At 54.4% G+C, this 141,796-nt stretch overlaps 1 protein-coding gene across 1 annotated transcript; it reads right to left on the bottom strand.

Moving 5' to 3' along the window:
* Positions 1-30,463: 30,463 nt before the first annotated feature.
* On the bottom strand, positions 30,464-129,382 carry RXRA (retinoid X receptor alpha). The gene is made up of 10 exons (XM_084219829.1): positions 128,832-129,382; positions 63,504-63,769; positions 57,796-57,946; positions 56,756-56,935; positions 46,585-46,754; positions 41,904-42,033; positions 37,425-37,557; positions 35,438-35,529; positions 33,780-33,885; positions 30,464-30,757 (listed from the first exon to the last, which is right to left on the bottom strand). Exons 1-10 carry the CDS (start codon positions 128,857-128,859, stop codon positions 30,610-30,612), a joined length of 1,404 nt encoding a protein of 467 aa, XP_084075955.1. The 5' UTR covers positions 128,860-129,382; the 3' UTR covers positions 30,464-30,609.
* Between the last annotated feature and the right edge of the window lie 12,414 nt (positions 129,383-141,796).

Genomic DNA, 141,796 nt, shown 5'->3' with positions numbered 1-141,796 from the left:
GGTGGATCTGTTGTTCCTAAAGACAGGGCTGAGACTCAATAGGGGCAGGAACACAGAGCAGCAGAATCTGGCTGCTGCCAGAGACCCCGAGGGGATTAAGGTCTCATTTAACCAGGATTTCCTGGGGGAGGTTTGGTTGTGTCACTCAGCCCTGCTGCTGAACACCAGCCTGGTTTTAGGGTGCATCTGATGCTCTCAGATGAGAGGTGAGGGCTTTGAAAGGACAACTGCCAAATCCAGGGATTTCCACTTCCCAGGAGCTTTGGGAAGGGTGGGGCTGGGGAATGGCCCTGTTCAAGCCTGTGAAGGTGAAGGGAATGTGCCAGGGAGGCTCCCCCAGAGCTGCCCACTCCCCAACTCCCGAGCTCTGCTCCCTGTCAGCCCAGCGCCATCTCTCCCTTTTTTGAAGGAATACACAGCCTGTTCCCAGACTGGGCTGAGGACCAGTTTTCCCTGTATCCAGAGGCCCACTGGCCCTTTCCTAGGTGAGCTCAGCAAGCACAAATGTCCTCCCTAAACAACAGCAGAGAGGAGACAGCTGGATCTGAGCACGCCGTCCCGCTGCAGGCTCCCTTTCCAGTGACTCATAAAAGCTCCTTGGCAGCTGCCTGTGTGTCTCTAACTGGGATCAGGTTAGGGGCAGAGTGGAGAGCTGGGGATGGAAAATATGTGTTGAATTTACTCCTCTGTCCCACTGCTGATCCCAGGGCTTGGGAACACTCCTGCTGGAGTCCTCTGCCACACGCCAGCTCTGCTCTGAGCTCTCTGGGCTTGCTGTCCCTCCAGTTCCCTCTCCTGTGTCTCCTTCTGCATTCCCACCTGGAATGCAAGGCAGCAGCCTCCAGGCACTCAGCTCAATTCACATTGTCCAGGCTACAAAAAAAGCTGGAGGACTGAGGATTTTCCATCTTTTTTTTTTGGTCTAAGCAGCAGCAACAAACAAAAATTCCCATTCCCTGCCTGCAGCACCTTCCTGTCTCTCCCTCTAAGAGCCCTGACTGGTGCAAAGTGTGGTAACACCCCCAGACCTGTGCCAGCCTGGCTGGGTGTTGGACCAGGGGATGCTCCCACTGTGTCCTGACACTCACCTGCTCCATGGTTATGGAAATGGGAGCTGGATGTGCACATCCCACTGGGAAACACCCAGGGGAAAATGCTCCCAGTCCTCTCCAGGCTTTGTTTTGCCTCAGCAGAAGTGGCAGGGCCCGGAGGAAGCACTGTGTGGAGGCACAGCTGGGGTGTGGTTCCAGCCCAGGGGTCTCAGTGCTCACCCCAAACACCCACAGCAAGGGGAGGAAGGATCAGCACAAAGCCCTTGGAAAGAGATTCCCAGGAAATGGAGTTACTGAAATCCTGGAGGAAATGGAGCTCTTGGCATGGAGCAGAGATGTGCTTTTCACAGATCTGTGTTTGGGTGGGAAGAAGAAAAGCCCCTCTAAGGAGCCTCTGCTCTCGAGGCAGAAAGCAGCACCCTGCTTTGAGCAGAGCCTGGAATAAGGAGGGAAAATCTCCCAAAAACAGGAGGAGAAGCTGCCAGATCCCCTCTGCAGCCCTTCCCTTGTCACAGCATCTGAGCCCTCAGCCCCAGCAGCAGCTGTCAGGCACTGCTGTCCATGTTTGCCTCCCATCCCACTCCCAAACACGATAAAAGCAACTTGGGGAGCCCCCCCAGAGCACCCAGAGCCACCAAGCAGATCCTCTCCAGGCCTGCAGCCAACAAAGCTGCTGCTTCTCCTGCTCTCAGCCATTTCTCTGCCTGAAGTGGACACTGAGAAAGGAAAAAGTGAGAAATGAGCAGAGAGTGCTGGGCCTGCAGATGTGTGGGGCCCTCCTGCCAAAATCCCTGCTCGCTCCTTCCCCTGCATCCCAGCTTGAGGAAATCTTCCAGGGGCTCCTCGGGGTGTGAGGTCACATCTTCGACTTTTTCTGCTGCAAGTGGGGAAGTGGCCAAGGCCAGGTTGGACAGGGCTTGGAGCAAGCTGGGATGATGGAAGATGACCCTGCCCGTGGAATGGGATGAGCACTAAGATCCCTCCCAGTCCAAACCAGTCTGGGATTCTGTGCTGTGTCCACATAAATCCCATTTCTTGTGGCCAAGACCACAGAAGGAGCAGGAAAGGGGCAGGAAAGGCTGATCCCAGCAGGGAGGATCCCTGTGGATGCTCCCTCTGGGGGATGTTTGCAGAGCTGATCCCACGTCTGCAGTCTCAACTCTTGAGTGTTATTTTTAAGCATCCTCCTCCTGGGGTGTGAAGAGATCACCAAAAGAACTCTGCCCTCTCTCAGCTCACACTTTTCCCAAAGAAAATAAGTTTGGCTCCCCACCAAAAAGCTGCAAATTTAAAAAAAAAACCAAACCTCATCCTTTAAAGTGAAATTTTTCACTGATTTTTGGCATTCTGATGAAAACTTCAAATCAAAAATATCTCTGCAGAAATCCTGAAGCTGTTATTTTGACAGAAAAGTTGGCGCTGCTAAAATTTCACATGGGAAAAAAAAATATTGAAGAGCCATCCCAGCAGTGATGCAGATCCTGCAGCACCACAAGAGGCTCACAGGGCTTGATCAGCTCAGGATTTCTTTGGAATGAAAGATTTCCCCTTTCCAAGAAGAGGGACTGAAACAAAAGCAGGGAGGAGCTGTGGTTCCCTAATTTTAGGACACTTTCTCTAAGAGATGAGAATTTCCCCCAGGCAGTGGGAAATCCCTGCTGGGGTGGGATGTTGAGTGATGGGGACCACTGGGTTGATTTCAGATTTTCTCAGCAATTTTACAAGCCCACAATTCCTAAAATTACCTTTTTTTGCCCCAAAATTACCTTTCCTACCCCAAAACAACCTGAAGATGAGCCAGCCCTGCCACCACTCAGCACCACTCTCTGTCAGGAGCCACAAGAGGGCATTGGATTTGTATTTTTTCCCTATCCAAAGAAATCCACGATATTTCCTTGACCCTGCTCCATTTCCCAGTGCCCAGGTAGGACTGTGGGAATATTTAGTGAATCCTAAAGCCTTAATAAGGCAGCTTGGCTTCCTTTTCAATCCTGCAATTTGGCTTTTTGTTGCCTCTGGGGAATAAGAGGAAAGGCAGGGAGTGAGAAAAGCAGAACATTTTGAAAATAACAAAAAAAAAAAAACCTCACAACAAATCCAAGCCACAACATTTCCAGTGCCTGCAGGAATTGAATGGACATGAAAGAAATTGAGTAAATATTAAATAAACTTTTGGAAATGGTAAAGGAAGCAGGTTTAGGGGGCTTGCTGGGATTCCTTCTGAGCCTGGATTTCATGGAGATATTTCCAACTCTGACAGCAGCCATGCTCAGGCCTGTCTGGTGTCACTCCAAAGTGTCCCCCTGTCCTCACCTGAGGTCATTCCTGCAGTGAAATAACATTTATAGGACCAGGAGCACGTCCTGGGAGGACCCTGAGAGTGTCAAGGGACATTTTTCAACCCTGAAGTGCCATTAGGCCTCGACCCCTTAATTAAGAAATCATCAGGCTGCAGCTGCAAAGGAATCAGCAGAGTGCCTGGATCTTCAGAGTGGAAGTTTTTCAGCAATATCAGCCCTGAAACAGGTAAAGAAACCAAAGCAGAGCCAGGTGTGCACACATGAACCTGCCAGGTCAGAAGAAGAAGGTGATGTTCAAAATGTCCCAGCTGCTCTGTACATCCACGAAGGAGGGAGAACATTTGGTCTGCAAGGGCCTAAAAAAAATTAAATAAATAAATAAAAATTTCAAAACTTGAAGCAATTTAAGGAAGATTTATTCTCTTTTTGTTCTGTGTTCTCCTGGGCTGCCTGACACATTTGGGATTCCAGGGAGATGTGTGAGCCAGAGAGAAACTTCCCAGGCCAGGAGGGAAATGCAGTTGGAGTCAGCCCTGACTTTGCTTTCCCAGCTAAAACTGCATCCCAGGGAAGTGTGGCACCAAAGCCAGGGCAGAGCTGGCCTGGATTTGGCTCGTGGTGCCCTCCCCGTGCCTCGTGGCAGACACAGCCCTGACTTGGTGTCCCCTTGTGAGCCAAACCCCTCGTGGACTGGGGAAGCTCAGGGGCTGAGCATTGTTCCACTGAGCAAATCTCTTCATCCTCAGCCCCAGGAAGGAGGAGCATCAGACCTGTGGACAGGAGGAGCTCAGCCACAGGAAAGGAGGAACATCAGCCACAGGAAGGAGGAACATCAGTCCTGTGGACAGGAGGAGCTCAGCTCCTGGAAGGAAGAATCTCAGCCCTGTGGGGAGGAGGAATATCAGCCCCTGGAAGGTGGAACATCAGCCCCATGGCTGAGAGGAGCTTAGCCCCAGGAAGGAGGAACATCAGACCTGTGGGCAGGAGGATCTCAGCCCTGGAAGGAGGAACATCCCCCAGGAAGGAGGAACATCAGCCCTGTGGACAGGGGGAACATCAGTCCTGCGGCTGGGAGGAGCTCAGCCCCAGGAAGGTGAAACATGAGCCCCTGGAAGGTGGGACATGAGCCCCAGGAACATGGAATATCAACCCCAGGAACATGGAATATCAACCCCAGGAAGGAGGAACATCAGCCCCAGGAAGGAGGAACATCAGCCCTGTGTGCAGGAGGAACATCAGCCCCAGGAAGGAGGAACCTGAACCCCAGGAAGGAGGAACATCAGCCCCAGAAACATGAAATATCAACCCCAGGAAGGTGAAACATCAGCCCCAGGAACATGGAATATCAGCCCCAGGAACATGGAATATCAGCCCCGTGTGCAGGAGGAGCTCAGCCCCAGCCATGTGCTCATGCCTGAGTGTCTGCAGGTGTCTGGGACAGGAACTGCTCCAAACCCTCTCCTGCAGCGCTGGGGAAGGGCTGGAGCTCTGTCTCTGCTCTTTGGGGGATTTGATGTTCTTCCAAGCCGTGCTGAGGCTGCCAGGTTCTGCAGCTCGAGGGGAAGCAACAACAACAACGAGGCTCGTTAATCACAGGAGCCTCGGGTTCCTGCTGCCAGCACGTGGCTGCCACACATCCACTTCCCCAGCTGACAGCTGCCATCCCGGGGAAAAACCAGCACATTCCAGCCCAGGAATACCTCCCACAGCAAAAATACCTCCCACAACACACCCACCCAGCCAGGCCTGCACAGGGAACTCACCCAGCATGGAAAATAAACCCCAAACATCCCAGCGGGGAGGGGACATCCCTGCTCAGCCTCTTTCCCTGGTCCTTTCCTTTCCCAAAGCCACCCCCAGCCCTTAAAACACATTAAGCACTGCACCCCTGGTGTCTTCTGTGCTCCTCTCCTCACTAATATGATTTATTCTGCAGGCCAGATAATAAGGCTGTTCATTCTGTGGCTCCTGCTGTGACCAGTTTAATGGGACGTGACAAGAAAACAACGTTTCTTTCGTGGGAGTAATTATTGGCTGACTTTAAGTCTTTACCTACAGCAATAGCTGTGAGAATAGCCCCATTAAAGGCAGGTGGGGACATTAAATCCTGGGAAATTGCAAGTGTTTTTTAAGCTGAAAGACAGCAGAAATGACCAGAGCTGGGACAGTCACCTTAGTGCAGATGAAATATTTTCCTGAGGGCAGAGCAGCTGCCCTGGCTGTGGCAGAGGATCCATCCTGTGCTGAAGGAGGGCTCAAGGATATCCATTTATTGCAATTGTTCAAGGAGGAGCTTGCTTGTGGGATGTACCCACCCTGACCATTAGGAAAACAAAAAAAATCTTTAATGGAAAAATAAACAGGGGGAGAACAGGGAAAGACAATTAGGATGGAGGAGGTGTGTCGCCATGACATTTTCTGAAAAATCCCTTTGCCAGGATTTTTCTCCTGAGAAGCTGAGAAACCTCAGAGGAAAAGAAGAACAATAATTATCTGCTGTTGTGGAATGCAACAGGTGCATCTTTGATTGGTCCATGTTGGTAGTTTCTAATTAATGGCCAATCCCAGTCAGATGGCTCGGACTCTCTGAGTCACGAGCTTTTGTTATCATTCTATTCTTTTCTTTGCTAGCTTTCTGATGAAATCTTTCTTCTATTCTTTTAGTACAGTTATAATATATCATTTTCTTTTAATAGAATATATATCATAATATAATAAATCAGCCTTCTGAAACACGGAGTCAAGATTCTCATCTCTGGGAACTGGGACCCCTGCAAACACCAGCACAGAGGTGTGAGAGCAGCAGGCAGACACAGCCCTGACCTAGAGGCTGCCTCAGACAAACAACTTCCCTCTGCTTTCCCTGCAGGACAGAGCTGGAAAATCCTCCTCAGGCAGGCTGAGTGGATGCAGTGTGCTGTCGGGGCACTGGTCCCACTGGTTTATTGTGGTGGGCTTGCTCCCATTGCTAGGAGACGCCGTGTTGCTGTTGGCACTGGGGGATGGATGCTGGCTCTGCTGGAGCCCACATGTGCAGGGGAGGTGACTCATGAGATCTGGATCCTGACTGTCAGGCTGCCTCGAAAATGCTGGAGAAGAACATTCCCTTCTGCTGACACACAGCCACGGCAGCTCCTGACAGACAGCCCAGAGCCCCATGGGGACCTGAGCACCTGCAGGGCTCCCAGATCCGTGGGGAAGAGCCCTGGAGGGGCTGTCCCATCCCTGGAAGTGCTCAAAGCCTCCTTGGATGGGATTTTGAACAAACTGGTCTAGTGGAGGGTGTCCCTGCCCATTAGAACAAGACCTTTAGGGTCCCTTCCAACCTAAATCCCCCACAGCTGCAAGATCTCACCAGAGCCCCTTTCCAGTGCTCAGAAAACCAGGGGATTTCCCTTTTCCCTGGGCATCTTGCACTAAATATTGCCTGAACATCCCTGGATCAGCTGCTCAGGCTGAACACAGGTTTTGCCATCATTGTTGGTTATTTGGATAATGCCCCACTGTTGGTCACCTCCCCCAGCTCTTGGCACCCAAAATTGTAAGGTCCAAGCCCTTGCCCGGGTGGAAAAAGCCACCCCTGAGGAGCCACGTCCCCACTGTCCCCAAGGACAGGGCCCAGGGCCAGCCCAGGGCTGGGCTGCAGCTCTGGAAGTGTGGAGGAGTTCAGGAGTTCAGGCCTGGCTGTGAAACGTCTCCAAGCTGCAAAATCAGCCTGGAAAAGCCACGTCCCAAACCCTGGCTGCTCTTGAAAGTCAAAATCCCAAGAGCAACCAAAACCCCAGATCCAACCACTCTCCAGGAGGGTTTGCACTGAATTCAGCTCAGAGCTGACACCCAGCACCACACAGCTCCCACCTCCTCTGTTTTAGTGATGTTTCCTCCAAAAATCAAAGAGCTGCAGGGATATTTACTATCACACACTGACATGAAGCCCAGGATTTTGTATCCCACTCCCCTGCTTTGTTCCCCAGTTTTCCACAGCTCCTGGCAGCCTTTGGAGACACAGAGAAGCTACAAAGGTCACTGTAGGTGCACAACACCCTGTGCTGTGCCTTACCTCTAGTCCCTGTCCTTAAAAAGCCTTGGAATGTCTCCAATCAGTCCCTCATGTGCCAGCTGGATCCCTGGAGAGTAAGAAATCTGGGATTCCAGCTTGCACAGATGTCCTAAAAGGAGGAAGGAAAAACTGTTCCTCAAAAGTGGCCCTCGGTGGGACAGAAATCCCAGTTTGCCCTGGTTTGTGGGGCGCCTCGCTGGGGCTGCTCTGACACGGCTCCTGGGGGTGCTGGATGATGCCTGGCTGCATTTTGGGGTGCAGTTCCCTCTGCTCTGGGGGTGTGGGACCTGCTCTGGTCCCCAGGGTTCTTTCCAGGTCGTGTTGAGCAGCTCAGAAGTGACAAAGAGCACGAGGGTTACAGCCACCCTCTCCCCGATTCCCTAAACCTGCCGTGCTCAGGCCACCCCTGAATTCCTGCAAACCCAGCGTCGAGGCTGCCCCTCGCCTGCAGAGCTGCCAAACCTCCTCCCAAACCTCTCTGCCAAAGCTGGCTGAGGCCCAGAGGCCCCAGGGGAAGAGTTTTGAAGAAGTTCCAGACAGAAGTGCAGCTGGAGAAAGGCAGGAGCATCCCGAGAGCGCCCTGGCAGTGCCAGGAGAGCCACCAGCGATGCCACACACACAGCCCTGCTCTGGGGCCGGGCACGGGGATGCTCACACGTGGCCTCAAGCTGCCATCTAGTGTTTTCCACACGGATCCTGCTGCCAGAGCCAGGGAAAAGCAGCCCTGGTTTGGCTGCAGCTCCAGCAGGACCCCGAGAGCAGCAGGGCAGGAGGGCGGTGCTGGGATTTCAGCCATCGAGGTGATGGAATTGTCCAGATTGGATTTTAGCTCTGCTGGGTTGGTGCCATATTCTGAGGAAACAGAGTACTCAGAGCTTTAAAGTGTTTATAAAAATCAGCAATTTAAAAACTGGCAAGATGAAGTCAGTCCAAACAAAAAAGGCCAGCTCTAATCACAGCAGGCCGAGCTGGGATGGTGTCACATAAACAGGGAAGGGGTGGCCACAGGGCTTGTGGGGAGTCAGATGGAGCTGCCAAAGACAACAAAAAAGGTCATTTCTTTTGTTTAGAAGATAAAATAACTTTCTTTGAGGAAGAAATTTGAGAATTCCAAATTTGAGAATTCCTTTTTGAATTTGAGAATTTTCAAATTCTCAAGTTGGAAAACTTTGAGAACTTGAAAATTCCAATTCAAGAAAGGAATTTGGATTGAATTTGAAATTCAATTCAATTTGAATTTAAAGTTCCAAATTTTTGAATTCCTTTGAGAATCCCAGAGTTTCGCCCCAGAGCAGATGCAGGTGATCTCTTGGGATGCATCCCCCACGTCCTGCTGGACTGGAAGCACTGGGCAGAGGGGTCACCCCCAGCACAGGGGTGGCACCAAATGTTCTGCCTGGTGTCAGGGACCAGCTGTGCCCACCTTCAGCCCCATCTGGGCTTCAGCAGCCTAAGGAGCTCCAAATCACAGCAGCTTTGGGCTGCCTTGCCCATCTCTGAGCTTCCTTTTGTTAAATTAAATTCCCTCTGCAAAGGGAGAGGAGTTTGACATCAGGTGCTGAATTCCCCGGGCCCCTTTGGAGCAGCCGAGTGCCGCTGCTCAGCAGCCACAGTGGTTTGTTTGTTTTACACACCAGGGCTCCTCCCTCCCTCCCTCCCAGCGCTGAAATCCAAGCCCTTCCCACCCAACAGAAGCTCCATTCATTCCCTGTCAGCTCAATCCCCTCCACAATCCAGAATTTTGAGACTTCCTCATTAGGATCAAGAAGAGGGAGCTGATTTGTCTGTAATCCTGGTGTCTTTTCTGGTTTTAGGTTTTTTCCCCCAGCTCTTGGTTTGGGAGATGCAGCTACTCATCAAGCAGACTCTGGGGTTGGTGTGGGCAGGGGATCCCAGGTCAGGCTGGGATCTTTGGGATGGGATGGGATGGGATGGGATGGGATGGGATGGGATGGGATGGGATGGGATGGGATGGGATGGGATGGGAGAGCCCAGCAGGGTCCAGCCTTGCAGGGATAACCCTTCACTGGGCAGAAAGGTTTGAGTTTGGGGATATTTCCGTTCGAGGCCTTTCCACTGATGTTTTGGTTCATCCTGCTCCACAGGGAGGTGCAACACCACCTTCCACCAAACCAGGTTGTTCCAAACCCCATCCAACCTGGGCTTGAACACTTCCAGCCACTGCTGGTGGCCGCACACCACCACCCCCTCAAAGCCCAAACTCTCAGAGAGGCTCTTTGCACAAATGAAAATAAAAATAAAAATAAAGAAGGGACTGGCTTAAATTAAATGGCTCATCTCACTCTGACAAACTCAACTGCAAGAACCATGTGAGTTCAGCAAAAAAAAGCTGCTCCCTGCACAACACAAACACAAACAACCCCCGGAGCAGATGGGAGCAGCTGTCTGGGAAAATTGGTACTAATTGGTGCTTTGCAGGAGAATTCACAGCCTCAGCTCCTGGAGCAGGGAGAGCTCCCAGGAACGAGGGGATCCGCCCTGGTTTGGGTTTGGGGAAGGAAAGGAGGCTGAGGGGGGTGAGTGGAACCCTAAAAGAGGCAATGATTTGAACCCTAAAAGTGGCAATGCCCAGGCACAAGGAGGCAGAAGAGCCTGAGGTGACCCAACGGTGCCATCACCACCCAGGTGCCTCTTGGTGGGAAGGTCTGAGAAATTTGATCCCAGGGACACCTGGAACCACGTCTGTTCTGGCAAATATTGGACAAATTCAAACCTTTCCTCTCCTGCAGAATGGAGACAGCCCATGGATCCCCAGGGAATGGGCACAGCAAAAAGATTGCAGAATTCAAGGAGCTCTGAGCACAGGGTGGGGTTGTTGGGGTGTCCCTTCCAACTCAGGGTACTCCTTGATGCTCTGACTCTCTCATTTAGCCTAGAGGAGCCTTCAGCACATGGTCTCATGTCCCAGATCATCTTTAAACAGGATTACAATTAATTTCCAAAGTTTCTCTCTGTTTCACAGTGAGTATCAATCCATCAGGCTGTAAATGCTGCAGCAGAGCTGTGCCTGAGCTCTGCTCCTCCTGCAAAATCCCCCTGGCACCTGCAGGGAGCCTCTGCCCAAACCTGCCCATCCCAAACCTTCATTCAGCTCTCAGCACCCAGAGATCTCTGCCCAGTTTGTGCCATCATCCCCCAGGCTCCATGCTGGGAAAGGAGGTGAAATTTCCCAGCTCCTGTCACCCTCCAGGCTGAGCCAGGAGCTGAGAGTGAAAAACTTGGAGAGGTTCAGCCTCTCCAGCAGCATTTTCATGCTCGAGTGGAGTCACTGGAGCTCAGGAGAGGGAGATATTATGGCCTAATGCAAACAGCACTGAGAAGACTGAACATAATTAAGGCCCTAACGACAAATGTTGGACTTGAGTTTAAGCTGCCAAAAAAAATCTCCTTCCTAACATCCCTGCAGAGGGATAAAACGCTGAGCAAACCTGGGGGAAAGAGAGAGAAGATCATGCTTTTCATTTCCTAGACTGATTTATGCTCTCCAAACAGCATCACATGCTGTCGCTGACAATTTCATGCTGAGTTACTCCTGCTGCTCCCCTACCTACAGATGGGAAGGAGATTTGGTGTGCCTGCAAAAGAAGAGAGGGAATATTTCTAGTTGACAGCTTGTTTTCTTTGGTCAATGCATGGAAGGGTTTGAGTTCATTATTTCATGTCTAGGCTCAGTTCCCAGCCAGCAAAGGCAGAGCTGGAGATGGGGGGTTACACACAAACCCAAATGCTTCTCCTAAATTTGCCTGAGCAAGTGAGCAAGATGTGCCTGGGGACATGGAAATGAGTTAATTGCTGTAATCCGAGTCCTGGAGAACATTTTGATTGGGGAATTCAGTGCTTTAAAGCACTTTTGGAGCCAAAAGCCTCGAGGTGCTGGACACCCATGGGTGCAGTGCTGGGGCTGAGCCCTGAGGGAGGAGACCCAGGAGGGAGAGGATGAGGAGGAGGCACAGAAGCAGCTCTGGGGATGGGGCTGAAGGGCACCTCCTGCTCCCAGCCCTGCTCAGGGAGCTCAGCCAGGCCTGGGGTGCAGGGCCCTCACCCCCACCTCACCTGCCTCCTGTCCATCCACGATTTAGGATTGGTTTTGGCTCCAGCCAGGGAGCCTGGAGCTGTAACCCGAGCTGCAACAGCACAGGGCAAGAGCCTGCATCAAGAACTGCACTGAAGGAATAACTTCTTCATGTGGTGATTCAGAAAGCAAAGATGGGGTTTGGAGGGGGTTTGAGGGGTTGGGCACCTCCTGTTCAACACAGCTGGGACCCAGGTGCCTCAATAAAATTTCTGTGTGACACAAAGGGCGCTTGGACAGGAGAATCCCTTGCAAGGAGGGACTGGAGAACATTTGAATTCTCATTTGCACTCCTGCCTCCCCCTGGGGATCTGCAAAGAGCCAGCAAAGCCCTGCAGGATGCTGAGAGCAGCCCGGGCAGGGTGCTTGGGGTGCACTGTCCAAAGGCCTGACCTGCATCTCCACAGACATGTCAGGGGATGCTCTTTGCTGTCACCACTGAAAAATCTTGTAGCAGGTTCAGGACATCACTCCTGAGCAGTGTAAACAGCTTGGAAAGGTCAGGGCAGGGAAAACACACATTGCCAGGGCAGCTGGGCTGGGAGTGGCTGCGTGGATTGAATGCAGAAACGGGGAGCTCAAGGAGCACTGTCACCTCAGCAGGGACAGGAGCCACGGGGGTTGAGAAATTTGATCCCAGGGACACCTGGAACCACGTCTGTTCTGGCAAATATTGGACACTTGCAGCCCTGCTGCTTTTGCTTTCCAGGAACATTTTTGGCTTTGGTGTTTCCAGCAGGTATGGAAATCAGCTTTTGGCAAACCCTTCCTGGGCTGGAGCTGGGCTGGCTCTGGCTCTGAAATGCCAGGCTCCCCAGGGATCCTCAGCAGTGCCAGGCTCCCCAGGGATCCTCAGCAGTGCCAGGCTCCCCAGGGATCCTCAGCAGTGCCAGGCTCCCCAGGGATTCACCACTTCCCAAAGTGCCCAGTGTCAGGCAGACAGGTTAGCTGGAAGCTGTCTGAACACAGGAATTCTCATGGAATTGACAGGAATTGCTAAGCTGGGATCAACATCTCCTGCTCATCCCATTCACCAGCTTCCAAAAATTCATGGGCCCTGCTCAGTCTGAGCAAGAGGAGCCCAGCCTGGGATGTGTCTGAGCAGGGAGAAATCCATTCCCAGCCATCCAGGAGGATTTTGGGACTCGTGGCAGACCCAGCCAGCAGCAGCACAGAGGAGGAGATCATTTGGAGGGATCCAGGAGGCAATTCCCCTCTCCCACGGGATCAGCAAGCCCAGGGAAGCAGTAAAGAAGAAATCCATCTGGACAACACCCTTCTTCTGATTCAGAATGGGAAATAAAATGCCAGAAAAGGAGCTTTTTTTCTTTTTTTTTTCTTTTTTTTTTTTTTTTGAGCAGCCAGTAAGGCCTTCATATTTTCCCACTGACATCATCCAGCATGGTTTGAATCTACAGTGACTGGTAAAGCCTCAAAGGCATAATTGCAGTTGTCTTAGGAAAGTGAAATCATATGGTGCTCCCAAGATCCCCTCCCCCTTTGCTTTTTTCCTCTTCTTTTCTTCCCCCCTCCCCCCTTTTTAATGTTTCTCACTCAGCTTCCAGATGTTTCCTGAGGAAAAAAAGGAGGAGAACAAGAGGCAAAGCGAGGCCCAGAGCAGGATGCTGGAGTGGAAAAGGCCACGTGGCAGCAGGAGCTCCCCGGGCAGAGGAGGGGAGTGCTGGGAGGAGCAGCCCGAGGCTGCTGGGACGCGAGGATCCGGCGGGATGCTCCCCTCATCCCATCCCAAACCCCCGGGAGCTGCCCCAGCCTCTCCATGGCCCGGGAGGGAGCTGAGCGAGGTGTGCTGGGCACAGTGCATGCCAGCTGCCACGTCTGGGGAGTGCCAGAGATGGGAAGGAATTGTTGGAACCCTGCGGGATGGGGGGCGGGGGGGGATACAGGATAAGGGATGCGGGATGGGGGATGTGGGGGGCGGGACGTGGGGAGGAGGATGCGGGATGGGGGATGAAGGGGGCGGGACGTGGGGAGGAGGATGCGGGATGGGGGATGAAGGGGGCGGGACGTGGGGAGGAGGATGCGGGATGGGGGATGAAGGGGGCGGGATGTGGGGAGGAGGATGCGGGATGAGGGGTGGGGGATGTGGGGGGCAGGATGCAGGATAAGGGATGCAGAAAGGGAGATGCAGGATGGGGGATGTAGGAAGGGGGATGCGGGATGTGGGGGGCGGGAAGGGGGATGAAGGATGAGGGATGGGGGGCGGGGTGGGGAAGTTGGGATGCAGGATGGGCAATGTGGGATCCAAGATACGGTATATGGGATGAGGATGTGGGGGGCAGGATCCAGGGTGGAGGATGCAGGAAGGAGGAAGGGGGATGCAGGATGGGCAATGTGGGATGGGATGAGGATGTGGGATGTGGGATGTGGGGGGGCGGGATGGGAGATGCAGGATAAAGGATGGGGGATGAAGGATGTGGGATGTGGGGGGCAGGATGGGCAATGTGGGATCCGATTTATGGAATATGGGATGAGGATGGGGGACGTGGGGGGCGGGATGCAGGATAAGAAATGCGGGAAGTTGGGATGGGGGATGCGGGAAGGGGAATGCAGGATGTGCGGGGTGGGATGGGGAAGTTGGGACGCAGGATGGGGGAAGTTGGGATGCGAGATACGGGAGATGGGATGAGGATGCGGGATGTGAGCTAGGGGATGCAGGGTGCGGGACGCAGGGCGTGGGATTTGAGATGGGGATGCGGGATGCGGGATGCAGGATGCGGATGCGAGGGCGGTACCCAGGGCCGGCCGTTGCCATGGAGACGCTAGGGCTGCGCGGGGCTCGGGCGCCACCCGGTGGGGGCGCGGGGACATCGCAGCCCCCAAAATCCCGAACCCCCGGGAACGGATCCGCGGGATCCCGGGACGAGGGAACCCCAAAAAACCCCGAGGGATCCCCTCAAAACCCCAGACCCTGCCGCTGGCAAGCTGAGCTTTCACAGCAGCCCCTTCCCCACCCGGCGCAAGAGCAGAGCAGCAGAATTGAGGGAATTCTTTCCTGTTCTTGACCTGCAGAGCCAGATTTAAAGTGATGCTGATGTTAACAAGCCACAGCCTTCCCCCCATCTGCCCCAAATCTGCTTTAATGGGGGCAAGCTGGGACTTGTTGGCACTAGGAAGGGAATTTTGAGACTCATAACAAGACATATTACCTGGTTTTATTTTTTCAGGTATTTCTTGAAAAAATTTTAATAAAGGGGGACTTGGTAAAGGATAAGACACTTGTAAAAGCAGCTAGAGTAGTCTGTAATTGATAACTGTTGGCACGATGCTACTCAAAATATTAATTTTTAACAGCTAAAACAACTTTTTCAGGACCTTGACTGGTCAATTCAACATGTCATTTGTGAGCTTTAATAATAATAATTTCAGCAATTAATTCAAAAAGACTAGGGGTAGTTTTTATAGATTGAAAAGGTAAAAATAACTATTCTAAAATATGGAAAGGATCTTCCCACTTGGTGGTCACTGGGAACTTCCTGAGGCTTCCTGAGAAACCTGTCCATCCCCCTGCCTTCTGATCCTGCTTCCTAACCCTGGTTTCCATAACTTATCCCTTTCAGATCATGCAAATCCCGAGAATGCAGCAGGCCCAGGGAGGTTCCCAAGTGGATGTGCTGGATTTTCCTTTCAGGCTGGGGTGTTTCCCATGGGAAAAAGGAAAATTATTCAGCACAGAACCCCTACACACGCTCCTGGCTCCAAGGATAGTGGATCCAAAAGTGTGGGAGAGGGGCTCTCTGCAGCACCAGGCACCAAAATGAAATCTCTCAGCAGAGGAGAGAGAATTTGGGCAAAACCCCACAGCTGGAACGGTAAAATGTCACCAGTGGGAACTGGGTGTATATTAACAGGAGAGGACAGGCAAATTTTGGAGCTCTCGAGCAGAAGTCAATCTGCAAACAGAGCAGGGGGGGTAAAATAAAGTGGAATATTCTGAGTGATGCAACTAAAAAAGAGCCAAGAGACAGAGCCACGGAGTAGGAGGTTGCTCCTGTACCATGGGTCGTTCAGAGCAGGAAAAATGGGGATTTACATACCTGGGAAAAGAATGAGACCAGAAAAAGGGATTCTCGAGCTGGAGAGTTGGGTTTGGAGAGCAGGAGGGGGGCTCTGGGAAAAGAGGAATTTCCTCCTGGCTGGAGGGAGCATCCTGGGGTGGGTGAGGTCCTGGAGGAGCAGGGGATGCTCCAGAGCCGGGTGAGCGCACTGGGGGGAGCAAGAGAGCCGGAGCGAGCGAGGGAGGGAGCCGGGAGCGGCTCAGGGGGCGACAAACCCGGCAGAGCCCCGCTCCGGGCTGGCCTCTGCTCCCTCCGGCCCGGGACAAGGGACATGGCCCTGTCACCCCCCAGGGGACATGGCCCTGTCACCCAGGCTCTCCCCTGGGCTCAGCTCCAGCCCCCAAAGCCCCTGAGCTGTTTGCTGCTCTCACTGGGAGGGGGAGAGCTCCTCTCTCTGCCCTGTCCCCCCTCAGCCCCTTTGTCCCACCCTGCCCGTCCCCAGGGTCCCCCAGGGATGGAAACTGTTCCAGAGGGACAGACCTGCCCTGAGCTGGGTTTATCTGTTCCCAGGCCTGGCTTTGCTGGGCTGGTCTCAGGCAGGAGCAGTCCCCAGGCTCTCGGTGATCTCCTTAGCACCCGGATTTTGGCTCTCCAGAAACTCCACTTTTCTAAAGCTCTATAAATAAATCCCATTCTGCGTGCTTGAGTTAACATTAGCCTAAAACCCACCCTGCTTATAGCTCATGTCAGGCAAACAAGACAGCCTTGATAAGTGGAGAGAGTGATTTATAAAGGCACCATATGGGAGCTTGTCTCAGAATCATAATTGATTAGTGAGCTGCAGAAATATTGCCGTGGTGCAGACGCTGAATCCCTCTGGGGTTCTGCTCCTCCGAGGGGCCTGGCACCCATTCCAACACAAAAACCACCCTCCACCCTCACCCTGGGGGCAGCCAAATCCCCTGAGGGGCTTCTCAGCCCTGGCCCACCTTTTCAGTGATTCTGGAATCATCCTGAGAGCTGGAGGACAGCGAGGAGAGCCGGGGTGGGTGTGAGTGCAGCCATCCATCTGCCAAGCCCTTTGATTTCCTCCGTGCTCCAGGAAAAACTTCTGGCCTGGGATCTGTCTAGACACTGCAGGCAGGTCCCAGGCCCTGGGGATTCTCGTGGCAGGAGCTCCCAGTGCTGACAGACAGTCCCAGCAAGCAGGGAGGGGAGGAAAACACCCTGGAGTCCCTCTTCTCCAGGGATGTGGGGCTCGGTGAGAGCCTGAGGATCCCTCAGGACACGTTGGATGTGTTGCAGCTTGCCCAGGGCTGTGCTGAGTCCGAGCCTGAGGATCCCTCAGGACACGTTGGATGTGTTGCAGCTTGCCCAGGGCTGTGCTGAGTCCCAGCATGAGGCTTTGGGGTCTCTCAGCTCTGTCTGTGCATCCAAAGGGTCCTCGTGGCCTCCCTGTGTCACTGGGCATGAAGGGAGACAGAAAATACTCAATTTAGAGCACGTGCCAAAAATCCCTATTTCCAGCAGCAGGCAGCATCCAGCGCCCATTAGCCAAGAGTTGTTGAGTTAATTAGAAATGTATATTTGATAGCAGGGCCGAGCAGGGCCCCGCACGCCGCCGAGGTTTAATAATTGATTTGTAATTTATTTGCCCATTAATTCTTCCTCTTTCAGAGGCCAGGCAGGAGCTGGTGCAGCTCGTCCATCATGCTGGGCAGCAGCAGCAGCAGAGCAGCCCCTGCTCCCCCTGAGCTGTCGGGGGTGACAGACTGGAGCCTCGTGCAGCTGTAATTAGTTACTGACTTCAGAAGCTTTTTATAGGAGCTGCGTGTGCCTCTCGAGGAAGATTAACAAAGGGTTCCTTTCCCATGGACTCGGGCCGTGTGTCAGCACGAGCCAGGCTCCAGAAATTATTGATTCCCTTTCCATAAGGTTTGCATTTCCAAGGTAAGTGATTTGGCTCTTACAGGCAGCGGGTCCCAGGGCTCCATCCATCAACGGGGCTGACACCAGCACCGGCAGCAGGTTCAGCTTTAAACACAGCCTGCAACACTTTCCCTCACTCCTGACAGGGAGAAGGGGTTTCCAAGGTGCCCATTCCCAGTTCATCAGAGGGAAAACAGAATTCCAATCCCCCAGACCCCCAGTTGTTCCTGCTGTCACGGGATCAGGGGTTCACTCCTGTCTGCTCCTTCCTTCTCTTTGAGCTGTGTTTTCTGAGACGTCAGGGTTGGATCTGAAAAGATTGTACCTGTGTATTTCAAAGCCCCTCCAGAGGAAAAGAGAGTTCTCCAGGTGCCTGGAATGCCCCAAGGTCCTGGAAACCAGGGGCAGCCTGGATGGACCAGAGGACACAGAGACACCCACGAGCAGCAGGACAAGCAGGCAAAAATCCCAGCAGGGAAGGAAAGGGCCCTGACAACAACAGTTGGCAAGCAGGAAAATATTTTGAATAGTCAAGAAGAATATTTCACAGAGGTGAAAATCCCATTTTTAATCAAGAAAATACAGCCCACACTCTCCCTGGGAAGGAGAGCCCTGTGCCTGCCCAGCGCTCCCCTCTCATCTCAGCAATCCTCGTCCTCCTCCACCTCTGCAAACCTCTGGCTGTCAGAACATGCCCTGATAGAGGAACAGGGATGGGAAAAGTGGGTTGGGATGGGGCAGGAATGCCAGCTCCCCACATGGGCAGGGTAGAGACAAGACAAAAGCCTCCAGGAAGGTTGGGAGGCCCAGGGATGATTTTGGCAGGAGGGAGGCCACAGAACAAGCCAATCTTCATGTGTGAAATCCCACACGGAGCTGCTGCTATAAATAAGGATGAGGGATTGATTGCCATAAATCATAACCCTGCTGACACCCCAAAGCTCTCACAAGCAGCAGGGATGCTCGTGGGGCTGGGGCTGGTCCCTTGGCAGAGGCAGGAGAGGGATTACTCATTCCTTGTGTCTCCTGGATCCACCTCCTCCCTCCCCCACAGGAAAAGAAGGATGGGTTGAATCTCCTCAGGAAAGAGTCAGTGACATCTCTTCATTATGGGGGTCCCCACATTTGCAGGATCAATCCTTGTATTTCCAGGGAAAGTCATGGTTACAGCTTGTTTAGGGCAGGAAAAAAAATTCCAAATCCTTTTCCTTTGAGGTGAAACCCCTTGTTCACCCAGAGCTGTGGGGTGGCCCTGAGCTCTGGAGCAGATCAGAAGGGACACAGCTCTCACCCCAGCCTGGTTTGCCCTCAGCCTGGGGCTGCCCTGCTCCAGAAGAAGAGCCCCAGGGCAGGATCAGCCCAGGATCAGCTCACACCTGCCTGGAATGACCCTTGGGAGCACAGACCCACCTGGGGCTTTCCCTAAACCTGCTCCAGTGGTGACAACCCAGGCCAGCACAGAAATACCTGGTCCCTTTGTCCCATCTGCCTGCACCTTCCCTGGCTGCAGCAGCATTCCTGACTCACATCCCTGGGATGATACAAGAGTTTTCCCTGGATAAAGTCCCCCAGCAAAACCCAACACCCCCAGTGACACCCCCAGCCAGCACCAGAGCCTGGAGCTTGCCCCTCTCCTTCAAACCCTTTCCCACAAACACGCTTTCCTTAAAGTTCACAACGTTCTGGGCATAAATCCTTCCCCTCCCTTCCGTGCTGCTGGAAGTTTGCTACTGGCTATATATTTTTAGATTTTAAAAATGTCACCCTCAAGTGCTCGGAGCACACGTAAGTACCGTGAGGAACAAACCCATCTAGGCTTGCTGTCAATAACCCAGCCTCAGATGGACTCCCTGCAGCCCTGGCACAGTAAATTACAGCCTTTCCCCCCTCCCTGAAATGATGGCTGGCTGCTTATTATTGGCTTTCATCTTTATTGCCTCGGCAGGTGGAATGGTTGGAGTGACAACAGCAAATAGCCAGGCACAAATTGTGTCTGCTGCCAGCCTTGTCTGCAGGCTGAGGGGCTCAGGGAGCCTCCAGAGCCCTGCAGGGACGCTGGGGTGGGCTGGCCACACACCACCAGGCAATGCAGGGGGAATTCCTAAAGCCCAGAGCGAGGATGCCCTGGGCAGCTGGCCCTAATTCACCCTCTCACTCACCACACTGCAGATTTTCCTTCTCTTGGAGCATCCCCTATCAGACCCCAGTGAATCCACAGCTGGATCTACAAATGGCTCTGGAATTGGAGAATATTTTCTGGGGCTGATCCTTTCATGTCACCCTGGTTTTTTTAAGATTTTCTAAGCCTTCTGATGTTTACAATCTTGTAACGAACTTTCTCACACCCTTTATGTGAAGAACTTATTGCTTTGCATTCCTTTATGGAGGAGGAGTAATTTCAAGGACTGTTGGTCTGTCCAGTGTCACTGGAGAGGTGGCACTGTCACCCTCCAATCCACTGTCACTCTGGGAAGTCTATAAATGTTGGAGTCAGAAATTCAAAGCTCTCTTTTCACCATCAGAAAGCTGCGTGTCCGTGTCATTTCCTGTCCTATAGTGACACTTTCACTGCCACAAATTGACCCCCAAGTGTCTCTGCTGTCACCAGGACAGTCTGATTTGTGCCTGGAGGCGTGGGGCTGGCTCAGATCAGAGTTAAACTGGCTGCACTGAGCTGTTGTGGCTCTGAAACCCGTGGGGGGCACTTCCATGGGCTGGAAGGAATCTCCTGTCAATGATCCTCCTCCAAAGGGGCCAAGCAAGAGCTTGGGAAGGCAGGGAAGAGGTGACAATGTCCAGCAGAGGAAGGTGGCACCCTAAAGAGAAAGAAGGAAATTTCTCAGCACATACCAACCAGAGGCTTCCAGGCAGGGGTTAATGCAGGGGGGCTTTGGGGAGCCACCCCCACCCTGCAGACAGCAGGAAATCCCGTTCTGTGCCATCGGGAGGGAAACAATCCCCGAGCAGCAGCAGGCAGGCCAGAGCAAGCTTGTCGGGAGGATCCCGTTTCAGGATTAGGCAACGTCCCGGGAAGGACGGGGCCGGGGGGGCTGGGAGGGGACACAGGAGGGGATGGACAGCCGGGAACGGCCGGGCCAGCCCGGCCCTGCCACCTCCCCCTCACCGGGAGAGCGTGGGACCGACGGGGAGAGGGCAGGGGGGACGGGATGGGACTGGGGTGGGACTGGGATAGGGCAGGGATGGAATGGGGATGGGACTGGGGATGGGACTGGGGATGGGACTGGGGATGGGACTGGGGATGGGACTGGGGATGGGACTGGGGCAGGAGCAGGGACTGGGATGGAATGGGGATGGGGCAGGGACTGGGATGGGACAGGGATGGGATTGGGATGGGACTGGGATAGGGCAGGGATGGAAGGGGATGGGGCAGGGACAGGGATGGGACTGGGATGGGACTGGGATGGGACTGGGGATGGGACTGGGGATGGGACTGGGGATGGGACTGGGGATGGGACTGGGGATGGGACTGGGGATGGGACTGGGGATGGGACTGGGGATGGGACTGGGGATGGGACTGGGGATGGGATGGGACTGGGATGGAATGGGGATGGGGCAGGGACTGGGATGGGACTGGGATGGGACTGGGATGGAATGAGGATGGGGCAGGGACAGGGATGGGATTGGGATAGGGGAGGGATTGAATGGGGATGGGATTGGAATAGGGCAGGGATGGAATGGGGATGGAGCAGGGACTGGGATGGGACTGGGATAGGGCAGGGATGGAATGGGATGGGGCAGGGACAGGGATGGGACAGGGATGGGATTGGGATAGGGCAGGGACTGGGATGGAATGGGGATGGGGCAATGGTGAAGCAGGGTTGGAACAGGGATGAGGTAGGGATGATAGGGATGGGACAAGGACAGAACAAGGATGGGACAGGGCTGGAGAAGTGTTGGGGCAGGGACAGGACAGGGATAGGACAAGGATGGGATAGGGCTGGGACTGGGATGGGACAGGGATGGGACTGGGATCAGGCAGCGCTGGAGCAGGACTGGGACTAGGACAAAACAAGGTTGGGGCAGGGATGGAATGAGGACAGGACAGGGCTGGAACAAGGATGGAGGACTCTGGCTGGGGGCTGATGGGGTCCAGGAAGGGCAGCAGGACAGGGCCATCCCTCTCAGCTCATCCTGTGGCATTTTGGGATCAGAATTCATTTCAGTGCCAGCCTGAGGAAAGGCTTTTCCCTCACTCTGGGCAGCCCCCTGAGAGGCAGGGAGGAACTGGGAACCTGCAAAGCTCACCAGCAGCAAAGCAGGAACATCCTCAGAGAGCCACAAAACCACCCAGAATCACCCAGGCTGGAAAAGAACTTCGGGATCACCCAGTCCAACCTTCCCAGTCTGCTCCTGACTCAAATTGCCCCTCCATCCCTCGGCTCTCAAGTGAACTCACACAAGGATGGGGCTGCTCTTCTCACAAGCAGGAGGCTTTTATGTTGTAAATTAAAAGATCCAGACAAAATGAACCCTGAGAGCTGAGTCCCCAGGAATCACAATGACTCAAACATGAGCTTTTCACGAGAAAATAAACTCAGTGCTCTGGCTGCTTTAATCATCAGGCTTTTCTACCTTTACCATCACCCCAGCAAACACTTGTGCCTTCATTTAATGCTCTTCAGCCTAATACCCACCACAAAAGAAACCCAGCAGAAAGCCTGGCTGATAACTTCAGCGAATTTCCATCTGACCCTCCCCTTGGGTTTTGGGGTGAGTGTTGAGTGAATGAGCTTTAAAAGCATCTTTTCATTTAGCAGAGGCTCCCCGAGCCAAGAATCATACCTCACTCTGTCAGAAGAAAAACAAGATGTGGGCTCAGAGCAATTGAGCGGTGCTGGAGCCCAGGATGGAAAATCTTGCCTCCAAAGCCAAACAAGGTTTCACTGCCAGTGTTGTAAGGCAGAGAGATGCAAAATTTTTGTGGCTGACGTTTCTCACTCGTGCCTTGGGATCTGGGGCTCTTTGGGAAGGAAAGAGCCTCGGTTTAGGTGATGCTCTAAATGAGAATTTGTTAACCCTTGGTCAGGCTGTGAGGCACGGGCATCCTGGGAGGGGAAAATGAGTGAAAATGGGTTAAGATTCAATGGCTGGGCTGTTGGTCTGTGCAACTCGCCTCAGCAGGAAATTTCAGAGTCAGGACAGGAATTTTAGGGTCAGGACAGGAATTCCAGAGCCGGGGCAAGGAGGAGGGAAGGAGCTGGAAGTGATTGAGAGCAAAGCATCTTTTAGGGGCAGAAAACTGCTCAGAAGGACCTGATTTGGGGCACTGTGGAGTGAGAGAGGCAGAGCTTCACTTCCTCATCTCCACAGCCTCGCAGGGTGAGGGCAAAAGAGAATAAACAAAGAAACAAAAATAAAAACTTAAAAACCCTAAAACAAACACCTTTTTTTTTTTTTTTCCCCACTATAGATTGTTTATTCCAGCCCCAGGGCTGCTCTGGGCAGGGGAACGGGAGCTGGGTAGGGGGAGAGGGAGAGGGCAGGGGAGTGGGATCCCGGGAAAAAGAGTGGGATCCTGGGAAAAGGGAGGGGGATCCCGGGAAAAGGGAGGGGGATCCCGGGAAAAGGGAGGGGGATCCCGGGCCGGGGAAGGGCATCCCGGGCAGGGCTCGCCGCGGTCGGGAGATGGCAGCAGCACTTTGCTCTTTGCTCGGACGGGCCAGAGCAGCCCCTGGGGGCTCCCGAGGCGCTGCCCCCAGCCCCGGTGGGATCAGCCCCGCTCCGGGAGCCTCTTGGCCCGCAGCCGCCTCCGCAAGCCCGGCCCTGCTGAGCCTCGCTCAGCTCCTACAGAAAGAACCGCCCAGCACTTCCCAGCCCAAAGTCCCACCTGGAAACGCCTGGAGCGCAATTCCCACCCCGCCCTGGGCAGCTGGGGATGGAGAGGAAGCGCTGGGGCATGGGAGAGGATCAGCGGAGCTCCCGGGATGGTTTGGAACAGTGTGAAGCTGAATCGCAGCTCCTCGGAGCTCTCCCGTGGGCTCCATCCCCACCCACACGGGTGTGCCTGGGGCTGGGTGTCCCTGCGGCTCGCTGGGGACATCCATGGCAATGTCGCTGGGAAATGCAGAATGCCAAGGTGCCCTCTGTGCCCCGGGGCGGGGGAGGCGGCCCCGAGAGGCCACGGCGGGACCCCGAGCCCGGCCCCGGGGCCAGCTGGGGTGAACAGGCTGCTTGAGAGAGGTCAGGAGGAGAAAACCAACCTGCTTTTCTTCGGCAATTATGAAGTGACAAATTACCAGTGAAAGAGCTCATCTGTCTGGATTTGTTTGGAGAGTCCCCTCCTCGCCGCAAACCCGAGGCACGGAGAGGGCCGGGATCACAGCCCTTCTCTTAAGGGTTTCCAAACACTCCGCTGACACCCCACTCCATCTCTGTCAGCGCTGGGAATGCTCAGAAATTCAGCCGTGCCCTGCACCCCCACCCAGCTCAGCATCTCCCACTCTCCATCCCAACCCCACCAGCGCCCGGAGCACAGGGAATGGCATTTCACGGGGCAGTCCTTCCCTGATCCCACGTCTCCAGGAGCTCCGGATTGAAGGAATTGTGGCGTTCCCGATAAAGCAGAGAGTCCCGGAGCTCCCCGATGTCTCCGGGCTGCTCCCAGGGCAAGGGTGAATGCCGCGCACACCCAGCCCGGAGACACAACAGGAGCCCGCTGAGAGGTTTAATTGCATTACAATCATCTGCCGGTATCAAGGAATGGCGAGGAGAGTCAAAACAGGCACTTTGATCCCTGCAGAAGCTGGAAAAACAGCAACGACTTGGCCAAGGTGCAAACCTCCTCCTCCTCCTCGAGGGAAAGCAGAGCCCTTCCCAGGTTTGGGGCTCTGGGAGTGACCCCCAAGCAGAAAACACAGCAGGAACCAAACACAAGATTTAAAAAAAAAAAAAAAAAAACACCAAAAATCAGTGGCCGGCTGGACTTTGCTTTCTTTTCTGTTTTGAGCGTGGTTTAAAATAGAAGCAAGCCCGATTTTCAGAGCCAGACGCGGTTCCCCGAGCAGCGGGCAGCAGTGACCCGGGCAGCGCACGGGGCATCCCGGGCTGCCCCACACATCCCAGCCCGCTCCACCCGGGACCGGGGGGACAAAACCCCTCGGGAGGGCGGTAAATATTCGATAAATATTTACTCTGCAAACACCGAGCGCTGCCCGGAGGTTAACGAGGCGCACAAGCCGCCTGTGCAGCTGGGGATGGGAGCGTGGCCGGGCGGGTGCTGCCGGCTCCCTGGGGGCTCCCGAAGCTGGGCAGGGAGTGGGAATGGGCAGCTTTGGGTAAATAACCCCCTGTGCCCCTTCCCTGCCCTCCACAAACCTCCAAAAATGACAAAACCTCGTTTTTTCCCTAATGAGACAGCACGGATCGGCGCTAACCGAATTGAGCCTCTGATTCTCCATCTCCACCCGCCGCCGGGGGAGGATTTATCCCGGCTCTAAACCCGACTGCGAGCTCAATCTCGTTTGCACCTGGCAACAAATCCAGGTTAAGCGCAGCCTAAAGGCTCCGGCTCTCCCACCCTCTGCTGCCAGCGCCGCTCCTGCTCCGGGGACCGCTCCGGGAGGGATTGGGGCTGGCAAACATCTCCATCATCCCATGCTGGGAGTGCCCCCAAATCCTTTTGTGCCCCCAGATCCTTTTGTGCCCCCAGACCCTCCTGTGTTCCCAAGATCTCTCTGTGCCCCCAAACCCCTCTGTGTCCCCAGATCCTTTTTTGCCCCCAAACCCCCCTGTGCCCACAAACCCCTCTGTGCCCCCAAGACCCCTCTGTGCCCCCAAGACCCCTCTGTGCCCCCAAGACCCCTCTGTGCCCCCAAACCCCTCTGTGTCCCCAGATCCTTTTTTGCCCCCAAACCCCCCTGTGCCCACAAACCCCTCTGTGCCCCCAAGACCCCTCTGTGCCCCCAAGACCCCTCTGTGCCCCCAAGACCCCTCTGTGACCCCAAACCCCTCTGTGACCCCAAACCCCTCTGTGTCCCCAGATCCCCCTGTGACCCCAAACCCCTCTGTGCCCCCAAATCCCCCTGTGCCCCCAAAGCCGAGCCCACAGCCCTGGGTGCCCCCAGGGTGGCCTCGGTCACCGCGGTGCCACCAGGCTGGCACTGAGATGCCATCTCTGAGCTACAGTGATGGGATGGCATTTCCACTGGATTGGGGAATCCCTCATGGAAAACACCTGAGGAAAAGGGGAAAAGTCCCAGGGAGAGCTGGGGCTGCTCCTCCTTTACAGCCAGTCAGGATTTCCTTGGATTTGCAGAGCCCTGGAATGGGGACCCGGCTGGGGACAGCCCCCCCAGTGAATAACTCGAGAGACACCAACAAGAACAAACGAGGACTTGGACTGGGTTATATTTTAAAATGCTCATATATTTTCTTTTTTTTTTTTTTTCTCCTTTTTTCTTTTTCTCTTTTTTTTTTCTTCTCTTTTTCTTTTTTTCCACAATTCTAATACAATTGTTCTCAAAATACTGGCGTTTCCAGCAGCAGTTCTTTCTTTTTTGTTTTTTTTTTTTTTTTTGTTTTCTTTTTTTTTTTTTTAACCTTTTTTGTTGTTTTTGAAGTGAATAATAATATACGGTAGTGATTTCACAGTAAAACAGACCTGCAGGAACGCCAGAGATACGTGACAAAAGACACCCCCCGGACCAGCCCTCCCCCTCCCTCCCACCCCCCTCCCATCCCCAAAAAAGATTTTGGAAGTGGGGGGGAAAAAAAATAAAAAGTTCATTCAAAAAAATTATTTCAAAAGAGATTTCATATAAAGCCTTTAAAACACGGTCAGAAGTTTCTCCCTCTTCTCCAGATCCCTGTGGCTGAACACTTACAGAGAGAAAGAGAGAAAAAATAGAGAGAGTTTATAACAATCTCTGTAGAAGAAACAAAACAATCCAGGAAAGAAAATATCCAAGGATACGGTAAGGGATAAAATTACATTTGTACAAAAATAGATTTTTTAACTTTATTGATGCTTTAGATATTTTTTCCTTATCTTTTACCTTTTTTTTTGTCATTCTAAATTTTATTGTCATTTTTTTAATCTATGTATCCCATAGCCAAGGCATCCATCACTAAGTATTGGGAATTGCTAAAGCTATTCTTTACTCCAAACCACCTGCTTAAAAGAAAGAAACAAAATAAAATAAAAGAGGAAAAACAAAGGAAGAAAAAGGAAACAAAAAGAAGAAAAACAAAACAAAAAGGCATCTTAAAATAGATGCAGTTCCTTTGTCTCGAGGAATAAAAATCCAGATTTGGCATCTGCCAATTCGGAAAGGGATTCAGATACAATGGAAGCAAAACACGGAAAAAAACCAAAATAAAAAGCGAGGAGAGAGGTAAAAAAAAAAAAAACCAAAACAAACCAACAAAAATCCAAGAAAAAGAATCGACTTAAACCACAAAAAGCCAGGAAAAGTCTGTAATTGCTACAGTTCTCTAAGTGTATATGTGAGTGGGGTATTATACAGTGTCGATATCTACAGTACGTACACTGACACACACGGACAGCCCGGGCCACCTGCAGGGATGGGGACAGCAGGGCTCCCAGGGGACAGCAGGGCTCCCAGGGGACAGCACAGATCCCAGGGGACAGCACGGCTCCCACCCTGCAGGGATGGGATCAGCACAGCTCCCAGCCTGGCTTTGGGGACAGCAGCCCAGCATGGTTTTGGGGTCAGCAGCTCCTGAGCCTGCTTTTGGGGTCAGCTCCCCAATGTGGTTTTGGGGTCAGCAGCCCCCCAGCCTGCTTTTAGGGTCAGCTCCCTAGTGTAGTTTTAGGGTCAGCCCCCCAGCCTGGTTTTGGGGTCAGCAGCTAAGCCTGGTTTTGGGTCATCTCCCCAGCAGGGTTTTGGGGTCAGCACAGCTCCCAGGGGTCAGCACAGCTCCCACCCTGCAGGGATGGGATCAGCACAGCTCCCAGGCTGGCTTTGGGGACAGCACAGCTCCCAGCCTGCTTTTGGGGTCAGCTCCCCAGTGTGGTTTTGGGGTCAGCAGCCCCCCAGCCTGCTTTTAGGGTCAGCTCCCCAGCCTGGTTTTGGGGTCAGCTCCCCAGCATGGTTTTGGGTCAGCTCCCCAGCGTGGTTTTGGGGTCATCTCCCCAGAATGGTTTTGGGGTCAGCTCCCCAGAATGGTTTTGGGGTCAGCAGCCCAGGCCAGGGCTGTCCCTGCTGCCCTGGAGGGGTGAGCAGGGCCAGGGCTCAGCGTTTCCCACTCTCACCTGACGTGCCAAGGGAAGCTGGCCATTGCCAGGGGGGTTTGGGATGTGCTGCAGGGGTATGGGGTGGGTGGAACATGCAGCCAGGGGGGCAGCAGCTGGCTGAAAGGCTGATGTTTGTGCTATCTTTAGAAAATTAAAGATTGTCCCACCAACAAAAAAGGAGTCAAAATAAGCACTACAAATAGATCACCCGAGTGGAAGCAGATTTTTGCAAGAGCACTGAGAGCTGGTGAAATCCACGTCCTACCTCTCCAGGGAATAATGTGCCTTTTGTTTTCCTTCAGCCACGCTCACCTCTCCACACTCAGCCTTATCGTGATGAGGACAACAACAACAACAAATACAGGCCCAAAGTGAAAAGAATACAAAGGAAGGACTCAAACTCATGCAAAGCTCGTTGCTTTAAGGCTGCTCTGGCTGTTCCCGACACACAAAAGCTTCTCCTTCCCACGGGAAGGGCTGGGATGAGGATGGAGGGGCTGGCCTGGGCTGTGGGGGCTCAGGGAATCCCACCTCCCTTTCACCAGCTGAGAAATGAAATCCCCAGGACAAGGCTCAGCCTTTCCCAAAATCCCCTTCATGGGGATTGGGGCTGTGCTGCTCCAGCAGGGAAACTGAGGCACGGGGATGATCCTGGGCCCTGCAAAGCCTCCCCCTTGGCTTTGTAAGGTCAGATGGTAATGGGGATGGGATGGGATGGGATGGGATGGGATGGGATGGCAGCTCCCACAGTGCCACCTTGCAGCAACCACAGCACCCAAGAGCCCCTCCCCAGCCATCCCCCAGAAAAAAAGTGGCTGCACCCACCAGAGACCGGCGGGTTTATCCTAGTGCAACACCCACCAACATCCCAAAAGCTTTTCCCCTGTGCCAAGCAAGTCCCAGGCTCCTTTCTGCTGGGGCCTGGGGGCTGCCAGGGGCTGGGTGGGCTCGGGGCTGGGGGCTCTGCCACCTCCCTGCACCCCCCCGGGCTGCGCCAGCCTCCCGCTGGCAGGGAACAGCCTGCTCGTGTTTCCTGGCACCCTCGCCAGATTTCATTTCTCCTGCCTCGTTTTCTTGGCAAATTCTTGCAGGGTGAAGCTGTTTAATAATATTTTCAGTGGCTTGCAGGCTGCTGGGGAAACAGAGCCAAGGCTCTGCCTGCCTCTGCCGATTCGCCACTTCGGGCCAGCCCCAGGGGGAGCTGCCCCTGAAATCCTGAGTGGTTTTGTTTTGTTTTGTTTTGTTTTGTTTTGTTTTGTTTTGTTTTGGAGCTGCAGGGGATGGAGCTGGGCACTCCAGCTGCCAGCTGGGATGGCAACAGGCAGGTGGCAACGGTGTTCCCTCCAAAACAGAGGTGGGAGTGAGGTGGTGGGTGCTGCTCCATCCCCCTCCAGGAGTTTTCAACCAGCTGCACACCACGGGGAGCAAGAAGGGATTTTTGGGACCTCATCCTTGGCTTTTTGAAGCACAGAGCACATGGAAGTGGTGGGGAAGCTCTGGGCCACAGGCACCTCCTCCTCAGCTCCCAGCACAGTGTGTCCATCCATCCTGCCAAGGGGGAAAACCCTTCCCAACATCCCTCATCATTCCCTCTGCTTTGTTTTCTCCAGCTCGTGTTTTTGTGGGGCACAGGAGACACCTGATGAGGAGGGAGGTGAAGGGGGATGGTTCCCTTGCTGGCCACACGCTCCTGGGGGAATCCCATCCCATGGGGCGTGGGCACATTCCTGTCCCTAACCCCCAAAATCCTGACACCAAGACTCAAGGAAAGGGTTGTGCAAAAGCCAAGGTGCTTTTGGTGCTCTCAGAATCCCGGAGAGGACAGGGATGATGGTGCTGCCACATCCCCCACCCAGCCAGGCCCTCCCACCCCCACGGGGCAGATCCAGGGGAGGGGGAGCCCTGTTCTTGCTTCACCACTAATTAACAGCTGCAATTAACCCGCCTGGCCGAGCACCCCCACTAATTGCTGCCTTGCAGTGTTTGGCAGGGCTGAAGGAACAGGAGCAGCCTCCTGGGTGAGCCGAAACCCCAAAACCCCGGAGTGGGGTCACATTGGGATGTGGGGCAGCACTGGGATGTACTGGGGCAGCACTGGGAGGTACTGGGATGCTGTGCTGAGGCCAGGGGGCCCAGCAAGCCCCCAGGAGCTGGGGAAGGGCCATGGGGAGTCCCTGGCAGCCTTAAAGCAAGCGCTGCAGCTGGCTCAGGCCAAGCCTTTGGGGCGGGCAGCGATGCCCAGGTGCCCTCCGGGGTGGCCCAAGGGCATTTCCTGCAGCACAGCCTCGTGTTTTGGGGGGGATTCAGCTCAACCCCAAATGCTCTGCTCTGAAGTGGAAGGAGAAGGCTCTGCTGTGCAGCCAGGGGTGACTCATTCAGGGGGCACGGCCTCTCCCTCCGCAAAGTAACTACCGACACTACTAAGAATAGTTAGAAACCAAAAATAGAAATTTTTTTTCTTTTTTTTTTTTTTTTTTTGTCTTCTTCTTCTCTTTTTTTTTTTTTTTTTTTTTTCCAAAAAAACTCCATCCTCTGAAAATAGCCCAGCTGCAAATCTGGCAGAGTCCAACCACTCCCCTCGGCTCGTCCAAACCCCGCTGCCCCCGAGGGCTGGCACCGTCCTTGTCCCCAGGGGAGGGCTGGGGGTGACAAGGCTCATCCATCCCAAACCTCATGGCACGGCGGGGGGCAGGGGTTGGCAAAGCTCTCTCCGCTCCCACTCCTCTACAAGTAGCACGGGGAACCAGCGAGCAGGTCTGGAGACGCAGCAGTGACAGCGAACGGACAGGGGGGCAGGCGACCAGGAGGAGGCCGGGGGTGCCCCGGAGCAGACGGTGCCTGTGGCCCTGGGGGCAGCAGGGAGGGACGGGCTGGGGCCGAGGAAAGCGGAGGAAGGGCCCCGAGGGAGCCCGGCCGGGCGAGGGACTGACCCAGCAGAGTTCTCTAAGTCATTTGGTGCGGCGCTTCCAGCATTTCCATCAGGAAGGTGTCGATGGGCGTGTCGCCTATTAGCTTGAAGAAGAAGAGGTGCTCCAGGCATTTCAGGCCGATGGATCGTAGGGCTGGGAGGCGGAGCAGGAGCTTGGCAAACCTGCGGGAAGGGAGCACGGTCAGACATCCCTGTAAGAGCTGGAATGAGGAATGGGGGACTCCAGGCAAATGCTGGATGAGGGATGTGGGGCTGCAGGGGCTCCCCAAAATGCAGTTTGCTGTATCCAAGAGTCACAGCAGTGCAGGGTGGTGGGTGACAGAGCTGTGCCCACAGCTGGCAGCTCCAGAAGACCCGTGTGTCCCTCATTCAGGCTCTTAATGGTACCCCACATTGGGTGCCACTGTAAGAGCCCAAATGAGGGATGTGGGACAGCAGGGGCTCTCCAAAATGCAGTTTGTTGTATCCAAGAGTCACAGCAGTGCAGGGTCTGGGTGACAGAGCTGTGCCCACAGCTGGCAGCTCCAGCTGCAGGCAGGCCTGGAGACCCTGAGTTTAGGTTACAGTACATTATATACTTTTCTTTAGGCTACAATGCATTATATACTTTTCATTTGGTTACAGTGCATTCTATACTTTTCTTTAGGTTACAATGCATTCTATACTTTTCTTTGCTCAGCATCTTAATACAGCAGAACCAATCTATCCCTTAACTTTTACCTATAGCCTGTCATAACTTTTACCTATAGCCTGTCATAACTTTTATCTATAGTCTATCATAACCACTGTAATTACCATACTCATGGTACTGTTCTCCAATCACTAATGAGCCATCCACAGCCATCCTCACCAGGGGAAAGCTGCTAGCTGTTGGGCTCAGAGAGTGACAAGAAGCTGTGGAGCCAGGAGAAAGCCACCAGCTCCTGCAAGAGTGCCTTGGAGCAGCCCAGGTGCCACTGGATGTCACCTCCTTGTGGGAGTGCTCCCAACCCAGGGAAAAAGCTTTAATGGCACAGCAGGGTCATCTGCTTTTCCTGCTGCAAAATCAGGGCTTGGACAGCAGCAAAGGGAGAATGGGACCTTGCAGAACACACACACACAGACATGCACAAGCACACAGATATTCTACATGCATGCACAATTCCCTCTCCCTGTTCTTTTTAATTTTTTTTTTTCTGCTGAGCTGGCGAGAACAGTGGGAGCAGAGCCAGGAAAAACAAATCAGTCCTACCATCCCATTCAGGAAGTTTCACTTTAAACCAAACCAGATGATGGCTCCAGCTTGGATATGTTTAACTGTGAGATAACCAGCCCAGAGCACAACGTGCCAGGGCAGGGAGGGGAGAAAAGAGCCCTGATTCCTGATTGCCTGAGGCTGCTGGGTGTCACGTAGGCACCCAGCCCTCCCTGAGGGGCAGCAGGGGCTGCAGGGGGGGAGCAGGGCTGGGATTTTCCTGGGAATGCCACTCTGGGCAGAAAAATTCCCTTTTGGTGTTCCCAGGGTGCTCCCAAGCTGCTGCTGGAGGGGGATTTGGGGCACCTGAAAAGGTGGGAATTCCAGAAATCCCACAGCATGGAGCAGGGGAAGGTCCCAGACGTGGCTCAGCCACAGGGAGAACCTGTCTGCAGCCCCAGCTGGTGAGCACCTCGTGCCACGGGGATGCCCAGAAGGATGCCCAGAGTTTGGGAGAACTTTGGGGAGCTCTTGTGCAACCCCGGCCTCCCAGCCCAGAGGTTCACCCTCCTGAGACACTTGGGATGGTGCCACCACTGCCCTGCACCTCTGAGGGATGCAGAGGGGGCAGCAGGGTCCAGGCACAGCTCTCAGGACATCCCTGAGCGTGCAGATCCTCTCGGATCACCAAGGATGGGTGTGAGCATCGCACAAGAAGGTTCCCAGCCCAAGGTCACTCAAAACCAGTGAGAGATTAAATTCCAGAGCCCCTGGCGCAGCTTCTGGGCTTCAAACACTCCCTCAAACAGCACAGAGCACTGAGGCAGAGCCCTGGGGAACTGCTGGGGACTGGTGCTGTCCCTGTGCCACCCCCTGCGTGTGCCAGGCTGCAGATCCTGCGCAATGTGCAAAGCCAGAGCTCACCCCACCAAGGGAATCATCCAGAAGAGCTGCCGGACATGATGCCCAAGGCAGCTCTCCTGGTGCCAGAACAGCTCTTCTGCAATCCAGAGCCCAGGGTCTGGCTCTGGATTTGCTCCAGAAATGCAGTTTCATAAAGCCTTCTGGAAGAGCAGAGGTGCCAGCCCTGCTCCGTGCCCCGTGCTCATCCCTCAGTGCCCCTGCCCACCAAACACACCCCATGGCACCCTCATCCTCCCCCTGCCTGCCCCAAACCAACCAGCAACACCCCAGAAATCCCTGCACAACACACCTCTCTCCATCTGCCAGCACTCTGGGACCCAAAGTGGGGGAAAACCCAAACCCAGCATCCCTTCTGAGGGCACGCTCTGCCCGCTGCCCTCCCTGCTGTGAGAGCCCCCTTCCCATTCCACCATCCCCACCAGGCCAGGAATGCAGGTGAGATGCAAACCCCAGTTGCCTGGGCTGGTTTTCCCCACCATTCATGCACCAGTAGCAGCTTCCAGTGCTTTGCTTGGTTTCTCAAGAAGCTGTCAGGAACTGAACTGGCAGTTGCCAGCTCCAGGCTGTAACTGGGAAAATGCGCCCACTCAGCTCCGGAGCCGTCCAGGAACACATTCCTAATTCCCCCTCCCATTCCCAGCTGGATTGGGGGAGGCAGGGAGGGGAGAAAAAGAGCATCAATTGAGGCTTTCACTTCCCAGCAGTGATGCTCATCTGCCACCGAAAATTAACTCCATGTGAGTCCTATTTTTGCTGCGGTTTCGCTGGCCGTGGTTTCCAAAAGGGAAATGATACCCCCTTCCCACATGTGCTCATCCCACTGCTGGGGCTGTGGGAGCTGGGGCTCCTCAGGTCTGCCCACCTTGCTGGATTTCCTGGCAGGGGAATAAAGAGCTCTGTGCACTGCACAGGGGAGGTTTTTTAGGGATGCTCAGAGGTGGAGCGGGCAGAAATGAGGGAATTACCCGCAGGGAATGGCTGGGAACAGAGAGCCCAGAGCAGAGAGGGGACCCTGGGAGCTGCAGCAGCCCCTGCAGGGGGTTTGAAGCGGGGCAGGCTGCAGCAGGAGGGGCACAGGGAGCTCACCTGCCGGGCTGGTCGGGGTATTTGTGTTTGCAGTAAGCCTCTAGTGACGCGTACACCTTCTCCCGCAGCGCCTCCACCTCCGCCGGGTTCGACAGCCCCTTGGAGTCTGAAAGGCAACAGAAACCATCAGGCAAACCCCTCCAGGCTTCCCAGGCGGGCAGGAATCCCTCTCTGCACTCCCTCCATCTCTTCCAGCCCCACCAAAGTGCGGCTGCAAGCTCTGAGCTCCAGGGATCTGGGGAGCACTCAGAGGTTTACCCCACAATTACTGATTTTTCCTCACCTCACAGCCCAGCCCCGAGTGTTTTGGCTCATTCCAGTGGTCCCAGACCCTCATCTGAAAGGGTTTCATTCCCCCTCCAGCCTTGAGCTGTGGGATTTCTCCCTCCAGCACTGTGGTGGGGCTGAAGGAGAAGCCCCTGCTCTGGCACAGCCCCCAGGACAGGGCACAGCGAGGATCTGTTTTTAGCAGGGTGAAAGGGACAGTGCAGAAATCGATATCCCCAAGCACATGTGCCACGGGAACCTCTCCAGATTCCCCTTCTTTGACCATAAATGGCTAATCCCAAATTACAGACAATAAATTACTGCTGATTACAAGGAGGCGGGGCAGGGGGGGACTAAAAAAAAAAAACCAAAACCCAAACTGGTCAAGAAGGAAAACAAACCAAAGAAATTGTAATAAACCCTGCTGGAACAGCATGGCCTGGCTGTGGTGGGAAAATCCAGGCAAGGAGCTGTGCCTGGGCACAAACTGTGCTCAGGGAGGGCAGGGGTGGTGCTGGATGGAGAGGTTTGTCCTTGGCTGCACTCTGGTTCTGCTGATCCACCCTGAAATCCAGAGATCCCCCCAGAGAGCTGTGCAGGTATGTGCAGGCTGGCTCCTGCTGCACAGGGATTTGCTCCCTGGAATGCTGGAGGAAAACCCTGGCACTGAACCTTCCTCTTCCCTTGGGCAGCTGGGTCTGAGAGGGAGAAGGGAGCAGCGTGACCCTCCCAGAGTCTGTGAGACTGTGGTCTAACATGGAAGGTTTTGTGTATTTTATGAGCACATTTCATGCCTTTCAGCCTCTCCAGGTCTGCAAAGGGCTTTTCCAGAAATGCAGGTAATAAAAGCCCTTGGATGATGAGGTTGGGAAGCACAGACAATAATCTCCATGCTCTGGTGTTGCTCCAATCCATATTTTTCTCTTCAACAACATCTAGATTCCACTTTGTTCCAATTCAGGAACAATTCCCTCAAACACCTGAACTTTCTTTTCACAGTCACTCTAAAGGGGGGAGAGCTGACACGACAAGGGGAAATGGCTGTAAACTGAAAAAGAGTAGGCTTAGGTTGGATTTTTGGAAGAAATCCTTCCCTGGGAGGGGAGCTCAGGGTGCTCAGGTGGCTGCTCCATCCCTGGAAGTGTCCAAAGCCAGGTTGGACAGGGCATGGATCCACCTGGGACCGTGGAATGTGCCCCTGCCTGTGGCAGGAGGTTTGGAACAAGATGAGCTTTAAGGTCCTTTCCAAACCAAACCAACTTTCACCCCTGCCTCCCTTCCTGCCCTATAGCCCTCTGCTATTTCCAACAGGGCTTTTTGGGGGAAGAAAAGGAGCCAGAAGGACGGGAGAGCAGCCAAGAGGGGCCAGGAGAGCAGAGGTGGGCACGCACCGGGGTTGAAGAGGACGATGGCTCGCAGGCAGCCCAGCTCTGTCTTGTCCATCAGCATGTCCCTCATTTTGGACACCAGTTCTGTCAGTACTCTGCAAAAGGACAGGGAAAGCACAGAGTCAGCATGAAAATCAAAATAAATAAAAAGGAATGAAAAGCCCCAGGTGTCAGAGCCAGAGCGAGAAGCTGCGGTCACGTTTAACGAAGCTGGGGATGGTGCTGGCCTGCACCAGCTGAGGATGTGGCCTCATTTTCCTCCTCCATCAAGAAATAGCTCATTAGGAACATCAATAGTTCCTGTGAGATACAAGAGGGACCATAAAAACCGCCTTCATCCATTCACTGAGAGGCTCTGGCACCTGAGAAAGCTGCCTAAAAATAAAAAATAACAATAAAAACCCACCCCAACAGGTACCTAAAAGTAATTTCCTCTGCCGGTAATTTTTATTGCTCCCTTTGCTCTTACTGAAGGTGTCGGTCTTGAAATATTTTCCACTGATTGCCCAGTTTTTCATGTTAGATGCTGCAGCAAAGCCATGATCTTGCACTTATGACCTCACAGGAACAAATGATGTCACCCAGGTCCGAAGAACAATTTCCTCACAGAGCAGAGCAGCAAAGGTGATTTGGTTTCAACTCAAGATGAGTCTCAGGGAGAGAAATCAGCATTTCAGCAGCGTCTGGAGTCACACTGTGGGTCAAACACCCTGCAAGCCTGGCTTTAAAACACTTTCCCAAAGCCTGAGATTAAAGAGCCCTCGGGACACGCCTGTGGAACCTGCTGAGTATCGCTGGGGCCTTCTCATTGTGCAAATAAAATCACGTCTTGGTCCAATTAAAGATGAAAAGGAACAAAGGAGTGGCCTCCTCGTAACATTAGAAGGCATCTGGACCCCGTGGAAGGGGCTTTGATTTGCACTGGGCAGCTCCTCTGTGTTTGGGGCCGTTGGGGTTTTTGCACTGGGCAGCCTGGTCCCTGTTTGGGGCCATTGGGATTTTTGCACTGGGCAGGCTGGTCCCTGTTTGGGGCCGTTGGGGTTTTTGCAGGTTTCCAGGAGGAGTTTTCTCCTTGTGTTTTCATGGGATGGACTCCCTCATGCCGGGCTCCTCAGACCCCTCAGGCAGGAATGGAGGCAGTTTGGGGTGGAGACAGGGATGGGATGCCCAGGTGAGGTGGTCTGATGGAACCCCAGCCCTCCATCCCTGATTCTGTTGGAGTCATCACTTTGGTACATCCCATTCCCCATATGGAAATCAGTTCAAAAGCCATTAAGCATGCATAGTTTGTTCCTTGAAATGGGTCAGTGGTCCCTTTCATGAGAGGGGTCCTCAAAATGAGGAAGTAAATGAAGTCTTCCTCGTTCTGACCTTTCTACCTTTCCAATGCAAATATGACAAATGAACCCTTGGTAGAACTCCCATTCCCTGGCTTCAACTGGTTTCAGAGCAGAGGAGGCCCACAACTGTCTTATGTTCCTAAAAACAATTATCTCATGTTCCTAAAAGCTATTTACCAGTTTCTATATTCTTCTACAAGAATATAGAAATTGATAAATATCAGAAAGCTGGCAAGGAAAGAAAAGGAATGGAATGATAACACAATCTTGTGACTGACTAGAGAGTCTGAGACAGTTGGACTTTGATTGGCTATTAATTAAAAACAATTTCACATGCTGGGTCAAGAATTCTCCAAATCACATTCTGAAGCAGAAAGACACGGGGAAGCCATCTCTATAAGAATATAGAAATTGATAAATAAGAATACAGAATATTCTTCTTACAATTCTATATTATAAACCCAGCTAACCGAACATCGTGTCGGCAAGCGATCAACGATTACTTAACTCTTACCTTCATCAAGGCCTACCCACTTATTTCAATCAGCTCCAATACAGCTTACCTCTAATTAAAACCTTTAAAATCTCCTCTAAAACCTCTAAATTCCCTAAGGTTCGTGTCTCACAGGTGTGCTCACAGCCACCCTTACCTGTCGAAGATGGCCCCGACGCCGGCGCTGTGGGCGCTGTTCCTGTGCACGTGCAGCCCCGTGGCCAGCAGGATCCCGTCCTTCACGGCGATGGAGCGGTGGGAGAAGGAGGCAATCAGCAGCTCGTTCCACCCTGGGCAGGAGAGAACCAGCAGGGCTGCAGGTTAGAGCCCTGGGAGCCTCGGGAAGTCTCCTCTCTAACAGCACCGCTCTAACAGGAGCCTTCGTGACATTAAAAGTGGCAGTGGGTTGGACAAACTAACAGTTTATCAAATTTCTCTTCTTCTATAAAAGAATGCAAAACAATAAGCTATTTACAGAAGGTGTGTGAGAAAGTTTGTTACAAGATTGTAAACATCAGAAGGCTTAGAAAATCTTAAAATATCAAAGTGACAAGGCTGCAGGTTAGAGCCGTGGGATCCTTGGGAAGTCTCCTCTCTAACATCACCTCTCTCACAGGAGCCTTTGCTATGGATTTTTAAAAGTGACAGTGGGTTGGACAAACTAAGAGTTTATCAAATTTCTCTTCTATAAAAGAGTGCAAATCAGTAAGCTATTTATTTATTATTAGTTAGCCATGGGATCCTCGGGAAGTCTCCTCTCTAACATCACTGCTCTAACAGGACCATTCGTTATAGATTTTTAAAAGTGACAGTGGGTTGGACAAACTAACAGTTTATCAAATTTCTCTTCCATAAAAGAATGCAAAACAATAAGCTATTTACAGAAGGTGTGTGAGAAAGTTTGTTACAAGATTGTAAGTACCAGGAGGCTTAGAAAATCTTAGAAAATCTTAGAAAATCAAAGCAACAAGGCTGCAGGTTAGAGCTGTGGTATCCTTGGGAAATCTCCTCTCTAACAGGAGCATTTGCTATAGATTTTTAAAAGTGACAGTGGGTTGGACAAACTAAGAGTTTATCAAATTTCTCTTCTTCTGTAAAAGAGTGCAAATCAGTAAGTTATTTATTTATTATTAATTATTTAAGTAGGTGAGAAATTTTGTCACAAGAATGTAAGCACCAGAAGGCTTAGAAAATCTTAAAATATCAAAGCAACAAGGCTGCAGGTTAGAGCCATGGGATCCTCGCAAAATCTCCTCTCTAACATCACCTCTCTAACAGGAGCCTTTGCTATGGATTTTTAAAAGTGACAGTGGGTTGCAGGGTGACAGTGCCACCTCTCCAATGACGCAGGACAAACCAACAGTTTATCAAATTTCTTCTAGAAAAGAATGCAAAACAATAAGCTATTTACATAAAGTGTGTGAGAAATTTTGTTACAAGATTGTAAACATCAGAAGGCTTAGAAAATCTTAGAAAATCTTAAAAAATCAAAGTGACAAGGCTGCAGGTTAGAGCCATGGGATCCTCAGGAAGCCTCCTCTCTAACATCACCTCTCTAACAGGAGCCTTTGGTGCAGGAATGTGGCTGGATGTGGGAAAGGAAGGGGGAGCCAGCTTTTTCTTGGATGTCAGGGAAGGAAAAAAACCATCAGGAACCCAGTGCACTAAAAATAAAGCTAATAAGGGGAGCAGTTTCCTCTCTAAGCTGCGCAGACAGCGAGCAAACAGCTCTGCCTGCAGCTCCCCGTGGGTGTGGAGCCCTGAGCTCCCCTCTGCCCTCAGCTCCCAGCACTTCCAGCCCTATCAGCACTTGCTATCAGCTCATCAGGCTCCTCCTCGGGCCACAGAAGTTCATTCAGCAGCCCTGAGCTGTAAAAGGGACCGTGGAATCTCTGGCTCTGTTTGTGGGTTTGCTGCTTCTGCCATGAAAATGCTGGGAGGGATTGGGTCTGTCCTCTGCACAGCCCCACGTCTGGGATTGCTCCCACAGCTGCTGGGAAAACTGATTTTAGTCTTATCAGCTGGGCAGGCTGCTGTGGGATATAGGAAGGACATCCTCTGAGCCCAGACCTGCAGGGAAGGGAAGGGAGAGGTGACCTCCACACCTTCCAGCTCCCCTTCCAAACCTAACACCTCTTCAGTTCCTAAATCCATCACGGGCTGAGCTCAAGAATTCCTGAAAAAAAGCCCCAAAGAGAAGAGATGCTGCCAAGCCTGAAGGGTGGGAATCTGGGTGACTTCCAGCCAGGAGCAGCATCTTCAGTAAGACAAGATGGGGTACTCTGCAACACCCCTGGCCTGAACATGTTCTGGAGCTCTGGTCCAGAAACCTCAGGATATTTGAATTTAGTTTTTTTTTTTTCCCAGGCTGGAAAAGCAACACAACAATATCCCTCACCTCTCCTGTCCCAAGAACTCATCTCCCAGCCTGGAATAAACACAAGGCCCATGTGTGCTGTATTTACCTCCTGCTGCAGCCGTGGGCTGTGCCACCAGAAATGTTGACAAGGAATAAAGTTCACTCTTTCCTAAGTGGCCACAGGATGTTTCCACCCCAGCCACGGGAACATTTCTCTGGCTATTTACTGGGTGAGGCCTGGCACCTTCACAGGGATTGCAACACTGAAACCCGAGCAGGATGGAGGAGAAGGAGCCCTGCTCCAGGGAGGAAGAGCAGCTCCAGAGGCAGATCCATGGGAATTTGTCACTCACAGCCCCACCAGGGCAGCTCCAACCAACAGCAGCCAGAGCTGGCTCTGCACACCCACTCCAAGCTGGGATCATTCCAGTGAAGGAGCGCTGGATTCATCAGCATCCTTCCTCTGCATCGTTCCCACGTGGAGCTGGGATGTTTCAGCTGAAATGGGGAAGATTTTCCTACCCTGGCTTTCCCAAAGAGCTGCCAGGACAGAGGCAGGCAGGGAAAATTCACCATAACCACAGGCAGCAAAGTGGAATTGGAGACCAACAGAGAGCCCTGCATTTCAGCCCAAGCTCTGGAGGGGCAGGGCAGGATTCTGTGGCTCTGTGAGTCCTTTCTCACCCAACAGGGTGGCTGCAGCCTCCAGGGCTGCTCTGGCTCCTCTGGCACAGGGGAGGCACTCTGGCAGAGCAGTGGTCATTGTGTCAATCCATTCCTCTGCCAAGTCTCCCCACCAGCCCTACAAACCCAGCTGCAGGGATGTAACGCTCAGCATCCTTTGCCAGGCTGAGAAAACATCAGGTTATTCCTGTCTCAGCTTGGAAACAAGAAAACTGGTGGAAAACACGCTTCAAAAATCAGGTTTCCTACCCTTCCGAACAGCTCAGTGTTTTTAAATGATTCAGGATTTGAGGAGAGCTGCCGCCAGCCCACCCAGCACTGCTCCTCCAGAGCTGTGTGCTCCACTTGTTTTGCCTCCCAGGATGCCTGACTGAGGCTCTTAGCTGGGTTTTAACGCTTCAATATTTCATGGGCAGCTGTTCTCAGCAGGCCACTCAATAATGCATCGAGACACTGCTTGGAAGGCCTGGGCAAGGTTATCTGAGGCTCTGGCAGAGGTGTCTGGAGCAGGGAGCTCCAGGGAGCTGCTCAGCAGTCTCAGGGCTGGAGCCACCACGAGATTTGGGGTGTCAGGGGGTTGGCAGCCCCTCTCCTGCAGAGACCACAGGTCAGGAGCTCTCCAGCTCCAGCCTGAATCAGCTGAAGAGAGAGGAAAACCTGGAGCTGCCGTGGTGGGGCTGGGCTCCCCTTCCCAGAAGGAAAAGGCAGAGCTTTGTCTGGATCCAGCTCTCTGCAGAAAACCCTCCAAGATCCCCACAGAGAGGCTTCCCTGCTCATCCCCTCTCACAGGAGGCTCCAGAAATCCCCTTCAAATCCACACTTTGGGTGTTCCAAAGGGCCCAGAGCCAGCTCTGGCAAAATCCATGGAGCACCTTCCCCCAGGGGCTGCAGGAGCCAGCCTGGAAGGTGCAGGGCCTGGATACAAGTGAATTTGGGGAAAATAAAAGGAGCTTTAAAAGCACCAAGGACTTCAATGCCCCTGGCTTACAAAGAGCCTCAAACACATCCTTCCCAAGCTCTGCTCCTGGTTTCTTGCCCTCCATGAGCTTTGTGCAGGAGCCTGAATTCCTTCAACAGGGGAAGACCCTTCCTACACCCAACTGCTTCCACCTCCCCAATGCTGCTCCTGCAGCCCCCCTGCTGCACAAGGAAATTCAAAAATAAGCCCTGAGAGTTCTATTTTCATCTTGGTGGGTGGGAGAAGAAGTGAGATGTACTTTTCTCTCCTTTCTGGTTTTAATTATGATCAAACATTTCAGTTTGATGAAATTTCATGGGGGCCTGAGCCCGCTTGGTCTCTCAAGCCTCAGTTTGGGAGGAAGGCAGAGTTTAACTCCTCTGGTTTAAGTCACCCAGCATCCATCTCATGGATCAGAGATGAAGCTGGGCCATTTTTCAGCTGATTGGCCACATTTTGGATCCAATTCACCAACACATCCCACGGAAGGCTTTCAAAATCCTATTTAAAAACCGAACTATCAGAGTCCATCACAAATCAATTAAAGATTTTCAGGCTGCCAGGACCTAAATCTGAGGGCACAGCCTGTCCCAGGGACACTGAGCACTGCCCACGTGGGGACAGATGTCACTCACCTGCTCTGAGCAAGATGACCTGGTCATCCAGGGGCAGCTCGGAGAAGTGGGGGATCCTCTTGGCCCACTCCACCAGGGTGAAGAGCTGTTTGTCTGCTGCCTGGCAGATGTTTGTCACCGGGTCATTGGGCTGCCAAAAAAAAAATAAAAATAAAAATAAATAAATAAAGAGATGGAAAAGCTTGGAAAAGGCAGAGTGGGGAGAAGAGAGGCTGGAGGAGCAGCCTGCCTGCCATCCCCGAGGTGGGTGTTATCACTCACAGGCAAGGGAAGTGATTTGGCTGCTCCACCACAAGGGTTGTAATTGTTTTTAGCAAGCCCCAACATGGGAATTGGGAGTGCTGAGACTCCATATCCATCACCCTGACTGATGAATGCAAGCAGCTCCAGCCTGGGGAAGGGCAGACTCCAGCTCGATAAACCAGCACCAGAGGGGGCATTACAGGGAAAAAAAAGGAAAAAAAAAAAAAGAGAAAACCCCTTTCCTTTGAAATATTACCCACTAACAGAAACCATCTGCTCTCAAGGAGGACAGTCAGCCTAAACACACCAAATCCCTGTTTAAAGGAACTGCTCACAGCTCAAGTGGATTTGTGATTAGGAACTGGAAGAGCCTGTTTAACCCTGGGGAAGGCTGAGCTCGCTGATCCAAGTGGCTCTGGAGGGTTTACCTCTCTGGCCAGGGATGTGTGAGCCCTTCCCACCTCCCTCTGGAGTCCCTGCTGACACCCAGCAGCTTGCACTGTACAATGAGCTTCTCTCCCTGCCCTTCCAAGAGCAGTTTCCAACCTGCAGGAGGATTTTGGCTCGCAGGGGGAAGGGTGTAAATCCAGAGGATGAGCAGACAGGGATGTCAGGGTAACCTGTGGCACATCCCCCTCCCAGGCTGGGCAGAGCAGGACCACATTGCCAAGCCACCCCTGTGCCCCCCAGACCCCTGCCCAGCCCCTGGCAGCAACCCCAAAGCTCTGTGCTCAGTGGGCAACACCTCCCGTTCTCCAGGCTTAAAATAGGCAGGGTTTGGCACGCTCAGGGCAGGTGCCCTGGCAGGATTCCCACCTGTCATGGGCAGAGATGGATGGGCACAGGCTGGCACCACACTGGGACCTGCCCCCCTGTCCCACCCCCCTCCAGCAGCTCCCCCAGGGCAGGGCAGTGTCACTCCCAGGGAGCTGGGGCTCTTCCCTGAGGAAGGAAAGGTGAGCAGGGAGTGGGCTTTTCCTGGGAAAACCAGAAATGTGTGTGAGGGGGAGCTTTGCAGAGTGTCACTGGAAGCATGGGGAATGCTGATATCCAGAGGCAGGAGGGGGGAGAAGGGACAGCACAGACCCTGAGCATCCCTCAAGATATCCCAGTTTGCTCAGCCAGGGGGAGAATCCCGGCATCCAGGCGAGGTGGGATGGGGATCATGAGCAGAAGCCAAGCCTTGCAGCAGCAAGGGCCTGCAGAGCCCCACAAAAGGGGAAATTTGGGTAAATCGGATGTTTTTGCCAAAGCTCTCATCAGGGCTGGCTCCTGGGCAGGCTGTCACCATGACAGGGGCTCCAGCTGCCCCAGCCCTGGCTGTCCCTGACAGCACAAGCTGTCCCCAAGCTCTGGTGCTCCACAGCCTCATCCTCAGCTTCAGTTCCACCTCAGATGGCAATTCCTGGAACCACCAGGGCTCTTCCTGGCAGAACCTGATCACTGGGGTGTGAGAAGCAGCTAAAAGTGTCCAGAGGGCCCTGCCTGGCTCCAGGGCAGGGCTGGATCCCTCCCTGGGCACGGAGAGCAAATCCCCTCCTGCAGTAAATAGCAAGGGCACGGTGTGACAGTGCCAAAGGGCACCTGATCCTCCTGCAAAACTGCAGCCTGGAGGCATCTTCCACAAAATGGGGACCTGAAACCAGACCAGTTAAGACCTAATGGGGAGGACAGCTCTCAGTCACAGCTTTGCCTTTTGGTCAGGAGCCCAAATTGCCAAGGTACAGGGGAGAGGCAAAGCCACCCCCTGGGCCAGGGACAAGCCACAGACTCAAGGACGAGGGGGAACGGATTTGAACTACAAGAGAGTGGGGTTAGAGCAGATATTGGGGAAAAATCTTTCCCTGGGAGGGTGGGGAGGCTCTGGCACAGGGTACCCAGATGGCTGCTCCATCCCTGGAAGAGTTCAAGACCAGGCTGGACGGAGCTTGGAGCAACCTGGGATAGTGGAAGGTGCTTTTAAGATGATTTTAATGTCCCTTCTCACCCATTCTACGTGGGAGACAAGGGTGCTGATCCCTAAATCACCCTGCCACCCCCAGCCCAGCCTGGGTGTGCAGAGGCACAAATCAAAGCACCCAGCACACGAGGCCAGCAGCAAACAGCTTGTGCTCTCCCTGTGTTTATCAGGGCCTCGATTTGTCTGCCTTTCCATCACCTGGGCCCTGGGGAAGGGCAGCAGCTCCTCTGTCTTCCCTCTCCTCATCCCGTGGTGCCCTCGTCACCGGGAGCTGCTGATCTCATCCATCTGCTAAACCTGCTACAAATGTCACCTCGTGCTCGACAATAACAGGGCATTTCAACGAGCCTCCTGCTTCTATTTAGATGCAACACACATCCTTGTTCAGAGTAATGCCTGTTGAATTATGCAGGAACTGGCTTTCAATTTGAGGAGACGCCGTGCCAGACGAAGCCATTTATTTCAGCTCCCTCTCTGGGGTTTGTTTTCAAGTCAGCACCAGGCTGGCTCCAGCTCCCCTGAAGGATTTTTGATCCTGAGAGCAGCCAGAGCTTCTCTGAGCTCCTCACTAACTCCTCCAGAAAAAGCCTTTGGTAGTCTGGTGGGGATGGGATCCTCCTCTTTATGCAGGTGAGGGTTTGTACCTGATCCTGTACCTGATCCTGCACCTGATCCTGGAGAGTTTCACTGAGGGATTGGCTCTGTCCATCCCACAAAGCCTTGACTATCCAAGAGCCACCTAAGGAATGCCAGGAAGAGCTGACTTTGCAAAAAGAGCATCCCAAAAAGCCAATTTCTGACTCCCAGATCCCTCACAGAATTCTGCTGGAAGTCACCCTAAAGATGCTCTATTTCCAACCCCCCTGCCATGGGAAGGGATTTCTGACTCAAACCCTCCAAGCCTCATATAAAGAGAGAGATAAAAGAATTGTTGCAACAGCAAATAAACGCTGCAGAGTCCTTGCACTTGCTCAGAAAAGCTGCATTTCAGCAGCTCAGCCCCACAGCCACCCAGCAGGAATTGCACAGGGATATTTCAGTGCTCTCTTGGCTCAGCCAGCCCAAAAACGTTGGCAGAGTTCAACCTCTGAGTCCCTCAAAGGACTTGGTGGCCACCAGGAGATGCTCCCCACTGCAGCCTCAGCTGCTGGTTTTCATGGTTTTCAGAGGAATTCCTCTATTCCCACTGCTTTCACGGGAAAAGGGGCTGTGGAGGAGTGGGGGCTGCAGAGGGTCTGTCCTAGAAACGGAATTTCAGAGGAGGGCTTGGCTCTCACACTGGGAGGCTGCTGCTCTGCAGGGAGATTTCTCCCTTTTGAAAAGGGAATCTCAAAGGAAAGGACCCAAAACACTTCCCCTCCAGAGAATCCCAGACTGGTCTGGGTTGGAAGGACCTCAAGACCATCTCATCCCAACACCCTCCACCAGCCCTGGCTGCTCCTGTCCCTCTTTCCTGCCATCCCTCTCTTGTGCACACAACATCCTGGTACAGCCCAGCTGCTCCAAGCAGGCCCAGTGATAATGCAAGTTTCTAACTGGGAAAAGAACCTGAAGGCCAACTCACAGGCAAATTTCTCCAGGTTTTCTCTCCTCAGAGCCAAGCAGCTGCACAATTCTGCACCTGAGAAGCCACACCCTGATTCCCCAGCTCTTATCTCTCTGCACTTCAGCCACACAGGTTTATTGCCTCAATTGGACTCTGAGCTCTTCAGAGCAGAGTGTCCTCCTGCCTTTCAGCACTGAGGGCTGTTATTTACAATGAAACCTTCTCTGAGAGCCCTTTCAATCACTCCTTACAGCACCTCTCACTTCCCTGTGCCTCTGGGACAGAAGACACCGAACGCTGGTGGCTGCTGGCTCTGCTCTCCTGCTGCTGAGCTGGCTCACAGAGCCCACAGCAGAGCCAAAAATTGCATTTTTGGGCTGGTTCTTTAGAGGAGTGTGCCCTTTGTTGATGGGGTGACAAGACTATTTTTTGTCCCCTCAAAAAAGAAAGAAGCCTAAAAGTTTCTTTCTTTGATTAGGTGAAAAAGCTACTTTCTAAGCCCAAGGAACTTCACTTCAAACTTGAAAATTGCTAATTAGACAAAAGCTAAAAAGTCTTGCTTAAGCAATTTACTAAAAAAAAAAAAAGTGAACAAAGAAACTAATTGCCTTTATAAAGTATTTCATCAAAAGCAAAGACTTCTTGCACTTAGCTCAGTTTCCCTCTGCTATTTTGCCTTTCATTAAACCTTTTCATTTCTAACACTGCAACAGAAGCCACTGTCATCATTTCTATGCCTCCAAAAGCAGCTAAGCTATCTGAAGTGTGTTACAAACCCCTAAAAGCTTGTGAAGCCCAGCTCACAGAAGTTCTTTGAGAACTTCTCATAACAGAACCCATCTCATAGCATTCCTTTTCCACAGGGGACAACCCCTCTGTGCCGTCCCCATGGTCACTGATGTCCCCAGGAGGGGCTGGGCAGAGGTGCTCACCGAGCTGGGGGTCAGGCCCATGTTTGCCTCGATGTAGGTCTCTGTCTTTGGCTCCACAGCCAGCTCAGCCTCCAGGATCTTCTCCACGGGCATGTCCTCGTTGGCGCTGCTCGTGGACTCCACCTCGTTCTCGTTGCGGTCCTTGCCCCGCTGCCGCTCCTCCTGCACGGCTGTGAGGGACACACAGGGACAGGGGCAGGGTCAGACTGTCACACAGGGGGAGCACAGAGTCACCAGCTTGGAAGGGACCTCCAAGAGCATCGAGTCCAACCCGCTCCCTGACACCTCAGCTCAGCCCTGGCACCCAGTGCCACATCCAGGCTTGGTTAAACACACCCAGGGATGGGGACTGCACCGCCTACCTGGGCAGAACATTCCAGAGCTTTATCACCCTTTCTGTGAAAAACCTTTTCCTGATATCCAACCTGAATTTCCCCTGGTGCAGCCTGAGACTGTGTGCTCTGGTTCTGTCAGTTGTTCTTGTCAGCACTGAGTCAGGAAGGGATAAGTGGCACAGACTCCAGGCCAGAAGCCCCCAGATTATTGGAAGCCCCTCTTTCATACACTGCTCCCATACAGGTGGGCCTGACTGCTCCTTTAATCAACACATTTCACATGATTGCTCAATTAAGAAGACACCCTTTGGTAAAACATGAGGAAAACAACTTATTACAAACACCAGATTGTTCACCATTCTTTCTCTCTGCCTCCCTAAAACTTCCCAGACCAGTTCATGGGAAGCTTATCTGGCTTTCTCTCTCTGACCAGGCTGTCATCTCCACAACGTGATGACTCTCACAATTAAAAGGCAAAAATCATGTACATGTGTTAGGAGAAGTTTTATAGATTTATAGTTATGTTTTACCCCCCTTGTGTTGCTATCAGAGGTGGCCTGGGTTGGGGACATTTGGGAGGGTTGGCTCATTACTATGGCAGTCCCTGAACTCCAGCCAAGGTGTTCTCCACCAGTGAAGGAGGAGTCAGTGGACAGAATTTTGGAGGAGCTAAAGGGTTAAAAGGCAAAACCTCCACAGTGGGGATGAGCACACGGTGGGAAAAATCCTCTGCTCCCAGCACTGTAATTTTTTATCTATTCAGTCTCGTGGTGCATTTTTTATAAGGTTTTACTAAAACTTTTAAATATTTTGGAAGCGAGTACCATTTCTCACAGAGTCACCCCCAGGCCCTGCAGGTGACCATGAAACCCCAAAGCATCCTGCAGGATCCCCCCTCTCTGATGCCTGCTCCCAGTGTGGCCAGAGTGGGATATCCCAGGGATTGTGAGGTCTGGGGAAGGCAGGGAGCAGCCCCAGCCTGGGAAATCAGCTCTGTGTGTGCCTGGACAGGGAAAGCTCCCTCCCTGCAGAGGGACAGGTCCTGGAATTAAAAAGGTCAAAGACAAATGACAGAGAGCACCACAAAGCAAGCCACACCTCGAGTCACTGCAGGAGAGGGACAGGGGTGGGTGAAGGGGATCAGGGAACCCTAAAGAAAAGAGTCAGGGCAGTTTAAAGCAGAAACCCCAGATTCAGCCACCTCTGAGGCTGGCAGTGCTGGATTTCCCTGCAGGCCACGCCATGCCCCTCTGCAGCTCCCGTGGGACAGGAGCTCCATGCAAACCTCCATCCTGCCTTTGGCTCCAGACAGACAGGAGAGACCTGTCCCAAATCCTGTGGGGTGGGAATGATCTTGCCAGCAGCCTGTCACATGCTGATGAATTATATCTGAGCAGCTCAGAGATGAGAAACACTCACTAGATGCTAATAACATTATTATTATTATTAATGACCTCCCTTGGAAACCTGCACAGGCTTTTCCTACACCTGGAAGGCAGCTTTGTGCAGCAGCAGTGGGAACTCTCTCTTTCTCCATCACTTTGTCACAGACCCTAAATCCTACACTTTTCCACAGCACATCTGAGCCCACTCTGCTTGAGAACAGCCCAAGCACCTCTGGCCATGAGACACAGCTCTCTGAACCCACCCAGCTCTTTGCTGAGGCACTCCAATAACATCAAACCCCTGCTATTTATTGACAATTACTCCAGCACTCCCTCCCTGCTGCAGCTGAAGAATAAAAATAAAATTTTAAAAATTAAAAAAAAAAAAAAAAATTAAAATAAATACTAAAATAAAATAACCCCAGGAAATTGAGAAACAGCCCACTCTGGCTGTTGATCCCATTAACCCAGCTCCTGGAGCCAATTCCCAGTGCTCCCCCTCCTTCCCTCAGTGTTGCTGTTTGCTGCATGTCAACAGAGCTCAGGCTCTGCCATGTGAAAGCTGTTATGCAAAAAGGCAAGAGGTTTCCTTTCTGCAAACTTCTCTGGGCTGCAGAGGCTCCTCAGGCCCACCAACGTTGCCTGCTGGGCTGCCAGAGCCAGGTAAACTCAGATTTGTGTCGTGGCTTTTGTCCATCTGGCATGGATTCCTATTCTTTTTCAAGCCATCATAAAACCCTGCTTTAATTTCACCCCTCCAACCCCACTCCTGTTTCTCCCAGCATCAGAAAGAGGGAAGTTTTTGCTTAATGCCAGCCCTCCTTCAGCAGCACAGATGCACCAAGATTCCTCTGGGCACATTAGAGGAGATGAAACACCTACTAAATAACACGAAAGCCTGAGAGAAAGGCAAACCCTCAACAAATGGGATCTTATAAAAAGATTTAAATGCCAAAGTGCTGATGGAGGTTTGCAGCAGCTCCCAAGGATGATGGTGCAAATTTGGGATCACTGGGGTCACTCCACCATGGTGTTAACCCCAGAACCACATCCTCGTGCTGGACATGGGATTTGTGGCAAAGCATTGCAGAGGTTTGGGCAGACAGGGGCTGCTTAAAGCCTTCAATCTGCAAATCTCAACCTCATCAGGGCCTGAAGAGTCAGACACACTTCAGGGGTTGTGGGAGAGGATCTGCCAGGGCACCTGACTGCGACCAGGCTGAACCCAGCTGATACAAACAATCCAGAGACAGATGGGCAGAGATCAGACACTTAAGGAGTTCTTCCTATTGATCCGAGCTCGGAGCTGCTGCACCAGAAAATTGGTGCTGCAGCTCCCTGCAGAGCTGGTCAGGGACAGCTGACTCATCCCAGCTCAGCCCCACGCACAGCCTGCACTGCAGCAGTGACACCCTGGGCACAGCAGATGGCACAGGCCCACCCAGCAGCCAAAGATAGAGCCAGCCTCACCAGGCAGTGTCATCTGCCCTGCCACAGCCTGCTGCCAAGCCCAGGCAGCCTGCTCCAACAGCAGGACAAGGGTGGAATCACTTTGCCATCACCCCTGTCCATCCATCATCCATCCATCCATCCATCCATCCATCCATCCATCCATCCATCCATCCATCCATCCCTTATCCATCCATCCATCCATCCATCCATCCATCCATCCATCCATCCCTTATCCATCCATCCACCCATCCATCCATCATCCATCCATCATCCATCCATCCATCCATCCATCCATCCATCCATCCATCCATCCATTATCTATCCATTCATCCATCCTCCATCCATCCATCCATCCATCCATCCATCCATCCATCCATCCATCCATCCATCCATCCATCCACAGGCACAAGCCCTGTGGAAAATGTCCAGATTTTCTGCCACCAGCATTTCCCTGGAGTTCCTGAGGACCTGACAATCTGTTGTTCCTTCTTAGGAGAGGAGCAGAGAGACACATCACCATCCCAGGAAAAAATGGGGACTGTGTTCCTTGAGATGTAGGAAAAAAGCAACACACAGAAGAGAGGGAAGGAAAGAAGGAGAAGTGGTGTTTTTACCCATGAAATCTGGGAAAATCTCCAGCAGTGAGCAGACCCTCACCATGCAGACCTAGGACCTCATCCTTGGAGTCCACTCCCCACTCCACTGGGGATTAGTCAAACAAACCACAGTGGAGATGACAAAACCACATTTTTCAAATGGATCTGCTCTGGGAACTGCGTTTCTTTGAGTGTTTGGTTTTTATTTATGTTTTTAAGAAGAGCAACACCAAGGTGGCAGCTGCTTGGCAGCTTGTCTGGTGACACCAAAATGGGAATAACCTCCTTCTTCTCAGCTTCCCAACAAGGCTGCTTTTCCTGCTCCTGAGGGTGGCACAGCTTTTGACCAACAGAGTGGCTCTGTCCTCCTCAAGTGCAGGAGCTGAGGCAGGAATTTGCCTTGCTGCATGCCAGAAAAGCCTCTCGTGCAAGGCAGAGCTGTCCCAAGCTGTGGCCACCCCGTGTCCCCAGAGCTGAGCTCCCCAGCCCTCTCCCCACTGCTGAGGGCTGTGCCAATGCTTTCATTTCTCTTCAAGGAGTCTCAGATGGCTGAGAGCTTTCCCAGGCTGGTTTTCTAAACATAAGGGAAGCATTTGAACCTTGCAATCCACTTGAGGAGAAAAAAGATGCAGTGAGAGAGCTCGGAGAGGCAGCCCCACCTCCTCCAGCTATGTCTGAGCCCAGCCAAGGACAGAAGCCTGTGTTTTCCATGGCACCTGATGAAGAGCCTCTCCTGTTATTCTGCCTGATTTGGTCTGTACTTGCCTCAGGCCAGTTGCTGTCATGTTTCATCTTGAGCTTCTCCAGCCCATCTGCACTTCCCCAGGTCGTGGTACAGCAAGACACGGAGCCCCATGTGTCCAAGCCACTCCCTGGTGACCTCTGGTGTCTTTAAAATCCAAAATGTCTCGTCCTGTGGATTGCAGATGAGCCTCAGCTATCCAAGCCTGAGGGCTGATGGGCCAAAATGCCAGATCCATCCTCTGCAGGTGTCCACATCACACTGGACACCTTGGCTCTGCTCATGGGGCAGCATCTGATGGCTAAAAAAGCAGCTTTGAGTCCATTGCAAAGTGCCACCCCACCCAGTCCTGGTGCCCAGACCAAGCCCTGTGGGTGGGCACGCTGGTGGGCACCAAAGGAATGTCAGGAGGGAGGGAGAGGATTTTCCACAGGGCAATGGTGTTTCTGAGAGGGCAGGAGCAGCACAGGTTTGGTTATTTGCTGGGAGAGACCTGGAGGCTACAGCAGCTCCAGTGACTCCCACCCAGTGTCAATACAGAGCTTTTTGGGATGGAAATCCACCCCTCCAGGAGCAACAGGGTGGGGGTTGTTACTTTCCATGGGGAAAGGATAATTCACTGCCCCAAAAATGGGGTTTTCTCCAGGAAACACCTCTCTGTGAACTGAGAGCACAGGGGAAGGCAAAGCTCAGCTCAGAGAGCCCCAAGCCTGCCCAGTTTTAGTTTTCCCCCATCCTGCAGGTGGGTGGCTGGTTATTTATGAGGGGCTGGGTGGGGGTTCTTGGGCATTTCTGTTTCTCTCACGCTGGAATTTACTGGGCTCTGCTGCCTTTCACAAAGCCACATCTTCTCTGTGCATCATCAGCATCTTGAAGCATTTATGCCCCAGGTACCTGTTTATATCCAAAATGCCAAGACAGCTGAGAAAACAAATTCAGACAGTGTTTCTTCTGCTTTGCTTTCGTGTGTCACCTTTCTTTTTCTCTTTTGCAGAGGTGCAGCTTTCTGCTACTGTAAACAACCTCAAAAGCTACGACACATGAAATAAATGGGTTTTTTTCCCCCTCCAACATTTTCAACTGAACGCTGTAATTTTTTTAAGGGATGCAAAATACCACCGTGATAATTAAAAAGTGTAACTTCAGAGTGTTAAAAAGTGGATTGAAACCTTTGCATGCACTTAGTTCACAAGAGGAACAGCTCTGGAAAACAACAGCAAAAAGTCTCTAGTTCACTCTCTGGACACTGAAGTATAAACAAACAGCAACAAAAGGAGAGAAAACCATAAGCCAAACTCGTTTTTTCAACCTAAGAGCATCCTTAAAAACAAAAAAAAAACCCCAAACCCAGCATCATTTAACCAGCTGGTTTAAAGAGCAGCACTTTAAAAGGATATAAGAAACAAGCTCATTAAGCTGGAAGACATTTTCCATTCCAAAATTACTCCTAAAAATAACTGTGCTCTTGAACTCTGCCCCTTCACTAGGCTGTAGCCACTCGCCTGCTTTCACATTCACTTGGACAGGGGGTTGGAAACCTGAATTCCTGCTTTCTCCCCAGATTCCTCCTGCTGCTGAGGGATGGTCCAGGAGCTGGGATGGCCCAAACTCCAGGGGGATGCACAGCCAGGGCAGGGGTTCAGGCACATGTGGGAATCTTCAGTCCCTCTGGACTAAGTGACTGAGCAGTCCCTGGAGACATGGGAAGGTCTCTGGGCTGTGGGGATGCTCCAAGTCCAACCTTTCCCAGGCTGAACCCCTCAGCTTGGCAAGTGAGAGGGGGAAAACCAACCCACAAACACAGGGAGAGGAGGAATTAACTCAGGCTGTGGAGTTCAATGGAGCCCTGAATTCAGAGAGCAGGGGTGCACAGCCTGACAGATGTCCTGGATGCTCTGAGCCCACCTCTGTCTCTCAGCACAGCAGCTGCACCTGCACCTGGGTTTAGGAACAACTTTGGGCTCAGCCAGGCAGCCTGAGCTGCAGGGGCTGCAGGAGAGCAGCTCTGGGCTCTCCAGATGGGCTCTGAAATGCACCAGCAGCCACTTCACCCACCTGGCACCAAAGCCCAGCCTGCAGCCTGGCACGGGGACCCAGCAGGTCCTGCAGAGCCAGCCTGGAGCCCCCCACATCCAGGGGAAGGCTCTGGGATCCCTGCTCCCATCCTGGCTCTCCCCAGGAGCCCCCCACATCCAGGGAAGGCTCTGGGATCCCTGCTCCCATCCTGGCTCTCCCCAGGAGCCCCCCACATCCAGGGAAGGCTCTGGGATCCCTGCTCCCATCCAGGCTCTCCCCAGGAGCCCCCCACATCCAGGGAAGGCTCTGGGATCCCTGCTCCCATCCTGGCTCTCCCCAGGAGCCCCTCACATCCAGGGAAGGCTCTGGGATCCCTGCTCCCATCCTGGCTCTCCCTGCTCCCATCCTGGCTCTCCCCAGGAGCCCCCCACATCCAGGGAAGGCTCTGGGATCCCTGCTCCCATCCTGGCTCTCCCCAGGAGCCCCTCACATCCAGGGAAGGCTCTGGGATCCCTGCTCCCATCCTGGCTCTCCCCAGGAGCCCCTCACATCCAGGGAAGGCTCTGGGATCCCTGCTCCCATCCTGGCTCTCCCCAGGAGCCCCTCGCATCCAGGGGAAGGCTCTGGGATCCCTGCTCCCATCCTGGCTCTCCCCAGGAGCCCCTCGCATCCAGGGAAGGCTCTGGGAGCCGTTTCCCAGCCCTGCTCCCTGTGAGGCAGCCACGGGAGCATGGGAAAGGCTCCTCACTGGTATTTCCTGCTCCCTGTGTGATCCCGAGGCGCTGCCAGCTCTCCTCACCCGGGACAGCCCCAGCTCACCACGCCCCTGCCGACCCTGTCACCTCTCTGTCACCCCCTGCCACACGGCACCCCCATCCCTGACTCCCCAGTGCTCACTCCCAGCTCTTCACAAGAGCTCTGCCTCCCTGATTCCCGAGGCAATTCCCAATTTTTCCCTTTGGAACCCCAGGCTGCTGGTGCACAGACACCTCAGGGCCTGATGAGGAACAGATCGAGCAGGGAGAGTTCAGCTCCTGGATGCAAACAGCCACCCCCACAATAATAATCCCTGCATTAGTCAAGATCCCTGATGGTAATCTTAATTTTGTTGACTATCCTGCATTTAGTGGGAGACAGAGTACAAAAAAAAACAAAGCCTTCCACAGCTGGCAGAAATTCATAGGGGGAAAAAAAATGCTCCCAGCTGCTTATTTATTATGGCTGCAGTAGCTCAGAGCATGAGGCTCACTCTCTGTGAACGCTGGGATCTCTCTGACGTGCTCAGGGAGCAGCCAGAAGGGAAGCACACAGCAGCAGGAGGAATCCTCTGCTCCTGCAGGCTTTCCCCTCTTCAGGCCAAGGTTTGCAGCCCTGAAGGATCCCTGTCCCCCAGCAGGGCCACCCTGGCTGTGCTGCTGCTTCTGATGGGCACCAGGTCCATCCCTCTGGGTCTGCTCTCAGCACCTGCAGACCCCTCAGCTGCTGGCATCAAACCCTTCATTTTGCCTCTCTAATCCAACTTCTCACCCAAAAACCCCTTTCCTTTTACCCTCTTTAAATGGAGTACAACCTTGGCTCTCGCTCCTCCTCTCAGCATCACCCAGCACTGCTCCCCAGCCCAGCCCTGCCTCTCACTCAGCTCCAGCACTGATTTCAGAGGCTTTTCCTGGGCTTGCACCAAACCCCAGCACCTCTGGGCTACAGGAGAGACACCTCCCAGCAGGAATCTGCTGTGCCTTTACACAGCTATAAATTAGCTCTCCAGAGCAAGATGTTTTGTAGGGAAATGAGGCCCACAGCCCAGGCTCTGTTACCTGAAAGATACAAGGGTTTATGCTAGAGAATAAAAAGCCAGCTATGATGTGAATACTCAGGAATTAGCAATGCAGGATTTAGCCCAAAACTCTTCCCCAAAATAGAGGTGGGAGCAGGATTGGTGCAAGGCCATTTCCAGTCAGCTGGGATGGGTGCAATGGGAAGAGAACTTTATTTGACAAACCAGGTGGATTTCACTTGTGAAACTGCAGAGCTGCTCAAAACCACAGCTCAGCAAGACCCAACTTCAGACTTTCAGCTTTAGGACAACTGAGACATTTCTGAGAGACACGGAATTTTTAGGGTTATAACAAGAGACAGGGGAGTTATTCCAGCTTTCCCTGCATGGGGATTATGCCTAAATCACCTAATGATGACTGTCAAATCACCAGTTCCTGCCCTTTCCCAAGGCTGCCCTCACCAGATCCATCAGCACTGCCTGAGCACACTCCTGGAGTTACCAGGATCCCATCTGTCACACTTTTAAATAATTGTCTGATCATTATGAATTCATTTGCTATTCATTGTGATAATGTTAATCAAGATGAATTAATAGAGCCCTCACACTGTACGTGCTCCCTGGGGACTTCCACCACCATTTAGAAATTAATTAATGGACCTGTAATTTTTAGCAGTGCTGCCCATGCAATCACCACTAAGGGCAGGCAGGGAGCAGGTACCTGCTCCCAGGGATGACAGAATTCCAGCACTCCTGCTGCTCTTCCCAGCCCTACACACCTTGCTCTGGGGGGCTGAAAGGTAACTGGGTCCATGGAAGGCTCTGGATGCAGTGCCAGGGGAAGGGGATGCTCTGTATTTCTCTCCTTGAACACACAGGAGAATTCTTGGCTGCTTTTTGGTCATCTGAGTCTCCCCTGGCTCAGGTTTTGGATCAGATTTTCCCCATCCTGCTGCACATCTCCTGTGGGATCCAGTATTGCCCAGGGCAGTGCCAGCCCCCACTCCTGCCCTGAATGCCTCAATCTCTGCACTCCATGGTCTGCTGGGGCAGGAGCATTTGTTTTGAGCACCAAAGGGTTAAGCTCAGCAGGGCCAAGGAGGCCTCCTGGCAATCCCCCCACACCTCCAGCACAGACAGCTGTGACACTCGGTGGCTCTGGTCCTTGGGTAACCCCACAAACTGAGCGTGGCAGGGTTTGCCCAGCACTCAGAGCAGCTCCAGCACTGAGTTTATTCCACACTCCAGACAGCCCTAAGTGCTCTTCAAAGGCTCCCAGGCTGGAGCTGTGGGCCAGGGCCAGAGCAGGGCTGCCTTTATCAGCCTGTCAGGGAGGCGAGTGTGGCTCTGAAGATGTAAGGGGAGAAAGCAGCACAGAACTGGGGTCACTCTCACGTCCTGTCTGCTGAAAGCCTGCTCTGCCAGCTAGATTAGAACAGACACAGTCAGCATTTCAAAAGATCATTTAAAAGAGGCACTGCCGGGGAAGTTTAGATCCTAAATTTAAATTCCACCGAGGAAGAGCTATCTTAAAGTGACCAAACTGCTTTCTTCTTCCCAATGAGACAAAAAACGCAGCGCCGGAGCAGGCGCCGAGGCGCTGGCACGGGATGCCCAGGGAAGCTCATCCCTGGAGGTGTCCAAGACCAGGTTGGAGTGGAAAATGCCCCCACCCTTCACCTCCACGCTGCTCAGGCACTCAGAGGGAGTGCAGGCTCTGCGAGAAGAGCCTCTGGAGACCCCGAGCTGCTCCGGCTGAGGCGCAAAAACGAGATTTTTGTCACCGCAGCGCCGGCACCCCTCGGCGAGGCTGCCAGCGCCTCTCGGTGCCCTCCAAGCCCCCTGCAGCCCCCTGGGCAGGCTGGCCTTACCTTCTCTCTTCATGCCCATGGCCAGACACTTCTGGTAGCGGCAGTACTGGCAGCGGTTGCGCTGGCGCTTGTCGATCAGGCAGTCCTTGTTGTCCCGGCACGTGTAGGTCAGGTCCTTCCGCACCGTGCGCTTGAAGAAGCCTTTGCAGCCCTCACAGCTGTAAACCCCGTAATGTTTACCTGGAGGAGGGAGAAAACTCCAGTTTGAAGAGGGTCCCAGATGCTTTCTCGGCCTGCAGATCTTCCCAGGGGCTCTCCCAGCTGAGTTTTGGGGGGAGCAGAGGTTTCTTGGCTTCCACAGGATCAGGGTGCCATCCCTGGGTGACATCCTGCCTTCCACCCAGGGAAAAGCCCTTGCTGGGCCATAGAGCAGGGGCTGGGCAGAGCAGAACATCTGCTTTGATTGTTATGGAATGCTCTGATCACCGTGAGTTCATTTGCTATTCCCTGTGATAATGCTAATCAAGGTGAATTAATAGAGCCTCCTCACACTGTGGGTGCTCCCCGGGGACTTCCACCATCGTTTAGGAATTAATTAATGGACCTGCACAGGGGGGTGTCCCTGTACCCCTGTGAGCTCTCTGAACCCCCCACAGCAGACACACAACCCAGCCTGCTCTGTACCATGTTCCCACCCTCAACCTCCAGCCTGGATCACAGCAGGGCTCACAAACCAGGCAACCAGAGCTCTCCTGGAGCAGGGAGCTTTGAGAAAAGCAGGAGAATAAAGGGAATTAGCCCACCTTTATCTCCCAGGAGTGGAGGAACTCCACGCCAAGAGCACCTTTCATGTGGCACTGTGTGACCAGTGAGGATCAAAGGATGGGGAGAGGGAGGGCACCCCCTGACGCCTCATTTGCCAACAGGGTGAGGATGAGACCCCACTGCTGAACAGGGACCTGGGGTCTCCTGGCTCTTCATCCCCTGCTGCGAGGCACAGGCAGGTGCTGTCCCAAAGGAGAGCTCCTGGCAGCCAGGGAGGCAATGCCAGCTCTCTGCCACACCCTGAGCCCGCTGCCCCGAGCCCCTGCCAGCCTCACCCGAAGATCTGTCCCCGCAGATGGCACATATGTGCTTGGTGAAGGAGGCCATCGTTCCTGAGGGGTGTGCTGGCACTTTGAGGACTCCATTGAGCCCCAGGGGTGGCTTGATGTCTTCTGTGCTGGTGACGGAGTTCATGGGCGAGTTGAGCTGTGGAGGGACAAGCACAGGGCTCAGCTGGCTCTGGGGACATGGGGCTGTGTCACTGGCACACAGGACAGGACAGGACACGCTTCCAGGGGGCACCAGCGCTGCTGAACCAAGAGGATTTGGGCACACAGTGCACAACACTCACCTGGCCTGGCACAGGAGCTGGGCTGGCTCTGAGCTGGCAGCAGGAGCAGGACAGCCCCCCAAGCACGCTGCAGGGCTGACCCTGCCCATCAAGGGGGATGCTTTTCCATGATTTAATTGGAAAGCAAGTCCCTCCTGCACTGCCCCAGCACAGCCCCCACAGCCAGGGCTCAGCAGCCACCCCAGCTTCACACCAGCACAGGGCACAGGCAAGACCTGCAGGGGTGGCTGGTGGGAGAGCTGCTGGCTGGGAGAGAGCCCTTGCACGGATGATGAAGGCCAGGACACTCTTGTTCAGCTCTGCATTCTGCATTATCTCTCCAAAGGAAAGCTCCATGGCAAATAAACACGTCCCAGCTGCAACAGGGCCTGGATTCCAGAGCTGGAGCGGGTGGGACACGTCCCTGGAACTCCCAAATGTCTGTCCTTCCTTCCCTTGGGCCCCAGGAAGCAGAGAACTGGGTGGGACTGGCACCATGGCACTGCTGTGGAGTGAAGGCTTCCCGGGCTGAATCCCCACTGGGCTGTTACACACGTGTGTGCAAAGAGAAACTGAGGCACAGAGCTGTAGGACTGACCCATCTTGGGGACAAGCTCACCCCATCCAGGAGGGTCTGGGGATGATGGGGACCTGCACTTGGTCAGCTCTGGAGCTCGGCAGAGCTGGCTGGTGTCCCCAGGGGGATCAGCCTGCCAGGGACTGTCCCAGAGCCACCATCCCAGCCACCCTCGGAGCCCAGGATGGATTCACAGGCCTGAGACTCAGTTTGTTGCCTTTCTCTACTTTAACAGAGATCCCCAGCAATTGCATTTGTCACAAATTAATTCAGGGAAGTCCCAGGGCTTGTGATCTGTCAATTAGAGAGGCACAGCCGCTCCTCTGGCTTTCAAGTCTCCAGGCTGGTGGGGAATACTTGGCAGGCAGATGACTGGCAGCCACACAACAGAGCCAGGTAAACCCACCCTGGAGAAATGGGATGGATGTGCCTCCCTCTGCCACCTGCCTGTGCCTGCCATGAATCAAAGGCAGCTGGAGCTGGTGCCACCCAGGGATGCACTCCTGGCTTCAGCTGCTCTTTGACAGGGCAGAGAGGGGAGGGAGGAGCAGGTCCCAGGCAGGAGCATCTCTTTCTGAGTGCCACATGATCTCTGTGCTCCCCTGGGAGCAGGGGTGGCCAGGTCTGGGTGACCTGCCCCAGGAATTCCTCCCTGAGCCCTTCCTGGGAAGTGGAGCCAGTTCCCAGTTCCCAGCTGGTGGCAGTGGCTCATGGCAAGCTGCATCCCTGGCTGTGGGAGCCAGCCCAGAGCCCACGGCTGCCTGATGAAGATAAAACCCTTCCCCACCCACCACCTCCCCCAGCCCCAGCAGCCCACAGAGCCCACCCGAGCAGCCCCCCAAAAACACTGGGGGGGTGATGGGCAGAGCAAGCCCCACCCTGGAGGGTGGGGGTCCCACCAACATACTCAGCCCGGAGAATCAGCAGCTCAGAGCTGAGTCAGCCCCGGGCTGGGGAGGGGAAAGTCATCAGTTCCTCTCCCAGCACCGGCTCCAAACCTCAGCAGAGCCAGCCCGGGGTTCCCACAGCGCCCTGGCGCCTGCCCCGGGAGCACGTGCAGCACAGAGAGGGGACAGCAGCCCCTGGCCCTGGCACAGCAATTCTGCTCTGGGACAGCACGGCTCCAGCTCAGCAACGAGCCCAGACAGGGGAGGAACCAGGGCTCTGCTTCCCCAGTGACACCAGCACCTCTGGGCTCCTTCCCTCCCTCTCCAGCTCATCGCACCCAGCGTGAATCCTGGCCCTCCTGGCAAGCAGGGCTTTGTTCCTCCTCCTCCTCCCATCCCAAAAACCACCCCAGGCCTTCCCCAGTCCCCCAGGCACCCTTACAAAGAGCATTGTGCAAAGGCAGACGATCTAATCCCACGTCTGATCTCTCCCCACCAGCCCCGGGCATCCCGAGCTGCTGCCAGCGCTGCCTGGGGCGGCTCCACACAGCCCTGCATGGAAAGTCCTCCCCTCGCAGCTCCTGCTGAAAACCCTGCTCTGTTTTCCCCGTTTTCCCATCATTTTTAGGTCAGAGGGTTGAAGCAGAGTGTTAAATCCTGGAGCTGCAGGGTCTAACCCCCCATTCCTGGGCCAGCCCAGCACCAGCATCCCCTGCCACGGATGCTGGGATGCCACGGCAGGATCCCTGATTTTGGGGCTGTGTTTGCAAACCCTGCAGATCCTGGGAACCTCCCAGTGCTGGAGGGAGGGCGCTGGGAGCATCCAAGGGCTGCAGGGCCCTCCCCTCTTCAGAACCACAAGGGTGGGGTGAGCCCCCTGTTTTTTGGGAGCCTGGCAGCTCCTTCCCACCCCGGCGGAGCTGGGATGGAGGGGACCCACCCTGGGGACCTGCACACCGCGTGCCCTTCTGCTCTGCTGCCTCTCCAGAGGCGACGAGGCGTGGCCTGATGGCAAGTGGCATCTGCCATCTGATGCAAAGCACCTTCCATCAGTGCCATCCCTGCCCGGCCACGGGGGCCACACGCCTCATTACCCCTGTGCTCTGCTGGCCCGGCCAGGGGGGCTGTGCTGCCCCTCCAGCGTCGGCCCCGCTCCCCCCTCCTCCTCCTCCTCCTCCTCCTCCCTCCTGCACTCTGCTGGCCCAGGTAGGTGCCTCTGCCCACTGCAGGGACAGGGACAGGGACCTAATGTGGCCAGACAGGGAACAGATGGCAGGAGCCATTAGGCTGAGGACCTCCCAAGTGTCAACTTGAGGAAAAACACTTCAGACAAGTCCCTGAACAAAGGACGGGTGTTCCGAGGGCTGGAGCCACCAGGGCTGGAGCCACCAGGGCTGGAGACACAAGGGCTGGAGACACAAGGGCTGGAGACACCAAGAGCTGGAGACACCAGGGCTGGAGAAATCCGTGCTGGAGAAATCTGGGCAGGAGTCAACAAGGGTTGGAGCCACCAGGGTTGGAGTCAACAAGGGCTGGAGCCATCAAGGCTGGAGCCATCAAGGCTTGGAGCCACCAAGAGCTGGAGCCATCAGGGCTGGAGCCCCCAGGGCTGGAGCCACCAAGAGCTGGAGCCACCAAGAGCTGGAGCCACCAAGAGCTGGAGCCACCAAGGTTGGAGCCACCAGGGCTGGAGTCAACAAGGGTTGGAGCCATCAAGGCTGGAGCTACCAGGCTTGGAGCCACTAAGAGCTGGAGCCACCAAGAGCTGGAGACACAAGGACTGGAGCCCCCAGGGCTGGAGCCCCCAGGGCTGGAGCCAGCTCGCTCCCAGCACCATCCCACCCCACTCTCACTTCCCCTTCTGCCCTGGAGCTCTGCTTCGTTTCGGTTCCCCCGCTGGCCGCTCCCAAAGTGCACCTTACCATCGCCCCTTCCCCGCCGCCTCCCCGGCTTGTGGCTCCCCCCAGGGTTGCCTCACATCCCCCTTCCCACTCCTTCCCCACCATTTTGGCTCCAGGGCTGCTGATTTTGCTCTGGCTGCCCGTTCCCAGGCGCAGTTTCAGTTCCTCTTGCCCCGGGGTGGGAGCGACGCGTCCGCCCTGCTGCTGTCCCTCAGTGGGAAGCAGGTCCCTGCACATCTGAGAGGGTCACAGGCTGAATCCTGCACGGGGGAAGCTCATCCAGAGGCAAATCTTATTCCTCTCTGACCACCACAGGGATGCTGGACCCTGGGGAAGCTGCCTGTGGGTCCCCAGAGATAGTAGCCATGTAGTAAAATAGCCCCACGTAGTAAAATAGCCCCACGTAGTAAAACAGCTCTGTTATCCCTGGGAATAAATCAGGCCAACATTTAAAAATAAAGGTGCTGGCAGGTGCTTGAGTCCCAGAGAGGGCCTGGAATAAATAAACCTGCAGCCAGTGGCAGGTGGTGGCCAATTCCTTAATCTGCCCTTTTACTAAACATATCCCGTGCGAGCAGCCAGCAACAGGTGGCAGGGGCTGGCCAGCACCCCAATCTGGCTATTTTTAAAAAGAGCTTATCTCACCCTGCTTGGAGGGGTTTTTACATAATCTTTAGCCACTGAAGGCCACTCCTGGCCCTGTGAGGAGAAAGGGGCAGCAGGCAGAGGAGCCCTGGGTTTGTACAAGTGACAGGATGAGGGGAAATGGCCCCGAGCTGTGCCAGCTGAGGTTGAGATTGGCTGTTTGGGGTAATTTCTGCACTGAAAGGGCTGTCAGGGAAGTGGTGGAGTCACCATCCCTGGGAGTGTTAAAGGTGTGGGGGTGTGGCACCTGGGACACGGGTTTGGGGTGGACTTGGATGATCTTAGAGGGTTTCTCTGACCAAAACAAGTCTACGATTCTGGGGGGAATATGGGCTGGCCCCACAGGGGATGTGCTGCTTCCCAGGAAGGAGAAGAATCCCAGACAGTCCTAGGGTGGCTCTGGCCCCTGCCACAGCTACACCAGCCCCCAGGTGACCCAGGTGACTCCCCTTCCAGCCCAATCCTGGGGACAACAGCTGATGGCCAGCTGTGTTCCAGCTGTGCTGGTCCCTCCCAGCCCACCCGGAGCAGCCCCACAAAGGAGCAGCATGCCTCCAGCTGAGCTTCCCCCTCCTGCTTCTGCTTTTTGCCTCCCCTTGGTGCCACAGGGGTGGCTCCTCCTTGCCCAAAGAGGCGGCAGTGTCCCCAGAGGTGGCAGTGACCTCTCAGCACTGTCCCCACACAGGCAGCAGTGACCCCCCAGCAATGTCCCCAAGAGGTGGCAGTGAGCACTGTCCCCAAGAGGTGGCAGTGACCCCTCAGCACTGTCCCCAAGAGGTGGCAGTGACCCCTCAGCAGTGTCCACAGAGGTGGCAGTGCCCCCCCAGCAGTGTCCCCAAGAGGTGGCAGTGTGCCCAGAGGTGGCAGTGACCCCCCAGCACTGTCCCCAGAGGTGGCAGTGACGCCCCAGCAGTGTCCCCAGAGAGTGGCAGTGTCCCCAAAGAGGTGGCAGTGACCCCTCAGCAGTGTCCCCAAGAGGTGGCAGTGTGCCCAGAGGTGGCAGTGACCCATCAGCACTGTCCCCAGAGGTGGCAGTGACCCCCCAGCACTGTCCCCAGAGGTGGCAGTGACCCCCCAGCACTGTCCCCAGAGATTGGCAGTGTCCACAGAGGTGGCAGTGACCCCCCAGCAGTGTCCCCAAGAGGTGGCAGTGTGCCCAGAGGTGGCAGTGACCCATCAGCACTGTCCCCAGAGGTGGCAGTGACCCATCAGCACTGTCCCCAGAGGTGGCAGTGACCCCCAGCAGTGTACCCAAGAGGTGGCAGTGACCCCAGAGGTGGCAGTGACCCCCAGCAGTGTCCCCAGAGAGTGGCACTGTCCCCAGAGGTGGCAGTGACCCCCCAGCACTGTCCCCAGAGGTGGCAGTGACCCCTAAGCAGTGTCCCCAACAGGTGGCAGTGACCCCCCAGCAGTGTCCCCTTACCTGCGGGCTGCTGGTGCCGAAGCCCAGGCTGGGCGTGGAGGGGACAGACATCGAGTGTGGCCCCATGGGGGAGCTGATGACGGAGAAGGGGGGGCCCATGCCGTTGATGGGCGAGCTCAGGGTGCTGATGGGCGAGTGCAGCTGGCCCGGCGAGCCCAGCGAGGAGCCGATGCCCGGCCCGATGGACGGGTGCAGGGACGGCGTGGCCATGGGCCCCCGGCTGGTGGGGGAGTTCAGGGATGTGGAATTCACCTGGTTGGAGAAATCTGCAAGAGGAGGAGGAGAGGGAAGGGGGTGAGTCATGTGGGACACAGCCCTGAGCTGCAGTACCCTGTTCTTCCCCCAAAATTCCCAGTGCAGCTCCATCTTTCCAAACCACCTTCTGCAGGCACCCAAGCGGGACACAGCCCTGAGCCACAGCTCCCTGTTCTTCCCCCAAAATTCCCAGCGCAGCTCCATCTTTCCAAACCAGCTTTTCCTGGAGTATTCATGAAGGCACCCAAGTGGGACACAGCCCTGAGCTGCACCTCCCTGTTCTTCCCCCCAAATTCCCAGTGCAGCTCCATCTTTCCAAACCACCTTCTTCTGGAGTATCCACGCAGGCATTAAGAGCATTTCCACCTCGTTAAGAGCATTTCCACCTCCAGCCAGGCATCAGTGCCCTCCTCCACCTCCCTGGCACAGCTCTGAGCTCTGCCAGGTGTTGGATTTGCAGGGAATGCCCCAGACGATGCAGCTGACTCCATGTTCTCAGAAGGCTAATTTATTGCTTTATAATATTATATTGTATTAAAAAATACTATACTATACTAAAGAATACAAAAAAGATACTAAATACTAAAAAGCTAATAATAAAAACTCGTGACTCTTTCTAGAGTCTCACACAGCTTGGCCCTGATTGGCCAACGAGTCGAAACAACTCACACCAGAATCCAAAGAAACAATTACTTGTGAGTAAACAATCTCCAAACATATCCTACATAAGCAAAACAAAACAAAAAAAAAGCAAATAAAATAAGAATTGTTTTCCTCTTCTCTGAAGCTTCTCAGGAGAAAAATCCTGAGCAAAGAGATTTTTTCAGAAAATGTGAATGCCACAGCCAGCCAGGGGCTGCTCCAGCGGATCCCCTCCTGCCGCAGGATAATTTGGATTTATCACTGGGGGACAGTGAGAGCAGCACCCACAGGCTGAGGAGGTGGCTCAGCACACACATCAGGTGTGTGCCCATCCACGGGGAGGTTGGATTTGAGGATTTTGGAGGTCTTTTTCAAGCTGAGTGTCTCTGTGATTCTGGAAGGGAGGGGGAGCAGGAGCAGCTCTGCAGGCAGCAGGACAGACTGTGTCTGCCTGTCCCGGGGGAGCAGAGCAGGGGGGCGGGAAGGGGGGCTTATAAATAGACTCCAGTTCTCCCAAGAGGAGACATGGAGCCATTCCTGGCACATTTCCTCCTCATCCTGTCATGCTGCTTGCAAAACAATCCCCAGCGAGGAAGGGGCTGGCTCCAGCCCCCAGGGAGGGGTGGGCGGAAGGCGGCGGGGAAGGAGGGGGGCAGCACGGGCAGAGCTCCCCCCAAAACCCACCCGGACCCCCAGCTCACACCAGGGACACCCAGAGACAGGGATGCACCAGCACAGCCACTTGGGTGTTCTGCCTGCGGCTGCAGACCCCAAAGTGAACTAAAAATTCTGCCTTCAGTCGCCTGCACCCATCAGGATCAGCTGTGTCCCCAGGATTCTGGAGCAATTAGCACATGAATGTCACTCTGAGCCCACAGGAGCCCAGCCTCAGCAACCCTCCCTGGAGATCCCTGATCCTGGTGGTGGGGGAAACCCCAGCAGGAGGAAGAGAAGGCTCAGCAAGGCAGCGATGCTGCTCTCGCCAAGGCGTGGAACCAGCATCCCCCTGCTGCTTCCACAGTCCCACCACTGGCCCCAGCATCCCACTGCTGCCTCCAGAACCCCATCACTGCACCCAGAACCCCATCACTGCTCCCAGAACCCCATCACTGCTCCCAGAGTCCCATCACTGCACCCAGAACCCCATCATTGCACCCAGAACCCCATCACTGCACCCAGAGTCTCATTTATGCAACAGAATCCCACTGCTGCCCCCAGAATCCCATCACTGCCCCCACAATCCCACTGCTGTCTCCAGAACCCCACTGCTATATCCAAAACCCCACTGCTATATCCAGAATCCCATCACTACCTCCAGAACCCCACTGCTGCCCCAGGACCCCCAAAATCCCATCTGTGACCCCAGAATTCCATCACTGCACCCACAGCCCCATCCCTGCCTCCAGAACCCCACTGCTACATCCAGAGCCCCATTACTGCATCCAGAATCCCATCACTGCCTCCAGCACCCCACTGCTGCTCCCAGGACCCCCAGAATCCCATCTGTGACCCCCATCTGTGCCCTGGGCCGTGGCAGAGGAGCAGCCCTGTCCCTGTCCCTGTCCCTGTCCCTGTCCCAGCCTGGCTGGGCTCTCACAGGATGTTGACACAAGCCAAGCGCCGGCCACCGCGGCACCCGTGGCTGAGTGACGTGAGGGAGGCACAACAGGAACCCCAGGAAATTCCTGCAGGATTCCAGGGCTGCTCCTGGGGTTGAGCTCTCTGGGTTTGGGGGTTTGAAAGGGCTGGGAGAGCAGCAGGGCCCTGCAGAGCGCCCAGAGCCATCCAGGAGCAGCACCCCACACCCTTGGGACACCTCCCAAGGATGCAGCAGATGCAGGGCAAACAGGCCCTTGAGCTGTGCAAAGGGAAGGCAGCAGAGCACAGTCCTCCCTCTCAGAAAAGGAAGAATATTTAGAATTTTTTTTCTATTTATATTTAGGGAATATATCCATATATTCTATATCTCTATCTATATTTAGAGAATATTTAAGGAATATTTATTTATACTATAATAATGTTTACAATAATATAATTATAATAATATATGTAATATAATAATATCTTTATATTTATTTATAACTATTCTTTAAATATTTAAAGAATATTTCAGGCAGGAGAGGTCACAGGAGGGTCACTGGCAACTGGCCCAAGCCAAGCACGTGTGGGACTAGCACCTCTCCCAAAATCCCAACCCCTGGGCACTCCAGGAGCTCCCTGCACATCCCAGGTCACCACATCAGCTCCCCTCACCCACCCTGCTCCCACATCCATGAGATCCCAGCAGCCAGCAAGGAACTGGGAGGGGGAAACAGAAAGGGGGGGAAAGGAGAGGAGAGAGATGATGAATCCTGAGTTGTGGGTAGGCACAGCCACATTTGGGGGTCTTGACACCCAAACCCCTCGGCCACACACTGGGAAATCTGAACCAGAACTTCTGCAGATCAGCACAACTCAGAAGTTCCAAGCAACTCCTTGGACACTGGGAGGTTTCCACTCCTCATCCAAACACTCCCAGCCCCAAAACCCCGCTGGGAGAGCGGCAGCAATGGGAAACATTTACATCCAGCAAGCAAATATGGCTTTTTAAACTCAGCAAAATCAACAGTCCACTCGAGACAACTCAGCCCAGATGCTGCCAGTCCCTGGCTGGAGGAAATTGGAGTTTGGGGAAAATACAACTTGAGATGGAGAGATGGGCATCAGGAGTGGGATATGAGCAGTCTGCCCTCTTCCCCACCACAAGTGTCCTAAAGGACCTTGACTGCAAAAAGAATGCTACAAAAAATGATAGATTTCAAAAAGCAAAAAAGCCTGGATGGAGGAAATATCCTTAACAGACACAAATAAATTCCCAAACTGATGAGCACCACTTGGACTGCAGCAAACAGAGGAGGCATTTCCCCAAAGGCATTTTCAGCTCAAGCATTGTGAGACTGTTCCTTCTCCTCGAGGAGTTCTGCCATTTAAAGCTGCTGTGTGTGACCATCTCTTGACCAAAATAAACTCTGTGCCTGTTTCTAAATTAAAGAAAAAAAATAGGAAAAAAAAAAAAAGGTTCTGAAAGCATTTCCCCTCTGTCACACCCCTCAAGTGCAGCTATTTTCTGTGTGTGTCCTTTGTTTCAGCACAAGGATCTCTGTCTCTCCCCAAAGATGCCCCATGGCAGTTGGGAGATCAGAAACCAGAGCTCAGTCAGCAGCTGCAGAATTTGCAGTGAAGCTCTTTTTCTTCCTCCAAACGATGAGCCTGCCAGCCACAGACTTTGGATGGGAGTTTTCTTCCCAAGGAAAATGACATTTAGGGCAGGGCCACATGATCCATGTGCCAGGGATGGCTGCAAGGGAGTGCTCCCACACCAGCAAAAATCATCCCCTGGACACCAGACCCAGCCTGGGTTTTGTGTTTCTGGTGCTCCTCCCTTTCCCTCAGCAGATCCCAGCCTTCCCAAGGGCTCTTTGGGATGGATTCCCACCCCACAGGGGTTTGCAGCAGCAGCAGCACCCCCAAAACCAGACAAAAACTGATGCCAAAGCTGGGAACAGATCCTGGCAGTTCCAAAATCCAGGACAGCATCTGAACTGCTGCATCACCCTTCCCCCAGACAGAATTCTTCTGGTATTATCATAATCATCCTAATAATAATTAGAACAGGAATATCATTGATCATTTTCAATAAGGGGGGAAAAAAATCTCCCTAAAACATTGGTGCCCAACACTCATGGGCAGCTCCACTGCTGTTTTCCATCCCCCTGGCACTCAGCACAAGGCTCCAGCTTGCACCAGCCAACATCCATGGCTGGATGCACCCCAGATGGGCAGGTCAGACCCTCCAGGAGCACACAGAATGCCACCAGCCCTTGCCACCCTCCCCTGTGGCATTCTGTCCCCCAGGGTCACTCCAAGTGCTGCTGCCTGGCCAGGGCACGTCTGCAGCAGCTGAAGCAGCTTCTGCTGATCCAGCACTATCACCAAGGGCTGTGATCTGAACATTTCTAGACCACAAAACGTCCCAGAGCAGAACAATTCCAACGTGCACAGGCGCTTTTTCCCCCAGGATAGGTCATTTGGACTGGAATAAAGTGTACCAGCAGAAGCTTTCACCAGAATAATCTTCATTTATGCCTAAGAGGCTTTGCCAGTAAAACTACAGTGACCTAGCTCTGCTGGAAAACCTTTTCTGGCATATCCTGGGAGTTTACTCAGCAGCTCAGTGGCTCAGCACTCGCATCTGAGAGAGGGGAAGTTAAAAAAAAACATTATTTCAAGGCACAAACAGACTCCCTGACCTGTGGTTTTCTGCAGCTGAGGAGAGCTGCCCACCTAGGATAAAACCCACAGGCAGCCCATTGGGATCAGAGGGGTTTGCAGCAGGTCAGAGGGGGTTTTTTGGGGAGCTGTCACTGTAGGACCAACCCAGGAGCCTGTCCCTGGCACCAGCTGAGATTTGGAAAGCCACTCACACCCCCCTGCTTCTGCTTCTCTTTTTTTTTTCCCTCAGCACCTCTTCCTCCTCAATCAGAAAGCAAATCAAGCCTGGGTATTAAGCAGGAGGAAATTCTAAATTTGGGTTGCCACTCCCTTCCTTAAGTCAGCCCTTGGTGTCAGAGCTCTGCAGGGCAACACTGGGAGGGAGCAGGGCCAGCAGCACAGACCAGCCTCCTGCCAACACCCTCCTCCTCCTCCTGGGCTCTCCAGCATCACTTTGGGGTGCCCAGGCTGTAAATCCTCCCCCCCAAATGCACGTGGAGCAGGTGAAGGCAGAGCCCCACGTTCCTTCTTTGGTGACTGCACCAAAATGAACCCAGCAGGGCAAATCCGTGTCCTTCTGCTTTCATTCCTCAAAAGCAGCTCGGGAATCTCTCGTGCTTTCCAGACAAGGAACCTTAAATGATGCAGGTTTCCCCTTTCCTCTGCTCTCACCTGCCCCACAGCAAACCAGGGGATGACAAAACACAGCAGGAGAACAGGAGGATCCAGGCAGGAGGGTGGTCTCCATGTGAAAATTGCCATGGTAATGCTGTGACCACAAGAGGTCAGGTCCTCACTTTTGTCCTGATCACCAACTCGGGGATGAATTGAAATAGCCCCTGGCCTACAATCTTGAGTAAGTTTGCTCTCAGTTTATAGCAGCACAGCTGAGAGCTGGAGGGAGGATGGAGCAAGAGCTGCAGCCACGGGGCCAGCAGTGCCTGACCTGAGTGTGCAGTGTGGTTCTTAGCCCAAAATCCACCCATGCATCCAAGAAACAAGCAGCACCCCCTGGCAAAGCCAAGCTGCATTTAAAGCACCTTGCCCAGGGAGGACAGGCAGCTGATCCTCTCAGAGCACCTGGCTTCTGAGCACACAGGGGATCCCTGGGAATGGATCCCAAGCTGTCAGAAGATGCAGCTGTGTTTTATCCATAAATCCCTTCTGAGTATCTTTTCCACAGCTACAGGAAAAGGGGTGCAGGACCACGGGAATGCAGCATGGTCCAGCGTGTGGAGTAGCTCTGATTCCAGCAAAAAGTAACTAAAATTATTTTTTCTTTTTATATTTCTGGACCTGAGTACAAAGACCAACCTGAGAACATCCCTCTGAGACCCCCAAGCCCTGCACATGTGCCAGCACACTGAAATCTGTCTTTCTGCAGGCATTCAACACCACCACGTGCAGCTTCTCTTCAGGAATGCGCTCTGAGATTTGGGAGAGCCTCCCCAGCCACACTCAGAATCCTCCCCAGGTGATGCTGTGGTGGTTCAAGCTGCTCAAGGACAGTGACAAACTCAAGTTTCAGCTGCAGTCTGCACAGGGTGGGTTCCTCCTCCCAGCAGGTTTCACTTTGACCAAACTAAAACCTCAAAGCCGCAGAGCTTCTCACCTCTGGCTCTGCGCTCTCCCCAAAACCTCCCCGCAGCCCCTCCGCTGAACCCAGCCAGCAGCAGAGCTGCTTTGGGGCTTTCAGTGCAGCAGCAGGGCTTCTCCTTGGCTGCAGGAATCCCCCAGCATCCCTCAGGTGCTGTTCCTGTCAGCGTTTCACCTGCAGCTCGCCCTGGAGCAGCCTTCCTGCTGCACTCTGCACGCCAGCCTCTCCCTTCCCCAGCCAGAATTCCTGCTCAGCACTCAGGGAACCTCTGCTCTCTTCCCACAAGGAGAAGGGGAAGTGCAAAATCATCCCACTGCTGCAAAGGGGGACCCACCCCAAACCTGGCAGCAGCATCCCTGTCCCACAGCTGGGTCCCTGCAGCTCCAACACCTCTTCTTCCTCTCTGTCCTATTTTCTCCACAGGAGAAAATCCCATTTTTGGCAATCTGGCCCAAAGCAGCACTGTTGGGAGACACTCACCCCTAACTCAGCCCATCAACTGCTGCACCCTGGGTGCCCAGGGGTCTGGAGATCCCCCCACCACAGGACCCACACCAAAAATGGGATAGCTGCTCCTGATGCTTCACAGCTGCCGTGGAGGAGGGGGCACACAGCCCATGCCAGGGCTCACCAAGTGTGCTCAGCATCAGCACAGGGGCTTATCTGGGATTTTTCCCCTTAAAAAACCCATCCCACCCTCTCAGGAGCCTGCTAAAATCCCCACCCTGCTCCTGGAGCAGTGGCAGAGATGGAAGCCTGAACCCATCTCCAAGGGGGAAGGATTGAAAAAGGGAATTTTCCTGTCCCCAGTCACTGGAGGAAACACCACATGGACCCCATCCCAAACCATCTCCCCAGCACATGGAGCATTCCCAAGCAGACAGGGGCAGGCAGAGAAGGGAAAAGCAGCGAGGCTGAGGAGCAGGACACAGAGGAAGCCCGGGGGAAGGGGAGCAGGCAGCTCTCCCCCACCCTGGCAGCGCCGGGCGGAGGGGGGAGGCTGCACCCAGGCAAACAAGGATTCTGCTGATAAAGCAAATGTGACTCAATCACACGCTTGTGCAAAGATGTCACAACAGCGCTGAGAAATTACAGGCTCCTATTTCATCGCTGCAGGGCCGGCGCTGGCCCCGCTCTGCTCTCACAATGCTCTCTGTTCTGCACTCAGAGTGCCCCTCATTTACTGCCTGGGAACCTCGGCGGGGCCAGCCCATAATAGGGGCACTGTAGTGCTGCTGCCAGGGCTGCCAGGGGCTGGCTAATGAAGGGCTCGACGTGGCAGCTCTGCAGAGCCCTTTGAAGAGGTAGCTCAGAGCAGGGCTGGTCCCCTCTCGGTGCTTTTGGGGTGTGATGCCCTCCCAAGGCAGCTGTGTGCCCCAAATCTGGCAGAGTTGAGGTTTTCCAGGCAAATCCTGCTTGGGGTTGCATCTCTCCAACTTTTTGGGTGTCCTCAGGCACCCTGAACGGGAGGTTTGGGGGACCAAGGGACAAGGGCTCAGCCATCACTGCTGCATTTGTCCCCCGTCCCCCTTCCCCAAGCACAGGCCATGCTGAGAGGTGACTGGACCTGCTGGTCCCTTTCCAGCCTTCAAACTGCATCAGTGAAGCCAAACTAGCAGAAAACGATGCCAGCAGAGCTCCCTCTGCTCCACAAAAACAGAGGGCTGCTCCCAGGGGTTCCTTCCTCATGGGCATCACCATGGTGGGGACGTGGTGATGGTGGCACTTCCCAAAGTCTGCCCACCCTGCCCAGGGAGCTCCTCATCCTCCCTGCAGCCTCTGACCTTGGCTGGCTCCATCCCAGTCCCTGAAAAGAGCACGGTGAGAGCTCAAGCACAGTGGTCCCACAGGTTGCTGGAGCTCATTATGGCCTTTTAATTACATTCAATTGCAGTTTTATGGGCTTATGGGCAAATTGGAAGTGATCTGATTGCCCTTGAGGGGGTGCTGGGCTCTGAGCTATGAAAATCCAAGCAGGATCCAGCACGGGGAGCTCAGGAGCTTTAGGCTCATTCCAGCAGAAAGAGGAGAATCCTTCTTCCACTCACCCTGGAGATCCCCCAGCACGTCCCAGTAAGGAGCCACACACACACACAGAACCCAGACCAGGCACTGCTCCTGGTCATCCCACCACTGTCCCCAGCACCTGGGGACATCCCCACGCTGGGCTCCAGGATGTGGGGAGCAGAAGGGTCTCAGACCTGGAGCCAAGCTCCCCACCCCTGTGGAACTTAATCCCTTGAGCCCCAGAACATCCCTCTGCAAAGCAGGCAGGGCAAGAAGCAGCCCACAGGATGCTGAGTGCTCTGGGAAACAGGAGCTCTCCCAACCCTCAGCTTCCCAGCAGATCTGGGATGAGCCAAATCCTAAAGGCCAAGCGCAGAGCAGCCCAGCAGTGCCTCTGAGATCCATGGGCTCGCTGTTAATGAGTCCTGGAGGTGCAGGATGTGCTGCATCCACCCCTGCTCTGCTGATTTTGGGGACTGGCAGGAGGGACAGCACCTCCCCATCACCTTCTGCTCCCACCTGAGCTCAGCACCATCAGCCCACGTGGCTTCAGAGATCCTACAGGATGGGCCAAGCTCCATACTCGGGTCTGAGCCAGCAACAGGAGGTGAGAGGAGGAGGAGGAGGAGGAAGACAGCCATGAATTGTGGATCCCTGCCTCTGCCTGGCTCCCAGGAACAACAGCCCACAAAGCACCAAGCAGGAGGATTATATTACGGTGCTGTGCGTGCACATTAATCCAGATTTGAGATAATTACAGTCATTCACTTGGCATAATGGGCTTTAATTGATCCAGCAGGGCCTGGGCTGGTGCTCACCACCAGAGTGCAGCTGGCAGCCAGGACACCAAAGCTGTGCTGCCACCGACCAGCAAAACCAACACTGCTTACTGGTCTCCCAGAAAACCAGTTGTGGTGGTTCTCATGGAGGAGGACAAGGCCATGATGGACTGGGATGGACTTTTCCATCTCTCAGCTGAGATCCAGCAAGCCAGGCACGGGCACGGAGGTGTCATCTGGTCAGGAGACGTCTCACGAGCATCCAAGTGGGATGAGCCAACCCCCCAGAGGGTTTCACTGCTGGGAACTGGGCAAGGGCAGCCCATGGGAAGGCTGTTTTCCAAGCCTCCTTGGAGAAATGCCCACCTCTCAGAACCATGCCTGGTGGGAAGTTGGCCAACAGATCCCTGAAGGTCCCTTCCCAGCAGTGTTCATGGCCACAGAGGTGGAAACACAGACGGGGAAAGGAACCCAGGGTGCCAAAGCTGCCATCCCTTCCCACCTCAGCTCCTCCTCCACATCTCCACCATGACTGGAGAACCCTCAGGAGCGAGCCAGCTCCCTCAGGGACAAACCACCCACTCTGTGACCCTCAGCTGCAGGTCCAGGAGGAAGAAGAAGCAGCCTGAGAACTGGGTGCTACACAGGAAGGTGTGTGACAAGACAGCGAAGGCAGAGTCAGATCCCCTTCCAAAAAAGCAAGTTCCCTCTAGAAACTAGATGCCATGCACTTTTTTCCAAGAGGAAGAAGCTGCCTCTGGTTTTATGTGACCTGCTGGGGATCAGGAACAGGTTTGGGGCAGGAGGGGAGGTTTAAGCCCCCTCGACTCCAGCTGTGTGGCCGGAGGGATGGGCAGGCAGGCTGGGTGGGTTGTTCCCCATTCCCAGGCCAGAGAGGAGGCTTGGGAAAGCTTTTCCCTCCCTCAGGCAGGCAGCAGTCAGGGATGGGCTGCCTGCAAGCTGCCTTTGGGTTTAAGTTTCTGGTTGGAGTCCAAAGCTAATTAGGCTGCGCCAAGTCCAATCAGATAGCCTCAGCTAATTGAGCTCGGCACCGACGGGTCAATGTCCAGCGGGGCTCGGCGTTCCAGCAGTTCTGGCAGCCCACAGATAACTGCCAGGGCCTGGGAAGGGGAAGGAGCCCTCACAAAAATGTTCCCTTCGTGTGCAGGCTGAGAGCTGAGCACGGCTGCGGGTTAACCCCTCACTGCCCAACCCCACTGCCCAACCCCAATGCATGGAGAGGCCCCAAAGGCAATGCTGGGCAGGGACAGAAGGCACTGAGTGGGGCATGAAACAAGGTGACTCCACCAGGTTTTGGTGTCACCTGTCCTGGTGTCACCTCAACAGCAGGCACATGGCGATCCCTGCGGCACAGACCACGCAGCACGGAGCAGAACCCCCAGCAAGGGCAAACCATGGGAATTCCAGGCACACAGCTGCTGGCAATGTGACACCAAGGACCCTGGGGATGGGCGCTCCATGCTCTCCACATGGCTCCCAGTGCTGCTCCAAAGCTGGGCTAGATGTGTCTGCAGCAGCCTGCAGCCTCCAGGCTAGGACAGAGGGGTTTGTCCAAGCTCTGGGAGCCAGCAGGGCTGTGGGATGGGGTCAGCAGCACCCCCAGATGTGCCTGGGCACTGCAGCACTCAAGGGAGGGGGACTGCAGGGCAGCCAAGCACTGGGAGAGCATCAGGAAGATGAGGGACTTGGATGAAGGCTCCAACAAGCCCTTCCTCGGGTGGTTCTCAGCCCTGCCGAGCAGCTCCCCCAGCTCCTGAGATCTGGGGCAGATTCCAGCCAGGAAAACAACACCATCCAGCTTCCCAGAAACCACAGAGTTCCTTTTTTCCTCTAACACTGCCTGGACTGCCAGGCTGAGCAGGAAGATGGCAGCCTGGATCCCTGCACCGAGAGGATCCCCACGTCCACCCCCTCCACCTCCAGCTGCTGGGGAAGGCTGCTCCTCTCCAGCTGACAAATGGATGAGACGTTTCATTAATAAACCCCAGCTTCTCCTCACACTTCTGATTACAATCTCTCTGTTTGGATCCCTGCTCATGTTACACGTTCGTCTCAATTATATATTCCCTTCTCCTTAAATCCCCACTTATCTCCTTTACCACGTAAATCACAGACTGGGCTCTGGTTTGGTTGGGTTGGTTTTTTTTTTTTTGCCTGCCTAACTTTCCCTGCTCCAACAGCACTTAGAAAATAAACAGGAATTTAAACTGCAGCATGTCCTGATAGAATCTGAGCTCATCCTCCAGCAAACCCATCCAAGGAGGGTGACACTGGTCCTGCTTGCCACCACTTGCTTCCAGCCCCACCACGTTCACTTTTGTTTATTTCTGGCCAGCCAAATCCTTACTGGGGCATCCCTGGGAATATTTTTCCCCCACAAATCCCTTGTTGCAGCTGGAGCAGAACATGAGACACCAACCAAAGCAGCAGCACAGGGCCAGCCCAGCCTGGATCTCCCTGCACAGCCCCACATCCCTCTGGCAATTAAGGCAATTGCCTGCATGGAAACCTAATTATATTAGGGAAGTATTTAGTAATTTTTAACTGTTGGGAGGGTGGCTCGGTTCCCTCCCCCTCCCACATTCCAGCAGCGCTGGGCAGGAGTTGCAGCACTGCATTCTCCCCTTCTTCCACCACTGCTTTAAAGAGAGAGGAAGAGGAACAAGGAGGTGTGGTGGGCCTGGGTGGTGGCCCTGGAGACCCTGGATGAGTTGGAGAGCCTCCAGCAGCTGGCATGGGATATCTGGGAATGCCCAGCCCTGGCAAGATAAAGATGCCCCAAGGTCCCCTGCCACAGCACCCTGCTGCCCCCAGGCAAGGCCTCAGCCATCCCTGATGCAAATCCAACGCTCCAGGCACAAGGTTTTGGCTGTCCTGCATCTGTCTCCATCCTCCACTCTGGTACACAAAACCTGAGTAGGTGAGAGCAGAGGCATCACTACACCAAACCCCCACCAGGTACCCAAACATCACAGTCCCAGGAGCACCTTGGCCCTGATTGTCCACAGGAGGAGCCCACCATGGACTGAGATCCACCATGGACTGAGATCCACCAGGGACTGAGATCCACCATGGGTTGAGTTTCACCATGGATTGAATTCCAGCACGGATTGAGCTCCACCATGGATTGAGCTCCACCATGGACTGAGCTCCACCATGGACTGAGCTCCACCAGGGACTGAGATCCAGCACAGATTGAGATCCACCACGGACTGAGATCCACCATGGGCTGAATTCCAGCACAGATTGAGCTCCACCATGGATTGAGCTCCACCATGGATTGAGCTCCACCACAGATTTGAGCTCCACCATGGGCTGAATTCCAGCACGGATTGAGCTCCACCACGGACTGAGCTCCCCCATGGGGACCACCACAGGGCCCTCACACCGGATCATCTCCATGGGCACACCCAGCTCACTCAGGGGCCAGCAGGACCGTCAGGCTCCCCCAGCCCAGCCCCGAGCCCCCAGTTGCCCGTTCCCAGCCCCGGGAAGGCGGGCGGTGCCTTTAAGAGGCCGGAGGGGAACGCCATGGCCGCTTTTCCGAAGGCCCATTAATTTGCCAGCGTCACATGCTCCGCAGCTGCAGCCTGGCAGTGATTTATACTCCTCTGAAGTTCATCAGAGGGAAAAGTACTTCCCAGGAACAGCCTATCCCCCTTCCCTCCTCTGCTCCTCTCTGCCCGTGTCCTGAGCCCGGTGAAAATCCCGCGGCCCCATCCATCACCCCGAGTGTCACCCCCTGCCCTCGCCACCCAGCCCAGGCACTCCCCTTCTCCCCGGCATCTGCCAGCAAAAGAAAACTTCCTCTGCCTTCCTCGCCTCCGTGACCCACCGATGAGAAAGTCATTAATTAATAAGGGGCAGCGCTGCTCCGGCTCCTCTGCGGCCTGCAGAGCCCCCTCCTCCCCATCCCCAGGCCCTGTAGCCAAAATAAACGTCAGGGAGGAGGCGGGCGTCCCCTCCTCCTGCCGTCCTCCGGGGAGGTTCAAAAGTTCAAGATTTTCACATTTCCCTAACGTTATTTCAGGAAATTGCTGGAGAAAGGAAAGCCGGCGCTGCCGAAAAAGCGATCCAATAACACACAGAATCCAGAGGCAGGGCTGGGTGTGCGCCAGGCGTGGTTCAGAGGGAGCCCCATCCCCACCCCGACGCTTGTTTTTTGGAGCATCTGTGCACACCGCTGGCTTTCACTGGGTTTTTCCTAAAGCAAAGCCATAAGCCACTCCAAAAGCAGCCCCAGAGGTGGCAGACACCAGAATAAGATGCCACAAGGTCATTGGGTCACTCTCCAGAGCCAGGATGCTCAGAGCACCAGCACTTATCAAATTCTAGCAGCTGGTTTGGGGGTGATGCTGCCAAGTTGGTTCAGAGCATCCCCAAGAACATCCCTCAGTGTAGAGGATACGGGTGCCACGCTCCTGGGTCCCCAAGGAAGGACAGCTTGGCCACAGATGTGAGCAGGGCTCTCTGCAAGCACTGCCCTGACGTGTGTTTGGGTTCCCTCCTTCCTTCCTCTCAAAACCCTCCGGATTTCACACTTGCACAGACCTCAAACGCCACCCGAGTCGCACCTGGGTCTGCATCAAAACCGGGCTCAACGACAGCTCTCACTGCAGGTTCGTGGGAAAGGCTGGTAAAACTACTGAAACTCCTGGCAAACCTGAATTTGGGGTTACGGTGAAACACGAAACTCGGCTGCTTTCATGTGGTTTGGGGTTTTCTGTTGCAAAACACTCGGCGCTGCAGCTCGGGGCGAGAGCGCGACAGCCGAGCGCACCGCGGCGTGTCCACGGGAGAGAGGAATTCAGATCCACCCCGGCAGCTCTGCCTGGCAAATGATTAACCGGGACTGGGAGCCACCTCATCAGCCTGGGGCTGGACCAGTGCCACCAGCACGGGCAGAGCTCTGGGCACTGGCAGGGACCCAAGGCGGGGAGGCTGCCTCGCACCGGCGCGGCTCCGATGGATCCGCGGTTGTGGAAGAGGCTGGACGTGCCGTGGCACGTGGAATTGTGCCTCAGGCAGGTGCTGGCAGCTCCCTGTGGGACCAGGAGATGCCAGCATGGCTGTCCTGAGGGCCAGCTCATCCCAGCAGGACACTGCCCACCTTCTCCTTGATGGCAAAGAGGGGGTGGGAATCCTTCACTCCGCAGTGCTGCCTCACTCCATCCAGGCAGCGAGGGGGTGGGATTGGCTACCCAAGTTTGAGGAGTTCTTGGGGTGCTTGGAGTCAGAGCTCCTGCTTTGAGCCCACTTTGTCCCCACTAATTCCAACTGGGAAGTGGTGATGGAGACAGCCCCTTGAAAATGAGCACTGTGAGTATCCCAGATCAACAATTTCCTTGGAGGAACAGGAATTCTCCCCATGTATCCATCCCCCTCAGCCTCCATTAACCCCTGCTCTCCAACAGCTCCTCAAGGTCTGGGCGTCACCCGGGGCACCGCAGGCAGGGAAGAACCACAAGGGATCAAGATTTTGGATCAAGATTTTGCCACCCATCCCTGAGGCTCCTCATGGCTGTGACAGAGCTCCAGGCACCAGGCACTGCCTCCAAGAGAAACCACATCCCAGAGCAGGGAGCAGACACCCAGCCAGGTCAACCAGAATCCCAGGCTGATTAAGGAAGTTTGCATTAATTAGAGAAATGTGTTAATACCCTGGGAAAGCCACCAACCCTGGAATGCTGTGCAGACACCTCCTGCTCCCCTGGAACAGCTCAGTCCCTTGTCACCCCAGCCTTCCTCAGTCCCTCCCTGCACTGATCCCTGACAGGTATCACCCCCCTCCCTCCCATCTCTTATTTACACCCCTGGGCCACTTTTTTCCCCTCTCTTACACATTTTAAAGCTGCTGCAAATTCCCAAGACATCCCAAATTAGGTTTGCTGCACAGAACCCGGGTGACACCAGGGCCAAGAAGCAGCACTGGGATGTTGGGTCACTTTCTGAACCCAGCCCAGGCTAGGACAGGATTAAGCTCATTCACATCTACCCTATAAATAATAATAATCATAACAATGTCATTTTTGCAGCGTGGTTCTTTCAATAGGGGATGATGAATGAATTTGTAACGAGCGGTGGTAAAGATTTTCAAGCCATCTAATTAGGCAGCCGTTTCCTCTCCAGACATGCCCAAATCCCTTTGGAAAAGGAAACGTGGCCTCCAATGCTCCCTCTCTGCTGTGGGAACACTGCCCTGTATCCTGAAACCCAACTTCCCCAGGGGCACCCTCTGGAATCCCCAATTTCCCATATCCTGGAGCTGCCTCATGCTGAAGGAGCACCCAGAGGGAGCTGGAATCACACAGGATCTGCTCCAAGAGGAGCCAGAAATCCCAGGGAGGTGCTGGTGTGCAGAGCCACCCCGCTGTGGATGGTGCCAGGGAGACTCACAGATGATGGGCAGGAGAAAGGGACAATTCAAGGGACAGCCCATCCCAGCACCGCCACCCGTGCTGATGTATTTTCCTTTTGTGCCCGGCATTCCCAGAAAACACTAACCTCGTTATTGATTTCTGCTCATTTGTCATTTTTATAACCTGGCCAGCACTTCTCCTGAGGGCTGTGACTAATTCCACTTCCCCAGGCTGGAAGGGCAGAGAGGCTTTAACTCTTTTGGGCTGGGCTCTGGCAGGGCACCCACAGAAATCCCAAATGTTCAGGACGTTATCCGTGGCGATGGGGACACCTGCCCTCCCCAGCTGAGCCACCAGTGCTGGGAAGGCTGATGGAACCAGCAACCCTTCCCTCCTTCCAGGCACTTCCCAGCAAAGCCTCGGGATGGAACTCCCAGAGGAGAAGGTCCATTGAGTTAAAGGCAGCAGATGCTGCTTCCCAGGGGTGGGAGACAGGGAGCACCGGCCACGGCATCTGCAATTATGGAAAGCCAGATAAAGAAAATCAAATCTCATGCTTCAGGGCATGGGCTGATAAGCCCAAGGGTCAGGAAGGAATTTCTCTCCCCTTACACAGCAGTGCACAATTGGGTCAGTGCATTACCAGGTGCCACAAGCCCGGGATTGTTTTTCCCTCTCCTTTTGGAAGCCCTTGGCACAAGAGCTGTGTCTGAGGGAGATGATGCCTCTCCCACAACCCACATTTCCAAAGCTCAGAATTCCTATTCCCAGGTGAAAGATGGCACAAGGACCTTGCTCCAGGCCACCCCTCTGCTCTGACACCACTCCCTGGTGCTCCCTGCCCATCTCAGCCTTAATTATTTCTACCACAATCCCTAAACTAGCACAACATCCCCTGTGAGAAAGGTCCTTTTCTTCCCCAGAGTTTGAAAACACTGTGTACACCTCTGGTACTATTTAAACAATGAGCAGGAATAATAAAAGCAGCAATGTTGGCTTAGGAAATAATACACTGGAAAAGGGGATGAATGGAGAGGATGGAGCAAAAAACCCCCGATGGTTTTGTTCCCAGAGGTTGGGAAGTGTTTGTGGTAACAGCGGTTGCTCTCACTTCACGCCTCATCCAGCATCCTTTCCCTTCCTTGAGCAACTTCCCTGTGCTAAAACTTGCTTAGCTGGGAGGATCTAACCACAGGGAAGAGGGTTCAGTTTCAAATTAAAACAAAGTGAGCAAACAAACACAGATCTGCTCTGGAACACGTGTCTATCTGCATCGGCCCTCGCTAAGCCAGGCTTTGCCAAGCCACACGCTTCCTAATCCTGACAAACAGTTGCTGGCCTTTCCCACTGCCAAGCAGCGATTCCCTGTCACCCAGGGTGGCATTTCCCAGCCTGATCTGCACTGGTCACACTCAACACCTGCCAGAGCCAGCAGCTCTCCCCAGAAACCACAATTCCTGTGAAACCACACTTTCACAGTCCCTGTCAGAGGGGGCTGGTGGGGATTTCATCACACAAGACCTGTGATTAGTGCACTCTGAAGTACAGAATTCATACACCCAGCTGTGACCAGCTACCCAGCAGGGAATTTGTGGGGTCTGTACCTCCAGGCTGGGCCATAGCATCCCTGCTCTCAGGAACCCAGGGCTGAGCCCAGCACCTGAGTCAGGGCCAGCATCACCTGCCCCAGCCTGTGACCTCGCTGTCAAGCTCATTTTGGAGCTCAGTGCAAGATGAGCTGTCCCAGAAAGGTGTAAATCAGCCAGAGGGTGGGTGCTGAGCTCCAAAGAGGACACAGTCTCAAGCTACGTCAGGGAAGGTATAAGTTGGATATCAGGAAGAAATTTTTCACCAAAAGAATAATAAAGTACTGGAATGCTCTTCTAAGGGAGGTGGTGGAATCACCATCTCTGGGTGTGTTTAAAAAAGCCTGGACATGGCACTTGGGGCTGTAGTCTAGGTGAGGTTGGACTCGATGATCTCAGAGGTCTCTTCCAACCTCACTATTCTGTGATTCTATGATTCTGTGATTCTGTGATTCTGTGATTCTGTGATTCTGTGATTCTGTGATTCTGTGATTCTGTGAAACCCACCCCACCCCACAGCCAGCACCACGTGGGCACATCCATGGGCAGGCAGGGAGCCACGTCTGCACAGGGGAGGCTGCAAGGCTGGAATCAAAGGTATGAAATGGGCCTGAAGGGGATTTGGCGTGCCCAGACTTGGTCCCTACAACCCAGACACCCAGCCAAGACAAGACAGCAGGAGCAGAAGCTGGGATGGGGCAATGGGAGTGGGAGAATAGTTTGCAGGGGAATGTCTGAAGGAGCCTGTGGTGGCTTGCTTGGGGGAAAGGAAAAAAAAAACAAAGAGGAATGAAACAAAAGCAAGAAAGGAGCATAAAGCAGGCTGTGGAAGAGGCTGGGGCTGAGGGCTGCGTGTGGGAGCATCTCCAGCAGCATGGAGAGCGTTCCCTCCCCACTGGGCAGGGCTGGACACGTGGCCAAGGCTTGGAAAACCAAACCAAAGGAAGCAGAGGATGGGGCCAGGAGCCAGCAGAGGGGAAGGATCAGTGCAGGACACCAGCCCAGAGCTGGGGACAGTCCTGCAGCAAGGGGAGAGGAGGGGGCTGCACTGGGAGCTGGTCTCTGCCCTCAGTCCCAGTGGGCTCCCCGAGGTGATGGAGACACCTGCCTGCATCCACCTCCCCATCCCATGACTGGGCAAAGCTCCAGAAATGCCCAAAACCCCCAAGTCACACCGAGACAGAAAATTCTGGCCACCACGGAGACATCCTCCCCCAAAACCAGCGTGTCCCAGAGCTGGTGTGAGAGCAGAGAGGAGGAAACATCCCTTCCCCTCCAGCCCCATCCAGCAGAACAGCTTGGAGCAAGCTGGGAACATCAGCCACGCTGGGAACAAAGCAGTGGTTGTACCCTGGGCACTGGGAGAGCTGGGAGGGCAGTTTCTTTTTTTAAGTGGAAAGGCTTTGGGGGGTTGTTTTTTCTTTTTTTTTTTTTTTTTTCCTTTTTGTGGGTTTGGTTTTTTCCATGTTAACTGAAAATGTCAATGAAACCAGGACTGTTCCCAGAAAAAGGACTTACACAGATGAATTAATTTCATGTTGGGGGGAAGTAACAATGGAAATTCTCAAAAGATCCCATGTCAGCAGCTGTTTTTGTAAAAAAAACAAGTTTTGTATTGAAACAATTTCTGGTTTCTGCTCCTTTGCAGTGATGTGAAATTCTGCAAAGGCTGAAATCAAACCAAACAGAAAGATTTGGAACAAATCTTGAGAGAACTTCATTAAACCCATCCAACACCTTCCCAAACACCCTCAGGCCTGGGTTCCCAAGAAGGGTTTGGTTTGATAGGACAGGGATTGGAGAGGGATGAGGTGACACATCCCCATGTCCCAGCAAGGCCATCTCAGGGGCAGGACCTGGCTCTGGGACCCCAAACCAAATGAGCCCAAAACACATCCTGACCCTGCAGGACACCAGAAGGTGACACTGGCTTGTTGAACATTAAAAAACTCCCCCAAAAGAGAAGGAAGAAGCAGAGGCTGAGCCATGAGTCAGGGCTGCACCAGGGTGAGGAGGTGCCCAGGGTCAGCCTGGCAGGATTTGGCTCGGGGCTCCACCCAGCAGCACAGGAATGGTGTTTTCCTTCATTCCCCACACCTCTCCTCCTCCATCCCAGGTCCTGCAAGAACCCTCAGCTCTGCCAATTGCCTCAATCTGCTTCAAATTACCCACAACAATGCCGGGCCCCGGGTGGACACGCAAAGTGTCTCAAATTTATTGTCCTTGTAAGCCGTCCCTAACACTGCACAGGCATTGCTGGAATATTTCCTCCTCCTTTAAGACCCTCCCATGGCTCTGCGAGGCAGAGAGGGACCCGAGGACAGGCAGAGGAGATGAGTGGAGCCAGCTGGCCGTGCTGGGGGCATGGGAAGGGAGCACTGGGGGTCCCCGAGGTGATGCTGAGCTCGGGGCAATGTCCCCACGGCCCTGCGGTGACCCACGGGGACGCACGGCCGCTGAACCCTGCTGCAGGCAGGGAACAGCCCAGGCCAGAGGGGCTCTGGCTGGGGCAGGACCACCCTGCATGGCTGAGAGCCCACCAAGGGCAGCCCCTTGCTGTCCCTCAGATCCCTGCACAGAGCTGGCTTTTGCCAGGGCAGGCAGTGCAATGTGCCAGGGTGGCTGTGCTGGCAGGGTGACATCCCTGCCACCAGCATCCGCTGCCCTCCACAGCACAGCATCTGGGCTGGCTTGGGAGGGAACCTAAAGTTCATCCTGTCCCACCTCCTCCATGGGCAGGGAACACCTTCCACCACCCCAGGGTGCTCCAAGCCTTGTCCAACCTGGCCTTGGACACTGCCAGGGCAGCCACAGCTTCACTGGGCAACATGAGCCCATCCTCTGAGTAAAGAATTCCCTCCCAATATCTCCTCTAAACCTCTGCAACCTGAGCCCATCCTCTGAGTAAAGAATTCCTTCCCAATATCTCCTCTAAACCTCTGCAACCTGTGCCCATCCTCTGAGTAAAGAATTCCTTCCCAATATCTCCTCTAAATCTCTGCAACCTGTGCCCATCCTCTGAGTAAAGAATTCCTTCCCAATATCTCCTCTAAACCTCTGCAACCTGTGCCCATCCTCTGAGTAAAGAATTCCTTCCCAATATCTCCTCTAAATCTCTGCAACCTGTGCCCATCCTCTGAGTAAAGAATTCCTTCCCAATATCTCCTCTAAACCTCTTCTCCTTCAGCTTCAAGACATCCCAGCCAGCATCCCTGCTGGCATCCCTGCAGCCAGGCAGGCACAGAGCCTCTGCCTGCAGTCAGCCTCATGTTGTCACACAAATTGCACCTGGGAAACTGTTACAAGAATTAATTGATCATATAAGTACAGTAATTGGAACTTGCAAAGCATAGATAATTACCTTTTATTAGTTCCTGTAGATAATCCATTATGCACTGATTAGGCCTCAGTAAGGATCTTACAGCCCTGGTTTGATTAATGGCAGATTATGGATATTAAACTCAAGCAGGAATAGATAAATTGCTATTTTCTTTCTTGCCTTAGGAGTACATCACCCCAAGAGTTATGGCCAGGAGTTTTCTGAGGTGCTGGGGAAGTCAGGCATGTCTGAAATCCCCACCTGACCTGACCATGCTCCATCTCCTACGGTGGGTACCAGCTCCCAACTCCTCCCAGTGGCTCAAGATCCCCCAATCCACATTTATCAACCTGCTTCCCACTGACAGCCACATGTTCTGCACAGCCTGACCAGCTCCAAACCTGGAGAAACAACTGCCACCACTTTTTAACCCAAACCTCACTCCCATCTCAGACGCTCTCACCTCCACAAACGCCTCAACCATATATTTATTTTCCACAATGCTCTGCCCAGGACAGAATATTGATCTGCGTTTCCTGCCTACAACTGCTTGGCTGCTGCCTGAGGTCCTTCCTGCCCCACTGCCACATTCAGTGGGGCTGTCCCCACACCAAACCCACCCTTTTCCCTGTGACAGGGATCCTCAGAGGGATCAGCTGCAGGACCAGGGCTCTGCTCCAAGGACCATCACTCCCTGTTTGCAGGGATGGGGGCAACTGGACAAAATCTGCCTGCAGGCTACAGGAGGCTTTATTTAAGAGGAATAAATAAAAAATAAGGCTGTGATTATCTCGGGCCACTCTCCAGCTGCCACCCAGGGACAGAATGTGGAGGGGGGGAGCGTTTTCCAAACGAATAAACAAACGCCAGCGGATGTGACATGCCGAGGCACAGGGACGGATTCCTCCTCTCTTCCTGGCCAGATAACCCTGTTATTGGGGGTTAGGAGAGAGGAGGAAAGGAGAAAAACAGCAAATATGGGGAAAGGGGGTAAAAACACCCCTTGGAGAAGCCACGGGAGCGAGGAGGCTGCAGCCAGCGCCAGCCTATTCATCCCGCACGCTCCGCACTGCCAGGGCTGGGGATGAATGGGATTTACTGCCCATTAAAATAAAGCCCTTTCTGTAGTTTATAAACAATGTCGCTGCTCAGTGGGAGGTTGGACATTTTAGTTCATTAAGCAGCAAATAATCTCTGTCACTTTTTTTATTTTTAAGTTTATTTACACGTAGGGTTGGGCTTTTTTATCCTTTCCTCCTCCACCTCTTCCTCCCCCCCGCCTCAGCCAGGAGCCCAAAATCTTCTCCAGACCCCGAGCTTGCTCCTCCTGTGGCCGCTGTCCAAGCCACAGAAATAATCCTGCTTATGTATCAAAAATGTTCCTTACAGGAAAAAGAAATTTCTATCTGCCTAAACCCCAGGCGTGGCTGAGGGGGGTGCTGGGGCAGCGCTGCTGGGCACAGAAGGAGGCTCAGCAGCCACCCTGGGAATAGAACCGGGCCCTGGGGTAAGGCCAGGGACATCAGCAGAGACTGCCAGGTCCCAGCGTGGCCTGGGACACCAACAGGGACAGGGACACCATGATCAGAGCCCATTGTGCCAGGCAGGAATGTGAACAGACCCTTCCCTTGGCACTGCAGTCACACTGTGTGCCTGCCTGGAAATGCCACCCCGTCTGGGAGCCTTACCTTGTGCAAGGGGACGCCTTGTAGGGAAGGGAGGGTGACAGGGTGACACAGCTCCAGTGAATCCCTCGTGACACCTCCAGCTGTGTCTGCCTGGCCCTTTTCCAGAGGTTGGCAGAATTGCTCCTGGCCAAAACTCCCCAGCCCCTGGCTCCACACCAAGGCTCTGCCAGCGAACTCCTCCGGCAGCAGAGGGAAACCTGCAGGATGCTGAGGATGCTGACACCAACTGCTCCTCGAGCCTACCCTAAAAACAGCCTGGGATGGCACCGTGGGGCAGCCAGGAGCTGGCTGAGGCTCCGTGGTGCCCTCTCCATCTCCAGCACAAGGCACAGACGCAAGGGAACAGGGACACGTGGCAGGGCAGCCCCCGGTTTAGCCTCCAGCAGCTGTAAGGATGCTCGGATGGACTTCCCCAGGAGGATGTGAGCTCCCTTCCAGCCGGGGCCAGGGATGCCCTCCTGAACCGTGCTCCCAGCTCAGTGCTAAGTGGCTCTGCATCCTTCCCTCGTTCCTCTGTCACCCCCCAGTGACTCAGCCCTGCTCCCTGACGGGCAGAAGGGATCCCTGCTCGTGTTATCTCGCTCCTGAAGCACTTGAGCAGACGGCAACCGTGCGAGCCATTATATCATTCACGCACTATCAAAAGCTCACACAGTGGCACTTAATTACAGCCCCGGAAGCTCAGGCTTCCTTAATAAATCAAAGAAATAAAGTCTGAGATGATGCACTGAACAGAGGGGGTGGGCTGGGGGGGAATAAAGAGCTTACAGTTTCCCTCTGTGTGTCCCCTTTAGATAACAGATGCTCTCTTCTTAACCTCTCACTTCATCAGATCAGCTCCAGCTGTGTTTGGATCAAGTGCACAGCCTGGCCCGCGTCCAGCCTGCCTGCTTCCCTGCTCCAATGCCAGCTCCATCCCTGCGGCTCCGGGGCTGGCTGTGCCGGGGTGCTACAAGGAGGGGAGCCCTGCCCAGCCAGGCCTTGTTTCATTAAACACATTTCACCCCATTCCTGCTTTCAGCCACCCAACTGAGCACCAGAGCATCCCTGGGATCTCAGAACGCCAGCTCCATCAGCATCCTGAGGCTGTCCCTGGCCAGGCTCCCGGGAGAGCCACTCGTGTCACCGCAGCGACACGCGGGGCATGTTTGTCCTTGCAGCCCCCACGGCAGCGTGACAGCAAACAGCTTCCAGAGGCTGAGCCCGGAGCCCCGCCTCGTCCCGGCCGTAAATCACGGGAGAAACCCCCCGGGATGCCCTGGGCTCACGCACCACCCACCTCTCCCTGTTTATTTGGAAGTGTCACCTCCTCGCTCCGCTGGCGCGCGGCCGGGAGCGCCGTGATGGATGGGGCTGGCCCGGCAGTCCCAGGAGATCCCTCCAGGCACAGCCTGTGCACCGGCAGCCCCCCGTGCCAGGCTCTGCACCCCCGGGAATGGGGGTGCCAGGGATGCCCAGGTGCTCTTACCCACCTGCAAACGTGCGGCGCCAGCCCAGGAGCTGAGCGGAGACAAAGCCGCTGAGAAATCCCTGCCGCTCCTAATCCCCCAATAGCACAAAAATAATGGAGCATTATCTCATCAGGCTTTAGCCCACTAATTACCCCCGGGATGGCTTAATAAGGAAGGGACACCCACCTGCCAGAGGCAGCCTAAGCCTGTCTGCTGGCCAGTTACACAACACCACGCCGGGCATCCTTCAGCCCTCCTGGGCCAACCCACGCTGGACAGGGAAGCAGGAACAGCCCTGTTCCCAACCTGGGGGATGTCTGAGGGAGACCCAATACCCACAAGACACAACTGCTTCCCCAGGGCACATGTCACTGCCTCAGCATCCCCAGGGACGCAGCCAGGAGGAGGCAAGTGGGAGTCTGCTCCCGAACTCCCCAAAACAGCACCAAAATCTCAGGTGGAGGAAAGCACCTGCTTGCTCTCCACACCACCCCTCCCTCTCCAGCTCAGCTTATGAGAGAGAGATCATCCCACATCCTCCTTGGGCACATCCCCATGCTCCAAGGGACAGCGTAGGGAGCAGGCTCTAAGACGGGTTTAAACCCTGTCCTGGCAGCTTGACCTGCAGGTGCCAGGGGCTGTTCCTAACCCCCCTGGCAAGACCAACATCTCCTCACCACGAGAGCCCAAATCACGAGCAGCTTCAGCAAATCTTATCCAGGGCTCCCCACGAGCCCACGTGTCCCGCTCGGTGAGCGGAGCTGGAGCGTGAAAAGTGAGCCGGGCGTAGGGGAGGGCTTGGGTTACAGCTGGGAGCAGCCACGGCGGGGCTGGAGAGGGCTCTGACAGCTCCTGGCTGCTCCCTGGGCAGCGATATCTCCAGATCTCTTACAAATAAATATCATTGCTCATTATCTCGGCATTAAAGTTACATGCTGGGCGAGATGGGCACTGAGCTTTCTCTCGCTAATCTAAAACGGATGCCAGCGCTTCCATTATTAATCTGCCAGGTCCCTGCTGCTCCAGCGCTGCCAGCTCTGCCACCCCACCTCCCCACAGGGCAGGGGACAGTGCAGCAGCTCAGCAGCCTCTCTGTTCACACCCTGCCTCCTGGGAGGGGTAAAGGTAAAGTCTCCTCCAAGGCCAGGGCTTGGGGTTTCCTGAGGTTTGGTTTTGCTGAACCCATTTCCACAGGGTAATATGAGCAAGGGGCAGTGGGGACAGTGGAGGTTCCCCACTCCACGTCAGCACAGGGTGCAAGGATGCACAAGAGCCTCCAGGAGAGCTCTCCCCAAACCTTCAGCTTGGCAAGGCTGGTGTCTGCAGACCTGCTAAGTGTGGAAGATCCCCGTAAGAAAATCACCTGGCACAAACAACAGGTGGTGGTGCTCACCCCAGGAGCAGCATCCCAGTGTGCCACAGAGCAGATCACAGGCAGGGAGCACTGCAAGGCACCAGTGGGGTTCAACACCCACAGCCTGCTGTATCCCGGGCTCCTGCTCCAGCCTGGCACGGAGCTGAGCTGCTGCAGGATGTGGCAGGGCACTGCCCTGCTGCCCACGCGCGGCACCAGCCGCTTCCTGCCACGCCAGAGGACGGTGAGTCACCAGCACGGGCTGCACAACTGCTCCTGGCCCTCTGCAGCTGCAACCCAGGGCCCAGCAGCAGCTCCAGGGCAGGGATGGAGGCACAGCCAGGGGAGATGGGCTTGTCCCTGCTGCCAACAGCACAGGGCAGCCCTGATGCCCAGAGAGAGCAAACTGGACTGTTGAACACTGGTCTGAGATAGAGAATGCCCCAAAGCCTCAATACAGGAAGTTTCCCTTCCCCTGACTACACACAGATGGACCAGAAGCAGCTTTTCCCATTTCTCAAGGTTAGTGCCTGAGGCATCCCCCAGTCCCCGCTGCCAGCACCATGAAATCACCCACCACAGCCCCAAGTCACAGCGAGGTGACAGCACCATCACCCTGGCTGCTCCCTTCCCTTCACTTCTCCTTTTTAAGAGAACAATTAAACTTCAGCCCTTTCATTATTTATACCAGACTCTGACCTGGCATCCTCCTGGCTCCTGATCCTTCCCGTCACATCTTCCCAGCCCCCAGCCACGCTCCCACTGTCCCCACGGGATGAGGGCTCCTTGTGCCAAGCCCTCTCTTGCCAAGGGGGACGTTTCCTGCCTGCCCTGACGTCAGGCAGCCGCGTCAGGGAAATGAATGCGGATTTCAACATCCTTTGGTTTGTCAGCTGCTCCTTTCGACATCCCCACGGTAAACCCCCCCAAAAAAGCACACCCCGTGGCTCCCCTGCAATCCTCCTTCTGCTCACTTGGCTCCATCCAGGAGAGAGTTTGTCACCTCCAAATAAATATTTATTAACCGAGCTGCAGGTGGCTGGGGCTTCCCACCTCCTGTGCTCTCAGCTGCGCTGACACCGGAGCCGTGCCGAGCTCCCAGATGTCAGCTGGGAGCAGCTCCTGCCTCCTGCTTTGAGCCCAGCATCCAAAGAGCCGCTCCAGCCTTCCCACTAAGCCCAGCAGGAATGCTCTGGATAACAGAGTGGCAGCACGAGTGGATGCAGGGGGTGGTGGATGAAAAGGTGGAGGTGGGAAGGAGCCTTCCTTGGGCTTTTCCTCCTGGTAAAATCATGGGCAGAGTGAAGGGACACAAAGCCCAAAGGCAAGGGTCACTCCTGCAGGACCGACCCTCCCCAGCTCTGCTAGTGCAAAAGTGGGATACAGAATTTCTGAGTAACAGAGGAATGGCAGAAAAATGAGGGGGAAAAGAGGAGAAAGTCCCAAGCAAACTGCCTGCAGCACAGGGTGGTTCAGTGTGGGAATGGCAACCTTCCCAAGCCACATCCCTGGGCATCCCTGATCCCCAGCCAAGGGACAGCAGGAGCCACAAGAGAAGGGAGAGCAGGAACCCGAGATTTAGCGGTCCACCACAACGGGCTGCCAAGGACAGCGTGCAGAAGGGACACAGGGGTCCCTGTCCTCTCTGGGGACAGTCCAAGGCCACCACGCCGCCCTTGACGCACAAAGCAAAGGGATTTGGGAACCTCTGATGCCCTTGGGGACACCACTGGGCTCCTGCCCAGCACAGCCTCCTGCCCAGGGTGTGATAAACCCGAGATTGGGAAACGCTCAGACGCTGCCACAGACACGGGGAGCATTCTCAGAGCCTGGCCCGTCCCCCTGCATGCCCTGTCACCGCTGTCACCGCGTCCCCTCCCTCCCTCCCCTCTCGAATTAGCAGCCATCGACCTCCTCCCCCTGCGGAGCTGACATTAATCCGGCGATGTTTGTTTAACAACAGTTCCCATTGATCTGCAGCCTGATCCTCCCAGTCAATACAGCCTTTTGCCAGGGTCTGGAGAGCAGGATCTGGCTCTGGAGTGGCCCTTCAAGAGAAAGGCTGTGCAGGCTGATAGGATCAGATGCTGTCAGTGCTGCTCTGGGACCCATTAGCTTTAATTAGCTGATGATGCTGTAGAGGCCACATAAAACAATGAAGGGGATTGATCCCTCGTGTAACACTATTGACAGTGGAGCTGCATCTGGGATCAGTTTGGTGCCGGATGCATCTGTAGGGTCTATAAAACCAAGGCCTGTTTTCTTTTTCTGGTTCGTTTTTGTTGGGTTTTTTTTTAACTTTAATTTTAAAATCCCATCATGGTAGGGCTGCCAGGTTTAAAGCAAGGGAGCAAAAAAAAAAGGGAAAAAAAGCCAAAGAGCACGGGAGCTCTGTCTGGTTAGGCATTTCCACATCCCTCTCTGCCAAAGACCCTCCTGTGCACTGCACACGCCGGTCATTAGGTCATTAAGGCACTGCTTCCAGGTCACTGTCATTATCCCACTTGGAAAACAAGCCATCAGCTCTCCATGTCCTGTGCTCTGAAGGGCACACCAGTCCTGAACCACCTGCATTCTGCAAAGCTATTGCCCTCTGTGCAGTGTCACCCACCACCCCTGCAAAGCATCACCCACCACCCCTGCAAAGCATCACCCATCACACCTGCAAAGCCCTTTCCCTCTCCAGTGTCACCCACACCTGCAGCAAGGAACCAACACCCCACAAGGACCACAGAGGGAACCCTAAAACACCACGATGTCGCAGAGAGCTCCTCCTTTTTCAACTGGCCTGCTGCATTCAGAGACACTGAGGTGGGAAAAGACCTGCAGATCATCCAACTGGGCATCTCCACGCGCCCACACCACGTGGAGATTTCTCCTGGGGGCCTGAGATGCTGGCAGCCAAATGTCTTTATGCCCCAGGTACTCCCTAATGAATGAAGACATCCCAGTGGGATGAGCCCACAGGCATTACAAGCAAGCAGAGCACAGTGAGAACCTCCCCAGACACCTCCCAGAGCACTGGGGAATCACAGAGGTTTCACCTCTCACAAACTCCACCCTCAAGCCTCTGGCAGATGCAGCACCACATCCCTGCTGAGCCACAGCTCAGGGATGCCAGTCCAGGAACAGATCCAGGGGATGAAAACTCCCCTGAGCAGGCAGCGAGTTTTCCAAAAGGGCTCCAAGAGGAGGATCTGCACAGGGAGCACAGGAGGATCTCAGCAGAGCTGGGGACCACAGGAAAGCATCCCTGATGACAGGGAAGCATCCCTGATGACAGCAGAGCACCCCTGACCACAGCAGAGCACCCCTGGCCACAGGAAAGCATCCCTGATGGCAGGAAAGCATCCCTAATCTCAGGAAAGCATCCCTGACCACAGCAGAATATCTCTGACCACAGGAAGGCATCCAACCACAGCAGAGCATCCCTGATGACAGCAAAGCATCCTTGATGACAGGAAAGTATCCCTGACCACAGGAAAGCATCCCTGATCTCAAGAAAGGATCTCTGACCATAACAGAGCACCCCTGACCACAGCAGAGCATCCCTGCAGAGGTCAACCCCTGGAGGTCCTCGCAGCCCTCTCTCCCCACAGCAGCTACCAAAACTCCCTCAAAAGTCTCCAAAAAGGGGAGGCAGAGAAAACTCACCCCCTCAGCCCTCCGGGGCAGGCAGTTTGAAGCCTGAGAGCAGTGTCAGGGCAGGGAGCAGCCAGGCAGGCGGGGCAGGGAGCGGGCAGGGTGCCGGAGCCAGCGCGCCGTGCCCAGCCGGGGGGAGCACATGCCAGCCCTGCCGACTGACACCCCGGCCTAACACTTTCCAGATGTGGCTGCAGGAAGACAGAAGCAGAGCTGTTCCCTGCTGAGGAAGCTGGAAACGCTCAGAGATAATGTGGAATTCCTGAACGGGAGCCAGCGCCGGGCCAGGGCTGGGGCGCAGGGACAGCCAGGGAGAGGCAGCGCGCCGGGGCCGGCACAGAACTCCTCTCTCTTTTGTGCCTGTGTGTGTGTGTGTGTGTGTGTTTTATTTCAGGAACTCTGCATGTAAAAGCCCTTAATTTATACTCTGTGTGGGTTGCCGGCTGTACCCAACAAATGGAACATTTTCTCCATCCCCTTGTGAGTGTGATAAACAGCCGCTGCGCAGAGAGCGAACAGAGCCTTTTTCTTCCCCGTGATAAATACACTCCCAGCAGCTCCCAGCTCCTTGGCTGGCAGATTATTATTTTTTCTTCTTCTCCAAGAGGGAGGCCTCAGCCCCCTGGCCAGGTAGCCAGCCCAGCAGCAGGCAGGGGAGCAGTGGGTGCTGCCTGGCTCGTGTCATGAACTCTTCCTCCCCAGCAGTGATGAAGGGGGCACAATCCTGTGAACAAACCTGCCACCAGACACCTACAGGGACCTGTCACATGCCAGGCAGAGATGGGCACCCATCCACTGCTGTCCCACCAGGGTGCTACAGAGGAGGCACTCCATGCCAGTGGCACCCAGCAGCTCCTTCAGGAGCACCCATTTCACACCCAAACTCTGCCCACATCCTGGCTGAAAGAAACTTCAGAGAGCTGAAGCCCAGGACATGCAAACTTTCATCCAAAATGAGGAGGTTTTGCCATTTCTGACTGAGGAAGGTCTCTTGGACAAACAGGATTTCCTGTGGTATTTCAACACTTTTTTTCAAACCAGTCTTTTCTCAGAGAGAGCAATCTCAGAATGGCTTCCAGGAACATGGATGGGCTTCGGAGCAGACCCAGGAAGAGAACAACCACAGCAACCAGGAGGGTCTCTTGGAGCATCACTTGTGTTCAGACCAGCTGGCATGAGGGGCCAGAACAGGGCTGGCACAGGTGGCACAGGGCAGGGACAGGGACCACAGCAGCAAAGCACTGATGAATTCAACCTGGAACCCTCCATGTCTCCACGCTGGCAGCCCATGGAAATTGGGGTGATGGTTCTTCTCATTTGTAATCCAGCTGATGAGGAGCCCAGTACATTGCTCCTGCAGCTTGGTTTATTTAATGCTTCCAAAAAAGGGAGATGTTGCTTGAGATAACTTTGGGTGCAGCACTGCGGAGACCTCGGCGCTGTGGTTTTGTCACCCATTTCCTGACAGCATTCCCTGGGCATCAGTGGGAATGGGATGGCTCAAGGTCAGCTCAAGGGATGCTCTGGGATCCTCCACACAGGCAGCAGGTAAAGCTCTGGTCCAAAACTCCTCCAGTGACCCTGGGTGACAGCTGAGGTCTCTCCTGTGACTCCAAGAAGACATTTCTGAGTGCTCCCCCCAGCCTGTCCCCCAGTGTGGCAGAAAGTCATGACAGAATAGGTTAAAGAAGGCAATTCCCTCCCAAACAGTCCAATGGTGACCAGGAAGGGGCTGTCACCAGTCAGCAACACCAAAACACCCCCAGGAGCCCTCTGAGCCAGAGCAGAGACTCTGAGGAGCAGTCTGGGGACAGGGACCATGCCCTGGCCTTCCCACCTGTGCACTGACACCTCCATGGATCCTGACCCCATCACCCCAAGGCTGAGCAGCACCCAGAGCTCCCCAGCTTCTCTGGGGATGCCAATCCCACATGGATTTTCCACACCAGTTCCATGTTTATTTCCTCTGGGGGCAGCCCATGGGGAATGGCTGCTCCTCAGCTGTGCCTGCCACCAGTGAGCAGCACCACAGCAGAACTCCCATCAATGATATTCCAAACAGATCCCATGGCTCCCCTTTTAACCTCTGTTAGCGAGCCAAAGCCCTTGAATTATCCACCCCAGCACACCCCCACCTCTCCAGGGCTCTGCTGAGCCCCCAGAGCCCCCTTGGCAGCGGCTGCCCAGCCTCCCAGCCAGCATCCCTGGACGTGGACAGGCAGCAGAGCTGATGCTGATGGGCATGAAGGTCAGTGGAGAGGGAAGGTCAGCTCCAGCAGCCCCGCGGGCAGCAGCGCCCGCTCCCTGCCCTGGCCCTTCCCAATCCCATCCCAGAGGGCTGCTGGGGCACAGCTCAAATAAAAACCTTGGAAAGGCATGGCTGGGAGCAGGAGAGGAAAGCACAGCGTTCACCCTGAGCAGCACTGCTGGTGCCACCCCTCCCTGCCCTGCTGTCACTGCCGCTGCCAGAGCCACAGAGGTTGGTTGGCAGCTGCTCTCCCACCGCTCTCCAGGGAATGCTGGAGTCTCTGGCAAGCTCTTGGAGCAATGGGATGACCCGGGATGCTGTTTGTTTGTGTGATTCAGAACGATTCGATGCACCCAGCACGGGCAGTGACCTTCCTGCCAGCCACAGCCATATTCCCCCCACTCACTGCTGGGGGAAACTGAGGCACAGAGGGACCCCACCAGGGACAGCAATCCACACTGCCCATTCCCCCTACAGCAATCCCACCACTGTTGTTTTTAATAGTGACATTTCAATTTCTTTGCCCTCTCTGCTCATTTGACTTCTCGGTCCATCAAAAGCCCTCCCACAGCAGCACGAACCCAGCGAGAAGAGCCACGTCCCCAGTGCTGTCCCCAGCCACTGCAGGCCACCAGAGCTGTGCCCAAGTGCTCTCCCCCATGCTCCTGTCAGTGCAGAGAGGGTGCCAGGCTCAGGAGTGCCACTGAGCCCCCAGCCCTGCCTGCCTGGCTGCACGTGTGCACACACGCGTGCAAAAAAGCCGCCCGTAATCCCCCTTACATCTGCTCTCCCCTGCATCCACCAAACACGGCAATTCCCCAGCTCCTCACACAGCAAAACCTGGGCTGCATGCATTTCCACAGGGCATGGCTCCTTCCCAGCTCAGCTCCAGGGTGCCCAGCACCCGTGGAGGTCACCAAAAACACAGTGGCCAAGCTGGACCTGGCTGGATGGAGGAGAGGAAAGTCACGGACAGAGGTGGGAAGGAGCCTGCATCCAAGCAGGATGAAAATCCCAGCCTTACTGCTCTACCTTTCCATCTCCCCACTTTTAAAGGTGGCTTCAGCTGCTCCCCTCTCTCTGGAAGCAAAACACAGCCCTGAGGAGAAGGACAAAGCCACCACGTGTCCCACCCCTGCTCCGACATCTCCTCCCGGCCATCGTGTCAAGCCCAGGCTGTCACTTGTGATTTGTGGCGTTAATATTCCAGGGGAGGGACACCAAGGGGTGACAACAACAGGGCAGAGCCAGCTCTTGGAGGGTCATAGCTGAAGGCAATGCAGTAACACTGATGGGTCCCAGGATCCAGGGTGGCAGCAGGAGGAGGAGGAGAGAAGAAAGCAGGCGAGAAAGGCTGGCTAAGAGCAGAAACACAAAACTCTGCCTTTGAGCTTGGCAAACAAACAAACTGAGCTTGGCACAGTTTAGGGATGGAGCAGCAGCACCTCAGAGAGGGACCATGATGGCAGCAGAGCCAGGCAGCAGCAGGATGAGCTGACAGGCCTGGCTGCTCCCAAAGGATTGCTCCCTAACACTGGCAGCAGCCGCCAAAGCCGCACTGATCCAGCCACAGGCATCACCTGCTGAGCCTGTCCTGGCTGCCCCACTGCTCCCACCCCGCTAATGCCCAGCCTGAGCCCAGCAGACTCGACAGCCGGAGCCCTTTTTAAGACCTGCAACCCCTGAGAGGCTTAAGGACAAGAATATCTCCATTATCCCAGCCCTCCAGCAGCCCCGGCTTAAGGGCTGGGAATTACCGGCGGGGGCACCCAGGACCCCTCCTGGCTGGCATCCCCCACTGCCAGCCGTGCCTCTGCTGGCAGGGGGATGACAAATCTCCCCAAAGCCCCCCAGCAATCAGCACTCCATCCCCTCCCCGGTGCTTTTCACACCTCCCATCAGCAGCCAGGCATGTGCGCCTGGCAGCCAGCCACAGCCCGGCCCGCCGCGGAGCCGAGACGGGAACGTTTTGCTGGGAAAAGGGCAATTTAATTATCCTGTTCTTCTGTTTCATGACAACACAGGAACACGCTGCTCAGACACGGAAAGTGCCATGCAGGCACACAGCAATCCCGCCTGCGGCTTCCCAGGGACGGCTCCTGGCTTCCCCAGCACGGAAATGATGGGGTTAAAACAAAGCCCCAAACCTCCAGGTTTTTCAAGAGTCCGAAGAAGCAGGAGAAAAATGGTTTGGTTGTCCAGCTGCAAGGCTTCTTCTGAGTGTCATCTGGGGGCTGCTTGGCCACGCCAGTCTGTTTTTACAGGGGAAAATGGTATTTTGAAGGGGAAGGTTGAGCAGAAGAGGTATTAAAAACACTGCAGCCCTCTGTGGGGAGATCAAACTTCACTGAATTCCTCCAGACTTCACAAACCATGTCTGACCTTCCAAAGCACCACTTAGCAGAAAATTTACTACTAAAATATATTAAATAATAGAAAATATACTCAAAAGCACCCCTTAAACTCAGCCTTAGCCATGGGACACAGGGACAGAGAACGCTGCCAGGAGCAGCTCCTGTTCCATGGTGTGGGCAGGAGAATCCCGGGATGCTGGCTGGGCTGGGTGAGGAGCAGCACGTGTGCCTGGTGTTTGTTGTGACAGCAGCTCCATTAGCACCCAGGAGCCAAGCTGCCTTCCCAAGGACACGGCACAGACACTCTAATTAGGGCTTTAACCCTAATTAGTACGTTAATGAAACTGGTTGGCTGGGAGAGAGCAGGTGTGAGAGGATGGAGGGGGAGCTGCAGAGTCCCCTGGGCTGAGCTAGGTCTATCCCTGACCCCCAGGTGCCTCTGCCACAAGAGCTGCAGGGACAGAAAATCAGTGGGAGGAGGAAAAAAAGGACTTCTCAGGTAGGAAAGTCACAAAAGGACAAACAAGTTGGTGTGGGGCACACCAGTGTGCCAGCTCAGCCCCAACAGCCACCCAAAAGCCTGGCACTAGGGAGTTCCCACGCCCCAGTGAAACTCTGGTGACAATCCCAGCGATGAGCTGGCATGTTCTGGGCACAGAAGATTACCTGGCAGCCTGGCTCACAAACAGGTGACAAACAAGCAGCTCTCTGCCCACCCAGGAGGGCTGGCAGTGGCATTTTGGGGACAGCAATGATGGGCTGTGCCGCAGAGCCACAGCAATGTGCGGGAGCTTCACTGAAGGGTTCCCTTAAAAATCAATTTGCACTCTCACAGGTCCACCGGTTTAACCTTGCCTCCCTTTCCCCCTGGAGGAGCAGAAGGCTCAGAGGCTGCCATGCCTGCAGTGGCAGACAGCAGAGCCACTCGGGCAGTACCCGATGTGACAGAGGACGCCCCGTGGCCAACGCCTGACACCAGGCTGGGTGACAAAAGGCATTTCTCTGCTCGGAGAAATCTGTCCCCCCACGCCTGCTGGGGAACAGCCAGAGCTCTGCTTCTTGCAGGGCTGTGCATCAGCAGCTCCATCCAGCCTCTGCTCTCCTCCTGCCGCTGGGGAAGGATGGGTTAAGCTGCCCCTGCGCTGCCCCGGCCCCAGGCAGGTGCTCAGCAGGGCAGGTCAGCACCCAGTGCCTCAAGGCTTGGGCTGGCTGGTGCACAGCTCACCTTAACCAGCTGTGGTGAACGCTGGAACAGCTCTGGTGGATGCTGGAACAGCTCTGATGGATGCTGGAACAGCTCTGATGGATGCTGGAACTGCTCTGAGCGATGCTCAAGACAGCCACAGCAGGGAATGCCCTGCCTGGGCACACCTGCCCTCGCTATGACAGTGCAGGACCACAGGGGACAGGCCCTGTGACCGCCAGCTGACCCCCCTGAGCTGGCTCAGGGTCAGAGTGACCCCACAGCTGAGCTGGTGGCCAGGGGCGCTGGCAGTGCAGCTCCACCTGCTCCCTGCCCCGCAGCACAGGAGCCTTTCCTGGCCTCATGGGGGCCACCCCCACGTCCAGGCTGAAGCCAAAGCACTCCAAAGTCACCTCCCACCCCTCCACCTCCACTCCCTCAGCGTTTGCAGATGGGTTTTACTCATCCCCCAGCCCGGAGCTGGCTCCAGCCCTGCTGTACAGCCACGGCCACGCTCGTCCCTAGGAGTGTCTGAATGGGAAATGAGCAACAGGAGTCCAGACTTCAAGGCTGGCGGCTTTAGATGTCATTTGGGTTGTTTTTTTCCTAATCAGATCCATTGTCAACCCACAAAAATGTGCCTCTGACACCCTGGGGATGCGTATTCCTGACGCTGTCTCGGGAGCAGCAGAAATGCAGATGATTCAGCTCCAAAATTATCAGCAGTGGGATGGGATGCAAGCCTCCAAGCAGATCCCTGGCTATTCCTGGGCAAGAGCTCAAAGCCGCCCTTGCATCTCTCTCTCCTCCTCCTGAAATCAGAGCAGAGAACACAATTCCATCTTCCCTTCTTGAATACATTCTGGTCTCTCCCAGCCCTGCAGGAAGGGAATGGAGCCGGAGCTCCTGCAGGGCTGCTCCTGGGCCGTGGCTTTGCCGGCTGGCATCCCTGAGTGCCAGCAGTGCCAGGAAGGACAAACACGACCCCAGGCACGACCCTGCTGGCCTTTCCCATCTGCCAGGAGGGTTTGTCCCGGCTCCTGCTGGGCTCGGGCGGCGCGGTGCTGCCGCTGCTATTTTCTCCTTGTTTTCCTAGACATTGACACTTCCTCCCTGCACCCACAGGACGGTTTCCAGGCTTCAATTCTCTTCCCTATGGCAACAAAAAGCCAGCCAGGAAACCTCAACCCACTCGCTGGCACGGGAGGGAGGTAGGGGAAGCTCCAGCCCCTCTGGGCTGGTCACTCCAGCTCCACACAAAACTATTTGAAAGCAAAACTTTGGTGACAATTACAAAGCAAACTGGCTACAGGTGGGGCTCACCTGGAGCGTCACCATAACCCAGGCAAGCAGGGGGACAGCAGGAGAAGAATGGGATTTGCAGAAATCCCTGTTGCACGTCCATCCCAGCCCAGATTCTCTCAGATGCTGGGCTTGAGCGCTGGATGGATCCAGCCTGCAGCTCCCCTGCTCCATCAGCATCCCAGGGATGCTGCTCCATGCACACACCGCTCCTAAAATACCCAAACTGTCAGGGAAAGGCCAGAGCAAGGAGTGGGTGCTGAAGAGGAAACGGGGAGGAAGGATGAGAGAGCAAACAAATCATATCAACTCAAATCAAAGCAGGCCACGGAAATGATTACGCTTAAGCTTTTCACGCCTGGTTAATTTTTTTATTATTCAAACAAATTCCTGGTTTTGTTTTGCCTCCTTGAAGGAAGAAGCAGAGGGGAGAGAGCTCCTCCAGCAACCCCAGAGAATAACCACTGGGAAAAAAGGCTTCCTGATCCAACAATGGGAGACAATTAGCACGCGCTGAAGGGCAGGACCATCTTTAACCTACCCTGCCTTGTCAAAACAAAAACAGAAACACTTTATGGGGAAAAGGGCTGAAATTAGGGATTTATTTGGGGTGGGGAAGGCCCCACACCCCAGCACTGCATCATGCACTTTGCTGCCACAGCAAAAGACATTTTGGGATCTCGGGGGACAACTGGGCCAGGGATGGGATCCAAGGATGCCTAGTGAGTCTGAGCAGGGAGGACACGGTGCAGCAGGCAGAATGTCACCCTGAGGAGGCCACTGGGCTCACAACCCCACTCCCATCTCTATTTTCAGTTGTATCTCTGCTCAGGACTTCAGCATCTTTGCTTTGTCCCAGCGCTCCCGTGCAGGTCCCACAAAGCCACCCACCGGCCTTAGAAGGATTTTCCCCCTCCAGGACAACTCTTCAAGGCCAACAGAGGGGTGAAACCCTTCCAAACCCAGCAAGCAGCAGCTGAGATGCTTCTCCAGCTGCTCAGCCCGAGGAGGAGCAGCTTCTGCCCCTCTCCAGCCGCTGCTCCTTTAACTGCGCCGTCAGAGAAAACACCCGCGCTGCAAATCCAACTGTGCGTCATTCAGCTCTCATTTTGATTGTTAAAAATTCATTAATGAGAGCAGATTGGTATTATATCGCTGCCTTAATTAAAGAGGGCTACGGAACAGCATTTTAAATAGCAATGTCATTTTCTAATTGACACAGCTACATTATGAAGAAAAATACTTAAACAGAACTTGAAACCGAGCCGGTTTCTTCTGATGGCAGAGCTCATTTTGGCTTCAATTTTTAATCTGCTCGTAAAATATTTATGGGCAAAGGAAGGGATAATGTTTCTCCAGGTGTACAGTTCCCCTCCTCCTGCCCAGGCCCCCGGGAGGCTGCTGAGGGAGGAAGGCTGCAGCATCCAGGGAAGCTGCTCCTCCATCCTCCTCGTGCAGGATCCCATGGCTGTGTGCCTTCCTAAGCCCCAGGGTATTGGGAGACCCCAAGCCCTGCTCCACCTGCATCCTTGCAGTTAAATCCCACTGGAGTTGAGTGGAACATGTGCTTTTTTAGCTGTTTTGCCTGGGCCCAGCATTTCTCCCCCACCAGGGGCAGAGGGGTGACAGGGAAAAGGATATCTGTGCCTGAGGTGGGTTCCAAAACTGGCTGGGTCCCCCTGGTGCTTGCTGGGGAGGCACAGGGACGTGGGATGGGGGATGCAGGACAGCTCAGGCCAAAAGCATCCCACGTCAGGCCACGTTCAGACACCACATCTCCCCTCTCGTGCGCAGACACTCAACGCCTTCCTCCCCTTTTTCATGCCTTTCATCCACAAACTCCCTACATCCAACAGCTAATTCCACGCACTTCAGAGCACAGATTCCTCCTGTTTTCCATTTAGGAAAAAATCTGGTCACCACTTCAAGCAAAGCAGGGAAGAAAACAGCTCCTTACGCCCGGACGTGAATTCCTTCGCGAGGCGGCGCGTCCCCCTCTCCCCACCCCGCAGGCAGCAGTCTGGGAAAGCAGCCCCTGCTCACGCCAGCAGGAGATTTTTCCACCAGCATTAGTGGAAATTAGTGGCATTAGTCCACGCCTGCGTTTTGCCAGCCAGCCGGGGTGAACTCATCGCAGAGCCGTCCGCACGCCAAGCCCATTGAAACCGGTAGCACCGCGCGTTGGCCACCGCGCTCAGAACAAGCACGAGGGCAGGGTGAGCCAGAGGACAGGTTGCTCAGAGGCTTAAACTCTGGAGCTAACTCTCACTAGCATTCCAGATGACCTTCCAGGTCCTAGAGGCACCCTCCGCCCTGCCTCAGTTTCCCTTCCTGCCCTCTCCCTTTTTCCAGGCGCTTCTACGGCATCCCCAGCCTGAGGGGTGCGGGGATGGGGGGATGCTTCACCCAGCCCCGGGGGTTTGGAGCATCCCTCACCCTCTGCCTGCTCACAACAACTTCCAAAAGCAAAACATCAGCAGCCCACAGGGTGGCTGTGCTGTTTTTCCAAGATTTGGAAAACCAACGAGAGGGGAAACATCAACTTCTCCCTCGCTCTCCGAGGGAGGGCTGCTCACCTCCAGACCCCATGGATGCCCAGGGGAAGCAAAGAGCTGGCACCATACAGGATGAGCCCAGGGAGGTGGCAACACACCCAGCCAGCTGCTGGAGGGTCCAGTGCAATCCCTTGCCCATCCAAGCCTCCCTGTGCCACCACCCTCCCCACGTGCCCTGCTCCTGTGGCCTCCCCTCCTGTGGCGAGAGGGTGAGGCTGTCCAGCTGGCTCGTGGAGGATCTGGCCAGGCTGTTTAATCAGGGAGAGTGATTGGGCCGTAATTTCTTCTGATAAAGTATTACAGATGCTACATTTCGAGCCATCTGGCAGCAGCCCACGTTTCCTGCCTCTGCTTCTCGCGCTCTTGGGAGGAGAGGGGAGAGAGGATGCAAAAATTAAAGGCAGGACAGCAGGGAGGGCTGTACTGGGATGGGAAGGGGAGCAGGGAAGGAATTCCCACTCCCATTCCTCCCACAGATGCTGCTCAGCAAAGGATGGGACAAGTGAAGAGCACATCAATGTCCCCAAGAATAGCAGAGCAAGTGGGGCTGGAGGGCAGGGACAGACCATCCTCCTCAGCTGGAAAACCCTCCTGGAAGGGTGAAACCCCCTTCTCCCTGCCTACCCCACACTTCAGCCCCAGCACAGGGACCAATGAGGGTCCCCACACCTTTAACTCTGGTCACAACATCAGGAAAATCATCTGCACCAGTGCTCATCAGAGAGAGTCAAGCCCAAAACCAAACAGATCCGAGTCCCTGCAGCCTCAGAGCAGTGAGTAATTTACCCTGAGCCCAGCAATCCGGCAGCACAGGGGGAGGCTCTGCAAACAAGAGGCAGCTCCTTCGGATTTAGCCGAGCCTGAGCAGAACCACATTAAAAATAACTGAAGGGAAGGGCTCGCACTTCATTACTCTCGACAGAACTGGGTCTTGGTCACGCCAAGGATCTGCTGGGGAGCCCTCACAGCCCCGCCTGGCGCTGCTCAGGTGTGAGGCCAAAGTGATGGGGGGGCAGGGGGCTTCATCTCCCACTCTTCCCTCAGCTGCTGGTGCAAAATGCACAAATCCCTCAAGGCCAGCATTCCCTGTATCCCTGCAGTGCATCCCTGCAGCTGCATCCCGGGGAGATGGGGATGGGGCTCCAGCAGCACGCAGCTCCAGCAGCACTCAGAGGCAGCAGAGATGCTCCTGGCTTGCAAAAGCGCAGGAGATCCTTGGCAGAGGGCTCCTGGGATGTGTGGGATCAAAGCCCTGAAGTTTCTCTGCGAACCACAGAGAGTTAAAGGCTGGCCAAGGCCCCGCAGCACGAGCTTTATGCATATGTAGCCGATGTAATGCAATTATACATTAATCTATAACTAACAGCCACGGTAATACAACATTACAGTAGGTAGATTATCCCATCTCCTGTCATTTATTATTGTTATTTGTAATCCATTAGTGTCCAGAGCTAGACTGGGGTCAGAGTGCAGCGTCCTGGCATGTTTTCACCCACCCTGGAAGGAGCAGGAGGATGGGAGACCCTCCTGCCATGGGGCCAAATGCTGCCCCACAGTGAGTCCTGGGCAGAGATCTGCCTCTCTGTTGGCACCAGGACAGTTTTCAGGGCTTGGGCTCTCAATGGGATACATCCACCAACACTGGACAAAGCCACCACAGCTTTGCCCACCATTCTCTGCCCCAAAATGCTGGGGCCAAACAGGATGAGGGGCTCAGCAGGAACCTGGGAGCCCAGGGGCCAGACCTCTGCCACACCATCCCCATGGAACCACTCCAGTTGCCTTTGAGCAGAGGGAACAAAGCCCAACTGGTTCCACACAGCCACCAATTAATCTTGATCGACACCACCCTCCGGAGTGAGTCATCCACCCCAAGTCAATTTACATTTTTATTAAATCACACAGGAAAATCAGGAGCGTTGTTACTTCTCTCCGATTCAACACGAGTTCTGTGTTCCCCCACCGTTCACCCTGTGGGAAAACACCCTGGTTAAACCTGGCATCTCTGGTTTAACCATTTCTTCCTGGCACTCCCCATCCCAGAGCAGCCCTTTCTGCATAGCCTGCAACTAAATCAGGCTGGAAACCAGATCCCTGGAGGGAGCTGTGACAGCTGGAGATGCTGCTGCCCAGGGAAGGAGGGCTGGGTGCATTCCTGGACACCCAGTGCGTGCCACAGGCAGCACCAGTGGCTGTTAGTTATAGATCCAGACCCTGGAGGGACCTGCAAGGGTTCAGCCAGCTCTGTTTGTGTCACTCGTGTCACCACCACAGCCCCTGCACGGAGCTGGATCTGCCTCAGGAAGCTCCCTGGGAGGGAAAGGCAGGTCCATCTGCACAGCAGCAGCTGGGGGATCAATCCATGCACATTTCTCTCCATCCTCACACCCATCCCATCCTGCCCTGCCTGCTGCACGCAGGATTGGATCATCCTCACTGCTGCAACACAGGCAGCTGAATTCAACAGCCTTTTATTTATGGTTCCCACATGATGCAAGCAGAGCTGCGGGAGAGCAGGGAAGGGATCTTTGGAGAAGGGATAAAACCCAGTGTGTGCACAAGCCAGACCAAAGGGCTTCCCCTGGAGCAGCACGTCAATCCTGGGGCTGTTCAGCGGGCTAAAACAAGAGGAAGGGTCTCCTGACACTGCCTGAATTAAGATTTGCTTGAAGAGAAAGCCCAAAAGCTCCTACTGGGATCACGATTCCATCCTGCTGGGGACTGGGATGGAGAGTGCTTGCTCAGAAGAGCACTTAATGGGACTGGGTCAGAAAATTCTTTCCCAAGGATGAATGCTCCAATGATGGAATATTTTCCAAGGATGAATGCTGATTGTTTGCAAAGTCTGATCAATTTGGGCCATATTTCCTGTGAAAGGAGCAAGAGGAAGGAGGGGAATTTCCATCTTGCAATTAAATTCCAAAAATCCTGTCTTTTTCTCCCAAACCAGCACAAAAGCACGGTTTGAAATCTCTGCGCTTCCTGCCAGCGGGGAAGACTCCAAGTTTCAACCACACTCTTTGCAATTCAATTAGCTGCATCCTAGGCAAGGGCTGAAATCCCAAAATCTGAGCAATGTGCTCAGGGATGCTCGTGGCACAGAGATACGATGGCACAGGGATGTTGTGTCACACGGATGTCACAGCACAGGAATGTCGTGGCACAGAGATGCTCTGAGCCAGCACATCCCTTTGGGATCACACTGCACCAAACCCCAAACCCCAGCTCAGCCCTTTGGGATCACACTGCACCAAACCCCAAACCCCAGCTCAGCCCTTTGGGATCACACTGTACTAAACCCCAAACCCCAGCTCAGCCCTTTGAGATCACACTGTACTAAACCCCAAACCCCAGCACATCTCTTTGGGATCACACTGTACCAAACCCTAATCCCCAGCACATCCCTTTGGGATCACACTGCACCAAACCCCAAACCCCAGCTCAGCCCTTTGGGATCACACTGCACCAAACCCTAATCCCCAGCACATCCCTTTGGGATCACACTGCACCAAACCCCAGCTCAGCCCTTTGGGATCACACTGCACCAACCCCCATCTCCAGCACATCCCTTTGGGATCACACTGCACCAAACCCCAGCACATCCCTTTGGGATCACACTGCACCAAACCCCAGCTCAGCCCTTTGGGATCACACTGCACCAAACCCCATCCCCAGCTCAGCCCTTTCCGCCTCTCCAGGCACTTCCATCACCTCGGCAGGATCTGCTGGCTCAGCACAGCAGCGCCTGCCCCCACCCCGGGCTGCGGGAGCATCCAGGAGCAGCCAGGAGAGGGAATCCCCTCTCCAGCATCCCCCTCCCCTTCCCGGCAGGCGGCTCCTCCTCGGGGGGCAGCCACGATGCAACTTCGGATTTCCCAGGCTGCCTGCAAAGGGCCTTTCTCGCATTCCTGCCGTGCCTGCAGCGCTTCTCAAGTCCTGTTTTTCCACTCCAGCAGCCCCCCCTTCCTTGTTTTCCTTCTCCGGCTGCTGACCCAGATTTCATAATGAATGAATCCATGCAGCGCTCTTCAGACTTTAATTATTTTTTCACTTTTTCTCATCATACATTATGCATCAATAATAAAAAAAAAAAAAAAGAAAAAAAAAGAAAAAAGGAAGAAGAAAAAAAATCCACAAAATACCAACGCACCCCAGCAGAATTAATTTAAGGCTGAATGGTTCACTCCTGCCCATCACTAATCACAAACGGGCCTGGAAATTGCATTGCTTGTTTTAGACCTTGTGTTAATGTCAGAATGAAAACAAACAGGTTTTAGGAGGCTGCTGTGCCTCAGACAGCAATGCCAACTCATGGATTTCTTCAGAAGAGAACCAAGCATAAAAAACCAACCACAGAAGTTGGAGGTTTAGGGTATTTACAGCGACTCTTCTTCCCCTGCTCCTGACCACGAGTGAGAACTGCACAGATGGGGCAGGAGGGCAGAGGGGTGCAGGAGGGCAGTGGGAACCAGGAGGGAAATGGGAACCTGGAGGGAAATGGGAATCTGGAGTGAAATGGGAACCAGGAGGGAAATGGGAATCTGGAGTGAAATGGGAACCTGGAGGGCAGTGGGATGAAGGAAAGAAATGCAGAATGGCAATGCGATGAAGGATGGCAGTGGGATGCAGGAGGGAAATGGGACACAGGATGGCAATGGGATGCAGGATGGCAGTGGGATGCAGGATGGCAATGGGATGCAGGATGGCAGTGGGATTGCAGGGTGGCAATGGGATTGCAGGGTGGCAGTGGGATGAAGGGTTCCAATGGGATGCAGGGTGCCAGAGGATTCATCCATTCCCCAGAACTGCAGAGGCTTCGGTGGAAAGCTCCCAGCTCACAACCAGCACGGTGACTTTGCTTTTCCCAAGGGATAACATTTTAATCCCTCCACCTCCCAGGCCTCAGGGGAGTCCCTGAGCCAACCCTCCCTCGGGGTGGGCTTGGGGAAACACCACAGGCTCAGGGGCTCTGCCAGCTGCGCCCACACCTCTCCCTTCCAGCCAGGGCCAGAAACACATCCCTGGCTGAAAACCAACTCTGGACCAATTGTGACCTTTCCAGCTGAAATTCCAGCCCTGCCACAGGCACAGGCAGCGCTGTCCTGATTTACAGATGGTCAGGATCTGCCCAGCTATGTGCCAAGCCCTTCCTGCAGCCCTGCCTACGCAAGTCCCTTCAGAAAAAAAAACCAAAGCAGCACATGCAAACACAAAAGGCCCTAATTTGATCATATTCCTCTGAACTAAAAGCACCTTTGACCTAAATTTCCACCAGGGGTTGGAATTCACCCTCAGCTGGCAGTGGATTAGGGGAGAGCAGAGCCCTGTGTGCACGGAGAGATGCAGGATCCTGCTGCCAGCCAGCCCAGGGCTCTGCCTCCCTTCCCAGCAGAGGGGAAGGAGGGCAGGAACCCCCAGCACACCCTACCCAGGCCTAGAATTGCCTGGGTGTCTCAATTTATGTAAAGTGGAGCTAATTTCACATTATCATATGATATTAGAGCAGCCTACCCTTCTCTTGCAGCCCATGTGCAAAATCCCTGAGCAGAGCTATGAGGAGCATATGGAAAAACATCTCCAAGCACAAACATCCACCTACGGCCTGAGCTGTCCAAAGTCACAGAGCCATCCAAGAGAGAGGCATCACAAAAGAGGTTTCAAGCAAAAGCAAACAGTCTTGTGGATGTTTTTTTCCTCCCAAAAACACCCAGAGACTGAAGCTTCTCCTAAACACATGCCTTGCGTTTTTGCTCCTGCTGGCAGTTTAAAGGCAGTTCGTGGCGTTGGCTGGTTTTGTAATCAAGGTAACAGCAAGAATTATTCCTGCTCTGTCATTAGGAGCAGGTTTCCATCCTCTCCAAGCCAGCCAGGCTGCCAGAGGTGAGGAGAGGCTCTGACAGAGGCAGGAAGGTTTGGTGGGTGCGCAGGGAGAGAGCTGACCATGACCTGCCCCTGCATGCTCTGACTTTGTCAACACCTTCACCAGAAATTTCCTGGAGAGGAGGGAGAAAGGAGATTACAGAGTGCTGACAAGCTCCTGGGATGTTTCTGAGATGCCCTGCAAGCTGTCAGGCTCTGATGAGCCTCCTGCAGGGGCTGCATGGGGAGCAGGGATCCCATGGCACAGTCCCTGCCGGGCTGCGGGGATGAGACCATCGGGTCACGCTGGACTGAGTCACCTGAACCTACCTGTTCTCATCAATCATTCTGGCACGAGGAACAAGTAATCCTCAGGGAAAGCTGTTTTTGGAGGCTGCTGAATTGTTCTTGGCACTGCCTAGGACAGCTTTGATTCACTAGAAAATCCCAAGCATTTTAATATCACCAGAATATTTGCTCAGGGGATGACAGGTCCTGCCACGAAATGGGACCCAGCCTCTGTGTCCCCCATCACAGGGACACTCCACTCTGTCACGGTGATGAGGAAGGATGCTGAGACCAGCTAGGGTCACCTCCTGCACAGGGTGACACGGTCATGGGGGCTGTGGACACAAGACCCACCTTGCCTGGCCAGGAACTGCGTCAGGAGCTGGACCAGCCCTGAGCCATCAGGGTGGGATGAGCAACCATGCCCACCATGCATGCCCACCAGCCTGGCCAAGCTCCAAAACACCCATGTGCCATCAGACCAGGGGGCTGATCCTCACCTTGTGCCCACACCTCTCTGCTGTGCCCTTCCCAGGTGCCATCAGACCAGGGGGCTGATCCTCACCTTGTGCCCTCACCTCTCTGCTGTGCCCTTCCCAGGTGCCAGCATACCAGAGGGTCAATCCTCACCTTGCCCCCACACCACTGTGCTGTTCTCTTTCCCAGTGCCAGCCAGAAGCAGCTCCAGCCACCTCCCAAAGTGTTGACTTTGGCTGTGGGCAGCCACATCTCTTCCTTGGGGCCACCTCACAGCCTGTTTTCCCTTGGCCCAGGGAAAAACGCCTAATTATTGCTTTTTTTTGCCTCTCCTTTCTTCTATTTTAAGATCACACGCCTAAAATTAGATCTGCTCGCACAATGGGGCTCTGAGATTTAATCCCTTCCCCAAAAGCTGACAAAATAAATCGACGTTTGAGTCATTTCTACAAACTCCTCTGCCGCCAAAAGGAGTAAATAAACAAACAAACAGAAATTGCACGGGGGCCAAACCACTCTGTCCAGAGGGATTTAAAAATAGCTGCACCTGCACCAAACCATCTCCTGCACCCAGCAAGGAGCCTGAGCTCCTGGAGGGCTCCTCTTTCTCTCTCTCTGCAAACCCTGCGCTGTGCTGTGGATGCTCAGATGCTGCAGCAGCTCCTGGGGAGCACAGTGAGGAGCCAGCAAGACACAAGACTGCCTGCGTGGGTGGTGGTTACCAGGAACATCGTGGCTTCAGCTGCCTCCCCCTAAAACGCTCACGGGGACGGAGCAGGCAGGGAGATGCTCAGGTTCCAAAGTCTGTGGGTGCACAGAGCTTGCACAGGAAAAGAGAGGGATCTATGGTGGGATCTGATCCTGCCATGCCTGCAGGATCACCACACCAACAGGAGCAGAATTAGCCCTGGCTGGAGTCACAGCCCTGGTGTGAGCTCACCTCCAGCTGCTCCACACCCCAGCCTGGCAGGTGGGGCAATCGCACAGACCGCGCTCACAGCGGAGCAATTAGTTAATATCTGCAAAGTGCCCTGCAGTTAATTAATTGCCATTAACTCATTAGCCAGATTTTGACCTCCTAAGCCCAGCTTTAAGCCCTGCCCCACTAGGCAGGGGCTGGTGTGCTCAGCCAGCTCCATGTGTGCAGAGCCCGTGCCCAGCTGGCTGCCCCAGTGCCCGGGCAGCACCAGCAGTGTCCCTCGGGTGTCCCTGCAGGGCTGCATGGGGCCATGCAGCAGTGCCACCCTGCCCACCCTCCCAAAGGTGGCTTTGGGGCTGTCCCTGCAGGGACATGGCCACCAGGCTGAGCGCTGGCTGGCTGTGCGTGCGGGAGCTGCACCGGGGGCAGGAGCACCGGGAGCAAATTCCCATCTGGCACTGGATTTGTGCCATATGCTTCCCAGAGAATGTGTCTGCCTGCAGCCTGGCACCAGGGGGGTGCTCACCTTCCTCTGCAGCCCAGCCCTCTCTGCCCATCCTCACCCTGCTGGTGCCTGCCCCAAAGCAGCAGGGTGAAAATTTGACAATTGTACATCCGTGTCCCCTCCCTGTGTGCACAGACCCGTGGGTATATCCCCCTCCCCAGAGAGGGATGTCCCTTCCAGCATCACCCGAGGCTGTCTGAACACTGCTGGGTGCATGGAACACCCGAGGGCTGCAGCTGCATCCCTGCCATGTCCCCTTCTCCACCCCCAGGGACAACACTGGCTCAAAGCCCTGGTGGGAGCCTGGAGCCAGAGCCCACCAGCCCTGTCCATCCTGCCCGGTGTGTGGCACTGCCAGGGCTCAGACCCTGCAGGTCTCTCAGGGATGCTGCCGGCAACAACAACCAGCACATGATGCTGGAAAATCACCTGCCGCCCCTCTGCAGGAAACCCCAAAGATTTCACCCCAAAGAGATCCCCGCCGTGCCAGCAGCAAGTCCCAAAAGCAGCAAAAGCACCAGGCTCACTGCCTGCACATCCACCCTTCCCAAAAGGCTTCCCATGGATAACCCCAGGTGGGTCATGGGGCAAGGCCCACACCAGCAGGGTGGGCAGAGCCCAGGACTCACTACCCCACGCCAGCTCCCAGGGATGCCCACACTGGACAGATCCCAGCACTGCCCACCCCATGCTACCTCTCCAGGATGCCAACACCAGGCAGAACCCAGCCCTGTCCCCCCCATGCCAGCTCCCAGGGATGCCCACACTGGACAGATCTCATCCCTCCCCACCCCATGCCAGCTCCCAGGGATGCCCACGATGGACAGATCCCAGTCCTGCCCACCCCATACCAGCTCTCCATGATGCCCACAGCAGGCAGATCCCAGTCCTGCCCACCCCATGCCAGTTCTCCACGATGCCCACACTGGACAGATCCCAGCCCTGCCCACCCCATGCCAGCTCCCAGGGATGCCCACGATGGACAGATCCCAGTCCTGCCCACCCCATGCCAGCTCCCAGGGATGCCCACAATGGACAGATCCCAGCCCTGCCCACCCCATGCCAGCTCTCCACGATGCCCACACCAGGCAGATCCCAGTCCTGCCCACCCCATGCCAGCTCCCAGGGATGCCCACACTGGACAGATCCCAGTCCTGCCCACCCCATGCCAGCTCTCCAGCTGCCCGCTGCGGGCCGGCAGCAGCCCCGGCACGCGAGACCGCGGCCTCGGGAGCAGCCAACAACAACAAACTCGTGTGTGAGCCACAAAGGGAAAAACTCTGCGAGGAAACAATATCAGCTCGACTCTTCCCGAGCCCGCACTGTAAATAACGCCGCGTACGGGTTTGTTTTATTTGTTTTAATTATGAAAACACAGCCCGGATTGTCCCGCTGGCTTGGGCAGGCTCTGTCCCCGAGCAGGGGAAGCGAGTGACACCCTGCAGAGCCAATGTGGCCAGCAAGCCTACAATAAACAGTGGGCCCACCGTGCCTCAGCCCTGCCCTGCAGGGCTCTGGGCTGAGCAGAACCTCAGCAGAGCCTCAGCAGAACCTCAGCAGAACCTCAGCAGAACCTCAGCAGAACCTCAGCAGAACCTCAGCACGCTGCCAGGCTGAGCCCAGCCCTGGGCTGACCAGCAGTGCCAGTGTCCTGTGACAGCTCCACAGCTGGGAGGGAGGGAAACGAGCCCCCAGAATGTTGCACACTCCCATGGCTGTTTCCAAGGCACTGGTGTCTGTGTCCATCAGTCCTGCATGCTGTGGCTAAAGGCTTTTCCAAGATACTCATCCTTGTTTTCCACAGCGATCTCAACACCAGATTGGCTCGCCCACGTCCCCATCCCTGCTGCCATTGTCCTGACACACCATTCCCATTGCTCCACACTTGGGCCAAGCAGGAGGAACCTTCTGAAATGGATTTCAGAGCAAACCTTTCCTTCTCTTGCTTCCTCCTCCTGGTCCAGTTGGGGATGGAGGGTCCAGCCCTCACCTCCCACCACATCCACTCAGTGCATGGCCGGGCCAGGAGAAAGCCAAGAAGCCCGAAGCAGAGACAACCCTCAGACACAACCAAGTTAAAAATACATCTTTTTCAGACTAAAGTTCAGTCCCCAAATGGTAAGAGAATCCAGGAAAAATGCGGCAGGCCCGGCTGGTGGCTGGCTTCCAGCACGAGCACCTCCCTTCGGAGGAATCCAGCAAGGAGTCTCGACTAATCCACCCAGGACACACCAACATTTCTTCCTCATATTATTGGGTAGGGTGTTGGTTTTTGGTTTTTTTTCCTCTTTTTCGTTTTTCCGTCTGCTCAGCAGATTTGGCATTTGCTGGGAAGGCGCCACAGCCACGGGGACGGAGCTGGGGTGTCGTGGGGAAGGGGATGGAGGGACCCCCCTGGAATTCTGCATGCTCCTGGCACCAGCCCAGGGACTTGCAATTCCCAAACTGCACCCCAAACCCACCTCACTCTCTGCCCAGCTCTGCCCCTGATAAGGTCCCACACATTTCCCAGGAGGATTTTTGCCCCCCACCATCCTGCTGAGCTCCAGGCACACTGCCACAGCTCCAGCTTCCCTCGTGCTGACTGGAGACAGGACACACATGGCCTTGCCATCCACATCAGCTCCTGACTGTTGGGAAGGAGAGGAGCTGGCGACTCACATTTGGTCCTGGGGGCTCAGCACCAGCCTCTCCCCAGCCCCTGACCCGGGTCAGCAGGCGCTGCTCTCCCTCCCGGTGAGATGCCCCCGGAGGAATTTGCACCTCATTCCTTGACACCCGCTTTAATTATAGGTATCAAAGCAGCTTCTGTCTTTCACAAGAGCTGTGAGCTAACTTCCTGCTCCCCTTTCTCTGCCAGGGGTTCCTGAGTCACTGCATCCCTCCCTACACAAGCAGAGGGTGGTGGGCTCTGCCAAAGCCCCCCCCAAAGGCTGGAACAGAAACTCCTGGCACTTGGCTGGGACATCCCAGGATGATCTTCAGAATTCCAGCCCTGGTTTCCTGCTGCCACCAAGCAGAGTCTACAGGCAGCAGTGACACTGAGGTGTTGTCTCTAAAGCCATGTGGCTCAAGAGCTCCCTGCACACAGGATGCTCCATGCTCACCCACCAGCCAGCACAAGCCCCTCAAACAGCAAAATGCTTATGGGTGTCTGCCAAATCCTTCCCCAACAGCACATCCTGATGCTGCAGCATCCCTGTGACTGTGGCACTGCCCACCAGGCTCTGCAGGGAGCAGGTACACCCCAATGCCAGCTTGGTTTTCCTCCCTGGCACCACTGCCCCATCCACCCATCCCTTCCTGATGGAGTTCCCTCCGCAGGGCTGTGGGTTTGAGCGCTGTTGTATTTTGAAACATAAACTCATTAATTTCAGCCTAATGAGGACTTTATTGGCTGGGGATTACCATTATTCAGCTCAAGGAGATACAACTAACATTCACAAGCTCTAGTCTGAGAAAGGATCCTGATCCTGCTGATGGCTCCCACCCCAGCACCCACCTCTCCATCCAGACAAGTCCTTCCACTGCCATCCACCTTGTCCCTCCCATTCCTAGATTCCCCTGTCCCAGTCTGCAGGCTGGGAACCCCACAGGGCTCGGGGAAGGGACCCTGGGCTCACAGCAGCCACACCACACCACTCTGTTTGCTTTAATTTTTAATCAAGTCACAAGACGGGGCGGATGCAGCTGGAAATAAATCATCAACCACAACAGCAATAAAAGCACCCCGGTGGCCTCGGCTCAGACGTGGCAAGCACAGGACCAGCAGCCAAGCCACCACTGTCCCATCACTGAGAGGGTGACAGAGCAGCTCCTGTGCCAAGCATGGACACTGCAGTTGTCACTGAAGACACGGTGACAGGGTTGGACCAGGAAAGGAAAGGCAGGAGCTGCTACAGCCAGTCAGGCCAGCTGCACAGCCCCATATCACCAGGAGAAAGGGATCCAGGATTGCAGCAGTCCCTGGGATACCTGCCCTGGGGACACACATCCCTCCTAGCTCGGGGCTGCAGCTCCCCTTCCCAGCCTCCTCCAGTGCCAGGGCCAAGGGGAAAAGGGGAAAGAAAGTCTGTGCAAGTCTCTCCCACGCAGGGCGCCAGCAGAGCTCCTGTGCAGGGATTGAGCAACGTGGGGATGAGCCAGCAGCATCGCCCCTGCCCTCACCCTGCACCACAGCAGTCACCTCCCTTAAGCCCACCCAAATGCATCCCAGGAAATGAAATTTCCCTCTGCTGCTACCCAGAAGATTCCTCTGCACCAGGCAGGAGCACAGGGCTGCTGCCTCCACACCAGGGTCCCTCCAGCCCCCGCCCAGCTCGCAGCAGAGGGATGTTCTCCCTTTCTTCGCTGTGAGGATTAGACACACTTCTTTTCTCTCATTGCTTTTCAAAAGAGAGCCTTTTTATCACTGCTGATCCCTGGGGGAAATCTTTCCCTCTCTCTCTCTCTCTCTCTCTTTCTCTCTCTCATGCTTTCATTGCTGGGACAGTGGGAAAGGAAGTTTTCCTTCATCTCAATCTCCGTGCTGACAGGCACGGGCACAGCACAGCCCCCCGGGACCCTGTGTACCCCCAGCCCTGCCGGACCCCACCAGGGCTCCCTGGCAGCTCCCAGCACCACGGGCCCAAGAACAGCCAGCACAAACCCTCTCAGAGCCATTTCGAAACCCACACTTGCGAAATCCTCATAAAAACCCCGGGCAGAACCCGCCAGCAAACCCAGCTCAAGGCAGCTACAGGTGCTCTGCCCTCGCCTACCTGCTCTCTCTCTGGAGGCTCCCATTACATTTCCCAGCGTTTCTTAAATGGATTTTTTTTTTTTCTGCCCTCTCCCTCCTCCCTCTTCCTGACTGCTGTGGAACAGATCGAGCTGAGGAGAGGAAACCAAAGCTGGGAGCTGGCAGGGGTTTAGGCACGCACGGCGCTTTTAATGGAGCGCTCGCATGAGGATGGGGAGAACATGCCCAAGTGTGCCTGGGATCACAGCCCCACACAGGAACAAGCAAAGCCAGCCATCCCTGAAGTGCTGTCAAAAGCACCCAAAAAGTGAACTCATGTTTTTTTCTACCCTCTGAGCTCTCTCTGTTGCTGAAATCAGGGCCCAGGCTGGTCACAGACAGGGTGTTTTTTTAATTATCGACCATGTTGCAATGTTTTCTCTTTTTATTTTTAGGAGGCCCTCTAAAACTATAGAGGAAATTATCCAAAAGAAGTTTGCTCAAACGGCCTGTCAGTTTGAGGAAGTGAAATTAAACCAGAAAAAAAAAGAAACCCCAGCCCTGAATCCTAATAAATCACACATCCACACACACACAAAATTGGAGAACTCCGGGCATGCCTCCAAAGCCAAGGAAATGGATGATAAACAAAACAAACCTAGTTCTGCCCGGTAATCAAGGCTCCCACAGTGGGAATTTCTCACCCCGGAATCACTTCCACTGAGAAGGGCACAGCTGGTGGCACATGGGGAGCTTCCCCCACCGAGCTGTGCCTGCAGGGACAGCCAGCCGTGCCATCCCATGCTGAGCTGCTCTCCACAGACAAAAACCCTACACTGCACGAATTTCCCTCCATAAATCCCTTTGGAGCACGCCCTGGTTCTGCCCCCATTGAGAATGGGTTGACCACCCCGTGACACAGAGAGGTGGCTGCTTGGTTGTGCTGCTGTCACCAGCTGGGCTGGCAGTGGGGACCTGCTCAGGGCTCACAGACCCACCCGGAGCAAACAAGACTCACCTTGGAGGGGGGGGAAAAAGCTGCAAAACAAAAGCAAGGGAAAGGGCAAATGGAAGAATGATGAAGAGGCTGAAATAAACCCCACCAGGCACTCAGGTGTCTAAAGCAGGAGGCAAAATCAGAGTGTGGGACAGCAAAAATGGCAGTGCAAGGCCCCTTTCAAGCTCCAGACACAGCTTCCCACAGGTGAGGATGCTGCAGAGTGATGCCCATCCCTCCCCAGCCACGGGGCTCATCCTTTGAGGCCGCCCAGCAGCAGGGAGAGCAGGGCAGGGACACTGCCTGTGCCTGAGGAGCAGCCCCTACATGCCCAAAGCAGCATTTTGGGAGACAGCTGAGCCAAGAGCTGAGGCTATGGCAGCAAAACCAGTGGAGGGGTGGGGACATGCAGTGGTGACCCCAGGAGCAGCTGGCACGGTCCCCATGACCACACTGGCACGGCCACCAGCGAGCCCTTGCTGCAGGGAGCTGAGCCCAGCTGGGCAGCCCATCCTCTGCTCCATTCCCTCTCTAACTTCCAGCAGAGGCTGCCACGAAAGAGTTAAAGCTCTCTGAGCTGGGCTCTCCAGAGGACTCCAGTTAAAAGTCCACCAGGCATTTTCCCATGGTGGACTTTACCCCGGCGCGCGGCCGCGATAACGCAGCCGGAGGTGCCAGCCTGAGAGGGACCAGCCACCAGCCCTGGCACAGCAGGGAGAGGTGGCACCAGGGTGGGAGACCCCTGAAAAACCCACACAGGACAGAAATGTGCAAAGCAGCCCCAAGAGCAGCATCTTGGGGTTTGGCAGTGAGAGGCTGCACGGAGCACTCCGGGAGCAGCGCTGTTATCCCACCTCACGTGGGAATGATGTGCCTACCCCCAAGCAGCCCACTCCAGCATGTCCAGCACAGAAGAGGATTTGATCCTAAATTCCCACCCAGCAGAACCCAGAGATTTCTCTCCCCATTCCTGAGGGCGAGGCAGAGACAAGTGGCACTGCTGTCCCTGCTGGAACAGCCACCTGGCTCTCCTCTCCAAGGTTGTCTGCAAATCCTCTCTCACCAGGACGACACACACCATTTTTTAAAAGCTGGGTGATGTAACCAACCCGTATTTATCATGCTGAAAACATCCCAAAGCTTCATCTCTTCCAGCTCCCAAGCACACTGTGTTCTCTTAATAAAATAATTGCAATGATGAATAGCTCCTTATAATGTTCTTCTTCTGCAGCTACTGACAGGGCCAAGAGCTGGGATGGAAAGTCCTTCTCCTCAATGAACCCTCAAGGTACATTCAGGATTTTATCTCCTCCAAGCAAAAAGGGCTGAAAAATTGGGGAAGTGCTGCCAGTGCTGTTCCAAGTCATCCCACCAGGCAGAGAACACCAAAATCCCTCTCCTCCAGCTCAGCCCCATCATTGTCTTAATAATAAAGTCAGCAAATCACTGCAGGTCAATCCCAGTCCTTGGTTAAGCTGACGCAATCTTGAAGCCACCTGATGAAATCAGTGCTGAGCTCCAAATCCTGCCACAGGCTCCACAAAAATCCACCCTGCCAAAAGCTCCTCTGCCCAAAGGTCCACGGGACCCCAAAAACTAACACCAGGAGCTCATTTCCTGCACTTTGGAAATCAGGCTGTGGATTCAATCCTTCACTGCAAGTCCTCATGTGCCTGTGATTTCCACACTGACAATTACAGGGCAGCTCAATGCACTGGGGTTGGTTTTTTTTTTTCTTTTCTTGGTGGAGTCACTTCTACCTTATTCATTTGTAAAGGTGCTTTGAATTAGGAGTGCACTGGCTCTGCCTTCCCACACAAAGCTGGCTTTTACTCCCAGCCAGGGCCAGGCTCTCTGGGTGTTTGCCCAGAGCCTGTGCTCTCAAAGACTTCAAACTGAGCAGAGAGGTGGCAGAGAGGGACCTGGGACCTCATCCTGGCCCCGACTGCAGCTCGAGGGACTTCCCAGAGCCTGGGAGAACTGGCAGGACCGGCTGCTCCCACCCTGCAGGCACATCCCTACACCCAGCTCCAGGCTCACCCCTTCCTACCCAGCACTCTGCCACCCCAGTGTGTCCTGCCATCCCTACAAAGGGCTGCTCTGGGGTCCCCAGGTCTTGGGCAGGACTGGAGCATCTCTCTGCTCTCAGGGATGAGCCAGGATGAGCTTCACCCTCCATGGCACTGCTTTCCCAGGGTGTATCCCAAGGTTTGCCTGCTTGGGAAAGCCCTGGGCAGAGCTTTGGGGCTCCAACACCATTCCCAGGGTGCTGCTGGGATCCACCAAACTGTGCCCCCAGGGTGTGATGCTGCACCCTCCTGCACCTCCCAGCATCTGAGGGCAAATCCTCCAAGAAAGAGCCCTGGAGGATTCCTGGAGCAGCCCCACATCCCCTGCACCGCTCCAGGGTTTTGGGAAGGCGCCTTGAGAGGAGGAGCCTCCCTTTGTGTACGTGGGTGGGGGCTCCAGATGGGCACCTTGCTGTTTGTTACCTGCCACCCAGGGCCTGCTGCAAGAAATCCCTGCCCTGCAACATTTCCTGCACACACCTAGAGGCTGTGAAACCTGGCCAGACGTGGTTTTCCTCACCTGCCCAGCCTCGGCTGCCGTGGTGGCTCAACACCGGGACAACCGGAGGAGCGCCCGGGTGCCCGCAGGGAGCGGCGCCCAGCTCCCCCCAGCCACCCCAGACAGAAAAATGCAGTGGGAAAAAGAGGGAGCCCGAGCCCAACAGAGCCTGATGGCCTCTGATTTCCACAGAACAAACCTGCCCCACAGGTGAGGCACGAACCTGCCGGAAGGGAATTGCTGGTTTCCCCCTCGGAGAGGAGGGTGACACTCCGAGGTAAAGCACCAGGGCACTGCTACCAAAACACAGCTCCAAACACTGCCAAAAAACCCTCAGCCAACGAAATCTGTGTCTCCCAACCTTACAAGCAGGGCATTATTTGGGGTGCCAGCATCAGCCACCCCAAACTGCCCTCTGGGGGTCCTGCTCCCAGCAAGTCCCAGCTCTGAAGTGCTGTTTAGAGGCTCCACATTTGAACACAACAGGTACCCAGCTGGCCTGGGGCCAGGCTATCTCCAGCTGGGATCAGCTAAGCCTTCCTAAGTGCTTAAATAGGGGCCTGCAGGTAATTGTCCCAGGAGCCTTAACTCTTCCTGGAGCCCCTCTGAGGTCTGGGCCCTGGAGAGGAGCACAGTGTAGAAAACCAGCAAGGCTGGCAGTGGAGAGATGGGGATTTAGGGCAGCCCAGGTCACTGCATGCTGCCCTCTGAGCCCTATTCCTGACTGCAGCACTTCCCAGGATCTGCCTGGACATCCTATAAATAACTCCCATGGCAGGGGCTGGGCAGAGCAGCCTGTAAAGCACAGGGCATTAACACCCAGGCTGGCACGGCTGGCTCACAGCGTGCCCAAGCAGCCAACCACAATTTGCTTAGGGGTGCAGAAAGTTTTGGTTTGCCCCGGCAGGAAGGGAGCCTGGGTGGCCTCTGTAGGTACAGGAAACCCCTTTCTATCACACACATCACTCTGCTTCCTCTGGATTTCTTTAACCTTTCACTCTTGGCCTGATTTATGCTTTCACACTGATTTTTGCACGCCTGCATTTCCCTCCTCCTCCTCGCCGCTCCGGTGCTGCGGAACCACACCAGCAAAAAAGCTGGCAGGGCTTTGGCATCCAGCTGCCCAGAGCCAGAATAAGCCCTGCAGGGAAACCTCCTGCTCTGCCTCACTCCAGAGGAGCTGGGGTTTGGCAGGAGGAGGGGAAAATGCCGTGTCCTGTGTTGTTGTGCTCCGGGGCTGAGCAGCCAGCACGCGGCTCCAGCCCACCCATGGGATCCACGCCGGGCTGCGTGTGATGGGCAGGCACTGGAGCAGCTAATCCGGGACCCCAGGGACACAGCCAAGGCAGAGATGGAGGTTCTGCTGCAGAGGAGCTGCCTGGTGAGCCCCAGGCTCCAGCACAGCCCAGGGCTGATTTTTCCTTGCAGACAAGGAAAGGAATCCATGAGCAGCTCGGTCCTGAGCCCTCCAAAGCATCCAGGCATTACACAGCAGGCAGCACCCTGTCCACAAAGGGCATCCCTGGCACCACAAGCACGTGGAGCAGTGCCCAGCGATGCCATCAGAGGCAGGAGGGCGTGAGGACAGCGGGGACACTGCCTTAATGTCACCTAAAGGGCCCCTTGGGTGGGAAGAGGAGCCGTTTGTTCCCAGTCTCCACGGGGATCCTGGCACAAAATGAGCAAAACACTGGGCTGTGTTGGAAGCATCAGCTTCCTGGGAGTGGATGGGGAAGCTGAGGCCAACAACTCCAAGGCGCTGTCAGAGCAGGCACAGCAGCTCAGAGTCCAGGGGAAAGGCTGGGCAGGAATCACAGCTGAAGTCAATTCTCCAGGCCCAAACTGGGAGCATTTTAATCCATTCAGTTGGATAAATTAAGTGCAGGAGCAGGTGGCCCTGGTGTCACCAGCCATCACCAGGGAGAAGGGATGACAGAGCCAGTGCACCAACGTGGTGTTCCATCCCTGCTGCGGTGTCCTGAGCCCCACAGAACAGCTTGCTCTACCTGAGCCTCACAGGGAAAAGGAGAAACCTCCAAAGAAGGAAAGTATCTCTTCATTCAATTTCCAGGGGACTGGAGAGGCCACCCTGAGAGCCACCAGCTCACAGGGCTCCCCTCAGCCTGGCACGGCCACCAAAAAGGAAATGAAGTCGCAAAGGTTATCGCTGTGGTGTTTGACTGAGCATAAAAATCCCACTCTGAAAACAAAAACAAGACAAGACAGGGATGACGGGAGAGAGGCAGCGATGCACAGCCCCAAAAAACAGGAGAGGGGGTGCAGGGGCTCACCCCACACCAACAGGCATCTCCATGGCAGGAGAGTTTCCCAGGAAAATAAATGCAAAGTCTGTTATAAAAGTTTATCAGCGAGGAAGAGCGAGCGCGCCTGACTACAGGATAGAGATGTCATTATTTTCATGCATCTGCCTTACCCAATTTTATTTAGTTGCTTTCTGCACCATTTCATGCTCATTCTGCTGCTGAGCTAGACAATTGCTTTATAACTCTAGGGTGCAATTTCACTGTCTGTGAGCCACACGCACGCACGCGGGGGCTGCGCCGGGATGGAGCGGGGAGCTGCACCTCCCTCCCTTCTCCCCACACCCCGAGGTTTGGAGAGGAGTTGTCTTCATACATTAAAAAAAAAAGAAAAAAAGAAATTAAAATGCTAAGCCACTGTCTTTAATATATTCCAGGAGTGTGTGTGGGGGGAGCAGCCCCAGTGAGCAGCGGCTCCCCATTAAGGCTGAGCAGGATGAACTGGAGGGCAATCTGCTCTCTCACGCTACGTGAATGCTGAGAGACAGAGCCCGGCAGGCTGCAGGGCAGGAACGCTGTGAATCACGCTGGATTTTTATGATCAATTGAAAGTCACACTTGAACAAGTGCAGGTCAGCAGGGAGGGTTGGTCACGCAGGTGCAGAGCTCCGAGACAGCGGCTTTCAGCTCGCTCGAGTCATCCTGGTCCCTCACAGGCCACGGGGGCCATCCTTGGTACCCTTTTTTCCTGCTCACCCACTGAACATCTCCCCCAGAGCTGCTGTGGGGTGTGAGGCGTCACCAAAAGCAGCCCCAAACACTGATGGGATGCAGTGTGGGATCACGGATTTCCCCAGCACAGTGTGCTCCAGCATCCCCAGCATCACCTGGTGCCTGCTCCACACCGTCAGAGGCCACGGCTCCTCCACACCAGGCAGAGCCACAGCTCCCCAGGGCCAATAAAATCACTCATCTCCCACAAATGGGGCAGAAAAAGAAGGGCTGGGGGAAGAAGGGGAGCCCAGTTTAGTCTGGTAAGGATGATCAGCACAGAACATCTCCGATATCCCTTTTCCAAGAGCCCCCACCTGCACACAGGTCTTTGGGAGCAGGGCAAAGAAGCTGCAGCACTGGCAAACCACTCTCCCCCATCCTTCACACCCCAGGAGCAGCCAAACTGCTCCCCCAGCCCAATGAGAGGCTCTGCTCCTGCCTCTCTGATCCAACCCTTCCCTGCCACCACTCACCATCCCTCGCTCGGCTCCCCCATCCCCACCTTGCCACCTCCGTGCCTCAGGGTGGATCTTGGCTGGAAGCTCACCCCCTCTCCTACCACCTCCGTGTCTCAGGGTGGATTTTGGCTGGAAGCTCTCCTGCCTGCCCTTCTCCTTCCTCTCTTGCCTCACCACTGCCATTGCCTCACTGCCACTCCGGAACGGGCACGTAGGAGACGCGCTGCCCACAACAAAATTGTCTCGCAGCAGCCCACAGAGTTCACAGCAAAGGGGAAAAAAAAACAAAAAACAAAGAAAACAACTCTCCTCCAGCACTCACTTGTCAGCCAGAAATGGAAAAACAGTAATCAGATGTTTCTGCCTTCCCGCCCAGCTGAAATGAGATGGGGCATCCCTCCCTAACCTGCTCCTGGCAGCACAAAGGATCTGCTCCAGGGGGGCTGTAAATCTCAGGAGGCTCCCTCAGCTCCCCCTCCCTGGATTTTTTTTCCTTTTTTTCCCCAAGTCTGTAAAGCTGAAGAAAGCCAAAACTCCACAAAAGAGGAGCCCATGAAAAGTAACAACCAGCTGGGAATCCCATTACCATTTTATTGGTCCCCAATACCGCTATTGCCCCTTTTATCTCCTGGCTCTGCAGCCATCCTGCAGCTGATGGGAGCCAGGGAAAGGCTCAGACAAGACCCAAACACACCAACAACCTCCACTCGTGGCCCAAAAAAAGTCTTTGACCAAAAAATCGAATCCCCCAGGGTCTGGAAGAAGGAGCAATGACCACAGTGGGAGGGAGAAGGGAACGCCAGCCCTCACCCTGCTGCTAATTCCCTGAATCTTTAGGGTGTTTCTTCCTTGCCCTGTGCTTTGGGAGCACCTGGCTCACCCACAAACCCCACCTGGGAGCTTTCCTTTGCTCCTGGGCCAAAGAGCAGCTTTGGGGGGAGTGGGTTTGGAGGTTTGGGACCCTGCAGAGCCCAGGGCAGCTCGGTGGAGCTGCCACCCCAGCTGGATCAGCTCTGCAGGGCTGGCTCAGCTCTCACAACCACCCCACGCCCTCGCCCCGGGCCCCGTTCCCAGCTCAGACACTCCCCCGTGCCTCAGTTTCCCACCCTGGACCTGCCTCATCTGGGCAGATGAGGAGTTTTGGAGGCAAAATCCATCCCCTGCTGATGTGCAGAGGCAGGAGCTGGCACGGGCACAGCTGTGACCAGAATTACAGCCCCAAGGTGCAACCTTGGAACTTTTATTGTGGATCACAGTAAGGGAAAAGGGAAGGGGGGGGGAAAGAAAGCCCAAGCATTTCGTGCTTACCAATGGTCTGTTTGAACAGGATTATTTTTTAACTCCACGTTAAACAAAATTTCAAAGGAGAGGAGCTGCATTTGGGCTTAATTTGAGCCCTTTCTTCCCTTTCTCACAAGGGAATTGTTCCCTGTTTATCTCAGAAAACACCCTCCATTTTGAAAAGCTCCCTCCCCTCTAAATAAAAACTCAGGTTGATTTCCTTGACTTTGCTTTGCTTTTTCTAAGCCAAACCTTGTCAGAAAAGGCAAGTTCTCACAGCCAGTTTCCATCTCAACAATAGAGCATTTTCCCAGGCTAAATTGCTTCTGTCTGAAAATCTTCTGGCAGTTTGAGCTGGCTGGCATGTGTGGGGATCCTTCTGTAGGGTTTTTTAAATCCTTATTTGCAATATTATTTCATCTGCTTCGCGCTGCCTTGATGTTGGAGCAGCCTTTGGAGAGACACAACTGCTCCTCCCTCCTCCTCCTCTGTCCTCCCTCCAGGCACACTCTTCCCTTTGAGGAGGAGGAGAGGGGAGAAATAAAATAAAAGACAAGCAAAGAGGAAAATGTCAGAAAGCTGCTTTTTGTGTGCGTGTCAAACGTTCAAAGTTATTCCAGACTCTAGTCTTTAAATGTAATAAAATACAGCAACTCCTGACAAAATCAATTAAAATAAAACCACCCAGGCTGCCTCCCCTATTGCTTTGTAGCTCGACTGACTCCAAGAGCCCACCTGGGCCTTTTAGGAAGCAATTAGGGAAGTGCTGGGATGGATCCCATGCAGACTGAGCATCCCTCAAGTGCTGAGCATCCCTGGCACTGCTGAGCATCCCTGACACTGCTGAGCATCCCTCCTGAGTGCCCACATCCTTCCACATCCCCCAGCACTCCTCTGAAATGCCCAGACCCCTCCACACCACAGGTCAGAGCAAGGAGAGCTCCGGTTCCTTCCCTCCCCACAGGAGATCAGAGCCAGAGAAGGATTAATTAGAGCCCAATTAGGCTGCCCAGCTCACAAGGAAGGTCCCTGCAGCACTTGGCCAGCAGGGCTTGGAGGGATCCCAGGCTTTGGCTCAGTGGAGGAGCCCAGCTGGGCCACAGGGACCCCTCAGTGTCCCCACACCATCACCACACCCCTGTTAAATCCCTTGCCAAGGGCCACCAGCTCTTGCTGTCTCACTGCTGGGTTATTTATAGCAGGAATGATTTGGGGATTTCAGGCAGCTGGGAGCCTCAGGGAATACTCTGAGCACACACAATCCCCAGGAAAAGGCACCAGGATGCTCACAGGAGCACAGAGCCCACAGACAAGGCAGGACCAAAGCACACCCCAGCTCCTCTGTTGGTTTCTTTCCTTAACCATCCTGCAAAAAACCCTAAAAAATCCAAAATTCATCCCAGTGGCAGGGCTCTGGCATATGGCAACCCACCCCTGCTCCCAGAAAACAATACTCAACAAAAAGGTTTTTAACCCATTTCTTAATAAATATTTATTTTTGCCTTGAAGATGTGGGTGGGACAAAGCCAGGGTGTATTTTCCAGTGAAATGTTTTGATTCCCCCCTTGTTGGTTCTTTTTTTTCCCCCTCAACAGGAGCAAAATGCCAATAATAATATTTGCAATGAATAACTCAAATTCTGTGGCTTTCTCCCCCGCTCTCTTTTAAATAAATAAAATACCCAAAATTTGAGAAACACAAATGCTCCCTCCAACCCAGCAGGACCGTGTGGAATAAACTCAGGGACGCTCTGAGGATTTATTTCACTGTCACAGCCCAGATTCTGGAAAAGGCAAAAATTCCTTCCCAGCTTGTTTTGCATGTGTCAACGAGAGGTTGAGCCCTACAAGAGACACAACCAGACTTCACCTCCTGCTCCTACCAAGCCCTGCTGCAGCCCCAGGGAGCCAACCAGATGCGGGGCAGAGGATTCCTCCTTCCTCACTGGGATGCTCAGACGCTTCCCACATCTCTCAGTTCTCCTCCCTGCAGATTGTCACATCAGCAGTCAATTTCTGAGGGTATCAAGAGCAGGACTGAGGTTTCCACTGAGGAGCTCTGCAGGCTCATCCCAGCCACACACCCAGGGGATGCAGGATGAAGGTGCCTGATGGATGCTCAGCGAGCAGCCCCAGCCCTGGCTGTCCCAGCTGGACATGCAGGGGGTTGTTTTGCTGTTTTCCTCGGAAGTGCTGCTGCTCCAGCCCTGAGCACGGCACGGACAGTCCTCACCCCACATCCTGAGCAGCTGCAGCCGGGCCTGGCACGGCTGCAGGGTGGGAAGAGGGACACACAGAGGTTACAAGTCTGCAGAATGGAGAGAGGGACACACAGAGCTCACAACTCTGCAGGATGGGGAGAGGGACACACAGAGCTCACAACTGTAGAATGGGGAGAGGGACACAGAGCTCACAACTGCAGAGTGGGGAGAGGGACACAGAGCTCACAACTCTGCAGAGTAGGAAGAGGGACACACGGAGCTCACAACCTGCTGCAGTGACCTCCGGAGGGAAGCACTCGGACACCCCTTAACTGTTTCTTCCCCCACAAAGCTGAGCCTTGAGGGAGAGCTCCTCCTGCTCACCACCCCTCCTTTCCTCCCCAGAGATACCCAGGGAATGGGCAAAGGGGAAACAAAGCACTAAGAGGATTGTAAAAGGCAGAGAACAAGCAGCCACCTGAAGAAACGAGTCCTTGGTGTGCACATCAGTGCCCTGTGAAAGCCTGACCTCAGCCCAGGCACCCCAGCACAGGTGATCCCCACACCACGGATTTTTCCACGTTTTCCTCCTCCTGTAGACCTGGCACAACACAGAGGAACAAAAACTGGACAGCCCTGAGCAAGCTAAGCCTAGCAAAGGCAGGACTGTAAGGCTGCTGTAAGGCAGCATCTGCGGGACCCTGAGGTGTTTTAAGCCCCAGCAGGGCTGTGGAGGTACCTGTGCCACAGCCCCCGTGCCAGGCTGCAGGTTGTCCTGGCACTGGGATGGCAGACAGGTGACAGCAGCCAGCCTGGGAGATGCCCAGGGACGTGCTGTTCTCATGGAGAGCCTCTGGCTGGCATCTGCCAGCAGCTCTCCAGAGAAGCAGGAAAATGAGATACTACTATTAAAAGTGCCCAGTGCTGGCCACACTTCCAGCCATGACATCAGCGGGGTTATCTAAGTCTAACCATGGGCAGGACTTGGCCAGGAACCACCAGGTTGGCCTTGCTGGGCCAGACTGAGCGGGGATTTTGATGGGGACACAGTAATGGAACAGAATTTTGGCCGTGCAGCTGCTGCTCCCCAGCTCAGGCCTGTGCTGGTGTGCAGGGAAACAAACCCCACAAGCTGGGCTGCTTTTCTCCCCTGGATTTTTCCAGCACCAGCTCCCAAAAATGACATGAGATGGGGCTGGTGAAACAGCCCTGGACCCTGCCGAGTTGGGAGCTGGTGGGGTTTGACCATCCTGCCTCTAAAGAGGCCCCATGGCTGATCCAGCTCCGCTCTGGTCTCCCTGGGAAGGTCTCAGCTCACGTTCCCCTCAATCCTACAAACTGCTCACAAGCCTTTGGACACAACCTGCCTGCACTGCCCAGAGCAGGACCAAAATCTCCCCTCCAAAACCTGCAGCAACCACTGCCCTTGCAGGGATTTTTCCCAATAATCAGCGACCAAAGACCAGAACGTAAAGTTTGGGAGTCTCTCCAGACAATCCCAGACCACACACCCCAAACAGCTCCCACAGACAGATGGATTTTCTCCTGAGACAAGGATGAGAAGTTTTACCCACACCCAGCAGGGCTGCCCTGTTTTCCCTGGGGATGCTCCTGGTGCGCTGCACATGGTGTGGCACAGCCCCATTTCTAAATGAGCAGATAAATCAGTTGTTTTCCACTTGCACCAGTGTGAAAACCCTTCCCCAAGCCAGCAGCCACAGCCTCTCCCCCTCCTACCCCCCTCAAACCAACCTGACTAATAACACAATGTATTTTTTAGCATTTACAGCATAACAGGAGAGTTCAGGACTGACAGAAAACACGGTTAATGTACACAGAGGCCGGAGCCTGCCCGGATCAACAGAGATTTGGGTTGTCTTCCACAAAAGCATCCAAGGAAATGTGAATCCCCCAAACAGACACCCTCAAACCACTCCAGTGAGGCACATTCTGCTGGGATGAGCCCCAACAGCACCACTGGACCCAGCCAAAAGGAGCTGCTTGGATTTGGAACCAGGGACACACTGCAGGGGAGATGCTTTTGGCCCCAGCAGCATCTCCCAGCCCAGACAAGGAAGGGCACAGTGAAAGTGGGATTTTGGGGGGCACAGAGATGCCACCTACAGCTCTGCCAACCCACAGGGCCAGGGGGTCCCTGCCAAAGTCCCCAGACCACCACAGCCCTGGAAAGCATCTCAGCAGGCTGGGCTTGTAGGAAACCTTGCGATGGTTGTTTGTATTTATTCTGCTCTTTGAAAGGAATAACTGAAATTGCAATTTGTCAACAAAACAAGCAAAAAAAAAAAAAAAACAAACACATTAAAGAAAAAAAAAAAGAAAAAAACAAGAGGAAGAAAGAATCAAAACACACCAGCGGCAGGCTGGAGAGGCTGAGCACAGATTTAAAGCCCAGAGAAGCCAGGAGGGACGGTCTGGCTGGCCATGGCCATGCTGGGAGCCAGCGGGCTGAGCGGGGACAGGGATGGCAGCACTCGCCCCTCTTCCCCCGAGCCCGGACTTGGCGCCCGGCCACTTCGCTCAAACTTTTCTTGCCCCCACCCCGAGCACTGAGCTCTGCAATATCACTTCTCCTGGAAGCGAGACGCAGGAGGCATTCGCCCTTACAAGCCAGCAAGCCAGGACTTGACTCAGTCACCGAAACGATGGCAAACTCCGGCTGGAAATAGGTTTTAAAACGCAGCTAAAAGGAGGAGAGGTGGGTGGGGGGAGAAAAAAATAAGAACAAAAAGGCAGGAGGGTCCCAACCGCGGCGGGTCTGGGAGCCGGCGATGCGAGCGGAGGGGCCGGGCTCTGCCTCCCCCTGCCCGGCTGCGCGCCCCGGATGCCGCGGAGAGAAGGGAAAAAAAAAAAAAAAAAAAAAAAGGAGAAAAAGTCAAAAATTAAAGAAAGAAAATAAACCGAGGGGAAAGGCAAGAGGGGGAAGCACAGGCTGCGCGCTGCCGAGCCCCGAGCAGAGCCGGCCCCGGGCGGGGAAGGGGCTCTGCCCGCTGCCGCTGCCCCGCTCCGAGCGCCGCTGGGGCCGCTGCCCGACCGGCCCGGCGGGGCTCGGTCCGGCCCGGCCCGGCCCGGCCCGGCTCGGCTCGGCTCGGCTCCCCGGCCGGGGCCCGCCGTCCCTGGGGCTGCGCCACGAAAAAAAAAACAACAGCAAACCAAAAGAAAAATACCAAGTGGAAGGCAGGGGCCGGGGGCAGGGGCCGGGCCGGGCCGCCCGCCCCGCGCTCGCCGCGGCGCTCCCCGGGGAAGGGGCGAGCGCATCCCCCGCCCGCCGCCCCCCGGTGCGCGCTGCTGGAAGGGGCAGCGGAGCCGGGGGAGGGGGGAAGGCGGCAGGACAGGCGCTGATTTTATCGTCCCGAAGCACCCCCCACCCCCCGCGGTAGGAACGGAGAATCTCTCGGAACAGAACTCACCCAGCGGCAGGAAGTGTTTGGTGTCCATGGCTGGTGCTTAACTCATGCCAAGGGGCTCGGCGAGCGCGGCGGCGAAAACACACAGGCAGGGCGGGCGGAGGGGAGGGAAATCAGCGCGGGGGGAGAGGGGAGGAGGGGAGAAAAAAAAAACACCCACGGGGAGGAGGAGGAGGAGGAGGGAGGGAGGAAGGGAGGAGGAGGAGGAGGCAGCGGGGAAGCTGCAGCCCCGCAGCGGCCCCGCAGCGGCGGCCCCGCGCAGCCGAGGCCGCGGAGTTGTGGCAAACTCCAACAATGTAACTCCGCCGGGCGCGCCCGGCTCCGCGCCGGGGCCCGCGCAGGGGGAGCCGAGCCGAGCCGAGCCGAGCCGAGCCGAGCCGAGCCGAGCAGCGCCGCCCCGCGCCCGCCCCGCCGGCCCGCGGAGAGCGCTGCGCTGGTGGTTGGTGGTGTTGGATGGTTTTGTTTGGTTTTTTTTGTTTTTTTTTTCTTTGGGGGGTTGTGTTGTGTTGTTTTTTTTTATTCTTAAAGTGATGGGGAAAAGGGAGGCAAATAGAAGAGGGGAAGGAAAAAACAAGAGGGAGGAGGAAAAAAAAAAGAGGGGAAAAAGAGGTGGAGAAGGGGGAATTAGAGATGGGGAGGAAGGGGGGAGATGAAGAGAGTGGGGAGAGGGGGAAGGAGGGAAAAACGAGGGGAGGAAAGGAGAAGGGAAAGAGAAGGAAAGAAGAGCAGAAATAGAAGGGAAAGAAGCGAAGGAAAAAAAGAAGGAAAAGGAGAGGAAAAAAGATGGGAAAGAGCAGGAAGGGAAAAGAGGTGAGGAAAGAAGAGGGAGAGAGAAAAAAGAGGGAAAAGAGGAAAAAGAGAAGAGGTGCGTAGCTCTGCAGTGGCAGCCTGGGAGGGGGAGCCGAGGGGGTTCCCAGGGTGATGCTGAGCAATGCCAGCTGTGCCCAGCCCCGGAGCCCTGCCCGTCCCCGGGCTGTGTCACAGGGCGGGCAGCGCTCAGAGCACGATTTATTTCATTTCCCATCCGCGAGGCACAACAAACAACTCTCTGTGCCTGTGCGTGTGCGTGTGCGAGGCTCCTCGGCAAACTCTCACCTCCTGAGCCCCGCCGGTACCAGCCCAGCAGCACCGCTGGCCGCTTCCCAGAGCCCCGGCCCCCCTTGCCAGGCAGGCCTCCAGGTTTAATAAATGATACTCAGCCCTGTAAGAATGTGTATTAGCGGCTTGATGGACCAGAGCGACTCCACTATGCATGAAGCATATTAAACATCGTATCGACCCTCGCTTTCCACGGCGGTAACATGCATAACAAACAGGCTGGGGCCACGCTGCAGCTGCTCACACACGCTGGGGAGCGAGGCCGGGCACTCAGCGAGGCTGGAGTGACACCAGGGACAGCTGCTGGGGGGATGCTGCTGGCACAGGTAGCTCACAGTGCAGAGCCAACCCTCCTGCAGGGAGGGCACTGGGGGAGCTGGGACAATCGGGGGTGTCCCAGATGTTCTCCCTGTGTGTGGCAGATCCGTGGAACGCTCCCCAGCCTTATCTGCCCTGATTTATTCTTTAATTGGCAAAGTGTCTCGTGCCAGAAATATCAGCGAGCGAGCAGCTCCTCCTGGAAAGTGAGGCCTCTTATCTGCCGTCAGCGTATCCTCCTATCGCTCCATCGCCTGCCTGTCGCTGTGGGATCTCAAGCCACTCAGGAAAGGCCCACAACACCTGGATTTCTCCTACAACTCTTCTGTTTGTAGGAGAACACAAGAGCCTGCCCTCCCTGCAGGGCACAGCCACGTGGGCACGGCTGGATGAGGGGTACACAGCTGGCAACACCCCAGGATCCCAGTCTGGGACCTCTTCACCAGTCCATTTGCTGTAGAATAAAAATTCCAAATCCGTTGAAACCCGCCTGAAGAATAAAAACAGCAAAAAGGACCCATCTCGTGTCAGGCAAGCGGCTGCAAACTGACACTCAGGTGGAGCTGCAGAAGTTAAAACTAAATAAAGCGTCTTGGATCCTTTTAATCCTCTGCTCCTGTAATTTCAGCATGTCCAAACAGATTTTGGTGTGTGTTTATAACTGGTAACTTCATTTGCTCTCGGGCTGGGACCTTAAATGCCAAGTTTCATCTCCAATTCGGTTTTTTAAGAGTGAGTTACACCAACTCCTGGGAGAAAAGGGGGAAAAAAGGAAATAAGCGAGGAAATAAACGAAAGTTGGGGGTTGTCAGAAAAAGCAGGTTCAAAGTCTCTAAGAGTGCAAAAATCACGGGTTTCGTGGATATTTGTGTACAGACTGACAGCTCAAAGGTAGAAATCAGTTTCCTAATAGACAAACTAAAGCTCATGTGTCTGATAAGGGCAAACACAGCTCGGGGCAGAGCTGGGCTCTCCCCTGCCTGTCCCCACCCCGCTGGGTGCCCAAGGCCTTTGGGGCTTTGAGTGTGTCCATCACCAACACAGGGGTGGGGATGTGGCCCCAAAGCCCCATCCCAAAGCAGCTCCCAGGGTTACCAGAGCCAGGCCTGCAAATCCACCTTTGCAGACTCCCAACACATGAAATTACCATAACCAGGACATTTCATGCTCCTCTCCCATCAAGCTGTTTAGAGCAAATTAAATTTCTCCCTAACCAGGCTGTAACAGTTCATGTTAGATGTGGATCTAAATGTTAATTGCAGTGACAATAACAGGTCTGATCCTGCAATCCTTATTTGAGTAAAACCTCCCACAGAAGCCAAAGGAATTTTGCCCCAGAGAAGGCAGCTGGATGCAGTCCCACATTTCCAGTCTCTTGAAGATGCCAGAAGGTAAGCCAGGATATTTCTGTGATGTTACAAACCTTCTCTTTCCCTTTCCCCTCCCTTCCACCTCCCCTGAGTTCTTTAATGCACTATTAATTTAATAAGCTGCCTAATGCTGTGCTCACCTCCAGCCTGGCACTTCCCAGGAAGGACTTCAATCATCATGGGGGGGCACATTCAGGTAATTTTGGCAGCTCGTTGCCTTGTACATCTGGTTGGTGCAGGGATGCTTGAAGGTCCTGTGCAGGCTGGGAGAGCTGGCTTGGCAAACTGCTGCTCCTGTCCTCTGCAGCCTTGGGTGATGCCAGCACCCTTCAGGCCGGGCTCCTGAGCAAGGCAGGCTGATCTAATGGGATCATTTAGGGGTGTCTGGCCCCAGCTCTCAATCCTGGCTGAATTTGGCAGGGGGGGATGCTGTGTTCATCAGTTAGGCAAAGGTTTCTCCTTCCAGCCACACTCCCACCCCATTGCCATCCCTTTGGGGCAAAGGGATCCAGGTGCCCGTGGGCCTCAGCAGGAGACAGGCACTGATGTTTTGGGAGCTGGGACCACATTCAGAGCTGGGCACTTGGGCCCAGTGAGTGAATTTGGAAATCACAGCCTCTATGATTTTTTCCTAAGTGGTTCCAGCTTTTCTTGTCCATAACCCTGAATTATCTGACAGGGCACAAAAGCAGAACCTGCTGTGCTTCCCCTACTGTTTTATACCCTCCTGCACAGTTAGAAGAAAAATTAAATCTATTTTGCTGCCTGACTGCATTTTGTTACAAATTAAAGAAAGAATAAATGCAAAATCTGAGTGAGAAAGAATAGAAGGAGGTCCTGGCCTGTGTCTGGGTTCCATCTCCAGCTGCACATGGAGGCTGTGACAGGTGCCCAGAGGTGCCAGGATGTGGGATCAAGGATGGCTGTGGCCACTGGCCTGGGGCTTGTGGCCACAGAGTCCCTCCCTGAGCGGGCAGTGTGGGACTCCAGTGACCTGAGAACCAAACCCAGCCAAGGAGAGACTCCTTCCACTCATGCAGAGTTTGTGGGACCTTCCCAGGCTTGTCCTCACCTCCAGTAAGCTGCTCTCCCAAAGTCACTGCAGGCTCCAGGACCAGGATCTGTACTCCCCGTGTGTCCCAGCAGAATTACAGGAGAAAAGTCCCTGCACTGTGCAACTTCTTGTCTGGGTCTGTGGCTCTTCAGGACAGCACCTACCTCGTGCTCTCAGGGACAAGAGGAGCTCACAACCTGCTTTTCTTCCCTCCAGGAAGGAGAGGAAGACACAATAAAACTTTGGGGGACAGGTCAGAGACTCTGGAGCCTGAAAGTGGAGTTAGTCCCTGAACAGAGCCTTGCCAAGACTCTCAGCATCCCTCAGACACATCCAAACCCTCCCAGCTGCTGAGGGGGCTCCTGCTCACCAGGGAGACACTGCAGGCACCAGCCAGCAAAGCTCCAGGACAAGCCACTCGTGTCAGTGCTGCAGACTCCAACTGCCTGCTTTTGTTTCCCAGCAGCATTTAACAGGCTGCTGATGTTTGTTTATGAAGTGAGATGCACAAGATTTATTTGATCTGCTGGAGAGCCTCATTCCCACGCTGAGGACAGGCAGAGTTGCTGCATTCTCCCTTCTTTTGGGGACTGCTCAGATCAAATCCTCTCTTGCACAGGCAGAGCTGGACATTAAACATTGTTGGAGACCTCCAAACTCCAAGCCATGAGGCTGCATTTGTTCTTGTCTGTCTCTGCATATAGAACAAGTGTTAATAGAGTGTTCAGGCTCTTAAAACAGGTTTGGGGAAGAGGTCTCAGGGCGCCTGGGCTCTGGTCTGGATCCAGCTTGAATAATCCTGAGGGAGGTTTCATCCTCTCCTCGTGCTTTTCTGGTGGATTGGGTTTGGCACGTCTCACCTGGCTTGCAGGGACAGTGGTTTAATGAACTGCTTTGCAAAATGACTTTACAAATGGAGAGTCTACTCCTGCCTTTTTTAACACCTGGAGATCTCTTTATTCCAGCTCATCACCCAGACTGGAGCCTGGCTGCCAAAGAAGCCAGCAAAGAAAGCATTAAGGGATGGAAGATGAAACTCAGCACACGAGCTGTGAGATTTACAGAGCATCACCCACCCTGTGCCAGTGGCACAGCAGCCAAACCCTCGCTGATGGGAGCCCAGGCAGTGCCAGGGCAGCAGCTGGAGCTCACCCCAGCCTGCTCAGCGTGGCACAGACACACAGACACTGCCTGATTCACACCAGGGCTTTTGAGGATGTGACTCAGTCGCTCAGAGCCAGCTCCTCCGCTGGCCTTCCCCTGGTCCCTGCATACAAAACACTTTGCAAATGAAGTGTGAAGATAATATGCTTTATCATGGGCATTTATTACCTGTGATTGTGGTATAAATCTCCCTCCATTCACATACATATACATAAGGTGTATATAAATATGCAGTATCCAGCAGTACCCAGAGCCTTTTTGATGATGTCAATGTAGCCCCCATAAAGATAGTGGGAAATGATTCATAATATTTATATGACAGACATGATATGAACTGTAATAGCCTGTTGGGATGGAGAATATCCATAGGTCTCTGTCAGCCACAAATGTGATTTAAATATTATATATGTGGCAACTGTAGCATTAGTAATATGATAGCTGTTATTGATAGTGGTCATAAAATGCAGTAGTTTTGCACTGAAGAATGTGAAAAATAATCTAGTGGTTTTCCTAATGGTCTTCCCAGCAATGCACTGAAAGGAAGTGTACTTTCAATGCCTCCTTTTTTCAATGCCTCCTCCTCTCCTCCCCCCACCCCAAATTACCATCACATTCTCTCAGATTACTGCCAGGGCCATATTTTACTCTGCTGATGTCAGGTTGTGGCATCTCATCCCCCTGGGGCTGCCTGGGGAGGGCAAAGGGTCCCTGCAGAGCCCTGGGCTGTTGTCAAGGCTGGGAGGGTGGTGTTGGTGCCTCCTCTGAGAGCATGGAGCACAAGAAGGCAAAAAGCAGCAGGAGAGGGGCTCAGGGGAGTGGTGCCACTCTGGGTGTGAAGTCTGGATGGTGGCAAAGGGTCCTCAGCCAGAATAAATCAGCACAGCCCTGCAAAAACAGTGCAGCCACACTGAGTTATGCTCACTGGGCTTGCCCGGAGGGGTTCTGGCACTCAGAAATGGGAGTGGGGCATCTGAATCCTCTTCCTTTCCCTTCCTGGCCTTCCACACCCAAAGCCTGCCCAGCCAGGGGTCTGCTGGAGGACTGGAGCAGCAGCAGGAGGGTGGATAGAGGCACCCTGACCCTTCCATGTACATCAGTGTTTACCTGGGCTGGAGCACAGGAGAGCTGGGAGAGCTGGGGGTGACACCTCTGGCCCGAGGGATTTGCTCTTTGGCCACCACACACCTCAAAAGGCTCCTCAGGGCACAGCACGGGGGCTGGTGGGAGCTGAGGGACCCCTGGCCACCAAACCAGCCCCACATCTGAGTAAAAATGTCCCTCCATCACTTCCAAAGCAGCAAAGGTCACTTCCCTGCTGGTTGCCAGCCTGCCTTGATCTCCCCATCTCTGCCCCTGGAGCAAAAACAGAGGTGAAAACTCATTAAACCCATGACAAACCACTGGCTGCCATAGCCATAAATTACCCCAGCCCCTGGATTTCCCCTGTGAGCAGAACCAAGGGAGGGTGACACTTGCCAGGGTGGGCAGCCCAGCTCAGGGTGCCTTGGATGCCACAGCCTGGCCTCACCCAGCAGGGTTTGGGGGGGATTCAGGAGCCCAGATCACACCCAGAAATGATGTCTGGTGTCCATCCAGGGAGCTGCTTTGAAAGAGAGCCTCTACCAGGGATGAGGTGTTGCTCAAAGGATGCTGCACCTGCCAAGGGGCAGGAGCAGCCTGGGAGGCAGGTATGGGGATGCTGGCTCCATCCTTCCACATCACAGGGAATAAATCAAGGCAGTGATATGTGCTCCAAACACAGCAGACCTCAGGGCGAAGCATTGATCAGCTCCCTGGTGTGTAGCCTTAAAAAATAAATTAATTAGAGTTCTGTTAGCAGGGCTTTGAGAGGGCCCCACTGTGCTGGCACTAACGAGGGGTGTGGGGCTGCAGGCTGACCTCTCCCACCCCTCTCCAAAGGGATTGCATTCCCCAGGATTACATTTCAATATTTCAAAGCTAACAGGATGCCCACATTGCAATTTAATCCAAAGCACCAGGGATGAGACAAGGAAGGTGGACAGGGCTGGGACCAAGGAAGAGCTTGTGCACAAATTGGAGTGAGGAAGGGGTGCTGTTTTTTCCCAAAAGAGTAAAGAGGAACAGAACCCACCCTCCATCAACCACATGTCCAGCCCTCCCTTGCAGATGACCTCTTCCCATACCTTTGTAACTTTGCCAATATAGAACATTTTATAAAAAGAAAGCAAAAGTCCTTTTGAAAGTTGGAGTCCAGGAGTCATTTAATGTCAGTTTTCTCCATCATTTGCATTGCAAGGGACCTGATCTTCCTCTTCCCCACCCTGGTGTGAGCCAGGCATTGCTCCAGGGAGAAGCACGGGCCTATTTCTGCTGTCGTTTCCACAAACATAAATCAGGAATTTACTCAGTTGAAATAAGTGGAGCTGCACCAGTGTAAAACCAGTGTGAGCTCAGAGTTACAGTGCTATAAAAGCAGTGTGAGGCTAGAATCAGCCTCGGTATTTATGGAGACGGTTTGAGGAAAGCCTGGGGAAATTAGTAAAATTGGGAACAAACAAAGAGAGAGAGAGAGAAAAAAAAAAAAAAAAGCATGTGATTTCCTGATGATTTGGCAAATCAAATCCTCAAGGCCAGCACTCATATTCCTTCCTCTGCTGTGCTGCCTGTTCTGGTGAGCACTCCTGCCAGAAGAGCCTTTCTGTATTATTCCTCTTCTGGGTGACGCAGCTGCGAGATGCTCGCTATGGAAATGCTGTATAAAAATAAATTGAATCGAATTAGGGAAACAACTAAAGTAATTTCTTCTCTGTCCTCACATTAATCCATTTAGGTTGATTCTCTGGGTGCTCCAAAGGGGATTTGCATTACTATCCTGTCAGCAGCCACAGTCCCTTCCTCTCTGCTCAAACAAGCCTCGGCACCTCCTAATTTGATGTCTTTTTATTATTCTCCCCCTCTGCCTGCCCCTGCATGGAGACTTCAAGGAGATTTTTTCCAGGGTGATTGGCTTCCCTGGCAGGTTGGATTAAGGCACGATTTGCTCTCAGTTGTGATGTTTTAATGAGATTCATTTTTTTGAGCGGGGCGGGATGGGAGGGAGGGAGGGAGGGGGGGAGACAAATTAAGAGAAGGGAAAACAAAAACCATCTTGTAAATGAAATCATGATGTGTGAGGCCCGAGATCTAATGAGAAGCATATCAGTGGCAATCAGAGTTGCTAATGGAGCCTGTGCATTGATATCTGCTCCGAGGCAGCCACGGCAATTCCGGCAGCATCACGGACACGGCGGAGCCCGGGCCCTCATCCCCATCCAGCACAGATTTCTGCTGCCCTAAAATCACACGTTGTGTTTGTGAGAGGATGAATTCCAGAAAGTCCCAGGGCCCGGGCTGTAAGTAGGTCAGGCGAGATGCTCATCACCACGCTCTCATATGGCCTCACAGTCTCCGTGCCCTGAGGCCAGGATGCAGAGCACGCAGCAAATAGCACAGGGCTGGGGGAAAAGGGCTCCATCCTCCTGCCAGGCTGGGCTGGGGACCTGGACATGGCCTTGGGGACACCCCAGGGCTCCTCCCCACATGCTGGTGTAGCACTGGTTCCACTGAGGGATGTTCTGGTCCATCCCTGCTTCATTCCTGTTGAGTCTGTCAAGGTGTGCTTGGGTATCCCCATAAATAAAAAAGGAGCTGCATCTGCAAAATATTCCCTGTATTATCCCAGGAAAATCACCAGCACTGCCACGAGGTGTAAGTAATTCAGCCCTTGATGCTGGTGAGGAGCCCTGCTCGCCCGAGCTCAGGGACAGCACTGCAGCACAGCCACCCCTCACATCAGCTGGGGGAAATGCTGATTATTTCCCTCTTCTCAGCTGGTAAAAGATCCCAGGACTTGCCATGAAAACCCCAGAATCACCCTCAAACTGAGATGGTCCCCAAGGCAGGAGGTCTTGAACTTGGCTCTCTCCCGCTGCCCCAAGCCCTGACCTCTGCACTGCACAATCCCCCAGTTCCTCCTCCTCCAGAGCCCAGGAGGGTTTCTCTGCTCTGTTATTTCAGCCCTTTGGAATTTCCCTGCAAAAATGAAAGTCCACCAGAAAAATTCCCTCTTGGCTGTGTCACACCCCCAGAGGGGCAGACACGGGGGGCTGTGGTTGCCCAGGACGCTGTGAGTGGATCTGGGGGCACAACCCCTGCTCTGTTCTCCTCTACATCCCAAATCCCAGAACACCCCCAAAAGTGCTTTGGAAAAGCAATGCCTGGGTCATTCCCCTCTGCAGCTCTCGTGCCTCCTCTCCCAGCACTGTGATTTCCAGGATGCATCCTGGAATCCTGGCTGCCAGCTGCTGACACCGCACGTTTCGGGGACAGAGAGGCAGCTCAGGGATTTCCAGTGTAAATCATGGGACAATCCAACATAAATATTTCAAAAGAGATGGTGGGAAGGGAGATGGAGAGCAGCTATGGGTGGAGGGGGGGTTATTCTGCTGCCACTTACACGATGAGAAGTCAGATGTCACTTCCCAGCCTGGAGTGACCTTGGCTGATTCCAGTTTCACTCACCAAGAGCTGGGTCTGACCTCTGAGGTCTTGCTTAGCAAGCAAGGTTGGAATTCCAAGAGTCTTTTCCTGAAATTTCTTGAAATCTCTTGGTTTCCTCCCCCAGCACTGACCTCAGCTCTCAGGGGTTTGTACCCCTGGCACAACTCTGCCCCACAAACACAAGAAATCCCAGAGTTTTTGGCCTGACAATTAAATGCCCTAGCCATGGATGGGCAAGGCAGGTCACAATTCCACCCCAGCAGCCCTTCCAGTCCCTCCCCAGGTAATTAACAGAGCTCAGATCACCTCATCACACCAACAAGTACCTGCCCCGTTATCACCATGGCTCCACAACATTCAAACCTCATTAGTTTTCAGTCCTGACAGGGGTTTTTAATAACCTGATGAGGGTGCAGCTGGACTTTGACATGTCCAAGGGTAATCAGAGGTTCTGGGTCTGCCACAGAAGCAAAATGCAAAATAAAACATTATCAGAAATAACAATACCAGTGTTTGTGAGCTGCACGATGCAGGAGCTCAGTGTTGGGGTTGTTGCTTCATTCCAGAGAGCTCTCCTGCTAAATCTTTTCTGATATTAAAGCTGGCTCGATAGGGTCCTGCTCCCTGGTTGAAACATCAATATTACTAATAAATAGAAATAACAAGTGAGGTAAAGGGCCAGACCAGCCTGACCTGCTTTATGAATTAATGTAGTGAAAACTGGCCCTTTTCCTCCAGCCTTTATATACTGCAGGCACATATATGAACATTGTACACATTTATTGGACATCAGAGCTTTGGAATACAGCTGGAGCCATGCTGTAACCTAATTACTGTGCCAGGGAAAAAGGGAAAGGGAAAGGCCCGTTGCACAGCCCCCTTTGGCTGTCAGGCTTGCTATGAATGAAATCACCTCTCCCAGGCAGGATTTTTCGTCCAGGGTGGATCCCCTCCAGCCCCAGAGCTGAGGGGTTTCTGTGGGATCCAGGGCTTGCAGCTTGCAGGGATTTTAGCTGGAGTTTGTGGGTCCTGTGGCAAGGCCATGTTTGGTTTGGAGCTGGGCTGTTTGGGGGATGGCTGCCAACAGGAGCTGGGCAACCTGACCCCTCCACCCTGTGAGTGTGCTGGTGGCTAAATATATCCATATATCCATATATCCCTGGCTATATATATCCATATATCCCTGGCTATATACACCCCTATACCCATATATCCCTGTCTATATATATCCATATATCCATCTATCCCTGACTATATATATCCATATATCGTTATATCCATAGATTCCTGGCTATATACTCCCCTATATCCATATATCCCTGACTATATATATCCATATATCCATATATCCTGGGCTATATACACCCATATATCCATAGATTCCTGGCTATATATATCCATCTATCCATATATCCATATCCCAGGCTATATATATCCATATATCCATATATCCCAGGCTATATATATCCATAGATCCATATATCCCTGGCTATATATATATGCTTTTATCCATATATCCCAGACTATATATATCTATAGATCCATATATCCATATATCCCTGGCTATATATATATCCATAGATCCATATATCCATGGATCCCTGGCTATATATATCCATAGATCCATAGATCCATATATCCCTGGCTATGTATATCCATATATCCATATATTCCTGGCTATATATGTCCATAGATCCATAGATCCCTGGCTATATGTATCCATATATCCATAGATCCATAGATCCTGGGCTATATACCCCAACAAAGGTGGGGACAGAGGTGCTGGGCACTGCTCTGCTCCCCTGGAGCTCTGCCCTGTGGTTCCTGCCTGCTGGGGGGCGATTCCTGGGAGGTGTGAGGCAGACGTGCCCGAGCTTTGGGATGTGAGCTGATCCCAGCAATGTTCTATCCCAGATGCGGTTCCTGGGGATGCCAGCACAGCTTTACACCACGGAGCAGCAATCTGGGGCCAGCCCTTGCTCCCAGACACAGACACCGTGTGCTGTCCATAATTTCTAAGCTATTCAAAATTTATCGCCGAGAACAAACTCCGGCTGCCGAAGGGTTTTAAAGCCTTGTTAAGTATTAAAGTGGAAATATCCGTGCTGGTGAGGATGGGGATGAGGATGAGGAGCATCCTCCCTGCCTGCCCACCAGGGCAGACCTGGCAGGGCTCAGATTACCTCTCTACCCCCTTATTTTTCCTTTTCCCCCCCTTTTTTTCCCTTTGTGCCGCCCCTCCCTGGCTGCGTTTCTCCAGCCCCAGCAGCCCCTGGGTCAGGGGTAGGTCGGGGCTGGCCATGCCCCCCTCCAGTGCCCCCAGCCCCTTCCCTGGGGGGACCCTTGGCTTTGCTGCAGGGGGCCCAGGCCAGGCTGGCGAGGGGCTGACAGAGCCATACAAGCACTTGTCACCCCGGCGGTGACGAATCGGCCTCGGCTGACAAGAATGGATGGAGCTGTTTCCCGGGCTGATGAGGGGCAAGAGCAGGGCTGGGGATGCTCTGGGGGGGATGCAGGAGAGGGGCTGGAGGTGGGAGGTGAGGTGGGACTCAGGTGGCTGAGCTGGGGCAGCCCCGTGCTGGGGATGGGGTTTGGGGTCTGGGCTGGGGCAAATTTAATAAGTCCTACGTGGCCTCCTCGCAGAGCTTGGCTTAATGGGATGCCAGAGACGACAGGGTTGCCTCGATCTGCTCATTCCCTGGGCCTGGGGAACCATCCATCTTGTTCTAACCCTATTTTAAAAAAATATAAAAGGAAAGAAAAGGAGGGGGTGGGGGAGAAAGAAAAATGATAAATCTGTTCAGGGCTTTTGTTTGCCTGCGATTCCTGTAAAGGACAAAAAAATGAAATAAAAGCCAGGCCCATTTTTTCCCTGCTTGGTGTTGCCATGGGATAGAAAACCCCCTGTTCTCAAGAGTGCAATGCCTTTGGGGAGGGGAAAACCCCTCGTTAATGTTATGAGTTGCATCTGTTCCCTGGGTCCGGGTCACTTCCAGCTCTCCAGCTCTCCCTTGCTGCCTCCCCCACTCCCTCACATTCCCATCGCTAATTTATTTGGCTATCCATGCCCTCAGAAACCAAAGGGGAGATCCTGGCTCCCATCTTGGGCTCTGAGACAATGACCAGCATGCTGAGACCATCCCAGATCTGAGAGAATCCAAAATCTGAGAGCATCCTGGCTCTGGGAGCATCCCAGCTTGGGGAGCTCTCAACCAGGTGCAGGAGACAGAGCATAGAGCAAAGTCTTGGAGTGCAGTGCCTCCTCACCCCTCTGGAAAACAGAAATAATAACCCTGGGTCACCACTGCAAGAGGCAGGAGAGGGAATTCCCCCTGGGACAACGCTGTGGGCAGGAAGGGTTTGGGGCAGCATGGCTGGATATTGATCCTGCACTCTTCCTTCTGCTGGAACCTCTGACCTGGAGGAGCCAAATGAACAAACCT

This window comes from Fringilla coelebs (assembly GCF_963513975.1).
Source record: "Fringilla coelebs genome assembly, chromosome: 21".
In the NCBI taxonomy this organism is placed as follows: Eukaryota; Metazoa; Chordata; class Aves; order Passeriformes; family Fringillidae; genus Fringilla; species Fringilla coelebs.
Note: the sequence above shows the minus strand (reverse complement) of the source record. Positions and strands in the feature narration are given on the sequence as shown.

Coding starts and splice junctions, on each gene's coding strand:
- RXRA (XM_084219829.1), bottom strand. CDS start 128,859: ATGGACACCAAACACTTCCTGCCGCTGG. Junction 46,755..56,755: donor CATGGGCATGAAGAGAGAAG/GTAAGGCCAGCC, acceptor TGTCCCTCACAG/CCGTGCAGGAGGAGCGGCAG. Junction 35,530..37,424: donor GTCGGGGCCATCTTCGACAG/GTAAGGGTGGCT, acceptor GTCCTTTTGCAG/AGTACTGACAGAACTGGTGT.